At 34.7% G+C, this 144,179-nt stretch overlaps 5 protein-coding genes, 4 long non-coding RNA genes and 1 other non-coding gene across 43 annotated transcripts; 5 read left to right on the top strand and 5 right to left on the bottom strand.

Annotated features, from left to right (window-relative positions):
• The first annotated feature begins 38,242 nt into the window (after positions 1-38,242).
• On the top strand, positions 38,243-43,778 carry LOC110007250 (uncharacterized). The gene is made up of 3 exons (XR_002280924.2): positions 38,243-38,273; positions 38,620-38,738; positions 40,952-43,778. It is a non-coding gene; the product is annotated as an uncharacterized LOC110007250 (long non-coding RNA).
• A 1,569-nt stretch (positions 43,779-45,347) lies between these two features.
• On the bottom strand, positions 45,348-46,844 carry LOC148780226 (uncharacterized). Its single transcript, XR_016042102.1, has 2 exons — positions 46,785-46,844; positions 45,348-45,580 (listed from the first exon to the last, which is right to left on the bottom strand). It is a non-coding gene; the product is annotated as an uncharacterized LOC148780226 (long non-coding RNA).
• A 1,381-nt stretch (positions 46,845-48,225) lies between these two features.
• LOC18434008 (Ypt/Rab-GAP domain of gyp1p superfamily protein) lies at positions 48,226-65,163 on the bottom strand. 6 transcript variants are annotated; one of them, XM_088848869.1, is made up of 9 exons: positions 65,040-65,163; positions 63,974-64,271; positions 61,244-61,447; positions 55,070-55,240; positions 54,843-54,959; positions 53,862-54,059; positions 50,603-50,662; positions 50,389-50,487; positions 48,226-48,522 (listed from the first exon to the last, which is right to left on the bottom strand). In XM_088848869.1, exons 3-9 carry the CDS (start codon positions 61,406-61,408, stop codon positions 48,406-48,408), a joined length of 927 nt encoding a protein of 308 aa, XP_088704995.1. In that variant the 5' UTR covers positions 61,409-61,447; positions 63,974-64,271; positions 65,040-65,163; the 3' UTR covers positions 48,226-48,405. The 6 variants fall into 6 exon arrangements, with proteins under 6 accessions (XP_088704995.1, XP_020522727.1, XP_088704996.1 ...); XM_020667068.2 differs by having other exon boundaries at positions 61,244-61,439; XM_088848870.1 differs by having other exon boundaries at positions 63,974-64,253.
• Positions 65,164-66,527: 1,364 nt separating this feature from the next.
• Positions 66,528-75,525, top strand: LOC18434009 (putative inactive ATP-dependent zinc metalloprotease FTSHI 3, chloroplastic). Its single transcript, XM_006844085.4, has 4 exons — positions 66,528-67,955; positions 70,788-71,111; positions 71,320-71,620; positions 75,099-75,525. The coding sequence occupies exons 1-4, from the start codon at positions 66,855-66,857 to the stop codon at positions 75,299-75,301; spliced, it is 1,929 nt and encodes a 642-aa protein (XP_006844148.1). The 5' UTR covers positions 66,528-66,854; the 3' UTR covers positions 75,302-75,525.
• A 10,608-nt stretch (positions 75,526-86,133) lies between these two features.
• On the top strand, positions 86,134-94,937 carry LOC18434010 (ruBisCO large subunit-binding protein subunit beta, chloroplastic). 15 transcript variants are annotated; one of them, XM_088848867.1, is made up of 14 exons: positions 86,136-86,436; positions 86,792-86,917; positions 87,695-87,832; positions 87,980-88,075; positions 89,730-89,972; positions 90,392-90,695; positions 90,882-91,051; positions 91,589-91,666; positions 92,104-92,175; positions 92,286-92,390; positions 92,775-92,867; positions 93,044-93,136; positions 93,632-93,749; positions 94,582-94,937. In XM_088848867.1, the coding sequence occupies exons 7-14, from the start codon at positions 90,902-90,904 to the stop codon at positions 94,686-94,688; spliced, it is 816 nt and encodes a 271-aa protein (XP_088704993.1). In that variant the 5' UTR covers positions 86,136-86,436; positions 86,792-86,917; positions 87,695-87,832; positions 87,980-88,075; positions 89,730-89,972; positions 90,392-90,695; positions 90,882-90,901; the 3' UTR covers positions 94,689-94,937. The 15 variants fall into 13 exon arrangements, 10 of the variants coding, with proteins under 10 accessions (XP_011623265.2, XP_020522801.1, XP_088704993.1 ...); XR_016042099.1 differs by having other exon boundaries at positions 91,568-91,666; XM_011624963.3 differs by having other exon boundaries at positions 86,134-86,436; positions 90,392-90,626.
• Positions 94,938-100,786: 5,849 nt separating this feature from the next.
• On the bottom strand, positions 100,787-100,886 carry LOC148780225 (U6 spliceosomal RNA). The gene has a single exon (XR_016043477.1). It is a non-coding gene; the product is annotated as a U6 spliceosomal RNA (small nuclear RNA).
• A 2,169-nt stretch (positions 100,887-103,055) lies between these two features.
• On the top strand, positions 103,056-110,575 carry LOC105420620 (uncharacterized). Of its 2 annotated transcripts, none has more exons than XR_016042094.1 (3): positions 103,056-103,303; positions 109,208-109,338; positions 110,145-110,575. It is a non-coding gene; the product is annotated as an uncharacterized LOC105420620 (long non-coding RNA). The 2 variants fall into 2 exon arrangements; XR_966664.3 differs by having other exon boundaries at positions 109,145-109,338.
• A 165-nt stretch (positions 110,576-110,740) lies between these two features.
• LOC18434012 (serine protease SPPA, chloroplastic) lies at positions 110,741-124,372 on the bottom strand. Of its 6 annotated transcripts, none has more exons than XR_016042092.1 (13): positions 123,924-124,372; positions 119,386-119,569; positions 118,927-119,064; positions 117,943-118,113; positions 117,751-117,854; positions 116,949-117,016; positions 116,175-116,341; positions 115,707-115,776; positions 114,908-115,062; positions 113,377-113,479; positions 112,109-112,301; positions 111,860-112,003; positions 110,741-111,153 (listed from the first exon to the last, which is right to left on the bottom strand). XR_016042092.1 is itself a non-coding variant. In XM_006844087.4 (13 exons), exons 1-13 carry the CDS (start codon positions 124,320-124,322, stop codon positions 110,923-110,925), a joined length of 2,022 nt encoding a protein of 673 aa, XP_006844150.1. In that variant the 5' UTR covers positions 124,323-124,372; the 3' UTR covers positions 110,741-110,922. The 6 variants fall into 6 exon arrangements, 4 of the variants coding, with proteins under 4 accessions (XP_006844150.1, XP_088704987.1, XP_020522673.2 ...); XR_016042093.1 differs by having other exon boundaries at positions 117,783-117,854; XM_006844087.4 differs by having other exon boundaries at positions 112,214-112,301.
• A 3,271-nt stretch (positions 124,373-127,643) lies between these two features.
• On the top strand, positions 127,644-128,902 carry LOC148780224 (uncharacterized). Its single transcript, XR_016042091.1, has 2 exons — positions 127,644-127,729; positions 128,536-128,902. It is a non-coding gene; the product is annotated as an uncharacterized LOC148780224 (long non-coding RNA).
• A 522-nt stretch (positions 128,903-129,424) lies between these two features.
• Positions 129,425-140,261, bottom strand: LOC18434013 (serine protease SPPA, chloroplastic). 9 transcript variants are annotated; one of them, XR_016042087.1, is made up of 13 exons: positions 139,635-140,261; positions 138,280-138,463; positions 137,735-137,872; positions 136,650-136,820; positions 136,457-136,560; positions 135,719-135,786; positions 134,961-135,127; positions 134,529-134,598; positions 133,528-133,682; positions 132,023-132,125; positions 130,770-130,961; positions 130,530-130,673; positions 129,425-129,875 (listed from the first exon to the last, which is right to left on the bottom strand). XR_016042087.1 is itself a non-coding variant. In XM_088848860.1 (13 exons), exons 4-13 carry the CDS (start codon positions 136,732-136,734, stop codon positions 129,648-129,650), a joined length of 1,212 nt encoding a protein of 403 aa, XP_088704986.1. In that variant the 5' UTR covers positions 136,735-136,848; positions 137,735-137,872; positions 138,280-138,463; positions 139,635-140,261; the 3' UTR covers positions 129,425-129,647. The 9 variants fall into 9 exon arrangements, 5 of the variants coding, with proteins under 5 accessions (XP_088704986.1, XP_006844151.3, XP_088704984.1 ...); XM_088848860.1 differs by having other exon boundaries at positions 130,874-130,961; positions 136,650-136,848; XM_006844088.4 differs by having other exon boundaries at positions 130,874-130,961.
• Between the last annotated feature and the right edge of the window lie 3,918 nt (positions 140,262-144,179).

Raw genomic sequence — 144,179 nt, 5'->3', positions numbered from 1 at the left:
TGTTTGACAGTTTATATGCTCTATACACTTATGAATGTAGACTATATTTTATTGGGATTGCTATTTGAATAAAGGTGATATGTTTTTTTAGAGAGAATTAGATAATGATACTATTAGAGGGGATTGTATACCATGAGACCATTTACTTTTGATACAAAGAAGTCACAATCACTTATAAAATTCTGATGTGAAATCTAATAGCTTGGGTGTCTCACGAAGTTCGAAAAAATTTCATTTGAAGTTTGAGCTTGGTCAATAGAATAAATGCAGCCATCCAATTTCACATCCAAGGGTCAATATTAATTGTGACTACCTTGTACCAATGGTAAATTATCTCATTGTATATTTTTCTTTATAAGAGTAGAACTATTCAAAAGTATTAAAAAATGCATGACTCGGCCCCCTTAGGTATAAATTTTTTCGTATACAAATACTATACTAGTATGTAATTTATAGTGCATAATTATACAAAACCATCATTGTTGTATATAACAGTCTTAATAGTGCTATTGCAAATCAAGAGTCAAATGCACACAAATTGTTTGGGAAGTTTATATGCCCTATACACTTACAAATTTAAACTATATATCGCTATTTAAACAGGGGTGCAGTTGGCATACAAATGCATCCGTAGCTGTAGAGGTAAGGTGCGCCTTCAAATTTTATCATGGTATATAATTTTGATATAAAATGTTTTTAGGATTGTCTCGATATCTATTTTTATATCTAATTATAAAATTTTAAATTTAAAAAATGGTTAAAATCAAGTAGATTGATAAACATATAAAAATCTTGAAAATGGACCGTGTAGATAATATGTTGTAAAATGCACTATTTTTGAGACTTAAAATAGTTTCATTTTTCATGGTCATACATCGTCGAAATGATCAATCAAAGGGTTTTTTCAACATTAAAACTACTTTTTTCGATGGATTTTTGAGGTGCATCGGTAGCTGTACATTGTAAGTTTGCAACCTTATATAAACTTTTTCCTTTAAACAAAGATGACATGTTTCATTAGAGAGAACTAGATGATGACACTGTTAAAGTGGAACTATTCAAAAGTACTAAAAAAAAAATGTAGGATTCAGTTCCTTTAGGTATCAATTTTTTTCATATACAAATACTATACTAGTATTTAATTTATAGTGCATAATTATACAAAACTATCATTGTTGTATATAACAGTTTTGATAGTTATTTACTAATTATAGGACTCCCCTATTCCGTATCAAAATCCATCCTTATGCATACAAAGTCATCACCCTTTTTTTACACAAAGTCATCATCCTTCTGTATCAAATGTCTTTCTTTAAGATGCACATCAAAAAATGGTGCCCCCACAAAAAGGCAAAATGGATGGTGGGAAAAAAATAAAAACACTATTTTTATTTTTCAGAAAAGGGAAATTCTAGTTGCATGATAATCTTCATAGTTGAGATTCGAATCCTAAAATTATACAAAAGTACATCTTTAAGATGTATTTCAATGGGAGGCACATATAAATAGATGAGTCAGCTGACTCACCGAATACTTTTTCTAATTATATTATTATATAACTCATAGCAAACTGTTGCCATTATAATTAAACTTTATAATTGCAATTCACTTAGTCACATTTTTCTTTATTGTAATATTATAATATTCTTTTAATATTGATGTTATGTGATTATAATAGTCTACAGCTTTTACAATAATAATGTTATTGTATAATTGTTATTGTACAATTATAATATTCATATTTAATATTTATTATTATTATTATTTATGTCTATTATTAATTAATGACATCCTTTTATTAATTACATTGTAAAAAAAATAAGAAATGATCCTATAGGACCCTCCCCCACCCATGTGTGTAGGACTCCAAAGGACACCATTAAATTTGACATAGATTTATAGAAAAGTCAAGTCCCACATCCATGCAATAACTTTTTTAGAGATCTGCGCCAACTTTAATGGTGATCCTTTGAGGTCCTAGACATAAATGGTAGAGGGTCATATAGGATCATTACTCTTGTAAAATATAAAATACAATATGTCATTATAGTAATGATTAACAATAAAAGTTTTAGTTAGGTCTTCCATATTTAATTCAAGGTACAAGAGAAACTCATCTTGTTTTCTTAAAATCGCGGATCTCTTTCGCATGTGCATGCCTCTTTTTCTCTCTCCCCTATCACATTTAAAAATAAATACATACCTTTGACATACAAATCTACTCATTGGTTCTCTCAAGTCGAACAAAGATTTCTATACACATGTTTTTCTATGCTTCCCTTATAACACAAAATGTGTATACTTCCCTTTATCCGACCGTCCATTTTGAATGGAGGACTAAGATGGTCTAAATTACAATGTCACGTCTATACACTATTTTATTTTTAATATTTTTCTATGAAATGTTTTGACACCCAATTTTGGGCATCCAATCCTTTATTAAACTCACATATGTAAAAAATATAAAAATTTATTCCCAATAAAATAATATAACCAAAATACCCCTGAAAGTTTTAAGGGGTATTGTGGTCACTATATTTTATCAAAAAATTATTTTTAATATTTTTGTAGGTGAGACCCAATGAGAAGATGGTATGTACTAAATTTTATATTCATACAATTTGTATAAAAAATAAAAAATAAAATACCCTAAAACGTCGGATCTAAGATCAAACGATGAGTGGATCACTTGAACAAAATTCAATGGTTGAATGGTAGGAAAAGCATAGATCTTCTATGTTATAGGGAAAGTACATAAACATTTCCCTTTTCTAACGTAATTAGTAAACAAATTTCTCTTATCTCGTTCTCTAAAATGTCTAATATCTCCTTTGTAAAATTTATTATTCCCTCTTAATCAATTGTTATAATAAATATATTATATATTGTATTCATAGTTGTTATGATAATGGTAATAATAGTTGTTATGATAATGGTAATAAATGAATTATAAAATAATAAAATCTATTTTTAATTATAAAAAAATTAATTAGAATAATTTATTATTATTAGAATGTTACCTTAATTATCTTAAGTCTAAGTAGTATTTCTATAATCATAAAAGTCTTTAATAAATATAAAAAATAGATATTAGTAAGAATAATTTATTTTTATTAGAATGTTATAATTATATCTCATAATACAAATCTTTAATTGTAGTTAAAAAATTATATTTTCATCTTTATTCTTTAAATTATAATATCTTTTTTCAATTTTATTCTAAAAACGTAAAATTATTTATTATGAAGGCCATCTATAAAGGTGGACCCATCCAATTCCCTCTATAATTGAAAATGTCTTTTTGAGAACTTTATTTTACGATTTAAATTTTGTTTTAATGATTAATGTTTAATACACATGCAACCCACGTGCAAATCACTAGTTATAATAATTTGAAACAATATCTATTTTTTTAGTGATAATATTAAAACAATATTTTATTTATTTTTATCTCAGATTCCAAAATAGGGCTTATTAGGAACTTTCTTAGATTCGACCAGGTTGTATGTTTTATCTTATGTGCGGATAGTGTTGTGTTTAGTCATCATTCCACCCATTTTAGTGTAAAAATAGGATAATTTTAGGGGTAGCAATGAACCCGGGACCCGACATGTATTCAGGTATGGGTCCAAAAATTGAATCCGGCGGGTTAGGTCTGAATCCAAATCTTGGACCCAAGTACTATTTTGGTCCAGACCCCACATTATATTTTTCAGGTCTCAATTTTATAAAATATATTTAAATATATATTTAAAGATGTACATATTTTGATTTTGGGTTGGGTCCAATCAAGTAGAGTCGTGTTTGGATCCAGGTCCCACATTATATTTTTGGATCCAGCTCCCAGTCTGTTGACTTCCAGTCCAATCGGGTCGTTGTTTGGGTCCAACATTTGTCACCCCTAGATTTGAGTGTCGCTTTTAGAAGGTAGACAACCAATCGTGCAGAAATAACACATTGTCGAGAAAGGAGCTGGGGTTGTAGTGGTAGCAATCCCACACCATAACGATCATGTTGTGGTTTTTATTTTCACTAACACCACCCCACTAACACATTAAAAAAATAACTAATAAACTATTTGAAAAAAGAAAAAGTTTATATAGAGCAGAGGTTCCAAACAATCAAACTAAAACCAACCTCAAAAATTTCATTAGAAGAGGTTGTTTTGATGTCCAAATATCCTCAAATTGATCACGATATTAAGATGCATGCGCATGAGAAAAAATAGATTTCAATATTTGCAAATAATGCATCAGGCACCATCAAGTTTCAAGATTATCAAGTTTTCATAGATCTACTCACTCTACACTATTTTTTAAGCTTTAAATTTTAGAAATAAAGACAAAATTATATTTTAAAACTATCACAAAAATTTTCAACATTAAATTTCCAACATTAAAATCATATTTCTCGATACTATTTGAAGATGCATTTACTCTTATCGTTTAGAGCCTTGGCTCTATACGAACCAAACCCTTTGAAAAACTGGAAGGGGGCGGGCCTGTCTTCCTCCAACTAAATTACCCAAAATAAAAAAAAAAAAAAAAAAGAAAGAAAAAAGAAAAAAAGAAAGAAAAAGAAAACAGTGTACACATGCTGACTAAATTAGTAGATGCATTAGGCATGCATGCATGTGCATAAATACATGCCTGCGCACAAAGCCATAGGACATGGTAACAGCGGAGCAATCCATTAAATGGCTGCATACGGCGATGTCAACGAGGAACGGCGATAATTGATTCCATTCAATTGCATTTAAACACATTTCCCATCTCTCTATGCCCTTCCTCTCTCTCTCTCTCTCTCTCTCTCTCTCTAATTCCGAACTCTCTTTGCCATTTATCTCTCTCACTCTATGATATTTTAGTCTCTCCCTCTCTATCTTGTAGGAGGTTGGGATGCGGATACACGTGACCTGTAAGGGGCTGGCCCAGCCCTAGCCCGGGCTTGATCCAACAAGGTTGGTGTTGGCCTGGTTTGGTTCGGACCTAACAAAGAGGTCCCTATTAGGGTTGAGTTGAACTAGATAAAATAAAAAAATCATCATCATCAAACTTTTTTCGCAACAGACAAAAATAAAATAAAATAAAAACATGGGTGGAACCGGGCCAGCTCTGTCGCTTGGCCTGGCAATGGCCCTCAACCATGTTTTTTAGCCTAGGCCATAGTTTTTTTAGGGCCGGGTCCACCAGGCTGCGCTGGGCCAGCCCCTTGCCACCCCTACAATATTGGATTCCTGATTTGTTCATTAATAACTTATTTAATAGAATACAATTTGGTACAAGTCGGTGGCTATGAACCCAAGTGCACACGCCCCCTCCATCTCCCTTGCCTTCTCTATTTCATTCACTTTCTATTTTTCTTTAGGTTTACAGCAGTCTCTCTCTCTCCCCCTAGAATCTATACATTGCAAGCTCTCTCTCTCTAAGCAAACTCTCTCTCTCCCCTCCCTATTTACTGCAAGTCTCTCTCTCTCTCTCTCTCTCTCTCTCTCTCTCAACTGTGTGTAAACACATTGAACATGGCCAAATTCATTCTCATCTTCTTCGTCGCCCTTATTTTACTCAGGACCTATGCAATAAGACCAGAACCCCGCTACTTGCTCTCTCTTCCTCCCAATTCTTTTGAAAGCTTGTCTCCTGTAAGTTGGGTTTAAGCATATGCCTATGCTTTTCATTGGATTTTCCTTATAAAAATATCAGTATTAACTTGATCCAAGTTTTTCTTCTTTCCTTTAGTCGTATGTAATTGTGTTGTTTTAGTGTTTTTAATGAATTCTATGGCTTTTTTTCACAGATGGAGTTAGTAGATTGCAAGGGTGTAGAGAGAGAAGAGGAGTGCCTGATGAAGAGGATGTTGGTTGATCACACTGACTATATCTATACTCAAAAAGATAATGACCCATGACTCTCTCTCTCTCTCTCTTCTCTTCTCTTGAGAATACTCAATCATGTTGTTTTTGCCCTTGATAAATTCAAGTTTTGATAATGGTGGCCACACCCATATGTACAAGAGTACAGTAATCCATTAATTTTCTCTCTCTTCCATCTGTATTCTAAATAATGTGAGAATACCAGGTCTTATGTCCTTCAAATTTAACCAAAAGATTGTAAATGTAATAGTGCATGTATTTTTGAGTTCAGGGTTTCTTACTTAAAATGGGTGAGGCTATCTTTTTATATTTCATTCAGGGATAAGATTTCCCTTAACTGCAATATGGTTTGTTTCTTAGTGTCCATTAGGTTAGCATATGATTTTATCAATTCATGGTGTTACCTATATTAACCTCACCACATACGTGGGGACAAAGTTATTAGTAAGTGTCATTCAATCTCAAATAACGGACACAAGACACGACACTCGACACTTGTCATTCTTTATGTTGGAATTCCTATGAGGGAGAGAGAGAGCTCACGGAGGATGTATGAAGTAGTTGATGAATGCCAGTTGGTCAAACTTCATGGCATGGAGAGAGGGAGCCCATATATCCTGCATACTTGGTACTTGGTAGAGAAGAGAGAGAGAGAGGGCTGGCAACGGCCTGGCCTAGGGCTTAGGACCTAGTCCCTATAGGGCGGATCCCTGCCCGGCCTGAGCTAAAGAGGCTCTGGCCTAGGCCCAGGCCCTATCAAGGTAGGGGTGGCAACATTTCGGGTTGGATCGGGTTTGGATCCGGTTGGACCTGAATTCACCAGACCTGGACCCAAAAATATATTGTGGGATTTAGACCCGGACTTGGATCCGACCCAAAAATTTAAGAGTGTGGTTTGTATAGAGCCGAGGCTCTAAACAATCAAATTAGAGCCCACCTTCAAATGGTATGGAGAAATGTGGTTTCAATATTGGAAATTTTTGTGATAGCCTTAAAATATATTTTAATATTTAATTATAAAATTTAAAGCTTCAAAAATGGTGTAGATTGAGAAGATTTATCAAAACTTGAAAATCTTTAAAATTGACGGTAAAAAACTGCGTTACAAGATCCACTATTTTCAAAACTTGAAATCCACTATTTTCAAAACTTGAAATCCATTTTTTCTTCTCATCTCCCAGCGTCTTTATGTCGAGATGATCACTTTGAGGATATTTGAGCATCAAAACAACATCTTTTAGTGAATTTTTTGAGGTGGGATCTAATTGAATTGTTTAAAGCATCGATTCTATATAAACTTTTTCTAAAATTAAAATATCTATGTATTTAATTATATTTAAATATATTCATATATTGAGACCCAAAAAATATTCCCAGACCCGCACCTGAATAGTGTACAGGTCCAAAATTTGGACCATACCCAACCTGTCGGATCCAATTTTTAAAGAAAAAAAAGATAGGCTAGGCCCAATAGGGCCAGCCATGGGCCATGGCTATGCCCAACCCTCAAGCTGTGGTTGCCAACCTTAGCCCAAGCCCTATTTTTTTAGTGCGGAGCAGACCGGGTTGGGCCGGGCCAACTGGTCCATTGCCACCCCTAAAGTAAGAGTCCATAGAGGCTGTAATTTAGTTGATGAATGCTACTTGGTCAAACTTCTGAATAAAAAAATTGAGAGACCACATTGGCAGCATATAAGAAGAGAGAGATGATATGAATACATAAGTTGATGAATGGCATTTGGTCAAAGTAGTTCATGGCATGGTCTTCTAGGGTTTCACACCAGCCCGACGCACGTCCCAAACCGGAACACAGTCAGAGTCTCACTCACACGCTTCACAAGAATTTGATTGGATTTTCCATCCTTGCGGATCTCTATGGAGCACGCACCAATAACATGAAAATTTTATGCCCTGATCGGGTAAAATTACCGAATTAATTCTTTAGTGCATGAGTTCCATAATTTTACTATCATATTTTTTTTTTATTACCAATTTTGCAATTTTATTTTTTAAAATTTTGGCATCTATGAGATAGTCCCATGTCTAAAATATCGAACTACTCCATTTGTAAGGCCATCCGATAACTGTGATGTCGGATATTGGACTGCTTGTATTTTTGGCCCATCCTTCTTTATAGGACACAACGAACATTGGATTGCTATTTTTTATAGTTCTTTTATATTTTAGCAGTCCGAGCTTTTGAATATGGGACCGCAATACGTAAGAAAAAAAAAGTACTTCAAAAGCAGCCCAATATTCAAAAGTTCGAGCAACTAAAAATATAAAAAAAAGTATGAAAAAGGGCAATCCGATGTTTTTAATATGGGATTGGCCCATAAACAACGTGAGGCCGGTTCAATATTGCAGGGCCATCCTATACATGAAGCAGTTTTATATATTGAACATCGAATAACCCCACAAATACCAACAAAATAAAAAAATAAAAAAAATCAGTTTGATGTTTGAAAGCCACAAATACCAACAAAATAAAAAAATAAAAAAAATCAGTTTGATGTTTGAAACATTCAACCAAGAGCAAAAGTGAAAAAATAAAACTCAAAAGTGGAAGTAGTACCTGGCAATAAAACTACCATGCTTATTGATCAAAGGATAAATTCAACAATTCTACCCAGTCCATGTGTAAAAGCCCCGGACATATTTTTAACTACTTGAATATTGTGATAGATGTCATACCCTTAGTTCCAACCTAAACCATCAGACTACGTGTTTACAGGGCTCAATAAGTTTTAGGGGTCATTTGGTAGTGTTTGCAGGGCTCCTAAGTTTTAGAGGTCATTTGGTACGCATGAAAGTTTGACAGGAAAATATCTCAATACAGAGTATAGGCGCATGCAAATAATTTACAGTAAAAAAAATTACTCAAGCATGCTTTTTCAATGTTTGGTAAACACAGTTGGAAACATGCAGAGAGAGAGCACAACAAACTTGAAATTTTGAGATAGTTTCTTTCTCTAGAAATTTTAAAATAGTTTATCTATATAAAATTTAAAATTCTTGAACATGAGATAAAGGAGATGGATGGACCTACTAAATGACTATGACTGTACAATCGAATACCATCCAGGTAAGACTAATATAGTAGCCGACGCCTTAAGCAGGAAAACCTTGGTCTCCATGGCACAATTGATGGTGCGAGAAATGAAGTTGTTGGAGGATGTAATGGGATGCCACTCATCGCAACCTCTCGGTGAAGGGAGAGAAGTACTGTCATGTCTAAGGGTGGAGCCCCCAACACTTCGAACGAGTCCGAGCGGCTTAGAAAGAATATCCCCACCTGATCAAAATCTTGAAAGAACAAAAAGAAAAGAGGATTTTTCTTTAGGCTGTGATGGACTGTTAAGGTTTAAGAGCCGAGTTTATGTTCCCAATGATGAAAGTGTAAAAAGGGTCATTATGAAGGAAGCACACCACTCTCGTTACACGATACATCCTGGGGGTACGAAGATGTACCAGGATTTGAAAAGCACATTTTGGTGGAACAACATGAAGCTAGACGTGGTGCAATATGTGGCTAAATGTCTAACGTGCCAACAAGTAAAGGTTGAACATTAGAAACCTGCTGGATTATTACAACCCCTGCCCATTCTAGAGTGGAAATGGGAACGCATCGCAATGGATTTTGTCTTTGGGTTACCAAGATCTAGTGCAGGGCATGATAATAGCTGGGTCGTGGTGGACCGATTGACTAAAGCTGCTCACTTCTTATCGGTTCGCAAGACCTATACATTGGACAAGTTGACCCAGTTATACATCAGAGAAATTGTGAGACTGCATGGGGTTCCTATCAGCATTGTATCAGACAGAGACCCCAAGTTCACTTCTAGGTTTTGGGCAAGTTTACAATCAGCCCTGGGGACCGAGCTTACTTTTAGCACCGCCTTTCACCCCCAAACAGACAGGCAGTCAAAAAGGACCATCCAAACTTTGGAAGACATATTGAGAGCATGTGTAACTGATTTTAGAGGAAGCTAGGAAGACCATCTACCCCTAGCAGAGTTTGCTTACAATAATAGCTTTCAAGGCAGTATCCAGATGGCACCTTACGAGGCCTTGTATGGGAGGAACTGCAGATCGCCCATCTACTGGGAAGAAGTGCAGATCGCCCATCTGCTAGGAAGAAGTAGGCGAAGGGAATTATTAACACCTGAAATAGTTTAGCTAACCTCTAAAATGATCTCCTTAATCAGAGAACAGCTCAAGGCAGCCAAAGTCGGTAAAAGAGTTACACCGATAATCACAAGAGAGACCTCAAGTTTGAGGTAGGAGACTGGGTCTTCTTGAAGGTATCGCCAACCAAGGGCGTTACGAGATTTGGTACGAAAGGGAAATTAAGCCCACGATTCATTGGGTCTTTTGAGATTCTGAAAAAGGATTGGGGGTGTGGCATACCGACTTGCCCTGCTACCTGATTTGGCCAACCTCCATAATGTCTTCCATGTATCCCTGCTAAAGAAATATCAACCTGACCCGTCCCATGTTTTGGAGTACGAACCAATCCCACTCAGGGAAGACCTAACCTATGTTGAACGACCGATCGGGATATTGGACCAAGAGTGCAAGTATTACGCAATAAGGAAATTCCTCTAGTCCGAGTACAATGACAATATCACCAAAAGGAAGAATCAACATGGGAATGGGATAATGAAATTAGGGAGAAATACCCCCACCTCCTTGATCAATGATTTTGGGGACAAAATCCTTTTTAAGAGGGGGATGATGTAAGGACCGCAATTCGATTGCACCAGAACACTTGCGGCAGCAGAGAGAGAAAGAGAGAGAGAGAGAGAAGGGAGTCGAGAAAGACAGAAGCGCACGACTGGAGTTAAGGGCAAAGGTTAGCGCCGTCTGTACGTTTGGACCTAGTGCTATCCATGTGGCATGGAAGCTATCACCAAGCGTAAGAGTGAAGAATGGTAACGCCGCGTGCGAGCGAGGGGTATCGGCGCGAGCGTGAGAGGATTATTGCCTCACGTGAAAGGCGTAAGAAGCATCGCCGCACATAAAGGAGATTAACGCCGCGCGTGAAACATGGTATCATCGACTGGAGCATCGTCGCGAGCTTATCGCCGCCTGGATTAAGGACACGACAGAGAGGAGAGGGAGAGAGGCAGGCTATCACCGTGTGGAAGGCGGAAGGCTACATTTGCGTGGAAGGCAGAGTATCACCACAAGAAGACGAGGCTATTGCCGTGCGGGTTAAGTGTTGAACAATAGCAGACAGGGTCAGCGCCATTCCGCTCTTGTCAGAAACGCGTCGCACAGTTGATGCCCACTGCAGTTTTCTTCCCCATCTACCTCGACGTCAACCACAGTGAGCTTCACCAACTCCCACCAACCCTCACCTACCCCCGCGTCTTTAAATAGCGCCCTCTACCCATCGTCGTGCGCGTGCCTGCACCATAGCCGTGGGAGTGCTATCGTCGTGAGGAGGCCTCTGGGACGAAGGGGATTGCGTGAAGCTACCGTGGGGAGCACCAAGGGCGGCGGGCGAAATGCGTGCTGTGAGCCAATAAGTGGGTTTAGAGCTGTGTTCTTCAGCTTAATTGGAAATTAATAGAACATTGTCAATGGGAAGAGTGAATTGGGGAATGAACGAAATAGGGTAAAATAAATGGTTGAGAATGAATTGAAGTTTTTAAAGAAATCATAGGGCCTTTTTTTTGCCACACTCGCAAGCTTATCCAATGAGATTTAAGTTGATTCATAAGTAAGTAACATGGCGATGATACATAGAATTTCTAACAAAAGTTAAGGCTGTTGCTCGATGCTTTTTACTAGCCAAACGATGCCCACTTGGTCCTAAATTAATTTCAACGAAAGACGTACAGTTCTAGTTAAAGTTTGCGTCTTGCACCATGTTATAATATCATGAAAATCAAGAGATATGCTTATGCGAGATATGTCACTGCCACAGTTGCTGTAAAGCAATTGTGAACCTGTTTGGGCTGCATTTTCGACCAGGTGAATGACGCCTAAATGCCCCAAATCTGCCACCGATGTAAAGTTTTGTGAATGAACGTAAAGTTGCATGTTTTGAGATTCTCAAAATTCCCTATAAATGTTGAGTTATGTTTGAAAATGCATAGACACGTCATTACTCATTACTAGTACTCATTTGGGGCCGCACCATGATCTTGTGAATAAAGTTTGATTTTCTCAATAAGTGAAGCATCTAACTTTCTTGCTTAGTTACTAAGATGTATTGATCAAGTAATGAGTGTGAATGCCACATGATAATTGCCATATATATGCCATGGGAATAAGGGATTGATGACACTTAACAAAGTGTTAGGTGAAGAGTCAACGACGCAATATTGATAAAACTGATTCATGATGAAAGCTCCTTGATAATTGTCAAAATGCCATTGATAATGCCCTTGTATGAATGTGATGCTATGAATCACAAACTAAATGCCCCGTGATGATTGCCATATTGTTATGATACTACTATGATGAGAATGTTATGTATATGCCATGAGGCAAATAAATTGGCTGGTATAAATGGGATGAAATGAGGCCTTAATGATGACCACTACGCATTGGGACCCAAGCCCATTGGTAGTAGGTATTGTATTGTTTTATTGGAATTGTATTGTTTTATTGTTGAAAATACTAACCACTACGCATTAGGACCAAAGCCCATTGGTAGTGTATATTGTGTTATTATACTGATGATAATGCTGACCACTATGCATTGGGACTTGAGCCCTTTGACAGTGGATACTGGGCTTAATGATGAGAACACTGGCCGCTACGTGGTGGGACCCGAGCCTATCGGTAGTGGAGACAGGTTCACCGAGATAGTGATGTCGGTATATTCCCTAGCCTGTACAATGACAATAACAGGTTAGGGGAGAAAAGAGGGTCGCTCCCTATGATTCATAATATGAGATATGAGATCTAATTTAATGCCTTGCAAGGTGACGACCTGTCGAACCCCCAATGCGCACTAGGGACCGTGTGCGTAAGTTGAGGGTATTACGAAGCGGATTGCCCCGCTTGTCATCATCCTCTCTCCTGTGGGATGGTAGAAGCCCTAAGCAATGTGATTGACTTAGCTTGATGGATATGACTTCTACTAGTAGGAGTAGGTGAATAAGGGAGTGAGTATATGATGTGTATATTGGAATTATGATTTCTCCTGTATTGCATACCTGGTGTTGCTTATGTTTGATGCACTTTTATATTAGATGTCTTGTTATAACAGCTGCATTGATTTGATAACCAATATGCTCGACTACTGCGCTATTATAAATGATGATTAATGGCACTATTCCTTGCACCTGAGTATGTTTTATAGCCATGCATAACACTAAATCTGCTTACTGAGCTTCAAAGCTCATTCCACTACATTTTTCTCCCTGTAGATTGAAAGCAACATGTAACAAGTCGGAGGTGTGGGCCGCAGCTTAGGACTGAAGCGACTACTTTTTGAAGAAGCTTGAGAATCTTGTATGTTTTGGGCCCTCAGCCCTGCTTAGATTGTTTTTAGAAATTTTGTAATTATGGGCTTTGGAGCCTTGAACTTGATTGTATCACCTTTTGAACTATAATATAATGTAATATCTTTCTCAGAAATGGGCTTGTTAAGTTTTACTTCATAGCAGTGTTCATTTTCTTGGTTTGTTGATTACCATATAAAGGCGTTAAATTTACCCCCACCTGGGTGATAAACGCGACATTGGGATCATGAACCCACGCCCGATCGCCTTCTGTTGTGAAGGTTAGGTAGACGGGAGCGAGGTCGTGACATTTTCCCTAGGGGGTATTTGCATAGAAAGTTTGTTTTGGGGAAAAAAGTGAGAGAACAAGTTAGGTTGGGGGTAAATTGCATAGAAAGTGTGGTATTGGGTTTTTTTTAAAAATTTTTTTCCTATATTTTAATCAAAAATTACAACGAACACTTGACTCTTATTTTATATATGATATATTTTACCCAAAAATTACAACGATCACTCCACCCTTATATTATTGTTATGGTTATATTTTACTAAAAATTTATAATGAGCATCCACTGGCGTTTTTTTTAGAATAGATTTTCATACTAAAATTCTAATTTTGTTGAAATATTGCTCAAAATTATAGATAAAAAAAAAAATTCAAACTTTTTTAATTTTTAAGTATTATGTAACTATCTAAATTAAAAGTCTTAGATTTGGCTACTTTTAAATTGAGAATATGATATATTTTTTATATATATATATAAATTATCAAATATTATTAAACCACTCAAATTTAAAATATTATAATATTGACTAATATTTTAAAAAGTAAAAAATATTTAAAAGCAATATACATGTTTAGTCTCTTCCAATGTCCTAACATTAATCACCAAACTTTGTTCGCTAAATAAACCTATATCCAAGTTTTAGTTTTTGAAGTATTTTTAGCATCACAAATTAGGTGGAAGTTACATAGAAATGCTTGAAAGGCTAATAGAAAAAATAAAAAAGGGAAAAAAAAACTTATCGTAATAAAAGTTTGTTACTCCAAAGCATGTCATATTAAAAGCATGTGATTTCAAATTAAGAATCATTTTTTAGGAAATAGAATTTTGATTTCTTATATGTTTTGAGAATTTTTTTGGTTATTTCTTTATATGTTTAATGTTTCTACAAAACACTTGTAGAGCACGTTCATTTCGCTAGTATATGCATATACAGAAAAAACTAACAATAGCTTGACATTTATAATGAATAGTAATATAGGTGGAATGAGAGCGGTCAGATCTTCATCATGTGGTTCAAAATGCATATCAGTAAATGAATTTTAATATTTTTTTTAGAAATCAGATCATAATGAAATTTTAGACGTGTTTATTAAAAAATAGGACGTACAATTTATATATATATATATATATATATATATATATATATATATATATATATATATATATATATATATATATATATATATATATATATATATATATATATATATATATATATATATATAATATTTTCCAAATTATAAAATGATTGAAATACCCCTAAAAATGACAGACTTTGGTGATTTTAAATTATTGAAAATAATTTTTTTATATTTTTATATGGTTTGAAATAGTGTTACATATATACACCCAAAATTTTATCTGAACTAGATTTATAAAAAAAAAACAAAACAACTAAAATCCATATGGTGATATACATTCTGAACCACTCGATGAAGATATGCAGCTAGGATTCCACCTATATTACTATTCGTTATAGCTGCTCAGCTATCGTAAAGTTTACTCTTGTCATATATATAATATATTATTTATATACCATCTATGATGATAGTATGCAAAATATTATATAGTATTAATATACCTAATATTTTCTAATTTTACATGCTCAATCTAAAAGACTGATATATTAGGTAAGTAAATAATATTGAATATTTAAACATATATTTAGGATTTTAGACATCTTGTAAGACAAATATAATTATATTTTAAAAATTTGTATTGGCTAACTAAAAAATATATGTTTAAAGTTAAAATTTTAACTTGATATATTAAACACTATATTTGATGATGATGATGATTAAACCTTGACATCTCATAATGGTAGATCATGATTTCTTCTAGCCAACCCCAAATAGTTGCGAAAAGCCTCTAAAGAAGATGATGATGATCTAACTAAATATAAATATTTTTTGTTTACTAATTTATATGTTTAAACTTCAATATATATCTATTAAATTATGTAGCTAAGTTTAAATAATCTAATGCATGCATAAAATTAAAGCCTAGGCTCTAAACAATCAAATTGGAGCCTACCTTCAAATAGTATCGAGAAATGTGGTTTCGATACTAGAAATCTTTGTGGTAGCCTTAAAATATATTTTTATTTTTATTTATAAAGTGAAAAGCTTCAAAAATAGTGTTAATAGGCATCTATGAACATTGACGGTCCAAAAGTGCATTACAAAATACACTATGTTCAAAACTTGAAATCTATTTTTTTCTCATATCCTTGCATCTTGATGTCGAGATGATCAATAGTGAAAATTTTGAGATATGCTCTAATTTGATTATTTAAAGCCTCAGCTCTATATAAACTTTTCCATGCATAAAATCTCTAGTTTTAAATAATCTAGCAATGGCACGTGCACTGCACGTGATTCAGAAAGCGAAAAATGGCGTATGCTATGTCTGAACTGTAAAGCTTGAACAATAAGCACTTCTCCACCGTGCATTTGTTTGCATTTGTCTCTCTAATTTACCTTAGCCTTTCACCACCAATAATCTCTTCCTCCATTAGGGTTGGGTACCACCAATAATGCCTTTTGTTGTTTAACTAATTCTCATATCCATTCAAGAATAAATGTGTTTGAAAAATTTGTAAAGGATGTTAAATTAATTCAACTGGTAGATTTAATAATAAAAGTGCAAAATATAACCATGAAACAATTAAACTTTTATAAGCCTAAGTTCAAAGCAACCACCTTTCCCTAGAGTGGCTAAACTAATTTAGAATTGTTAAACCTCTATTGTATACAAATAAGATACTCATTGTGTTGGATAATTTTTCTCAAACTCATACATCATGAAATATTTTGCCACATATGCATGGAATTAAGACCTCAATATTTTCCGCAATGGCTCTCAATTTTGCCTAAATAAAAGTATGTGATGATTTATATATAATAATAATAATAATAGTAATAACAATAATTTACATGGTATTAGCAAAATGTTTAACGCAGGGCATTAGTAAAGTTTTGAGTACACACAGAGAGAGGTTTTATTTTGGTTGGGGGAGAGGGGGCGAGAGAGGAGGCTATTAATGAGTCCAAGTACATTTATATTAAATAAAGAAAAGACTTGGCTTTATTTGTCTTGAGAGGTATGGATGTTGTTCTTCTGTAAAAATAGTAATGAAAATGATGTCAATAAATAATGTAAATCGCATATATAATAGTACGTGAAAAGTATCAGAATTTAACATCATGATAGGATGATTTATTTCAATGTGACCCATTGCTCTAACCTTATGTTCTTGTATTTTATGGAGTGATGCTTTCAATTGGTTATTTGAACCATATACTAAGTCCAGGGAGTACAGGTTTTCTAAATTTCTATCACTAAAACAAAAATTAATGTATAGTCTTTCTACTATCTCTTGATCATTGAAGAAACGGTTGGCTTCTCTCTTTTGTTCCTTAGGCAACGTGGGTCTTCCTCTCTCTTGCTAGCAACTTTTCATTTTCCTCACAGTAAAGAAATATGAGCGCAGGTCTTCTCTTGCTAGCAACTTTTCATTTTCCTCACAGTAAAGAAATATGAGCGCAGAGCCATCGAGAGAATTCTGAAAGTTCTCTTAATACTACCTTATAATTTACTGACGGAAAACGTTTATATAAGGATACTACCTTATAATGTAGAACTATGGATGCCCTCAAAAATCCATCAGAAAAGGTAGTTTTAATGTTGAAAAACTCTTTGATTGATCATCTCAATGTCGAGATCTGACTATGAAAAATAAAAAGATTTTAAGTCTTAAAAATAGTGCATTTTACAACATATTATCTACACCATCCATTTTCAAGATTTTCATATGTTTATAGATCTACTTGATTTTAATCATTTTTTAAATTTAAAATTTTATAATTAGATATAAAAATAGATTTTGAGATAATCCTAAGAACCTTTTACATCAAAATTATGTACCATGATAAAATTTGAAGGTGCACCTTACCTCCACACCTACGGATGCATCTATATTCAAACTGCACCCTTTACTGAAACACAATACACTTTAGAAAAAAACTCTAGAAATCACGAAATCCCCACAGGTTTAAGCCAAAAATGAAGAAAATATAAGAATTACATAACCTGCATTTTCCAGCTCAAAAAAAATCCCAAAAAACAAATGCTGAATTTACAGAGCCATGAAGGGAGTTCCAAAAATTTTACAGATTGAGATTCAAAGAAATATGAGCGCAGAGCTATGAAGAGATTTCCAAAAATTTTACAAAGTGACATTCAAAGAAATATGAGTGCAGAGCTATGGAGAGTATTCCAAAAATTTCCTCACTAAAAAAAATAAACTCTTGAAGAATTGATTGTTCTTTGTCAAGGGCCTTTGTTCTCTGGGTCTCCTCACGTCTCTATACTATTGACTCTTGTATTCTCTCTCCAATGGCAAAATTAATTGGCTCTTGTATTCTCTCTCCAATGGCAAAATTAATGTTTGGGCTCCCTACTATCTCTCTTGTTCATTGAAAAAACGGTTGACGTTGGCTTCTCTCTTATTCCTTATGAGAATGTTGGTCTTCCTCTTCATTGCTAGCAACTCTTCGTTTTCCTCACAATAAAATCTATCTTCTGCTCTCTCTTGCAACACTTAGTTTTTTTCACAAGCCCCCTCTATCACCCGTATTTTGCCCATCTTCTTCTCCCTTGCAATATTTCCTTTACATGCAATATTTTGACACCAAACATCTTATGCATTTAGTGAGTGCAATGTGATTGCCAAACTAAGTGGCGTTTTATATAGAGAAGATGATCTAAAATATAATTTTTTTGCATATGTTAGATTATCTGAAAAACTTGACTTAAAATTAGATTATATGCTGGAAATCAAATGCTATAAACTGATTAGGAGCGGTGATTTGGTTCAAGTGAAAGGTTCTAGAAGGATAAGAGGAAGGTTCCAAAGGATATGGATGGAAGTGAGAAAAAATATCATCACTTATGGTTTGACTGAGTGTATGGCCCTTGATAAAGCAGATTGATAAAACAAGATTTTTGCAGCTGAACCAAGCAATTAGTGTTAATCCCAATAAAAAATTAATAAATAAATAAATAAAATTGATAAACAACTTACTTGGTCCTATCCTTAAATCACACAAGGGACTTAAGGTTCTATACCAAAAATTATATAGACCAAGCCATCCAGTGACAGGCTACCTTGAGAGTCCTCTTTGGTGAATCTCATTCACCCCTTTTCCATCCTTCTCTATGCTATTCTCTTGAGGGGTTAACCTCTTTTTATAGTGAATTATTTGGTTTGTAACTCTCACATGCATGGTCTATTGGAGTTGAGATCCAAGTATAACTTTTGCCTTAATTCCCTTAAGTGCTGCTAATTAGGATTAACAAGTTGTCACCAAACTGTTAATCTTATATAATGAGCTAAACTTGTTATTAGTCCACTAATAATTCACATAATACGATGTCATTCAAGCATTCCTACAATTTGATAAAAGATATTTAAAAATTAAATAATATTGTACATCTATAATGTAGAAAAAACAATTCTTGCAAGAAATCCAAACACACCACTATGTTTTGCCTCCAGTGCAATATACTATAAAAACTCCAAAATAGATCCTAGTATATGGCATTGCCTTATGTCAACCACATGGGAATTCACATAAATTATACAATATGGCTTTAGTACTATTATTGAAAATTAAATTCTTGGGAGAAAAGTGCTGCAAAGGCTACATTTACAACATCTCCCACTTGGCCTGAAGGCTCTTTAACATCTTGTACATGACATTGCCTTATGCTTTCCACACGTATTTTCCATATAACCTGCCTGAAGATCCTTTGATATCGTGTACATGGTATTGCCTCATGCTTTCCACATGGGATTTCCATATACCTACCAATATGGTTTTATGCACTATTATTGAATTTCTACTTGGACTTATCTCAATCTCATAGCTACTAGATGTTTCTCGAATGTGTCCCAACTCCAAGCCTTAGTCAATGGATCAACAGTCATCTCATTTAAAGGTATATAAGCAACTGTTATATCTCTATAGCAACTATTATATCTCCATATTCCACTACATCTCGAATATGGTGGTACCTCTTGTGAATGTGCTTTGATTTAGAGTTTATTTTTTAATATTTGATAACGGCAATGGCTGCTTAATTATCACATAATATATTTATGGACTCATTCCTAATGCATTCCAACTTTAAATCCATGAGGAAATTCCTCAACAACCTCTTGTGATCCTAAACTGCAAGCCACATACTCTACTTCCATTCTTGCTTTACACAATCTGGTGTTTTACTGCACCATGATACAACTCCTCCATCAAGTGTGAAAATCAAATCCGAAGTGGATTTACTATCATCATAATTACCACTCCAATCTGCATCAGATGAACCTTGAGGCATAAGGGAATAACCTTGATAATGCAACTTGTATTTCTTTGTTCATTGGGCTTATACCTGCTGACAAGTCCAACTGCAAAACATAGATCTGGCCTAATACAAGACACAACATAATTAATGCATCAAATTGATTGAGCATATAAAATATTTCTCATATCATCATTATCATTAATAAGACATAAGTCAATAGACAATTGAACTGCTTTATCAATAGGGGTGGTTACCGGCTTGCATAAATCCATTTTAAAAATTTTAAGAACAAATTCTAAATAATGCTCTTGGGATAAGTTGAGCATTCCATTTGATCTATCTCTTGTAATTTCAATTCTTAAATATATGATGTGACCCTATATCTATCATTTCAAAGTTATATTTCAACTATGATTTTGTATCATTAATCATATCCATATCATATCCAGCAATCAAAATATTATCCACATATAAAGATAATATCACTATCTTACGCCCTCTAATCTTTATATAAATGCAATGATTACTTTCATTAGAAACAAAACCAAGTTTTATAATAGCATCATAAAAATGTAAATACCATTGTCTAGAAGATTATTTCAATCCATATAGGGACTTGATTAATTTGCACACTTTATTTTGCACACTTTCTTTAATCCATACAGGGACTTGATTAATTTGCACACTTTCTTTAATCCATATAGGGACTTGATTAAAATGCACACTTTCTTTAATAATATATCAATCAGGCTGTGAAATGTATATCTCTTCGTTTAAAATTTCATTGACAGACGCTGTTTTAACATCTATTTGAAATAATTCTAAATTAAGATTAGCCACAATATATATCAAAATTCTAACAAAATGAAATCTTACTAGAAGAGAAAAAGTATCAACAAAATCTATACCTTCCTTTTGGTTATACATTTTAGCAACAAGTAGTACTTTATATTTATTTATACTACCATTAACCTTGAGTTTTTAGTTATAGAATTCATTTCTTCATCTATGGCATTAGTCCAAAAATCTGATTCATCAGAATTATATAGCTTTTTATAATTGGAAGGTTCACGAGTATCTTGACAAGCAAAGTTATAGTATTGGCCTAAAGTGTCGATGCAAATAAAACTTTGATGTGGTTCTAAATGATATGATTTTTTTCTAATATTGGAACTTCTCCTAGGTTCACTGTCATCTACAATAGTATGTTCAACTGTATCACTCCTACTATCCATTTTCTAGTCAACGTTTTTTACATTAGGTTCATAATTTTCTATGCTTTCATTTACTCTTTTGTTTTTATATAATCCATGTATATCCATAAGAAAAGGTTTGCTTATTTTCATATGTTCTTCTAAGAAATGTACATCTCTAGATTCAACCAAAGATTTAGTCTCATGGTCATAAAACTTATAACAATTAGAGGTGTCAGAGTACCCTATGAATGAGCATTTTCTATTTTTAGCATGCAACTTAGATCTTTCTTGGCATGGAATAAGTACATAAGCATCACAACCCCAAATTTTTAAATGATCCAATTGACGTTCACGTCGAGTCTATAACTTAAAAGGCATTTTCACTATAGATTTTGAGGGAACTCAGTTTAAAATATACATGGCAGTATGCTATGCTTCACCTCAAAATATTGAGGATAAGTTAACATGGCTCATCATTGATCACATCATTTTTATAAAAGTTCGGTTACGCCTTTCAGCAACACCGTTTTGTTGGGGTCTGTGGAGCATGGTCTTATGGTATATTATCTCATTTCTTTTACAAAAAATATCAAACAAATTAGAAGAATATTCCCCCTTGGTCCATTCTAATGATTTTAATGCTTTTATCAGTTGGTTTTCAACTGCTAATTAAAATTCTTTGAACATTTCAAGTGCATCAGATTTTTTATGAATGAAATAATGTGTTTTTATATTAAGTGGTCTACAAATATCAAACTGAATAATAGACAATAATTCATAAGATCTACTTGCTTTACCAAAGGGTTTTTTACTCATTTTACCAAATAAACATGGTTCACATTTTTTAAAATTTAAATTTGTCATTTGAGGAATTAAGTCATCATTAACAAGTTTAGAAATTCTATTTCTACTAATATGACCCAAGCGTATATGCCACAGAAAAAAAGTTCCATCATCACATACTTTCAAGTAAAGATAAAATTTCATTTATTTTATCAGATACATATTCCCTCAAGCTTTCCCCCATATAATAACTTTCCTATTAATCCCAATTAAAATTTTCCCGTTCTTGAAAAGAACTTCATATCCCTTGGCATCAAGCCTCCTGATCGAAAGCATGTTACAACGCATGGATGGAGCATAAAGAGTATAAAAAAGGAGCAAGAAATTCCCATTTGGGATTGCTAATTTATAAATGTCAATACCCAATACATCAGACTTAGAATCATTATCCATAGAGATGACATATTCATAGCTTTAAGCTCCTTATGTTTTACAAAGCCCTCTCGAGATCTGGATATGTGCTTAGTGGCACTAGAGTCCACCCACTAATCATCAATAGGCACATTAGCTATTATGCAATAAACCACTAAACATAAGTAGTTACAACCTTGGTTGGGTGTTTTGGGTGCCCCTTTGTTTGAGCATTGGGATTTGAAGTGTCACACCTTCCCACAAACGAAACATGTCCCCTTGGGTCTATTGTGTATAGGTTTCTGATTTTTAATTTCAAAATTGTCTTTTAATATTGTTCCAAAGTTGATAAGGTTTTCTTTTGTTAGAGGATTCTCCATTTTGAAGGTTTTGAGTTTGGACAATGTGAAGTGCATCAGCCCTCCTTGAAAATCTACGATCCCCTTCAAATTTCAATTCAATAAGAATATTTTGAAGCGTAAGATTCTTGCGGTTTAAAGATAAGTAACCACAACAGATAAGATCCTTGCGGTTTAAAGATAAAGTAGTCACAACAGATTCCCAAGAACTAAGCAAACTATTTATTATAGTAAAAACTTGTTGTTGATTATTCAAAGCATAAGCCTCACTAATAAGTTGTCTGCCCAATAAAATCATTTTTCTAATATGTTCAACTATAGAGTCATTTTCCTTCATCTTAAAAGAATAGTACTCTTGAGTCAATACTCTTAAATTACTCATTGAAGGCACCCCAAATTGTATCTCCAATTCATCATAAATATCTTTCGCGTTTTTAAATTTATCAAAAAAAGCTCAATAATAATTCATCATCCATGTTTCTCAAAATTATGTTCATACACTTCTTATTTTCTTTTCCAATTAGCGTAAACTGATTTTTCTGTACTATTGCTAACATCAATGGGGCTCAGTAGGTACTTTAGTTGAAATTATATGATCTAAAATTTCATGCTCTAAGATCAAAGCCAATCTTCTTTTTCACGTATTATAATTTTTGCCCATACAGTATTTCTATCTTCAATTCTAGCTTTTGATTCATGAATAATAATAATAATAATAATAAATGCATACCAAGTAAAATAAATTTGGTTTCTAGTTACGATCTCATCAAGCGATAGTCTGGACTATCAAGAAAATCTCTCAAGAAAATTTGCAACATCCGGTTATATGAAGCCTCAATGTGGATAAGCCTAATCGACAATTCGTCCACCCCTCTTAGCAGATGAATTCCTTATTGCAAGCAACAACAGTATCAAAGTTTCTAGAGAAAAAAAATTCTCTCTCTAGATTTGAGAAAAATAGAGAAGAATAATAACAAAAAAATGGATGATCCCATATTAATCAAACAACAGTAAATAAAACAAAATTAGGATATACGAGAACAACAAAGGAGAATAATGTGCACTATCTCAGAAAGGGGGAAATTTTCATAGTTACAATAGGGTTTACAAGCTCTATTTATAGCACTTCACAGCAATCAAAATAAGAAGGGGACAGAAACACATACCTGTTACAAAACCTTTACAATGTGATAATCCAGGAAGTAATTTTCGCAAAGAGGCAGCCATATTCGTTGAGGAAAAAAAAAAGAAAATGGCGAGAGATAGCCAGTTTATTGTAGAGGAAAAAAAATAGAATGAAACAAAAAAAAATCTTACCATTGGATATGAATGCCAAATGCAAAATTTTGGCCTTATTCCATAAGGGTTATTGGAAAATAAAGAAATAAATAAGGCACCCTATTTTTCAGTTTCTTCTCTATCCTCATCCAAAACCCTTGTAAGGAGTAAAATTTAGAAAGATAATGAACCTTTCCTCCATCGAAATAGCTAGAGCAAAAAATGGGAGAAAATGACGCCCATCTTTTGGCTCAATGTAGTTACTGCGAGAGAGAGAAATATTCATCTGTCTAAAAAATTCGTTGAAGATAAAACATAGCATGAAATTAAAAAATAAAATTACCTCCTTCACTCCTCTTCCTTTTTCACATATCCCAATTTATTGTTCAATTATTCATATTTTTCAAAGAGCAATTCTGTCCTTATAAAATAATGATTTTCTTTCAAACTATACCCAAAATCTCCACCATAACAAAAGGGGAAGGCCTCCTACCCCCTTTCCTCTCTATGTATAGTTTCTCTCTTTAAAATTTTAATAGTACTTTCTCTGTCTAAAATTGAAGATTTGAGATCATTTCTCTCTTTGTATTGAGTATAGAAGAAACTATCCAGAGAGAGGAAGATCATTTCTCTAATGAGGAAAATCAAAATAAATCCTAATCTCCAAGGAGGAAAATCATCAATCAGATTTCATAGGCAGGTTGAAGAAGTTCCTGTTCATGAGCAAAGAGAAAACTTTCATTACAAATAATAGAAGGTATGACGTGGTATTTGGGTTTACCCAAGGATTATTTGACGATTTTAGAGATTAATTTTGTTGCTCTTTCGCTCTCTCCAATATGGAAGATGGAAAACAATGTCTGAGCTTTAATTGTGAAGCATTTGAGGCACCCATATTTTTATTTAGCAAAAATATATGAGAGAATGTGGGCCTATTGCTTTCTCTTTCTACACCTTGAAAGGGTTTTGATTAAAGTGAAAAATCAAAGCTTGGGTTGAAGAATTGTAGAAACTTCCCCATGTATCTCCATATGAAGACTCCTTCGATTTGAATCCAAACATTGATATTTCATAGAAGAGAATTGTTGGGATTTTGTATGAATTGCTAGTCCTTTTTATGGAAAATTTAAGAGAGAAAGAAATTGTTGTCTAGGGAAGCAGGTTGTTTGATTGTGAGATATGGCCTTTTTTATTATTCTTATAGTTAGAAGCCCAAGCTCTCTCTCCATGTTGCCATGAAATTTACAGGCAAGAGGGAGAGGAGAAAGGGAGAGATAGAGGGTTTTCTCCATGTTTAAGCCATGGGAAAAAGGTCCATCTTTCTTGGTCTTCTTCCTCCTCCTAGAGTTTCACAGACTCTTCCCATAGCATCCTCATCTTCCCCATCCTCCTCATTTTTCAACGTCTGGCTTCTTCCATTGGGTTGCTCTACCTTGTTCCCGTAATGAGACTGCTTTGGTTCAATGTTCAAAAAAATAGAAAAAAAAACCAGGGGAAGAGAGAGAGAGAGCACAATGAGTGGGATAGAGGGAAAAAAAAGAGTTAAATAGTATCCAGAGGGTAGGACTAACGTGGGAGAGTACGAAGAGAGAGAGAGAGTATTTGTAGGTGACGTTAAAACCTACATCGAGATATGGAGTAGAATATAACGATGGTACGATGGGGTCTCATGGTTGTATGTGACAGGGTCCTACAAGATCATTACTCTTTTTAAAAAATTTAAAGTATTTTCTCTAAAATTTGACATAGTTCTCTCTCTAAAAATTTCATGTATTTTATCTCTCTAAAAAGTTATGGTATTTTCTCTCTCTAAAATTTGATATAGTTTCTTTTTAAAATTTTAAAATATTTTTTGTCTCTAGAACTTAAAATTTGAGATAGTTTCTCTTTCTAAATTTCTTGAGATAGTTTGAGATCTCTAAAAAAAGTTTCAAGTATTTTCTCTCTCTAAAACTTGATATAGTTTCTATCTCTAAAATTTTAATATGTTTTCTCTCTTTAGAATTTAAATTTTGATATTAGTTTCTCTCTCTAAAATTTTGAGATATTTCTCTCTCCAAAAAATTTTAGGTACTTTTTCTCTCTAAAATTAGATATAATTTTTATTTCCAAAATTTTAATATACTTTCTCTCTCTAAAACTTAAGATTTGAGATAGTTTCTCTCTCTAAAAAAATTAAGATACTTTCTACCTCTAAAAATTTTCAGTACTTTTTCTTAAAATTTGACATAGTTTCTCTATCTAAAAATTTAAGATGCTCTCTCTCTCTAAAACTTTAAACTTAGATAGTTTCTCTTTTTCTAAAAATTCTGAGACAATTTATCTCTCTAAAAGATTTTAAGTAGATTCGTTCCTTAAAATTTGATAGAGTTCTTCTATTTAAATTTTTAATATATTTTCTCTCTCTAAAATTTAAAATTTGAGATGGTTTTTCTCTAAAAATTTTGAGATAATTTCTCTTTAAAAAATTTGAAGTACTTTCACTCTCTAAAATTTTCATACCTACCAAATGTACCCCAAGTTTCAGGTCAAGGGGCGGATGAGTGTAATCCACGAGTTTTGGAAATTCAAAAAAACATATTTTAGTGTGGAAATGAAAGGAACACACTACAAAACGTCTATAGGTGAATTTTTACAGTATTTCACCTACGGCTTTATCACCGTTCAAAGTTGATTACACGTTCACATATGTATGATAGTGTTTGAATTTTAATAATTTTTTTTACAAATCATAATTATCTAAAATTTTGTAAGTAAGTGTGCCTTAGTGAGATGCATATGAATAAAATATAAAACAAATAATTTGAATGATAAAAATTATGCAAAATACCCTTATAAAGTTTCTGGGGTAATTTTATCATTTTATTTTATGACTATTATTTTTTCAATATTTTATTTTGGTGCGATTTGGTCATATGCATACGAGTCCCAAATTTTAGATAAATTTGATTAGTATAATAATTATAAAAATTCAAATACTACAGGATAACATTGACCTTGTGATGAACTTTGGACGGTGATGAGGTGTAGGTGAAGTACTATAGAACTTTACCTATAGGTTTTTTGTAGATGCTTCCGAAAAGAAATTATAGAAAAGTTAGGTGATTTTTCAAGATTTAATTTTCATGAAATTTTAATATACTTGCCATTAAGCAGTTCGTATAGAGCCGACGCTCTAAACAATCAAAGTAGAACGCACCTTCAAAGAATGTCGAGAAATGCGATTTCAATACTGGAAATCTTTGTGATAGCCTTAAAATATATTTTCATCTTTAATTATAAAATTTAAAGCTTCAAAAATATTGTAGATTGAGCATATCTATGAAAACTTGAAAATATTAAAAATTGACGGTCCAAAAATGTGTTACAAGTATTTTATATCTAATTATAGAAATTTAAATTTCAAAAATAGTTAAAATCAAGTAGATCTATAAACATATGAAAATCTTGAAAATGAACGGTGCAGATAATATGTTGTAAAATGCACTATTTCTGAAACTTAAAATCTTTTTATTTTTCATGGTCATACATCTCAATTTCAAGATGATCAATCAAAGGTTTTTAACATTAAAACTATGTTTTCCGATGGATTTTCGAAGTGCATCCGTCGTTCTACATATAAGGCTGCAACCTCATATAAACTTTTTCCAAACTTGAAATCCACCTTTTTCAATGTCCATACATCTTGATGTCGAGTTGATCAACTTGAGGATATTTGAGCATCAAAACAACCTCTTCTAGTGAAAATTTTGAGGTGGGCTTTAATTTGATTGTTTAAAGCCTCGACTCTATAAAAACTTTTTTTCTTTTAGTAATATCCAATATATTAAAATCCGCTATCCCAAAATCCATGTACCCAAACAGGTCTTAAATGGATTTAGAGGATTCCCCAATATATTTGAATATGTGCAAATGATCTTGGGAAAATTTCTAAAACCCCCCCAAGATGAATTTTTTGCCCACTTTACACCCCACCCAACTTTTCCTAGCAACTCCCCCCAAAAACTGTTGTTTTCTAGCTAATACCCCTTTACACAAAAAGTTCACTTATTTTGGACCAAACTACCCTTCCCTCACATAACAAATTATTTTCGTTAGAGAGGGCGGTCTGACCATTTTTTTTCGCTGGAATGGGCGGTCCGGCGTTTCATGGTGGCGGTCCAGCATTTCATGGTGGCGGTCCGGCGATTATTTTTTTGTTGGAATGGGCGGTCCGGCATTTGGAAGTCACGGTCGGGCATTTTGAAGTTACGGTCCGTATTTTGAAGGGGCAATCCGGCATTTTGATATGGCAGTTCGAAATTTTGTAGGGGCAGTCCAATGTTTTGAAGTGCGCCAGACTGAGCAGTACGACATTGTACAAATGCGGTCCGGCGTTTCCTTTATTCGGATCTAAAAATGATTTGTCATGTGAAGGGAGGGTATTTTCGTTAGAAAAGATGTAACTTTTTGAGTTCGAGGTATTAGTTATAAAAGATGGTTTTGAGAAAAATAAGGTGGGGGTAGAGTGTCTAAAAAGTATATTTTTGAGCGTTTTTAGCAATTTTCCCAGTGATCTTTGCTGTCGTGGGAATCCCCTGTCTATTCGCTCTCTCCATGATAAACACAAACCGGGAATATTGCTAGGACAAGGACTTTTCGGCATGTAAACTTTTGAGCCTAGCAATTAATCTTAAAATAAATAAATAAATAAATTTCAATTGTATTCTATTAGTAAAATTTGTCAAAATATTAATAAAGGATTGCCCAATTTTGGGAAATTATAAAATATCCCTGTTGCTTCAAAACTAAAAAAAACCTAATGTTTTCGAAAACCTCATTCATACCAAATTTTTTTACTGTTCATATTTTTTTTGCATAAAATAGGAAGGTCATTACGGGGTCAAATAGGTCCATAATACTCATAAATCCACTTGTTAAATGTGCATTATCTTGAAGTTTTGAACTCATGGGAGCCATCTTGGTTCTACTAGAACTGTGATGCCTTTTAACTCATAGGAACCATCACGGTTCTAAGAGAGAATCATGATAGTCTTCTCACTTATTGGAACAATAAGAGTCTTAATAGAGCTATGATGGCCCTTTGATGAAGCTTTAAACCACATAGAAAACCATTATTGATATCAAACTATTAACTGTAATACTATTTATTTTTGCATCTACCCTCTAAAACAAAAAAGCTAACAATTTTTTAGGGAAATTATCACAAATATACCTTAATTTCATTTATTTTAAAAAAAACCTTTAACTTTCATAAACCTCGCCCACATCCTTTTTCTTCAATTTTGGCATTTTGTGATCAAAATAACATTCACGCTAATCGAATTATCGTCAAGCACAATTATGATACTTAAAGTATCATAAAAACTAAAATGTTATACGGCATTTAAGTACTGTAAAAACTAACTCATGTTATACAGCATTTTAAGTACCATAAAAATTAACTGATATAATACGATATTTTAAGTAACGTAAAAACTAACCCAGGTTATATGGCACTTGAAATGCTGTAAACCAGTTTCTACTGTTTATATTTATCTCTTTCATCTGTTTATATTTCTTTTTCATCTCTCATTTCTTTTTATTATGTTTATCTCTTTTTTCTCTCTCTATTTCTTTTTAATATGTATCTCTGCTTTTTCTCTCTAATTCTTTTTTATCTTTTCTTTCTCTCTTTAAATCTCTTTCTCTCTCCAAGGATATTTGTATAACAACCTGTGTACCTTACCATCCCTTATAAAAACTCCTTTCAACCCCATCCCCTATGAAAATTAGACGAAGTCAAATTTGTATCTTGTTGGAATCGTGTTTGTTGGGTTGATGAAAAAAGTAGAACGAGAAAGAGAGTTAGTGAGCGAAAAGATTTAGACGAAGAAATAAGAAATAAAAAAAAAAATTAGAGAGAGAAATAAAATATAAATATTAAAAAGAAGTAGAGAGAGAAAAAATAGATAAATATGAATAGGAGAAAAGAGTTTACGGCATTTTGAGTACTATATAACATGAGTTAGTTTTAACGGTACTTACAATGCCATATAATATGGGTTAGTTTTTATGGTACTTAAAATGCCGTATAACATGGGTTAGTTTTTACAGTACTTAAAATGCCGTATAACATGGGTTAGTTTGTATGATACTTAAAATGTCGTACAACATGGATTAAGTTTTACGATACTTAATATGTGGTATAGCATGGGTTAGTTTTAATTGTCATAAAAATGCTGTATAACATGGGTTAGTGTTTACGATCCTAAAACTGTCGTATAACATGGGTTAATTCTTACTATAATTAAAGTACCTTTCACGGTAATATGACTACTGTGAAGGTTATTTTGATAAAAAAAACACTGAAAATTGAAGGAAAAAAATGTGTGAGAGAGGTTTATGAAAGTTGAGGGTTTTTTACTAAATAGACAAAAATTAATGTATATTTGTGATTATTTATTTATTTTATATTATCAAACTACCCTTATTTTAACCCACGTGTCCCACTTTCTCTTTCTAAGACGGTATTAGAACAACTTAAATAAAGAACTTGGCATGGTACAAAATGTGCCGTAATAGCACAATTTCAATATAAGCCGATCCGATGCATTTTGTGTCGGACCGACAGATTTGAATATGAAAAGTCAATCCCCCACATTTTATATCAGATAGGAACAAGTTGGTCCCTACATTTTTGTGTCGAACCAAAGCATGTTGGATATCGCGTTTTGAAAACATAAGTCAAAATGGGTTGGGGGTATGTGGTCTAAAATTATTATTTTTTTACTTGGGGAGATGAGGGAAATAAATAAACAATATTAAGGTTAATAATGTGACATTCGAAGTTTTAGGGGAGGAGCCGGAGGTCATAAATAGGCGGTACCTATACTTTTTTTTAAAATCTAAATAAAAAAATGAGAAATTTTCTTATAGAATGCTAGTTTTTTGTATTATTTCATGGTATACCCTCTTTCCGTTTTTTTTTTAAGTGGCACAAAAAAACCCTTAAAGATTTCACCATGCCCCATCATTTTTTATCTCCCTCTTTTATTGATTTTGATCATAAAACTTGGTCTAAATAAATCTTTTTATACCATTTCACCCAAAAACTTTTTTAATGGGTTGAAAGGGAAAAAGAAGGTTAAATTTTTTTTTAGTATGAAATGATATAAAGATTTATTGAGATTAATTTTTATGGTCAAAATCAATAGAAGATGAAAAAAAGAGATAAGGGGTGCGGTGATCGTTAGGGATTTCTTTATACCATTTGAAAAAAAAACAGGGAAAGGGTTTACCATAAAATAAAAAGAAGAATTAAGGTTTTATACAAAACTTTTCCGAAATAAATTTATTCTAAATATCTCTTTGGACCAGGGGGAACAAGTGATCATCATCATCCATTATTTTATTAAACGGCGGAAAACACTTGTAAGTTGTAACCATTGGGTTTCCTAGTCATATGGATCATATTATTTTCCTTGTAACCATGGGGTTTCCTAGTCATATGGATCATAGCATTTTCCTCGACATTTCCAGCTTCATGCCTGGCGTTTTAATCTTAGGAGCAGGCATCTGTAATGGCTCTGATTTCATTTCTGCCCCTTTTCTGAACGGGCAGCACGAGTTGTTTATAATCCACCATGGTAACTTAGGCTTTAAACCCTTTCTTCGTTAGGTGTTTATTTTCGAACAATCTCTTGCTTCCCCATTTTGATTTTCCAGTAATTTCTTCTTATTTTTGTTGTTAATTGACTTATTTATTGGTTTCTGATTCTGATTTTGTTATAAATCTAGTAAGAAATGATGCAGAAGGATCTAATGAAGTTTGGGGTTCATTTGAGTTTTTTATGCCTTGGAAGGAATTTGACAATTTTTTTTTGCAGCTGAAATCAAAATTGGATTTTTTTTTTGAAGCTAAATGTGATGTGATATAGTGTTTTTCCACCTTAGATTAAAACACGTTTTTTTTTCCCCCTTCTTTTTATTCACGGAAATGGTGTCTGGTTTTACAGAATGATCGGAATGCATTTGGTTTTTGCAGATCCGTTTTATATTGCTTCAGAACAGGCAAGGGAAGACGCGTCTTGCAAAATACTATGTTCCGCTTGAGGAGCCTGAGAAGCACAAAGTTGAATACGAGGTATAAATTCCAATATTTTCCTTTCTTTTCTTCTATGAATTTTCTTTAGATTTCAGGACCTTTTAAATCTCATTCACTTGAGTTTCTGCAGGTTCACCGATTGGTCGTAAATAGGGACCCGAAATTCACAAATTTTGTTGAGGTCAGTAGCTCTTTGAGTTTTTACCCCCATTTTTCTTATTTGTGAATGGAAATTAATCATGTGTTTCATGCATTTGCCTTGTTGTTTTCTACCTTTGTTGAATTATTTATCTTATTATTGGATTTCTACAGTTTTTGGGATTCTACGACAATTTTCTTGTATATGGTTATGTTACTTTTGTTTAAGAAACTTAGGCAATTAGGGGAAGTTATGCCCGATGGAGTTAGATCACAAGTTCACTTTCCTAGATAAATTAGCTAATTTGGAAGGAATGGTATTAGTTATGACTCAATTGTAATAGAAATAGACAGAGAAAGCTAAGAGGTCTAAGCTCATTAGCTATTTTTAGAGACTTTATGGAGTCTAGAGCTTATGGTTTCCCTATTAGTTAGATCAATTTCCTTTATGGGTTGAGGCAAAAAAGATCTTATTGAGAATAAAATTTGAAAACTTTGAATAAGAACCATTAGCTGATGGGGTCTCTCTTAGCAAACCTGTCCTTCAAGAATTGATTATACTTGACATAGACTAGGTCATTGAGCCTCTTTGATTCAAGCCTGTTCATTTTTTTTTGTATGAATCTAACAAAATCAAATGAAGCTAATTAAAATTTATGGTTCATGTATTATTAATACAATTATACAAATTACCCTTACGACCTCCCTTTCAAAAGTACTCCAATTGCGCTCACAACCGGATGAGGAAGTGGTTAGGTTTAAGATCCGAATGGCCAACTTTTGTAAATTTAGAGAACTACACCCATGTTGGCTCTACCAATTGGCAGCAAAGATATAGAATAAAATCATAAATAAATAATAGAATTATAAAAATGAATACTTGAACTTGATGAACTTAAGAATGTTATTACTACGTGGATTAATTTTGGTCTTTTGTCTCATTGCCATTGGACTCCCAAAAGACTTTAATGAGCAATGGTAATTTATCAGCTCATCAGCGCATATAATATCCTGGATGTTAGGATCAGGGACTAGCACATCTATACATTTATTAAATCCAGTCATAATTGTGTGTATATCCTTGTCAACATAAAAAAAGTTGGGTTCAAATAATAACTAGCTGCATGCAATGGCCGATGTAGTTTCCTATCCCACTTCTCATCAATAATCTCCCAAACAGGCTTGTAGCAGTTCTCATCATCATCAAAAGTTTGGGCTATCTCTCTTTTGCATTTCTCCATAACCTCATATATATGGCCTATAGAAGGCTTGTCACTATCAACCATACGAAGGACTTTGACAAGAGAAAAAATACTTTAAGAGCGCCCTCACACCTCGCCAAAAAGCCTTAGAAAGGATAATGTCTCTCACTTTCTTCCCAGCCTGATCCTAGGACCACTTGCATGCTCTCCAGTCATTCGAGGTAAACATCTGCCTTAATTGCACTTTCCTCGAATGTATGCTATCTAGGCATAAGTGCTAGGTGGCAAATCTCGTGACCCCAGGCCTCACAATCTCTTTATTCTTTGTAAATCCATGCATCATGCTGAGGGTGAGATGGTGATCATAAATGAAATTTGTAACTGACTTTGCCTACTTCACTGCATCTGATATCTCAGTTAAACCGTCATGAGCCTCAAGCATGAGGTCTATACAATGTGCTGCACATAGTGTCCAAAAGATTTTAGGATAAGCTATGCGCAACAAATTAGCTGCAGCAACATTAGGAGCAGCATTGTTTGTGACAACTTGTACAACAAATTACCTTCTCTATAACTTGGAATATGTAATGGGCATCGTGGATATAATCAGAGGCATCAATAGACCTCAAAAAAAGTCCCCAAAGGATAATTCTCAAGCAAATTCATATGACTTCTGCTTTTCCTATCACTCCAAGCATCAGTCATAATAGAACATATTGAGCCCATGCATCCTTCTTAACTTCTACAGCTACCTTCGTGACACTCACCGTCTTTTTCAAAAGAGGCTCTGAAAGCTCATATGGGGTTGGGGGTTTCATCGCATATCCAAATTGGCCAATTGCCTCTAGCGCGGCATAGAAGCTGCTTAAGCGAGCGGTATTGAAAGGAATGCTCGCCTCATAAAACCATGTAGCAAGATAATAAGCAGCTCTATCTTTCACTTCCTTCTTTATTCTATTTTCAATGGTGGTTTGCTTCTTTGTTTTCTCTCCTACAACCTCAGGGTCAAGGTGAGGCAAAAAACTATCCATAGGGTCTCTAACCCGAAGCTTCCTACTCTCAGAACCAGAAGCAATTACAACTCCCTTTTCCTTTCCCCTAATAATGGATTGTTCTACTTCTACCACTTGATATCTCTCCCCAATCCCATCCCCCTCACTATAGTCATCATCATAATTGACCCAAACCCTAGACTAATTTCTGCTATGGAGGCAAATCTCTCATCTGTTTTAATTTTTACCATATTAAAAAAATTGGTTATTTCCTTTTTAACAGCATCAGGAGTTTTTTTACAAGGGGCAATATCCCCCTTGATATCGGCAAGATGTTTCTTGAACCGGTTTATGCCCCCATTTGTATCCTTCTTACAAAAATTGCATAAGATGCAATTTTTTATCATTAGGATCTAGGTTGTAGCTATATTTCCTATCGGGATCACCACTTCTATTAAATCCCGAAGAAGACATCTCAAATAATGCAATTTATATAAGCAAAAAAAAAAGATCACTTACTTTGCGTTTGATTGCTCAATCACCAAACTTCCACCTTAAAGATGCTTCTAAATACCCAAAATCTTCTAAAACACCCCCTAATAGATTTATAAAACATAAAAAATCAAATCTAATATCAATGTGTTATGTTTTGATCAATTTCTCATAACTTTGAGAAACCCTTCGATCTTAAAGAAATCACTAAAAAACTAGTTTTTTTGGAGGCTTTCTCTCTCTAAAATGGGTTTTTTTAGATTTCAAATGAACTTAAAACCCCCATTTTTGGCCCTTTAATATAAAAAAAATGGACAAAAATGCCCCCACAGAAAGCTATTTCTGCCTCTGGGCGGGGTGCTATGCCCAGGTCTATGCGTCGGGCGGCCGCCTAGGCAATTTTTTGGGTGCCAAGGCGGGCACCCAGGAACCTCCACTTTTTTAGGGCGCCTAGGCTTAGGCGATGCTCCCAGACCTTAGATCCACCTAGGTGGCCGCCTAGGCATTGGGCGGTCCGCTTTTTGAATCACTGATTGTACCCTATTGAGTCTACTCTAGTCTATGAGACATGGGTCATGGTTGAGTTTCAATTTCTTCTATTTATTTTTGAAATCACTTGACGGAGTTCCATGAACCTTTGAAATGCATGTCTATACAAATTAGATATAGAAAAGCTATTTCCACACGGTCTACAACAAAAGTACTTTTTGGGTGACTAACTAATAGAAAGTTAGGAAGTGGTATTTTTATTCTTTTACCTTACAAGCAACAAGATCGTTTTGATGTAACCCTTTTTGAGTCAGGCTTGGGATCCTCGCAAGTTTATTCAAGTTCATATAAAACATTGTCTGCAAGTTTATTCAAGTTATTGAAATTTATCCTTGTTTTTAGCGGAAACATTTTCGCTTCCCTTAATTAGTCAAATTTGGTCATGCGACGCTATGCTACTAACATGCCCAAAGAGTTGGTTTACTATTCACTTTTAGGGTGTCTTCCAATGACAAGGGAGGGTGATGTGAAATTTTTGTTTGACCATCTCTATGACACCTACACCTTTGTCACTAGACTAGACCTTCCAACTCAATTAGGTCTGCAAGTATAGTTCACCTTTGTAAGGTGTAGCTTGTGTTCTTCAGTGGGCTGTTCAATTAAAATTCCACCAATGAGTGAATGTTTTCAGAGAAAGATGCTGAAACAGCCTTTAACAGGTTTTTTTGCGTCATATTTTTACAATATTGAAAATAGGAAGCTCAACTGTTATTTATTTAGATATTCATAGTTTCTTCTATTTTCTCTATGCCACACTGCAAGAGAAACTACATCTTTAAAGTTTAGCTGCTGAATGAGGCAGTGCAAGAAGCCAAGAAGGAGCAAGCAATACTTTGTAATCCTATACAATTCTTGACCAAATAATAAGAAACTATAAATTTCACATCCAAATGTACAATATCTTTAAAGTTGAACTACCAAATTGCCAAGCACATATTATACTGTGAAGTGCAATCTACTGCATGTAAACTAATGATAACAACTCATCTAAAGTGCAATCTACTGAATTCCATGTCAAATATAGGCTTTCAATGCCTTGAAACTGAATCTGAAGACGATAGAGCAATATACGAAGCCATAATGAAGAACAAGACAACCAACCAAAGTTACAAAGATTCTTCAAAAAATAAAGGTTTATAGAAGCATTAGGCAGCATGACTGGCCTTCTACCTCTGTTCTCATGCGCTAAAAATCTCAGGTACAAATCTTCCCATGTGAGCTTCTGACCTTTGCCAGCTGAATTATGTTTTATATGCGATAATGAACCCCAACACCTCAATGAGAAAGAAATTTCCAAGGAACACCAAGTATCCATGAAAGTTTTAGATTATTAGGGGCCGTTTGGATCCATGGAAAAAGATTGTCTGGAAAAATCCCTTTGAAATATATTTTATGTGGAAAAGTACTAATAAAATATATTTCTGCTGTTTGGATGGTACATGGATGCATAACTTTTCTATGGATTCTTTTTAAGAGAAAAAACATGAGATACTTTTTTAGGACTTTGGCTCAATGAAAATCAAATTGATTTTGGGCATCCTTATGTCATGTGGTCACTAAAGTGGGGAAATGGGACTAAATATGCCCCTCCCAACCCACAGCCCTTATCGCTTCGTTCTCCCGTTTCCTATTAAACGGGAAGGCCTCAACACATGGAGAGAAGAAAAGGGTTGGGGGAGAGAGGGTGAGAGAGGTCTTTGGAAGCATCTTGACTCGTCTCAAAGAAAAGTTTAGTTTGGACATGTAGAGAGGTATCACAATTGAAGATGATAGAGATGGAGGCTGAATAAATTCCATTTTGAGAGAGGTTTTAGGTGTCTGCTTGGATTTTAAAAGTGATCCTGTAGGTCCTTGTCATTGTTTTTGGTTGCAAACTATGAAATTGGTGATAAGTTCTGCAGTTCAATAATTTTAGGGTCGGATGGCAATCTTTTAGCATTTTTTAGGTTTGTAGTTGTTTTTTTCAGAAATTTGTCGAAAGTATTTTTGGTTTCCCTCAAGTTGCAAAGGTTTAATGGCATTCTTTTGCTTTGGGAATGATCAAAGATCGGGTGGCAGTTTGGTGAGATTATCAATCTTTCTGACAAGTTTGGTGGTGGTTTTACTGAATTTAGGCTTTGTTAAGGTGGTGTTGCCCAAGTTGCTCATGGTTGATGGAATTTTCTTCAATGTGAATGATTAGAGGCAGAGTAAAGGTTTTGTGATGTGAAAGATAGTAATGCCTTTTTTGAGAAGAAAATTTTGGATGTGGTTTAGTTTGAAAGATAGTATTGGTTTTTTTGAAAAGAAAATTTCGGATGTGGTTTAGTTAGACAACATGCTTCTGAAAATGGTGACCATTTTGAATATCTTGTCTCGATGACACATCGAGACATTTTTAGTTGCAGTGATATTCCTCTCTATTGATTACAAGTAGAGGATGAATTCATGTACTCAAAAGTGAAAGTTGTGCATGTTGTCTTTCCATCGTAAGCTATCTATTATTTTCATTCTTTTTTTCCTTTCTCCGAATAAAAAGTTGTTTCTTTTTTTTTGGATATTTTAGCAAGGGAAATCATGCTATACCTTTCTCTCTAAGGCCCCATCCACTTTCTCTCTAGTATAGAATCACTAAGGATGCCATATAAGTAATGCGTTTTTTTTTCTTTTGTTTTTTTAAATAATAACTTTTACATAGGCCATGTTTTTGTTATTGTATTTACATGTTTTTATTTACCCATGTGTTTCAACAGTTTGCAAGAATACAAGACCACAACTAACTTGGACGATCCTCTTCCAGGCTTTTCTTTGCGCGCTTTTTGGGTTCGTCCGATTCATTTTTGCATTACCATATAGTATAGCTTTTCTTTTCATATATAATAAAATTAAAGTTCTTATGCTAAGGGATATATCGAAAGTGACTAGTACTCGAAGTGCATGTTATAGGTCAAGGGTTGGAAACATTACCTTTGAAGTTCGTCTAAGCACTTTGACTAAGCATCTCACCTAGCCTTTACCTTCTTTCAATATTAGATTAATAATAAGTACATAGTTAGTGTATGAATTCCTTTATATGGATATGCAATTGTTATTAAATAGTTAAAGTAATAAATATATTGAAACTTAAACATGTATTCTAATGCATGACTGTAACATGTATGCATTTCAGGGAAGCTATTTTCCAAAATTTGCACATTGCTGGGTTGAAGCTTACCACTGCCACTTTCGATTGTGTGGTGACTAATCTACTACTTGCTTTGACATTTATATTGGGCTTATTAGTCTACGGTAATATCATCTCTCTGTTGTCGATGTCCATAAAAATATTTTGGGATTTGAGTCTTGCCTTTTTCTATATTTTTCTTTTGGGAAAATTACATACATATCCGTTATAGTTTTCGTTATTACGCCTCTATCGAATAACTTCCGTTATTACCACCGTGTCCGTTTTTTCATGTCGAAACGGATTTTTTTTAGAAAAGATAATTTTACCCTTTTTCGGTTGTTGAACAACCGAATTCGAAGTATTATCGGTTCAACAATCGAAAACGGGGCATATTTTGGTTTTTGAATAACCGAAAATTTAAAATTTTTGGTTCTACATGAATCGAAATCTTTTTTCTCTTGCGGGTGTGCGTATCCTCTCTCTACCTCTCTCTCTACATTACATGGGTAAAAATGTTTTTTTTTTTTTGACTCTCTCTCCCCTTCACCCAGCGTTCTTTTTTTTTTGGGCAAGTTCATAATCCCTGAGATTTCTCCTAAATTTAGGGGCTCAAACTAGATGTACTCCCTGATTTTATTGGATAATCATGACTTCAAAGAGGTAGAGAGAGAATATGCCATAAGATTTCTCCTAATCTTCTAATCTCATAATCCCTAAGTTTTCTCCTAAATTTAGGGGCTCAAACTAGTTGTTCCCCTTTGATTTTATCAGATAACTATGACTTCAGAGCGGTAGAGAAAATACGCCACAAGAGAGAGAAAACATTTTTCGGTTCTTGAAGAACCGAAATTTTAAAATTTTCGGTTCCTCAAGAAATTGGTGTATTTTCGGTTGTTGAACAGCCGAAAATACTTTGAATTTGATTGTTCAACAATCGAAAAAGGGTAAAGTCATCTTTTTTTTAAATTTCCATTTTGACATGAAAAGAATGGACACGGTGGTGATAACCTAAACTATTCGGTAGAGCCGTAATAATAGAAACTATAACGGATATGTATATAATTTTCCCTTTTCTTTTTATAGTTCTGCCAAGATTTGAACTTGGGACATAACATTGCATATGTCGCAACTTCATTGACAAAAGTTATGTTTGCAAAATTGTAGTTACTTCTACCATATTCTAGTGAAAGGTATAGGTTATAGAAAGCATGAAAAGTAATTAAAGTTTTGGGCACTTGGGCTGAAGAAAGAACAACACTAATGTTTTGTCTTTAAGGTGGGAAAACCTTATATTACAATTTATCTTTTCCTTAGTGTATTTGTTTTGTGTTGATTTAGGGGCAAATGTTTATTTAACTTTGCTTCAAAACCGGCCCCCTTCTAACATTCCACCTAAAAGATGAATTTAGGATCTGACTCAAGATATATTTCTGTTTTAGTTCCATGATTTTGCAACTCAAAATTTGAAAGACCTAGGACGAATTAAAATGAGAATGAAAGTTTATAGTAGGTTTTAAGATTGGTAATCTAATTTTCATTTTCCATTTCAAATTTATGATCGTGGTGGTCAAGATAAGTGTTTCATAGCTTATCTCGGCCAAGGTACTCGGTCTTTGGCCAAGGCAAGTCGGAGTCAGCCGAATTATGTGTACCACTTTTACAATGTACACAGATCAAAAAAGAAAGAAGTGAAAAATTATAAAAATTTATAAAAAACTAGGAAAAGCATTTAGAGTTAATAGAAATCATTAGAAGGCTTTAGAGGATGAAAAAAATATAAAGTCTAGGCTATAGAAAACTTTGATTTGTGTCTTGAATATTTCAAAAAATTAAAGAAAAAGGAGAAATTATGAAAGATCCCAAATCATCCTAAAATCTATTGGAATCATCAAAAAAATCATTTCTAAGCACTATATTGGTTATTTTTATATTTTTTTTCACTTGTACCTAATTTTTAAGGGGCCTTTTGTGGTGGGCTTATTGGAATTTAAGACCTCGCCCCGCCATTAGGGCGAGGTTTTGTTACTCAAGTGGACCCAACGGGGTCATGAAACGCTAGTCAAGATTACAGTTATTTGAAATTTTAGTCTTAAAAATGATTTTTAAGATAGTTTTCAAAACTGTATTTGAAATGGTGCATCATTTGAGACTTTAGTCTTAAAAATGATTTGAAATGACTTTCAGAATCGTGCATCAGCTCACACACTAGAATCCGGTCGTTTTAAACTTTCATGAATAATACCTAGTCGCCTAACACTTTGAATGCTATAGAATGAAAACAACCAATTCAGTTTGCTTTGTTTATTTTTTATAATATTTTTTATTTTATTTTTAGGCTTGAGAAACTTCCACATGATCAGCATTGGCTAGCCAAAATGGTGGGCAGAATTGGTAAGTTGGAGTATGATACAGTGAGTTCGAGTGGACACATCCATTCTTGCGTTATGAAGAATTGGTAAGTCGAAGTATGATACAGGTAGAAAGTGTGAGTTTGAGTGTACACATGTTATCCCTTTTAAAAGGGAGCCGCCAACACCCTCATACTGTCACTCATGTACACATTTAATCCCTTTTACAAGGGAGAGGCCAACACCCTCATACTCTCACTCAGGCCAGCATTAATATAATTATGGGTGGCTGAAGGTTTTATTGAAAAAAGAGCATTAATATAGTTATGGGTGGCTGAACGGTTTATTGAAATGAGATAATAGAAGATGTGGCAGAGAACTACCTTGAAGAATTGGTAAGTCGAAGTATGACACAGGTAGAAAGTGTGAGTTCAAGTGGACACATCCATTCTTGTGTTATGAAGAATTGGTAAGTCGGAGTATGATACAGGTAGAAAGTGTGAGTTCGAGTGGACACATCCATTCTTGTGTTATGAAGAATTGGTAAGTCGGAGTATGATACAGGTAGAAAGTGTGAGTTCGAGTGGACACATTCGATCTCGTGTTATGAAGATTTGGTAAGTCGGAGTATGATACAGGTAGAAAGTGTGCGTTTGAGTCGACACATCCATTCCCTTGTTATCCCTTTTATAAGGGAGTGACCAACACCCTCATACTTTCACTCATGCAGCTAACTTATACAGTATGTTCGACCCTGAAGATTACGAGATCAGAGGAATGACATTAATACAATTATGGGTGGCTGAAGGGTTTATTGAAAAGAGAGAATAGAAGATGTGGCAGAGAACGACCTTGAAAAATTGGTAGAAAGGGTTTATTGAAAAATTGGTAGAAAGGGTTTAATACAAGTATGGGTGGCTGAAGGGTTTATTGAAAAGAGAGAATAGAAGATGTGGCAGAGGACGACCTTGAAAAATTGGTAGAAAGGGTTTATTGAAAAATCGGTAGAAAGGGTTTATTGAAAAATCGGTAGAAAGGGTTTATTGAAAAATCGGTAGAAAGGGTTTATTGAAAAATTGGTAGAAAGGGTTTATTGAAAAATTGGTAGAAAGGGTTTATTGAAAAATTGGTCGAAAGGGTTTATTGAAAAATTGGTAGAAAGGGTTTATTGAAAAGAGAGAATAGAAGATGTGGCAGAGGACGACCTTGAAAAATTGGTAGAAAGGGTTTATTGAAAAGAGAGAATAGAAGATGTGGCGGAAGGGTTTATTGAAAAGAGAGGATGGAAGATGTGGCAGAGGACGACCTTGAAAAATAGGTAGAAAGTGTGAGTTTGAGTGGACATGTCCGTTCATGTGTTATGCATGATCTATTGCATGACATGTGCTTAAGAAAAGCCAGGGAGCAGAACTTCGTGGGGGTAGTTGCATGTAAGGATAACATGCCCTCTCAAAGGTCTCAACCTCTATCCTTCTTTCAAGGTATCGATGACCATGTTTCATCCCATAAATCTCCTTCCAAAATTTGTTCATTCCTTTTTTTGTCACGACATTCAAGATCCCTATCCAGTTCCAAACGCTGTTTATACAATGCTAAGTTAGTTCGTGTATTGTTACTTGAGAATATTACACTTGAATACTCACTAAATGAATTGGGAAGTTTAGCTCTTCTGAGTTGTTTGAGTTTTCAAGGTAGCGTTATTTGTGGAGAGATTCCAAAGTCCATACGAGATCTTCCACACTTGGAGGTGCTTGATTTGAGAGTGGAAAGTTTTCATTACCGTAGGACTTGGAAATTCTTAAATTCAAGTCGGAGCCTGGAGTTGCCAAGTTTGAGACACTTTTATGTGTATGGCAATGTTATACGTGTGCAACGAATGCTTTTAAAGGCAGGGAGTTCGAGATTCGTCCAGACATTATGGAGTGTAATGGCTGGGTTCATCTGAGAGGTGCTGTGCAATTTCACGTAACTCAGGATACTACATATTATTAATACGGAGGTAAAAGACATTAGAGCGATCTACAAGTCTGTTGCCCTGCTAAAATGCTTGCGTTCTGCATTTCTACATGCAAAGGATGATTCCTTCGAAACATTGCAGTTTCAAGCCCACCAATGCCTTTTGAGAAATTGGAATTATGGGGAAGGTTAGGAAAGCTACCAAGCTGGTCTGGGAGCCTTACAAGCCTTAACCAAGTTGGTTTTATGGCAAAGTAAATTGAATGAGGAGGGTTTCTTGAAGTTCCAAGATTTGCGGCAGCAGCTAAAAGAACTATATTTACTTGGCAATGCAATGCGTACGTGGGGAAGGAGATGCATTGCCTTGCTGGAGGCTCTCCTTGACTCCAACACTTGGAACTTTCATTTTTAGGAGAGTTAGAGTGGGAGAGATTGGTGGAAGGATCCATGCCATGCCTTCAATCTCTGGAGATCACGGTTTGTTGCAAATTGAGGGTGCTTCCAGAAGGGTTAGAGCACGCTTCTACCCTCAAAACGAGTGTATTGTTCTCAGTTTTGTAAAGAATTTAGTGGGAGTGTTAGTTAGATCATGCCCCAAATCTTTGGCTCAAAACCATAAGAGATAATAGTCGTCAAGAATGGAATGGAAACGTGCAGTGCAGCCCTTTTGATTCGCAATTTCTTCAAATGCTGCCTGCATAGTATTCTATGCGAGTAAGTGTGGTGTTAGGTTTTGTATTGCAATTTGGCATGATAACAAAGTTGAATGCGTCATGCCTTCAATAATTTAATTTAGGGTTATAGATGCATTTTTAGATAGTGCACCAAAGGAAAATAATAAAAAATATTTTAGACAAATGAGTGAGTTGGCCCCTCAATTGTTTCAGGGGGCTTTTGGTCAGCTTTTTCTATTCGAAATATTTTGTATACTCTTATTTGTTGCGCCCTTAAAAAATGGTTAAAGTTTGTATAAGGTGCCAACCGTATACCGTACCATACAAGTTAGGCGCACCGCTAAAGTTTTCCGGAAGATGTAGTTCGCTAGTGCCGAAAAACTTATGGTCGCTTGAAAATCCATGTTTACCCTATTTACGAAATTTGAAACTCCAGAAAATATGACGCTTGAAAATCTTGAAAATAGTTAAATCACTTGTTAGAAAAATTACCTTTTGAACATGAAGTTGTTGAACATGAAATTCTACTTTATTTTTATTTTTTAATACCGAACATCTGGATGTCAAGGTGATTAATAAGATAGTTTTCCAATCTCGGCACTCCTTTCTATTGGATTTTTGAGGTGCACATTGCTTTTTATACTATAGTATAAGGTTGCAATATTATGTAAACTTTTTTCTTTGAGACATACATCTATACCCCAACTTTTAATTACGGGTGCAGTTGGCATACGAGTGCATTTGTAGCTGTAGGGGTAAGGTGCACCTTCAACTTTTATCATGAATTGTTTTTAGGATTATCTCAAAATCTATTTTTATATTAATTATAAAATTTTAAATTTTAAATATGATTAAAATCAAGTAGATCTAAACATATGAAAATCTTGAGAATGGACGGTGTAGATAATATGTTGTAAAATGCACTTTTTATTTTTCATGGTCATACATCTCGACATCAAAGGGTTTTTCAACATTAAAACTACTTTTTTCGATGGATTTTTAAGGGACATTTGTAGTTCTACATTATAAGGTTGCATCCTTATATAAAATTTTTCTTTTAATAAATTAGTTTTAATGACAAATAAAATAGAAAATAAATTTTTGCCATTGGATGATGCTGGGTATAATCTGAACAACTGAAGGGTGGTTGGGCACTCTTCAAGCGTCCAGGTAATGTGGATGTTGTACCAATAATTTTGCCATGTGCTCTCTTTCCATCTGTAGTTCTACATTATTAATGTTGTAATACATTACTAGCATAATACATTATCTGAAGTTTTACATTATTAATGTTGTAATACATTACTAGCGTAATATATTATCTGAAAATATTACGTGGAATATTGAATTTCTGTTTACAAGGAAAATTAAGGGAGGTCTTATTTTGAAGAGAGAGTAGCCAAGCATGTAAATCACAATTAGGCGAGCATTATGGAAATAGAAGAAATTGGAATCCAAGTTATATGAAGTTATATGAAGTTGAGAGAGAGAGAGAGAGAGAGAGGGAGAGAGAGAAAATAGACCATGTAAATCACAATTAGGCGAGCATTATGGAAATAGAAGAAATTCGAATTCAAGTTATATGAGGTTGAGAGAGAGAGAGAGAGAGAGAGAGAATAGAGCAGGTATGCAAATCGAAATTGGGCATGAAAAAAAAAAAGTTCAAATCCGAGTGATGTGATATGAAGTTAAAGAGAAAGAAGGGTAGAGAAAGAAAGGGAGAGTGAAGCAGAATAGACATTACAAACAGAGAGAGGGGCAATTCACATCATAACCAAATTACTATGAGAGAGCGGCGCAATTCACATCATAACCAAATTATAGTAAAAGAGATCAAACAAAGAAAAACTTAGAGAGAGAGAGAGAAGAGATGAAACCTAGCAGCTAATTGTTTTGTTGGGTCCAACCCACGCATTTCCATAAGGGATGAGACGAAGGTCAATACGGCCATTAGAGAACATCTTGACCAAATAATTAACAAAGAACCTGGAGCAGTAAGGGCAAAGGGTCTCATATTACAGATTCAGAGAAACTTTTTCAGCACCCCCACCCACGGAAGAATTTAGGGCTAAAAGCAAATACCAAAACCACTAGCAAAAAGAGGAATTTGGTGACTGCCATGAAAGAAGACAGAGCAGCTCCGAGCAAGTGATTTAACCGTAGTTTTTGATAGAGGGAAGGGGATTTTCGGAGCAAGTGATTTAACCTTAGTTTTTGAGAGAGGGAAGGGAAGCCCCTGCCCTTCCATTTTTAGAGTGAATGCGGCCACTTTTGCAGGCTTTGTGAAAGTGAGGACTGGAGTTTGGGAGTTTAGAGAGAGAAAGTAGCAGTGAAGTTTAGTAAGAGTGGATGTGCGTAAGAGAGAGGAAGAATGGCGGGGCAAGAGAGTTTTCGTGGGGAGAACGGTTGGCAAGAGACCCGTGTTATTATCCGTTAAACGAGTGATGAAATCCGTTTTATTTGGACAATGGCGGGGCAAGAGCCCGTTTTTATTTGTTAAACAAGTAATAGATTTTATAGTCATCCGTAATAGATTTCAAATATTTTGGGAAAATTTAAATTTCGAATATTTTAGAAAAATATTGTGTAATTTATTTTTATTTTTTTAATATTAAAAGTGTACTCATGTCTAATAGATTTCACATATTTTAGAAAAATTTTGTGCAATTTATTTCTATTTTCTTACAGTTAGAAGTGTACTCATAGTAAATCTCTTATATAAATCTCATATTTTCTTGCTGTTTCGTGCAATAGATTTTCAGGTACCCAAACGGCCCCTCAGATCTTAATGTTGGTGAACTCAAATCGGTCGAAATGTTTTGTAAAAGAAATAAAAATAAATAAATAGCTAAATATATATATATCCAAGTGTGGGTTGTTCAGGTTTCTAATATTGGACCATAGTACAAATGGGTCAGTGTGATGTTGGAAAAATAAACAAATTATTAAAACAAAGGCAAAAGAATCATTGTCTCCAAGAGTAAGGAAATGAACCATACTGAATAAAAACGAACAATTAATGGTGAATATGGTCTCCAAGAATAAGGAAAAGAATCCTACTGAATAAGATTTAATGAACGAAAGGAAGATAAATATGGTCTCCAAGAATAAAGAAAAGAAGTCTACTAAATAAATAAAAAGAAGAATTCATAACGAAAGGAAGATGAATAGGGATTCAAGAAACGCATACCTAATGTGCACAAGTTCGCTGAAATCTGGAAAAAGCGGAGCTCTCAATAAGAATTTAGACGAATATAGCTCTATAGAAGCGTACATTTATAGGGAAATGATTATATAGAGCCTAGGTTCTAAACAATCAAATTAGAGCCTACCTCAAAACTTTAACCGGAAGAAGTTGTTTTGATGGTCAAATATCCTCAAATTGATCATCTCGACATCAAGATTCATGGACAAGAGAAAAAAATGGATTTCAATTTTTAGAAATAGCACATCTTGTTGTGCATTTTTGGACTGTCAATTTTTAAGTTATTCAAGTTTTCATAGATCTGTTCGATCTACACTGTTTTGAAGCTTAAAATTTTATAATTAAAGATGAAACCATATTTTAAGGCTAATCAAAGATTTCCAATATTAAAACTACATTTCTCGCCAGTATTTGAAAGTAGGATCTAATTTAATTGTTTAGAACCCTGGCTCTGTACAAACCACATCCTTAAAAGAAATCAACAAACATCTCCAAACCGCCTTACTCCAACATGTAAAAATACAAAAAACATTTAAATCCTACAAATAGCTAATCTTGTCGTACGAAAAACATTCAAATCCTAAAAAATAGAAATAGCTAATCTTGTCACACTTTCACGATTTTCAAGTGTCTATAGATTTGCTCAAATTGCACCAGTTTTTTAACTTTCAATTTCATAGTTAGGAGTAAAAACAGATTTTCAAGTCATTGTAAAGATTTCTCATACATCAACTACATCCTCAAACACAAGCGTGTCCTACTTGAATTGTTTCAGCGTAATGCGTCATGGGAACCATACCTAACTTTAAAAAAGACCATGACATAATGGACAGTGGCTTGCCAAGGTTTTAATGTAGTTTCCCTAACTAATACTACTCGGTAAGAACGCATATAATAGGACTCGGGTTAAAGTAAAGAAATAAGGACTTCGCTATTTGATTTGCCATAAATTTGGCTAATTCTCACTTCACAATAAAAAATTTCCCATTAACGTAAAAAATAGTTACAGTTCAAAATCAAGACCTTAAACCTGAGTGAAATTGTAGCATCCCTTGAAATTTAACAGCATTGTAGCATCACTATGATAACAGCATTTTCCATATGATATGAGCGAGCAACTGAGAAGCTTCTACATCAACCCAACAGACAACAGACAACAAAACACGAATACAAAACATGAATGTCTAATGCAAATATGAAATTTTAGAAACTAAAGTTGTAAAAAAGTATTCAATGATGATTGGTCTTCTAAGTACAGAACTCCCATTTCATTCTGCTGTGTCATAATATGTCATGGCACCTGTTCTTGATATGGTTTCAAACAAATGGGCTACATTTACCTTCTAAGTAAGCTCTCTCTCTCTCTCTCCCGATCCAAATTGTAAACTCCATTCTCCCAAGAAGATCCATCCATCACTGGAAATGATTATCAAAGGAAAGGCAACTTATTAACAACGAATAAAAGAATCACATACAGTTTCCACTCCAATGTTTGTATGTGCGATTAATTTATGTTTCTTCCATTCTTTTCTTTTTACAATTTTTAATTCTTTTGCTGGAATAACAAGCAGATATCTTTCATGCAACATGATCAAGGCCTGCTTGATCACTTTCTCGACTGCTTGGTGACCTCAACTTGCTCGTTCCTTGACTCTGTTGGTTGCGATAATTCCCCATTTCGTTTGCCATATTCAATTGTAAGCACCTCCAAGCGCTTTGATACCTGTAAACCACAAGTACATAAAAGATACCAAATTACAATTGTGATGTTAAAATGTGTCCACATTGATAATCATTCTGATCCAGTATGATATGGTTATGCATAAGGCAGACAAATATGAATTCATTTTCAAATTTTGTTTCTTTACTTTAAGCTGGTTAGCAGCCAAAAATATATAAAGCTACAAAGCTACATACAGGAATTGAATGTTTGACTAAGGCACAGCAAGTCACAAGCCGTATGCTCCAAGAAACGCACCAGAAAAACAAGAAATGTGATAACGTGGATGCGTACACACACAACCCCTAAAAACGTCATTAGATAAACGATCCACCAGGAGAACTTGATAAATGAAGGGAACATCTGGAACCATTTATAACCTAGAAAACTTTATACCATTCCAAAGTATGAAGTTGAGTCAAGTGAAATATCTTCAACCCTTAATGCACATTCACACACAATACATGCAAAATGCATTATTTAGTGCAAATGTCCAATTGAGTTATGCATTATCTTAACATGGAGGAAATGTAATCAGCTTCATCATGGAAAAAAAAATGTCTTTTTTCCCCCGCTAAGTTTATACCTATCAGCTAAAAATATGTAAAAAGAGGACATAACCATTTTGATTTGTTTTTATTTTATTTTTGGATAAATGGACTAGATTAGAACTCCAATCCATTACAAGTATCTGAAACATCTCTACAAGGAAACATCTCTGCAACCCATTGTCTAACATGTATATGGGTGCGTGCCTACAGAAACATGCAAAGTGGTTATGACATTCTACTACCCAGCCCATGCATTATACAAAAATATAATTGAGAAAACAATTTAGAAAACATGGAAAAAAAAGAAAATGAGGTTCATCTAACTATAAAGCAAAAAGCAATACAAAGAGTAATAAAAGAAAATATCCTAACAAGCACTACAATGAAAATTTACAGGCCATATATCACATGTATTCCATGCACTTCAAATACACCACTAGAAAAAGAAATAAAAAAAGTCAAAAAATGAATAGTTAGATTTTACAAATGACAATACAAAATAATGGTGAGGGAATCTTTCCATATCTTACAAGATGCATGTACAAAGCAGACGGAAATATCCAAAAATGCTTAAACATAACTAAAGGCAATACTCGATATGATCAATATTTCAAAGAGACAAATAGGAAGTAAAGAATTCAGTATGGCCCTTAAAAGATTTGAGAGAAAAATACACGTGTCAACTTTACAGCACGTTTTAAATGCCCTACAATGTGGGAGCCAAAATGAAAGCAGTAAAATTTCCAAAAATTACAGGACAAATTTTGCACGAAAATGATAAATGGCATTACAAGGAAAAGGGAGTTTTATCGTACACAATATACAGTTATTAAAATTCCTTTACTGCAAATGATTTTATTTCTTACATTCGAGTTAAAGATGAGGATATTGGTTAAGTGCAATATTTTGACACAGTTAATTCACTCAAAATTGTCTATCTCAAAACACAAGTAAGAAACTTACTGATAAAAATACCCACAGCAAATGATGGAAACAGTATCAAACCTATTTTTTTTCTTAGTAAACAAAATGAGATTGGAGAGAGTCCAACAAAAGAAAATATTAATAACTTTGCAGCTTTCTGAACAGAGTTTGTTGATAGTCAAAGACAACTCAAGAAATTTTTTTTTCTTTTATTTTGTTGGAAAAAGTATTCAAAGAAAGCTTTCTCAAATCATCGAGTTTGTCATGATAATTTATTGGCGCTAGCAGTACCCCTCTTGCCAATCTTGCAACAGAAATTGAGCTTTCACTAAACTATAACTACAAGAAGAATAAAAATCAACGCATAAGTGAATCAAAAGGGAAAAGGCAAAACCTTGATAGAGTAGGCCAATGGCAGTAGGACATCTGGATTTAATGCATCTTGAGGGAAGTAACGCAAAGCATTTATAAGTTTTTCAAAAGGTAACTTGACCTGATGACCAGAAGAAGAATCAGTTAAATAACGTTTTTGATCGGTGATTAACTTAAATCTATTATTTCTCAGTTCAAGATTAAGTAGAAATGGCTGCTAAGCAGTAAGAACTCACCAATTCATTCTCGCAGTATCTCAACAAAGCTAGTCCTACTTTGAAAACAATTTTAACACCCTGCAGAAGACATAACATGTTCAGCATAAGCTGTAACAAAGAGAAATCTATGCATGAAGTAAACATATTAAATGGAACTTAAGGCCTTTTTCCATTTTTAAGTGCAACCAATACACTTTGGTTTAGAGGCATTATTCACAGATGACAGCAATTCAGTGACCAAGTTAGGAAACAGGAAGTCAAAATCATTTAATAGGATGTGTTGCAACAGGACGAGATTCCTCGGTGGCAATGATCTTGCAATATGAGCTTGAGACTAGGCAATCAAAATACCAAAATTTCCAAAAGATTGGCAGGTGATAGAGGAGAAGAAATTCAATTTGTAAGATCTCGGGTGGACTAGAGTAGAGAAGAGCCATCAAGATTAAACATGTGTGCATGGGCAAGGGCAAAGCCGAGTAAGGTGAGCATCAGAGGTGACAAGTAGTTTTTGCTTAGTAAATGATTGTTCCTATATTGGATACTTGAGCTAGATTGCCCTATTCACCAAGATCTCTCTTGAGGATAAAGACATAATTGATGAGGTAGTTACAGTCAAGAGTGATATGCAAACTTTCTAGAGACAGGATAATTTTGGTCCACACTAAGGAATGGCGATCCCCGTTGGAATCTCGCATAGGTGATCTGGAGCCCAAGCACCGCATGTTTCCCCCATCAAGGGAGCTCAATCCCTGCTTTATAAGGATCTTGATCCCTGATTAGAAGGGATCTTGATTGCTTTGGAAGGGCGTGACCCCACTGAAGATGTGGCGCAACCATGATTTAGACTGATTTTGTGCTATTCTTTACGCTTTTTGACAATTTTCTACCTAATAACCATCCGATCTTTGTTTTTGGTTTCCATGGTCGTGGTTTGCATAAGTAGTTGAAAATTCGCAAACCATCTAGGAATCGCCAGAATTGGCTAGGACCTAGGAGGCTCCCCATCCCAAATGGTCCCGAAGAGGGGAATTGCCAGGGTTGTCTAGAACTAGGCATTTGTCACTATAGTGAATCACCTATCTCGTGCAATTCAATGTAGGGACTTGGGTGATTCCTAAGTTATGCTCTTGTCATGGCCCTTCAATTTTATATTTCTTAGTTGTCTATGAGATTTTAGGCTATAAAGTTCTCATTGTACATGTCTGTAGATAATTTCTCAATCTTTTGAATCACTTTTAAAAATTACATATATAGACATATATATCATCATCACCATTTGAGCCTTATCCCAACCATTTGGGGTCAGCTATATCACTCTTTTTCCCCCATTTCACTTTATCTAGGGCTATACTTTATCTAGGGCTATAGCCTCAATCAGTCCATAAGCCATCATATCCATTCTCACTACTTTCATCCATATCTTTTTTAGCCTTCCTCTTGCCCTTTTAAAGCCTTCCACTTGAACCAAATCTCCCCCCCTAATCAGTATTGTTCTGGATGGACGCTACCAATGGCCAAACCACGTAAGTCTATTTTCCCTCATCTTATCGCCTATTAAAGCCACTTCTAAGTTCTCTTGGAAGTATTCATTCCAAATTTTATTTCTTGTCTTGCCACTCATCCATCTCAACATCTTCATCTCAACTAAACTCATTTTATGAACATGTTGTTTCTTGAGATACCAACATTCCATCCTTAAAGCATGGCTGGTCTTACAACCATGCTATAAAATATCTCCTTTAGATTTATTGGTATGCAATGATCGCATAAAATTCTAGTTGCACATCTCCACTTCGCCCGCCCAGCTCTAATTCTATGTGCGACATCTTCCTCAATTTTTTGATTATCTTGGATTATCGACCAAAGATATCGAAAATAATCTCCTTTAGGTTGGCCATCAATCTTAAATACTTCCTCGTTTCTACTTCTATTATTACTAAATTTGCATTTTATATATTTTGTCTTAGACTGGCTAATTTTAAAACCTTTGGACTCAAGAAAATCTCTCCAAAATTCTAACTTTGCTTTGATGCCACCTCTAGTCTCATCATTCAAAACAATGTCATCAACGAACAACATACACCACAATATCTCATCTTGTAGAAGCCTAGTTTGCTCATCCAAAACCAAAACAAAGATGACCCCTGATTGTATGCCTATTGTCATTGAAAACCACTTGTCTCTCCATTAATAGCCCTGACACTAATTAGCACTCCCTCATACATGTCTCTCACCACGTCACTATATCCTCTAAAGACTCATTTCTTTTCCAACACTTACCAAATTAGCTCTCTAGGTATCCTATTGTATGCTATCCGAATCAAAAAGACCATGTAGAGGTCTCTTCCTTCTCCCAAACTTCTCAATCAGTTGTCTAACTAGGAAAATAGCCTCAATTCTTGACCTCCCTAGCATAACGCCGAACTGATTTTTGCAAACACTCATTTAATATCTAGTCGGTACTAATTCACTCTCCCCCACAGCCTCATAGTGTGGCTCATAATTTTGAAAGTGATCAGCGTCAGAGCCCGTATCTCTTTGTTTAGTGAAACTACAATACATATGTATAATAACTTTGACCACAGAAATATTGTGAGTAATATCACTCAATTATTTTATTCCATGAGCCGCATAGCATGTAGGAATTTCGAAACCTAGGTGTAAGTGTCCCAGATTGCATCTCAACCACTTACATAATGATCTCAACCACTTACATAATGAGCCAGGTCATTTTCTAAAGGGGCATGAAATAGACAAGTCTCTAAGTACTAAAGCTGAGGCACACATACACAAGCATCCTTATGAGCACTTTATTTTTCACGCTCAAAACAATAAAAACCAGATACGAGCCACTGCACACCTCAATATCTGTAAACTCTCATATTCTATGTCATAAAAAGAAGGCTTTCTTCCCAGCTTTGTGTGAATGGTTTTTAATCCAGATCGATGACATCATTTCAACTCACCTGAAATCAACCTCATGCAAACAACTAAAGGAACCAGAGCACGCCAATGCAGAACAAGTTTTAGATGATATTTATTCTGAAGTATACATAATTAGAAACAGGTATGCCCAACAGTGATCCCGGACTTCCACCAAAAAGATGAAAGAGAGAGGTGTAGAACCTAGGGGCAAGCAAGAAAGATTCATGCGATAAAATAGAAATCCCACAAATAAAAATTCTGAAGCATAGTGAACTCCAGCAGGGTACTCAGGTGTGCCACAAACCAAACACAAATTGTCATTTAAGAATAAGATGGACGCAAGATCACTGACCTCAAAAAGGAAAACATCCCATATTCGAAGAGCCAAAGGGAAAGGGAATGAATATGTGAATACAGTTATAAACCACTGGCTTGCATACATGCTTGGGTTGATCATTTCTTGCATAAAATGTTGTCCCAGTTTTGGCAATTGCTCCTTCACCAATTGCTCAAACTGAGAAAGGTATTGCTGTACAAGTGGCAAACCCACCTGCTCCATAAAGCACAAGGTAGAAAAGAATAAATGGATGAGCAACAGTTGCTTGGAGTCATCCACATCAGAATAGTGATGATAAGTCAAAAGCAAACTTCAGATACGTAATTTATAAACCATCAATAATCCTAAGTGACAATGTTTAACAAGAGAGCCAATCGGTCCAACAACATATTCAACCAGAGTGTTTAGTTTTGTATTTGAATCAATTTAATGTTATTTTGATTTCGACAACATGGGCCGAATTCTATGTTGAGTTCAGTAATGTAAAGCCATCCTTCTCACTAAATTATTTCACAAGGTGCAATCTATAGAACATCCTCTTAGTCTAAGAATAATTCTATTAAGGTTTATTGTGGAATGAAGAAACTCAGGGAAGTAAATCCGTAATGAAATAAATAGGACTCCACTATGGTAGCAGGTTCAAAGAAGTCCTTTGAAGGTGTTGTAAACAGAGCCTGTATATAGGACATAAACATCTACATTTAAAAGACCAATCCTCATAATGCCTAGTAGCACGTCAAATCGGAGACAAGGTACACAATGCCTATATCAATTTTGTGCCCATATGCATCACTAGGATCTTAAAATCTTCCCCTTGTTTTCCCTTTTCTTTTTTGGTTTATTTAATTTAATATAGGATCTCAATATTGGCATCAGATTAACAAGCACAGCGAGAAATTATAGAAGAAACAGCAATGAACTTGGCAGGAGAGGAAATAACAAAAACACAAACTCTTCAAAGGAATGTCTAGTGGCATGTAAGCAGAAGACCATTACCAAGTATAAACCCTCCATTGGCGCATGAACTGCTCCTTTCAGCAAAGCAACCAACAGCCAAAAAGCATCTTCTTCACTCATATAAAGAAGTAATAAACCTGCCAAAAACCCCATTCCCTACATATGCAAAATTATTTGATGGATGAAGATTTCACTAGACACTCATGATGTTACTAGAACAAAAAACACAACGATGAGTTTTTATGTGAAGTACACTGCATTCATACCTGGACGTACCCAACATTTCTATCATACACGGAGTATGCTTTCAATACATTGTACAGGGATCTTTGACCTGGCCCATGTCTTTGCTGAAAGAAAACGTGCGATGGGAAGGTGCGGGATATATCTCGTATTATATCAAGCTCTGATGCTGATGTTTCATAGATGACCAGTTGCTGGATGAAAGAAAAAGAAAATGTTCAGAAACCAAGAATCTGAAGCAGCCTGAAAGACAGAAATGATCAAGACTTAGCAAAAATGAAAAGAAAAGTGCACACTATGATATTGACTTCAGATCCCATCTCACCCAACAACAAAGGAATATTGAATGATATAAAATAAGAATCTCATAAAATATAGATACACTATCACCAACTGAAAGGTTTCCCATATCCATTTCAAGATGGCAGGCACAGTTTCTTCGCAAGAATAACTAATGGAAATTTATTAGAATTTCTAGCACATTTGCCAGAGGGGAGTTTCCGACAGCATTCACTCCCCACCGTTTCACCATCAATAGAATCTAGACAGTGGGCATCGCGTTACAGTGCTTAAAGTTCTTTCTTTTCTTTTCTTTTTTTCTTTCCCACTACCCCCTGGCCCCCTCCCTTATGAATCGGACTGAGCTCAAATTTTGGGCATCTATACTTCCCACTTAGACACACCTGCATAAAATATAAAAATAAAATATTTCTAAAAATAAAATAACTACATTACCCCTGAAGTATGCATGGTATTTTGATTATGTCTTTTGTTAGAAATAATGTTCTAATATTTTTTACAAGTGCACCCAAATGTGAAGTATATGCGCACGAAATTTTAATCCAATAAGTTTGAAAGAAAAAAAGAACATAAAGTTAAAATAAACATACATGCTCTCAACCATCCAATCTAGATTGGATGGTGAAGAAGCCGAGAGCAAATGCTGTAGACAAAAGCTCTGGGTAATTTAATGAAATTAGCCTGCAAAAACCATGTTCGCAGCACTTATTTGACCATAGTTTTTCAACATGCACTCTGTTCACTGTGATGAACAATGTTAGAAAAAATGAAATTTGAAAACGCACCATAAATTTATTTATTTTTAACCCAATGAACATAGACTGTTAGTTTCATGGGATGATTGGATCTAGGCCTTTGAGGAATTTTTTTCATCCCAACTTTTCTAGATGCCACATAAACATTAGATTGAAAATTCGAAAAAAAAAATAAAAAAAATTTGATTTTGAATTCTTAACGGCCTAGATCTCAATTTTCCCTAAGGGGCAGTCTAGATTCATTGCTAGAGAGTGTGATTTTGACATTTTCTAGTTGCAAATCCAATTTTTTTTTTTTTTTGACATTGATTATTCGGATGATGAAAGTGCGAGTGCAAAATTTGGGATCATACAAATGCCATGAACACGGTTTTTTAAAAGAGCGAGGCTTCTTTATACTACAATATAACAGCGACATGAAATGACTCCCTTATATGTACACACACACATATTGGTGGTTGAAACTCGGCTCGGGCCATGTACTAGCCCTGGCCCAAACAGAGTTACTAGGGTGAGTCTAAGTGGACTTACCCAAGTAGTGTGCAGCTCCAGAAAAGGAAAAGTATAAATAAATAAATAAAACTTAAAAATTAAAAATAGGAAGACAGTATTTTGGCCACCTGCCCAAGAGAGAGAGGGCTTTGGGTATGTGGCCAAAGGGAGAGATCTTTAGCCATCATCTCTCTCACGCACGAATATCTCTCCCTCTCTCTCTCACGCATCTCTCTCACAAACACAAGCATCTCTCTCTCTCTCTCTCTCTCTTCCCATTAAGAAGGGACCAATCTAACTTTGCAGAGATCCATAGCGTTTCAAAACCCAATCTAAATTACCATCTAATCTCCAAAACCCATTTCTCGGTTTCCTTCTTTTCCTCTATTGTCTCAATTTGGGAAAAATCCTTCTCCGCTTTATTTGTTTCTCACTTTTTTTGCACCATGGACTGGTCATACAGCGACACAGCTCAATCCTTGAGAAAACCATTGACTGTTGAGACCTTTCTTGACCTTTTGATATGCTCTGTCCTCATTTGAATGATAGTGATAGAAACAACGGGTAGATCTCCACCCCATTTTAGAGAGAGAGAGAGAGAGAGAGAGAGAGAGAGGTGACTTGCGGGGCTATATACCCCTTTTAGACAGATGAAAAAGGGAAGATTTTTGCCCCCTTCTAGAGAGAGAGTGTACCTAGCTGCACATCAATGACAGAGCATGTACCTGACTGCTCATCCAAGACAGAGAGTAAGAGATGAAACGGGCACAATGCCCCCCATTTCAGAGAGAGACAGAGATGAAATAAGGGGCAGTGCCTCTGTGTGTCTACATATATTGTATATATATAGACACAAACACACTCTTGGAGCTAATTTCTACAGCATTAACTCGTGGAGCGAAAACTCCTAAGAGAACCTATGTGGGATAATTTGTTTCACCCTAAATTTTGTAGATGACCCATATTCATCATAATGAACTCATAAAAAACATCAAAAAAAATTTTTCCAAGAAATTGCATATTTAGGAGAGAGGAAAATGTAGTGATCATAGGCCGCCCATATCAGGAAAGAAAAGAAAAGAAAATAGAGCTACCATGAGTTCTTAGGGGGATTTGTCCAACCCCAAATTTTGTAGATATGCACTTGATCGACAATACTAAAGGCTTAGATCTAAGATGGACAGCCAGCAATGCATACACTAAATTTTCCGGCAATACATACACTAAACTTGCTTTTCCCTGAAGAATGTTTCCAATTTTTTTAGATTGTTCATTGTGTTTAATTAAGAGAATGCATTTGCAAAACTTGTTGTCAAATAAATCCCCATAGGTGTTTACGGGTTATGTCCCATGAGCTAATTTTATAGAAATTAGACAGGGGTGCACGCAAGTCCTGTCTCTCTTTCTCTCTCCCTCCCTCTCTTAGTAAAGAAAAACTGAAAATAATTAAAAATGTATAAGATCCTAACATGGAAGAATTTCCATGGTTCAAAATTTCCATAAATTCATTTAAGTACCAAACAGCCAAAAACTGCATTAAAGTGTCAATTCATCATATCAAAATAAAGAAAACTGAAACTGCAAAAAATACAAAATATGGAACAATTTCCATAGCATTTTCCAAAGTTCTATTGAAATATTAAAGAACTAAAATTAAATTAGAAAAATAAATGAAAACAAAAGATAGAGAAAACAAAAAATGATATAAAAAAAAGTACCACATCCATTAACTAGGTAAATACCGGATTGTCTACAAAGAGACCATTTATCTTTTGTATAAGGAAGTCACAATCATTCCCACTCATTAGATGTCAAATTGGATGGCTTGGGGTAAGTCACAAAGCCCGAGAACTTTTTTTTTTTTAACTTTTTGTCTATTCAGTGACACTCTTACAACCACCAATTTTTTAATTTTAGGGTAGAGACAAGAATGATTGTGACCTCCATGTACAAAAGATAAATGACCTCTTTGTAGACAATCCCATGCCTAAAACATCAAAGCCAAAAACCTTTTTCCAGGTGAATAAGTCAAAACCTCATTATATTAAATGGAAGAAACATTGTTGCAAAGATATAAAAAAAATAGTACTAATAATATTACTATAATAGTGATATGCATAGGGGAGTGATTTCATGCCACCATGTCATTGTAATATAATGAAACCACACTTCTAAAAAGGCGTGTTTGTGGCATTTGCATGAACCCAAATTTTGAACACCCTCTCTTCATCCCAATAATCAATTCCTCAAAAAATAAGATAGAGCCAAAATGAATACTCCTTCAATAATGAATCTAGACCATCCAGTTGGTAAATTTCAAGATGTACGTATTCACAAATTCAACATCAAATTTTTCTATTTTAACATTCTCAATCTAATGATAATAAAGCTATCTAAAAAATTTGAAAGGAAAAAAAAATCCTTCTAAAGCTTAGATATAAGTAGCTCACAAAAAATGGACTGCCTCTATTAACTATGCTAAAAAAATCTAGGGTGTGTTCTCAAATTTTGCTTTCTTGTGATTGTTCATTATAATGAAAAGAGTGTATATTTAAAAACTAAGATCAAACAAATGGTTCTAACATGTTTTTTAAGGATTGTTTCATTATATTGCTACAGATCTGTTTGTGTGTGTGTGTGTGTGTGTATATGGAATGCAAGTTTAGTAATAATGGGGTAGAAATGATGAATTAGTTAAGATTGATGGCCAAGAAGCATCTAAAAGATATTATTTTTGATATCTTAAGCCCATAATTGATCAGAATGGAGAGATTGAGGAAAATGCCGCACATAGAATTATATCTAGGTAGATGAAGTGGAGATGTGCTTCTGGAGTCTTATGTGATTATCGCATATGAATGAAACTGAAGGGGAATTTCTATTAGGATGATCGTGTGATCAGTCATGCTTTATAGGACGAAATATTGGGCAGCCAAGAAATAACATATTCATAGAATGAGTGTAGCTGAGATGCGAATGTTGAGATGGATGAGTGACAAGACAAGAAAGGATAAAATTTGGCATGAATACATCCAAGGGACCTTAGAAGTGGCTCCAATAGGCGATAAGATGAGGGAAAGTAGACTTAAGTGGTTTGACCATGTGTAGTGTTGACCGAGAACAACACCAGTTAGGAAGAGCGATTTAATTGGAATGGAAGGCTATAGAAGGGCAAGGAGAAATGCTACAAGGCCAAGGATGGAAATAGTGAGAAGAGATATGGTAACTTATGGTCCCCTCGATAAAGCAAAATAGCATAACATGATTCGTATAGTTAACCCCAAATAGTTGGGATAGAATGGTGGAACATGATTCGTGTAGCTAATCAAAATTAGATGGGATAAGGTTCGGATGATATATATATATATATATATGTATCTGTGTGTGTGTGCGCGCACGCGCGTGCAAAACCCCTAAAAACTGAAATTCTTTTCCAACTTTCCCAAAATCTAAAATAAAGAAACCAAACAATAAATCAAAGAAACAATAAATATGGCAAAAGGAGTGGCTAAAGTCGCCACGGAAAGCTGTCAAAATATAGCCCCAAACAAGGGTTTTGTGTGTGTGTGTGCGTATAGATGTGTGTCTATATACACACACACACACACAGAGATTGCCAAACTTGCTCCCCCCTCTCTCTAAAAGCCAACATTTCAAACCCGAAAACCAACTCAAATTTTACTAGTTGCCAAAATGTCCCTATGATTATTCAAAAAGACAAAGAAAACCACTCCAAAATAGCTTAAAATGGTGAAAAATACAAAAGGGCATTTCTGAAAAAAGCATAAAAGTGCAGAAGAATGAGAGAGAGAGAGAGGGGGGGAACAAAAATCACCAAAGTTGCTCCCCCTCTTTCCCTCTAAAAGCCAACATTTCAAACCCCAAAACCCACTCAAATGTTACGAGTTGCCGAAATGCCCCTATTAATACTGGCAAAGATGAAGAAGACCACTCCAAAATAACTTTAAAAAATGGAAAAAAAAAAGAAGAGCATTTCTGGAAATAGTATTTAAGTGCAGGACAGGCCGGTTCATTCTAGACCATTGAATTGGCCATTCTAGGCAGCGAACCCGAAATACTCCAGACAATTCAGTCTAGACCCATTGAACCGACCAATCTAGGGATAGAACTGGATATTCCCTAATATAATGCCAGTTCCATAGACCCTACAGGTTCGGGACCGCCGGTCCGACAACTTACAATTTATCGGTCAGACCAGCCAGACCAACCAGTATAGTTCAGTCTTTATCACCGTGTGTAAAACACAAAAGAACGAGATACCTCATTGTTCCCATTCATCATTATCACCAACATTTTTCTTGAGGACTGTGATCACATATACTTTTGTGAATAAGTCCAACTATCTCAACAAGCAGCTTCTTATGTAAAGGTCACTAAAAACACGTTCACTCAAGGCTTATAAAAAATTAATTGACCCAAGTAAAGTAACCATGATAGTATCAGCATATTTTATAAATCCATGACCATTTTGTGTGCCCAATCAGGATGGTTCGACTGTCATATCAACAATAATAATCTAATATTACTTTTCAAGAAATAATCACAAAACAAAAGATGTATGCAGCCCCAGATTCAATATGCTACTAACCAAAAGGCACTAAGGAACAAGCCAAAAAGAAAAGAAGATACCTCGTAAACACCAGCGTTCATTAGTAAAAGATCCCGACTTCCAGATATCAATTGCCACACAAGACCTCTTAAGCAATCAGGGATTCCCTTTCTTATACGCCTCTTGACTACAAGAGGTTTCCTTCTGACATAGTGTTTCCAATCACTTCCACCAATCCCAATCATTTTCCTCCATTTCCGCGCCCTCCTTTCCTCCCTGAGAAACTAATTACATAGACATTAAGCATTTCCTCATGGTATTAATAAAACAAAAAATCAACCAGCAAATCATAAATACAACAGAGAAACTGTCAAAGAGAGTAACAAAACTATAGTGAAATTTGTGAAGCAAAAGTGGGTTATATGTGGGCACGTTTAGATGTGTTCAGGGATGCACCTATTACAGTGACTCATCCTCATAAAATCCATCTCGGAGATGGATTTGGGATCTAAAATTTGACCAGTCCAACATCTCGACCACCACAATCGCGAATCTAAGAAACAGGATCTATGCCAGAAATGGATTTACAGTGGTTTGGAATGTGTTTTAAGTACTATATCCCTAACCAGAGTGGATGCACGAGTTGGCCAACTGCCAAATACTTTTTCATTCTCTATTTAACTAAAGGTGTGAATCAAATCCCACTTAATTTCGTACTTGGTTCAGAAAATACCATTAATATTAAACAAATGAAGAAATGATAGCTGTACATGGAATTACACAGAATAATACTGAATCCCCAGTTGCTGTTGAGTTAATATTGCCTAAAGAAAATAACCCTGCCGTTTGTATAGTGATACTGAATATATGATCATTCACGACGAAGATGCCAGAGACCAGCTTGAGTGACTTTAGCAACTTTTCCATGTGTTTCAATTGACTTCAAGATTGCATGACATATGAAAATAAAGTCAAAGAACATGGAGCACTAATAGATCACTCTCTACCTAACAAGAGAGTCTTTGTATGATTTTTTAAATAAGTTGGTATGTCTTAATAATTTCCTGCATAGAAGTTACTCCAAAAAGTCCACCAAGTGGTTTTGGCATGTAAGATCCTTGAGCCACAAATAACAGTTAAAACAAAATGGTTTACATGAGAGAGACATGAGGACACAAGGTGCACATCATTCAAATGAATACATAGCATTATCCAACCTTAACCATTCAAAGCATGTTCATTCACATAGTAGATTTTCAGAAGAAAACCCAGACAAGTGACCATCACATTTTTGGATGGAATTTAGGTCATCAATATTGCTCATAGTGAAGAGCACAAAATAGAAAGCCATCCATTCATAATTTGATTGCAGGAAATTAGGAAACAAACAAATGGCCCAGGGTACAATGATTAATATGCAAAACTGATTAAATCTAACAAGAAACCATGGAATTAATAAGTTATCTATGTAGTAGGCCTTCTTAGAGAGATCTGACTACTTTTTATTTATCAGAACTACCTTCTTGGATTCTCTGTCACCAATATACAATAACGGACGATCTGTGTCTTAGTGTCCCTAACCTTGCCATTGCCGACAGCATATTCACAATATTGAGCTCATATCTCTCTCTTCTCTGACCCGGCCAGACATTCGTGGGGGTTTCACTCTCTCTTCTCTCCTCTCTCTTTGGTTATATATTTCACACCTGTCTTTTCTTGAGGATTGTGAAGAAACTGTTGCAGAAATACACACCTTACTGTAATTCCTGTAAATGTTGAGATGGCAGTGGGTTTCTGTCTAATGTTAATTTATGCTTTTGGATGGTATTCTCTCTCTCTCTCTCTCTCTCTCTCTCTCTCTCTCTCTCTCTCTATCTGTTCCAGGAGGGTGTTGCGGGCACCAGAAGCTGTCAAAGGTGGTGACATCAAAAGATTCGGGTGGTGAGTGGGTTTCCATTATAGCATCATTCTAACCCTTATACCTCATCCCTCCAGCAACTGTAATTAAGAGATTTTGCGTTTGAGATGGCTTTTTGAGTTTTGAAAACTCTTTTTGAATGTAATGCTTGGTTGCCTTATTTTGCTCAGCCTACATGGATATTGAGCTCTACATATCAAATCCCAGCTTGCAGATTAGCAACCAATAAACAAAAAGAAATTATATTTTCCATTAAAAAAAAAAAAAAACTTGTTGTATAACCTACCAATAAAAAATTCTCAAAAAGAAAAAAACATCGTATCACCTCATGGCAATCTATGTATCACAATACAGTAACCTATCATCCGCCGTAGTGAGCACCAAAAATTGTAGAGCCACAGATACAAGCATTACATCACAGCTTTCCCTTTTCTTTTAATTAACATGCAAACACATCCACTATGTCTTGTGTGATGATTAATAACACAAATTGCTACCATTATCCATCACAGGGGTATCAATATAACCATCTACTTGACACATCTAGTCATCCCAAGAGCATTATAGGATGTATATGTTGTTATTCAGGGTTGTAGTTGGAATGATTCTCATTCCAGCAAACAACTAGATCTTGTGTGATCATGCCCAAGGTGTAACTTATGATGAGGATGGGAGTAATAACAGAAAAGAAAAGAGAAAAAAAATTAAAATGATTATTACGACTTCATTATGCATGACTGCAACTATCTTTACATTAGACTAAGCACACGATATACCACCCGATGGCAACACGCAAAAAATTTTACACATGACCATGCTATAACAGTAGACAAGAATCAGCAAAAAGTGCTATGAAACAAGACAAAAGACAGAAAATCATATTAATCCGTACCTCTCCTTGTCAATCAAGGGCTTACTCTTGGTTAACCCTTCTGAAGAGTTGTTCTGGTCCTGCTTCACAAACCCAAACCTGTCCACTGGCCGAGGAGAGGGAATTGGTCCCGGTTCAAAATCATCGACACCTGTTCTTTTCCTATCCATTTCATAAACAGGTATCATGGTCCTGGTTCCAAATTATTGCCACCCATTTTTTCGTCTCCAATTCATGGACAGGTATCATCACCTCTTGCATTCTTTAGGAAGTAATAAGATGGGATCCTCTTCAGCCATAGCTACCTCAATGCCAATCTCTAGTCAGTGATCACATAAGAGAAGGTAGCATAAAAACATCAATTAAGATTTGAAAACCATTGAGAGTTAGTACTCTGTAATTTTAAAATAAACCCCAATGGTAAACAATCTTTCTATGGAACAAACAACTAAGCGTTTAATGTAGAAAAACAAAACAAAGGAAATAAATTTTACATCAGAAACAATTCATATGGTGGCAAGGAATAAGTTTCAGAGGTTCACATAACACCTAAAATTCCCAAATTCCCAAATTCAAGTCCTGATTCCAAAAAAAAATTTCTTGAAAATCTATATGATCACGCACCAAATTACTTCCTGAAAATCTATATGATCACGCACCAAATTACTTCCTGAAAATCTATATGATCACGCACCAAATTACTTCCTGAAAATATATATGATCACGCATCTAAAGTGAGTGCCAAAATATGGCCTACCGATATGACTCATGTATGTCAAAATTTTCACCAAAGGAACATCTCTAGACATGAAAAATCAGAGAAAATAAGTCCACATGATAGTGCTTCATGAACAGAACATTCAATCATGATAGAACTTATCAAGCAAGTAGCCATTACATTCCATTTTTATGTTTTCATCACAATTAACAATAGATAATAACTCAAAACTGTGAGTATTCTGAATATGGTTCTTTTGGACAATCAAAATTCTTACCAACCAACAGAGCAAAAAGCGTATGAAATGCCAAATAAACATGGATTCAGAAAATGCAAAAGAAACAAATGACAAGAAAATAAAAGAAAAACCCGAATTCGCGTCGCTCCAGGACCATCAAGAAGAAAAATTTAGAGAGAGAGAGAGAGAGAGAGTCAAAAGGGAACAATGGAGTGACAAGCAAACCTGACTAATGTTAATTGAAAAGAATGACAAGAAATCAACTCCAGACAAAGATGAAGCGAGCGATAACATAGAGAGAGAGAGAGAGAGAGAGGAAAGAGAGGCTCACGCCAATGGCCCTGCTTAAAAACTAATTGACGGGGAAGCCCCCGATGAATGGAGGATGCCATTTACATGATTTTATTCATCAAAAGATTTTATGTTCTTGGAGTATATTTGTTTCATTTACTCCCTCGTCTAGATTTTAGATCTTAAATTCTTGGAATTTAATTTTTTCAACCCAAAGGCTAATCCAAAAAAGTATAGTAAATCACACTCTTTATGTGTTCGAAAAAAATAATGTCTCAATCTTAAATATGAACCGTCTTGATTTTCAAAGGTGAGATCTAAGTATTAGAAAAACTTAACTTAAAATTTTATTTTAAAAACAATTATTTAATAATTATTTGTTGGTTTCCAAAATTTTATATTCAAAAAATTTTCAAAGCAGGCTTCCTGCCAAGGGAATAAGTATAAATTATATGCTCATGTGGCAACATAGCATACATGCTCATAATCCCATGAAATAGAGTGTTCGGATGCTGGAAAATCCTCTGATTTGATCATCTCAACCTTAAGATGTATGAATATGTAAAAATTAACAAATAAAATCAAGTCTTAAAATAATACATATTATAATAAATTATCTAGACGGTCTGTTTTAAGATTTTCAAGTATTTATAGATCTAGCCAATTTATTAAATTTTAAATTTTATAATTAAATAACAAAAATAGATTTTCAAGCCATCATAATATTTTCGACACAATAACTACTTCTCTAGACAAAATTTTATAGGTGTGTCTTACTTCTACATAAAAAATATAACATCTTATACAAACCTCACCCTTTTATTTCATGATTGTGTGGTACTTTAAGCAATCAAAGTAAGCCGTACCTCCAAATAGTGTAGAAAGATGTTATTTTAGTGTTCGAAATCTTTGTGATGTCTTGAAAATATATTTTTATATTTAATTATGAATTTTAAGGCTTCAAAAATAGTATAGGTTAAACAAATGTATGAACACTTAAAAAACTTGAAAAAAAATGACCCAATGCTTACAAGACTCCCTATTTTAAGGTATTGAAATATTTTTTTCCTTACATCCATATATCTTGAGGTCAAAATGATCAATTAGAGGTTTTTCAGTTTGAAAAGAACTATTTCTAATGAGTTTTGAAAGTGTGCCTTATTTATATAGTATATAGTTGACACCTTGTATAAATTTTTTCTTTTATAAAGATTTACATACAGTTATTTTGACACGTTATGTAATTATGGCGAATACGAACCCCAAAATTGGCTATTCCGGAGGATTGGGAATGTTATGGTTGGTGTTTGAAACGCACTGTAAACGATGAACATGCATGTCCATGTAACACGATGCTCCAAGGCTGATTACTACAACTTGAGTAAGGACTAGTTAGTCATTAAAGAAAAATACAAGGACTCGAATTATCATTTTATTTAAACAAAACTGCCTGAAACTCTAGATAAGCTGAGGCGTCTCTTGATATCCTGGGGAATCTCCTCTCTCCTCTGAAACTGCTAAAATTTCACTGACAATATAGGAAAAATTAGGAGTTACTGTGTCTAAAACCCTAAACCTTTTTTCTCATCTTCTTCATTTCTATATTACTTGATTCTGGTGCATCAATGAGGAATTAGTCCTTAGTTTTATTGTTCATGGCTGCTCTTCGTGTATCATTGAGCTCTGGTATCGAGCTTCTCCATATTTGTAGCTGCACCAGTAAGCTTATTCCAGGGCCCAATAAAGATTTCCATGGAATCTCTTTGAGCTTCAGAGGAAAACCTAGGGTTCAGTTAGGAAGGCTTCGAACGCCGGCACCTTCTGTAACTCCTTCTTTGCTCACAAGTGGTAATGATTCAATGAATTTTGTGCATTTGATGAATTCATACGAATCTCTCTCTGGGAAGAAAACCCAATTCAGGATTTGGGCACATGGTGAGTCTAACGAGAGAATGAGCGGTGGTTTGAAAAAGCGTTTCTTGCTTGGTTTGAAAAAGCGTTTCTCGCTTCGGTTGAGGCCTCGCTTGCGATTGTTATCGGCTAAGCTGAAGAGAGAATTCTCCATGGAGAGACTAGAAGAAATGTTGGTACTGTTGCGCAGGAATTCAAAGAGAGTTACTCTCTCCACTTTAATGGCATTAGTGTTGGGTTTGTGTTATGGGTTTCTCAAGCTAACAGCAATGCCTCAACCTAAAACAGTGCCATATTCAAATTTGATCACAAACCTTCAATCAGGCTGTGTTTCCAAGGTTCTTTTCGAAGAGGGTTCCCGTCGGATATATTTCAATATAAACACTGATTCTCATATTGATTCCAAGTCATTTGATGATGTTTCATCAATATCGGAGAGTAAAAAAGTGGGTTTTCATGAATCAGAAGCTGCTTCATCTGAGAAAGCTGCTTCATTTGAGAACAATAGTAAGAAATTTGGGTTTGGTGAGAAAGGCAAAGCTCGGGGGCAAACAGAGTGGCAGTACCTGACCAGAAAAATCGACCATGATGAGAATTTTCTACTTGGTTTGATGAGAGAGACAGGAACTATGTATAGCTCAGCTCCCCAGTCAGTTCTCATGTCTATGAGGAGTGTGTTGATCACTATTTTATCTCTTTGGATTCCATTGACTCCTTTGATGTGGCTGCTCTATCGGCAACTATCTACTGCTAATAGTCCAGCAAAGAGGCGTCGAACCACCAGTAAAACTGTGAGTTTTGATGACGTGGAGGGGGTTGATGCCGCAAAATCAGAGCTCATGGAGGTGAGTTCATTCTTTGTTAGAATTGCTTCAAATTCTACAAGTGCAGATAGTAATATTGTCTATGGTAGAGGAGAAGGTATTCTATTAATTTGTTCATGAATCACTTATGACCAATAGGAATATATCAGAAATTTTTCTATGCCACACAAATATGTACAGTAATTTTTCTTCTTTGATTGCACATGTATACTGGTTTTGATACATAGTTTTTCCAAAATGATAGATAGTAGATAATGTCATGTAAATTGTAGTGGAGAGAAAACAGTTAATAAGGGATTATATCAACTTCGTATTTTGGAGATGTTTGTTTGTACATGGTGGATATAATAGTTTCCAACTAAATGTCACTCTTTTTTTTGTTTTGTTTTTTGTGTTTTGGGTAATTCAGTGGGGAAGACAAGCCCCTACCTTTTTTTTCAAGTAGATTGGGAGTTAGCTTTTTAAAGGTATTAGTGGGGTGGTGTTAATGGTGGGAATGAAAGCCACAATGTGGGTGCTACCACCACGACCCCAGCCCCTTTCCCCAAAAAAATGGTAAGTCAGTGGGGTTTTGGTCCCCTACCCTTTGGTGAGAATGGAGTCAGAGACCTTACCGTGGGGCTCGGCAATACTACCGCCAAGGCCCCAGGTCATTCTCCCAACTAAATATCATTCTTGTTAGCATAACTACAGATTCTAGGACTCTTGTGTCTCTAAACAAAATAAGGGCCTTTCGGAATGCATTAAGGGTAAAAATTTATTTTCTTTTCCCTTGGCTATTACTAAACAACGACAATTTGGTGGTGTTTCTACAAGAGTGGGGTTCCAAAAGTGATGGACCCGCACAATCCATTTGTGGTCCATCCAAACTGGCCATAAAGGGACACTTAAATTTTTTTTAATTTAAGAACCTGAAATTGATGTTGGAAGAGATATCAGTCAAAGAAGAAAAAAAACAAGGAAAAGAATCTGAAGACCTGATAAACCCAGTAGCTCACCATGTATAGCATGTCTCGAGAGGTATCCATTGCAATTGTTGGAATGAGTTCAAGGGATGCAAAAAAATCTTCGAAAGAAGTTATAATAGTATGTATGGTTGCACTTTTGAAGCTTCACAACATTGCTTTTCAAAGATCAGAGCAGGGGATGTCCATGTGAAATATGTGATGGCTCTGAAATCAACATGTCTGTGGACATATAACGCCACAGGGAACAAAAACAGCACGCAATGATGAAATTGTGGAGATGATGAATTCTTATTTGTATAAGGATATCTAAATTTCTCCTGGGGGATTGACCACACCATTGCTTTGAATGGCTTATTGAGTATAAGTGCAAGGGAACCTTACCATGCAGAAAAAGAAGATGAACCTATGTCAGCTGATTTTGAGAAAGAAATAAAAAGCATAAAATGGAAAATAGAAAGTTGATACATATCTTTGTCACTCTCTTTATGTGTGCCTCTTTGAAGGGTGCCAATATTCTTGTTAGTCCTTATGTGTACCTCTTTGAAGTGTGCCAAATTTGACAAAACCGAGCACATCTGTTAACTTTGAACTTTTCTGGGTGCACCTGTTGTTTACTTTTATTTGCCAAATCATCCATAGCTGTTTTTGTTTCGAGTAAATTGAGAGAATGAGGAGAGTCTATGGTGCAAATTGGATGTTTGGCTATAAAAGAAAAATCAAAAAGAAAGAATGATGGTAAATGGAGAAAGCTTCAGATATTCTTCATCATTTTATTAATGTAGAGCGTCTCACGAGGATCTATCTCTAAATTCACTAATACTATCGATTATGGTAACAACACAAATAGCTGCATCTGATCAAAATATGCATGGAACTTTCTCTCTGAAAGCTATAGGGCTTGGAGTTGGGAAAATACAATTGGTGTTCCTGATTCTATCTTACACTCTGTCTTGACTTGATTGTTGGAATCTCAGTAATTTACTCGTTTCGGTCTTAGGAAGTATATGGTATTGATGTGATAAATTATGTTGATCCTTCCTTGACGCCCTCAGTCATGTCTATGATAACTGCATTGACAATCAGAGAACTGAAAGGCTTTCAAGAAGAAGATAAAAAATGGGAACAACGATCTTCAAAGACTCCCTTCAGTTTGCTGAGTACCATTATCGATATGAAGGTAGCAGAGACATCCTCGCATTCGACTCCTGCATACAAGCCAAACCCGTCCTAATTATAATCTGGCCCAAAATCCCTGACCTCATACTTGTACGCTGTCTCCAAGTTGACCTTAAGAGTGATACCTCCTAATATGAAAAGGTCACTGATACAAAACATTTTCTTAATCTAGAAATTGTGTAATCTCATTAAAGCATCTTGTATATGAAAAAAAAAGATGCTTTGCATTGTTCAAAAACGGATCCCGAAAATTATGTCAAGATCTCTCGTTATTTGAGGGGCAATGGTTATACAAAGTGGAATAAGATTGAGCTCCTATGAATTTCTGGTGGTTAAATTTGGCAAAAATACATCTACAAAGAAAAGGAAGATCTCTGGCTAGACTCATCCACCGGGGCTGTCCCAGGCACAGAGGACCATAATTTTACCTTATGGCTTTCATGCCAATAACAGAACTACATCAGTTTGGGATATAACATATTTCATTATGCCTTCACTAGGAATATAAAGTAGACATTGACTATCTGTCATGTCCTGTTGGCAAAAGAAATGCATAAGCCCAATACAAAAGCAGTCCTATTGCACTTTCAACAAGTGGAATCTATGTTATACCTTTTTTTTTCCCTACTATTTATATATAATTTTTGTTTGTTTGCATCAGTTTTTGTACGTCTTGTGTAATGATGCATGTTTTGATTGTTTCTAACAGATAGTATCATGCTTACAAGGATCAATTAATTACAACAAACTCGGGGCAAAGTTGCCAAGAGGTGTGCTTTTGGTGGGGCCTCCAGGAACAGGGAAAACATTACTAGCACGTGCAGTGGCTGGAGAAGCAGGAGTGCCCTTTTTCTCTGTCTCTGCTAGTGAATTTGTGGAGTTGTTTGTTGGAAGAGGTGCAGCTCGAATCAGAGACCTCTTCAATGTAGCAAGGAAATGTTCACCATCAATCATTTTTATTGATGAGCTTGATGCAGTTGGGGGAAAACGAGGAAGAAGTTTCAATGATGAACGGGACCAAACACTAAATCAGGTATCCACTTATTTACAAAGAGGAAGAAGATAAAACAACAAGAATCCAGGAACCCACTTACTGAATTAAGAAAAAATGACATGAAGCTAAGCAACCACTTGTCAGGAAGAGACAATAAGAACAAACTATAATGGACCTAATCTAATCCTAATACCTGGGTGGTTGTTTTGTATTGAATTTGACCAAGCACTGCTAATTGCTCTTGCAGTTATTGACAGAAATGGATGGGTTTGAGTCAGATATGAAGGTGGTTGTTATTGCTGCAACCAATAGACCAGAAGCATTGGATCCAGCTCTCTGCAGGCCTGGCCGGTTTTCTAGAAAGGTATTGGTCAGGGAACCAGATGAAAGTGGAAGGAGAAAGATCTTGGCTGTTCATTTACGAGGAGTTCCGTTGGAGGAGGATCCAAATGTGATCTGTAATCTAGTTGCCTCTCTCACCCATGGTTTTGTCGGAGCTGATCTTGCAAACATAGTTAATGAGGCTGCCTTGCTTGCTGCTCGGAGAGGTAACAAAGACTGTCTATTGTGTCTAATCTTGCTTTAGCATTTCGAGGGAGATCTAGCTAAATATGGCATTTTCTTTTCTTATAAAAATGTTCATGGGTTTGATGGCATTTGTTGTGGTATGGATAAGAGCACCCTAATTTGTAGGTATAGAAATCAAAAGGTGCAGTCTTATAGTCCAATGCATCAGGTGGTGAGGCATAGGCCTCAATCCTGAGGTGCACCAATCAGGCAATGATACACTATTTGTGAGAGTGAACCTACTCATAAATTTAGGATTGGATCCCAAAGGATCTTATATGACAACTTCTGTCTTGATTTTGATGATTCATTTATATCCAAATCTTTGAACCATCCTGTGAATGAAAACCCAAAAAAAAAAAAAAAAAACCATTGCTCAGGACACTAGAACATACCTACACTTAGAAAGATTTCACTGAATGTACACAAATGATGTTAGATTTATACTAATTCTTTAGTTGTGTTTTTCACAAAAGGGAATTACCAATTAAAAAAAAAAACAAAAAAGGCCTCCAACACAAACACACACACCATATTTAAGGGGGCAAATGGCCCCCTTGACCATGGCTTGCCGATAGTCCTTAGGCACTCACTCATAATTTTATGGATCTTGGTCCATAGTCACTAGATATGTGATAGATGATTTTTATTTTGATAATTGATATATGATTAGATGAATTATCAGCTATAAAATGACTATAGTGACTCATGATATTATAATAGTGTGTGAATGCATGTAATATAAATGTTGATTATATGCCTTATATAGATAGGCAATGATACACCATTTGTTAGAGTGAACCTACTCATAAATTTAGGATTGGGTCCCAAAGAATCTTATATGACTACTTCTGTCTTGATTTTGATGATTCATGTATATCCAAATCTTTGAACCATCCTGAGAATGAAAACCAAAAAAAAACAATGTTCAGGACACTCGGAGCATACCTACACTTAGAAAGATTTCACTGACTGTACACAAATGATGTTAGATTTATACTAATCCTTTAGTTGTGTTTTTCACAAAAGGGAAAATGACCAATTAAAAAAAAAAAGGCCTCCAACACACAAACACACACACCATACTTAAGGGGGCAAATGGCCTCCTTGATCATGGCTTGCCGATGGTCCTTAGGCACTCTCTCATAATTTTATGGATCTTGGTCCATAGTCACTAGATATGTGATAGATGATTTTTATTTTGATAATTAATATATGATTAGATGAACTATCAGCTGTGAAGATGACTATAGTGACTCATGATATTATAATAGTGTGTGAATGCATGTAATATAAATGTTGTTTATATGCCTTATATAGATAGGAGGTCAGAGATAGATCTTAATGTTTGATGAACACCATCGAAAGACTATGGTGATTTGTGGATAATTCAGTACCCTTTCTTGTCATGGTGCTACTTTTAATATAGGACTCTTGCTATGTAATATTTGTTGTGCATGTGTATATAATAGTAAGAAGAATTGAATCGTTTGTTTTTCATTTTTTAAAAATTTGAATATATATATATATATATATATATATATATATAGGAAAATATCTCCATACCCCCCATTTTTAAGTTTTATATCTCAATAGACCCAATGTTTCAAAACATATCTTGGGTCATAAAAATTCTAAGTTTTATATCTTTTAACCCCCTAAGCTAATTTTATCCCCTTTAAACCTATTTTTTTGTCCCAAACAAATATAAGAAAGACATCCTTTCTAAACACCACCCTTTCTCTCTCTTCACGTGATTTTCTTGTAAATCTCTCTCTTTACCTATTTTTCCACTCTCTCCCCTGTGTCTCTCACTCTCTCTCTCCCTCGTTAGAGAGATAAATAGGGTGAATGTTAGCGAGTGAGAGAAATTTGGGTGGAATATATCACGTAAAGAGAGGAAGGGTTTAGAATGAGCATGTCTTTTTTATATTTGTTAGGGTTAAAAAAATAGTTAAAAGTGGGTAAAGTTAGTCAGAGGGTTAGGAGATATATTTTGAATCTTTGGGTCTATTGATATATGAAAACCAAAAATAGGGGGTACGAGGATATTTCCCCTATATATATATATATTATTTGCTTTTCCATATATGGAGCATACTAAAGTGCATATTTAGAACGTTATCATGTTCTTAATCTTTTGCATATATTATTTGCTTTTCCATGTATGGAACATACTAAATTGCATGTCTAGAACCTTATCGTGTTTTTAAATTTTTGCATTAGGTCATTTTTTTTTAAAAAAAAAAAAAAATATATATATATATATATATATATATATTTCTTTTTTTTTTTTGGTTTTTTGTTTTTGGATTCAAACATGATTACAACCCCAATGGCTCACTGTTAGGGCTTTATCTGGACCAGATCACTTCTATGCTTTGCTTTGCTTTTACCATCCACGCTCCTTTACTTTTTGAAGTGTCTAAACATTGTTAACATAAATGTATGCATCGTGAAATTATCATTTATTTGTTCTAAATAGCTTATGAATAATGTTTGTAAATAGTTAAGAGATTGTTATTAAAGAACTTTGTCATTTTTCCCCTAAAACATGGGTTACAGGCTAGCCAGACTGTGGTTTTGGTTTTCCCATACAAAATTTCTATTGAAATAGCACAAGGTTTGATGCGAATTGCAATTCCCATAATATATCAAAAAAGATAAAGCTGGGGACTTTTATACCCGTCATTTGTGGTGAAGAACGATATCATGATAAGGAGTGCCCTCTGGATGACTGCATTATTTTTTCAAGCAAACAGCATAGCATTCCTGTCATCCTTCGTTTTCAATGCTTTACCAACTCAAAAGTGAGAAATTTTTCTCTGCATGTGTGCACATGATAACATACAAGTTCTTTTTTCTTCTTTTGTTGAGCAAACAACCCAGCATTCCTATCCTGCTTACTGAACGAGTTTTAGATGTATGTATGTGCACATGCTAATGTACCATTTCTTGGTAGAAAGAAAAGAGAATTGTAATTTAAAAGTTATTTATTGTGCAACTTACACAATCAACCAATAATTTATCTCTGCTTTTCCAGATTATGAATTTCGTCATTGAGGCATTATTCTATAAAAAAGAATGACATACAAAAACCTAAGTGACTTCTGCACTAGACCTCACATTTGATACTTGTCAACAAAATCTGATTCTGGCTGGGATTTTATGTGAGAATGCTCTTTTGTTGCCCCAAAACAGTAAAACACACCCCTCTGGGGCATTTTTACCAAATCTCTCTCTCTCTCTCTCTCTCTCTCTCTCTCTCTCACGTGGTGCTCCCCCCCCTCCTCCTCTTTCTTCTCTCCCTCTCCCTGTCCCTCTATCTATCTATCTGTTTAACTCCAGTAGCAATGCTTTCATTAGACCAATTATGAATTATTTGATGTTTCATACTAGTTATTTAGATTCTTACGTTATGTGCATGATACTCCTTTTTATGTCTTGAGCTTTTATCAGGTGGTGAATTGGTGACCAGAGAAGATATAATGGAGGCAGTAGAAAGAGCAAAGTTTGGCATTAGTGACCGGCCAACAAATGAAAACTCAATAACCAAAGAGCTTGGAAAGTTGTTTCCATGGATGCCCTCTCTTGTTGGAAGGACTAATGTTACAAGAGATGATGGATGGCAGCAACCTCCAGGCTACCAAACTCTAAGCTAATCCTTGACAAGGTACGAGTGCTTATGTATTTCCTACACTCTTACTACTAAAAGTGGGTGTCCAGTCTGCCCAGTAAAATAGATGGAAAATTAAAAGGAATGTTCTTTGAGACTCTTTTTCAAATGAAAGATAAAGAGTCTCCATGTCCCTCATTTTCAGTTTTGTTGTGTATTAATGGATATTCTCCTCTTTCTCAAGCATTTAATAGAATTTCTTTTTTTGAATCTGAGTTTGTGATACTAATGTCTCTCTCCCCTTATGAGATTGAAACAAGTTACCTGAATCAATCCCATTTGCTTGGATTTACATAAATGAGCACAAGTAACGGGAAATGTATTGTATTATGGTCCAATGCTTTCTCTCTCTTTCTATATATATATATATATATATATATATATATATATTATATTATCATTCGAATCTTATCCCAACTATTTGGAGTTTGCTATATGAATCTTGTGTTCTGCCATTCTCTGCTCTATCAATGATCATATCTTAAATAAGGCTATATATCATAATATCTTTTATCACTACTTCTACCTTTGTCCTTTGGGGCCTTCTTTTTGCCTTTTAGAGCTTTCTATTTAAACCAAACCACACATTCTAACCAGTGTTGTATTAGGTCTACATTGCACATGGCTAGCCAACTCAAGTTTACGTTTCCTCATCTTATCACTTATTAAAGCCACACCAAATTTCCTTGGATGTATTCATTTGGGATTTTATCCCTTCTTGTCTTGTCACTCATCCATCTCAACATTTTCATCTCACCTACACTCATCTTATGAATATATTGTTTCTTGACCGCCCAACATTGTCCTATAAAACATTGTTGGTCTGACAACTGTCCTACACAAACACACATACATTCATACATATATGCATGTATTTATGCGTATGTGTCTTCTGGACGGCAAATGGTAATAATGAGGCATCATTCTCATGGAGAGAGGTCAATGGCGCACTTGAGCGGACAAGGATCTCATTACCTCCATTCTTTTTGGTTCAAGAGTGGAACTCATACGTACCAAATTAATTCTAGGGTTCATCCATCTTGTCATAAATTTGCTTCTAATAAATGCAATGCCGGAATCCAAGTTTTCAATGTTGGTAAATATCTAAGATTGAACGTGCATGCTATCTTTTACCATAAAATGTACGACAGAGGTGGGAAACTTGATATATCATGGGCGGTCTAGGTCATTGGATCCTTACCTGGTCCGGACCATTACATCATTGGACCCAGACCGGACCTTTAGAAAAAGGAATTTTTTATTTATTTATAAATATCATATAATATTCAGAAATATTGCGTATATATTACATATAAATATCATGTCTGGTTAGGTTGGATCGGTCTTGACTTCAACCCTTGTAAGAGAGGTTTGAACTTATTGGCATCTAGGATACCTGGACATGAAACTTTTTTTTTTTTTTTTCTCTTCTATGGTGGTTGGTCCTTGTGACATTTTTTTTTTTTCTTCGATGGTGGTTGATCCTTGCGACTGGCATATAAAAGGGGATTTAGGAAACACCCTTTGTTTGTGGGGTTATTTGGTGTATGCAATGGAACTTCAAACATATCTGAAACAAAACAATGGAGTCTTTAATTTGTATGTGATTAGAGCGATTTGCTTGTCTAGTGGAAGGAGGGAGAGAGAGAGAGGGTAGGCTCTCTTGCTCTTATGTTTGTAGCTTTTTTTTTGAGCTCCAAACTTTTGACTGATCGCTTATTTTCTCCTCTTTTTTTTATGAGAAATTTTATGAACTATTTTTTTTTTTTTGGTAATTCAGTGGGGAAGACAGGCTCCTACTCGTTTTTTCAAATAGTTTAAAAATTATTTTTTTTATAAAGTGTTAATGGGGTAGTATCGGTGAAAATGAAAATCACAACGTAGTGATTAGGGTGTGGGCTTCTACCACTAAAAACTTTCAATGGAGGGAAGACAACGCTATCACGGAAACCTAAGCACCACTAGTGTATTGAATTACATGCAATTATATATTTAAAATGGAAGAAGAAATCTAATTTTTTTTTTGGCAGAGATAGCCAGAGAGAAGAGAAATGCAAGGCGGAGGGGATAGGCATTGGTGCATATTTTTTGCTAGCACTTGTCATGATATATGGACAACTAGAAGTCTTTTGAAATGGGAAATAGCGAAAACTAATGGAACACTTGCTAACCTTAAAGCAACAAAACAAAAATCAACATATTGATCTGATATGACTCTGAGAACAACAACCAGACATCCTAATGAGCCCTAATCACATTGAATGAGAGCTCACTCAACTCAGAGGAAAGAGAGTTGGCCTTAGAGGAATCATATCCAATACAGATCCATGGAGCTCAGTGTCCCATATCAATTCTCATTTCTCACTGCTCCTCATATCATATGACAGTATAATGCAACCAGATTGAGAGATTAACGGACAATTCGAATGCATAAACACGGGATCATAGAGAAAAAAAGGGGATGTAGTAGACATACAAACATGGACGCTTTCAGGTGGAAAGCCATCTAGAGAACTTAGTTCAATCAGTTTCTCCCACTTCTCCTCCTGATTCAAAACCTTTATTCGAATCTCACATATTTTCTTCCCTGTAAATTTTACTTAATCATCAATGTTATACTTCTTAAAACCCTGAACAAAGTAGACCTGCTCATCCCATTCCATTAAAAGTAGTAACAAAAGTAAGAAAATATGGATACCTAGTAATTAAAAGACAAAATTTAAGTCATGCCATGAAACGGTATGAAAATCCCAATAAAAGAAAAGAAGCCAAAATGTCCCCCCAATATTGATAACAATATAAAAGAAGTAATTTTTATAATTTAAAAATCCTTAATAAAATGGGTTAATGAGCCATTAAGGGAATTAAAAAAGCTAAAATTCAGAATTTAAAATAGAAAATGTTTTGAAATTTATTTTCTGTTTTAAATTATAATTAAGATAGTTTTGAAAATATTTGAAAAGGAAAAATTTGCTACAATTTTTTAAAAATATAAATATTTTATTTATTGAAATTGGATAAGGCCAATCCCAAAAAAGAAAAAGAAAATCAGCAACATACTCTAAAATAATTTTGAACCATAAAATTCTACTATTAAAATTATGAACTTTAGGAAAAAAAAAGGGATACATTTAAACGTTCCAACTAATATTATAAACGTTTTGAGGGAAAAAGAAAGAAAGAAACATAGGTAGTTGCCTATTTATTTTTGGTCAAGGCATCGTAATCTCTCAACAGTAATGAACAATTATTTGATTATTTTTTAGAGAGAAATAATTTCATAAATTAAAACTGAAAATTTTATAAAAGGGATTTTCTATTCTAAAATTTTTGTAAGGTTCCATAAATATATTAAAACAATAATCGTAAAAATATATATAGGAAAAAAAAATAAAAAAGAAAAGAAACGAAAGTGTCCCCAACAAAATATACAATTTTGATAATAATATAAGATAATAAATAGTAAGTTAATTATATACATAAAAATACAAAAAATTCAGCATAATTTCTAAGCTCATATCTAGAAAAAATTTTTGCTTTCTAAGCATGTCTCTTACACAGGAGAAAACCCAACAAAACAAAAAACCAAAAAGCACAAATTATTTCCTTACAATGTAAAATTATTGATGATATTGTGAAATAGTAGTAGTTTTTTTTATGATATTGTGAAATTGTATATAGCAGTAATTGATGACAAAAAAATATTTCGAAATTATATGTATAAAAATTTCATCATAAATTTGAATCCCAATTAAAAACGAATATAAAAAAAAAATCTAGAAAAATTAGTTAAAAAAAATATGGCACATGTTATTTAAATATTGCCTATGGAGAAAATTTCACACCAAATTTGTGAAAAGAGACACATGATGAGAAGAGAGAAAAAAATGGTGGAGTTAAAGAGGACGGGGTGATAAATGAAAGAGAGATCATGTAGGCAGGAAGAGAGTCAAAATAGACCATGATCAAAATGTAGAAAATAGGGGAGAGAGATGTGCCTAGATTATCTCCAGAAGGAAGAGATATATGAGAAGAGACAAGAAGAGAGAAAATGGGAAGAATATGGAAGAGATTTATAGGACGAGAAGATAATGGTAAGATTTATATGACGCGTAGTCGACTTTAATTAATTGGAAAAAAGTTATGATGATGATGAGATATATGAGACAAGATTAGATGAGAAAGATAATAGGGAGAATAGAGATAAAGATAAAAATAAATAAGAGGATAATAAGAGAGATTTAGTAGAAAGAGATAAATGAGATTAGAGGAGAAGATTTATAACAGAGATTTAGTAGAGAGAGAGAAAGATAAGTAGGAAGATAATGAAAGAGATTTAGTGGAGCGAGATTCATGAGATTAGAGGAGAGAGATAGAGGCAAATTTGGAGAGCGATTTAGGAGAGAGATAAATACGAAAGGATTTGGAGTCCTGGTTCAAATTGGACCACGGCAAAATTTAAAACATAAAAATTTACATCTCATAAAATACGGTCACCCTAAAGACAGGAAATATATGAAAAAAAAAAAGATATAGATCATGAATGCAGTATTTGATCCCCATAAAATGGGAAACTTCCTGTATCAAAGGAAACTTGTCCCTCAAGTATTTAACATTCTATTTTTTAGATAAGTTCACGTATTTAACCTTCATAATGTTAGAATTTCAAATATTGAAGAGAAACTCTCTATCGTAATAACGAATATACAAGACTCGTATAAATATATGGTTAATAATATTTTCAATTAATAACAGTTCTGGATGGATACTAACATTATTATAATTACTAATTATATATATATATATATATATATATATATATATATATATATATTTACATCAATACTAACACAAGATATTCATACCTACAGTGATATGAAGTAGTAATGATGTATATCAATACTAACACGAAATATCCATACACAAACACATACCATATAAATCACCTGCTAAGAAGAAAACCCAATTCGGGATTCCCAATTTAGGAGCAAACCCAAATTGAGGATTTGGGCACAGGCTGATTTGGTGAGATAAAGAGCGGTAATGGAGAGAAAAAGAGTTGCTCTCTTCGCTTTTATGGCGTTAGTGTTGAGTTCATGCTGTGTGTTTCTCACACTAACAGCAATGCATCAACCTGAACCAGAGCCATTTTCATCTTTCATTGCAAACCTTCAATCAGATTGTGTTTCTAGTATTAGTCTAGAAGAGGATCCCAGGCATATAATATCCAAGATAACATTCTATATAAAGACTGATTCTCAATGTTATTACAAGTTATTTCATGGCGTTTCATCGATGTCGGGGAGTGAATTCAATACAAAAACCGATTCTCAATGTGATTCCAAGTCATTTGACAGCGTTTCATCGATATCAGTGTGTGAAAAAGCTTGTTTTCATGGGCCAGAAGCTGATTCAGTTGAGAAATATCGACTTGGGCGGATGAGAGAGAAAGAAAAGATGTATGATTCAGCTCGGTCGCTTCTCGAGACTGTGATTGTTATTTCACTTCTTGTGGGTCTAATTGCTCGTTCTAAGGCAAAAAGAAGACATTTAAGTGGGATTTAAAGAGAGAAAAATAAGGTACAATGAAAAGAAAAGTAGTAAGTGGAAGTGAGAGAGAGAACTTATTTTTTTCTAAGTTTGTTTTATTTACGGGAAGAAGTCCTCATTCAATTTGAATAAAGAATTTGCTTACGGTGGAAAGACCTTTTTGAGGGTATACTCCTCACTTAGAAGGGAAGGTATATTCTCTTATTTTTTATTTTTATTTATATTTTAATTATTTCTTACCGCGTCAGTTTGTATCTAAGATTCGTCAATCACAATGCCGTTTCATTATAGATAAAGACCGGACTTGCCCAAATCCGTCCTGACAAGCCCAGCCCGGCCCGGCCCTACCTTCATGCTGTGGTTGCCTGGCCTTAAAATCCGTCCTGGCAAGCCCAGCCCGGCACGACCCGGCCCTACCCTCAGGCCATGGTTGTCTGGCCTTACAATCAACCCGGTTGTTGGCTCTGGCCCGGCCTTGCATGTCGTCCCACTAATCTCGGCTAATCAACTTCACTAGGTACCTGTTTGTGTATGCAAATTTCCATTTAGCCTACACGTAAAAAGTATTTTTATCTTATTGCCCTTTCTCTGACCCGCCTTAACATTGTTGTTAATTGCTACCCATATGCATATTTTGTAACCTATGTCATCTGATCAAAGCCTTCGAAACTTTCATGACTTTCTCCCTTTTCTTCTTATTTCTCAAATCCCATAACCTACCATTCTATTCTATTCTATTCTATTCTATTCTATGAGCTTACATGCTCGTTTGCATAAGTTTTATCTGTTGGACTCCTGTTGGTGTTGAAATACTTCCCCATTCTTCTCTCTCCAAAAGATCCCGCCCTCCCACAGGAATAGTATTGGCCCTGGCCCCTCCTTCCTACCTTAGGGTATAGTTGCCCTGCCCTTGGCTACCCTTAATTCTTTAGAGCCCTAACCATTTGGCCCATTGCCATCCCTAGTCTGAGGGTCAAAATCATGGCCATTGCTACCTTAGGGCATAGTTGCCTGGCCCTTGGCTACGTGGCTCATGCCCTAATTCTTTAAGGCCAGGTCGACCAGCTCATGCCCTAATTTTTTAAGCAGGCCAGATTGACCGGGCCCGAGCTCGGCCACCTTGCCCATTGCCATCCCTAATATGAAGGACAAAATCATGGTCTTTTTTCTATGAGATAAATTTATATAGAGCTGAGGCTCTAAACAATCAAATTGGAGCCTATCTCCACCTTGCCCATTGCCAACCCTAATCTGAGGGTCAAAATCATGGTCTTTTTTCTATGGGATAAATTTATATAGAGCTAAGGCTCTAAACAATCAAATTTGAGCCTATCTCAAAAATTTCACTACAAAGGGTTGTTTTGATGCCTCGATATCTTCAAATTGATCATCTCCACAATATGCATGGACATGAGAAAAAAATGGATTGCAAGTTTTCACAAGTTTGCATGGACATGAGGAAAAAATGGATCACAAGTTTTGAAAATAGTGTATTTTGAAAATAGTGTATTTGAAAATAGTGTATTTTGAAAAAAATGGATCACAAGTTTTGAAAATAATGTATTTTGTAACGCGTTGACCGTCAACTTGAAACCGTTAACTTTCAAGATTTTCAAGTTTTCATAGATATGTCGATCTACACTAATTTTGAAGCTTTAAACTTTATAAATAAATGTAAAAATATATTTTAAGCCTATCACAAATATTTCCAATGTTGCAACCATATTTCTCGATACTATTTGAAAGTAGGCTCTAATTTGATTATTTAGAGCCTGGACTCTAGACAAACCACACCCTTTTTCTATTTGACTTCCCAAAATAAATGCTGGCCTCAAGATGGGATACCAACGAACAAACCAGTTTTTGTATTGATGTGGCACTCATAATATATATAACAAGTTTTTTTCTTCATGTTCTTTAATAACAAGTTTTTTTTTTCATTTTCTTTAAAAAAAATAAAGCGATGTGTCACTCATAATATATATAACTAGTTTTTTTCTTCATTTTCTTTTTTAAAAAAAGGATCCTAAGGATTGGAGGTAGGTTGCAAACAAAAACCATCTAAGTTGCTTGTAGTGGGGGTGTGGGGTGAGGGTGCGATGTTGATTCGCGAGGTTGCAAACAAAAACAACCTAAGGGGGTGAGGATGGGAGTGGGATGATGGATCGACACATGCTCTAAATTTCCTAGATATAGAGAGATTTCTTTACAAATTTTTAAATATTTTTAAATTAAAAAATATTATTGAACATTAAACAAACTAATATAAACTCACAAAATACGATATATAATGGGCACATGAATTTTTTTTTAAAAAAATTATTTATTCATTAAATTTTATTTAATTAATAAATATTTGTGTAAGAAGGTGAAAAACTTAAACTTTTCTTTAACCCGTCCCAAATCCGATGGGATCTATTCAATGTAGACTTTTACCAAAAGTTTCTATGATAATTTAATTAATAAATACTCTTAATACCATAAAAGACAATAAATGTTATGATGGCATGTCGGGATAACCAATAACAATATAAAGGAGCTGATTTTTTATTGATAAAAATAGATTTTATTTAAAATTTTGTTCCTTACATCATCCAAAAGCTAAGTTCAGAGATCTCCATAAGTCTCAACAAAATATCCTTTGAACATTTGACAAATAAGAAGCTCATCCAAAAGCTAAGTTCAGAGATCTCCATAAGTCTCACCAAAATATCCTTTGAACATTTGACAAATAAGAAGCTAACGGCGAGGAATCCACCTCTATACCTTCGAGGAAGGTGAGAAAGAAAGCATTAAAGAAAAGGAGATATATGAATGTTTTTTACTCCATGATTTACGCAAGGATTAATAATAGAATTTGGATCATGCAACAAATGAGGGAACCTTGCTCTCAATTAACAGAGAGAGTCACAAATATCTCTATGGTCAACTCCTTCTACTAACTCCTATTTATAATCGAAAACTTGGATTCTCATAAACCCCAAATTCTTACAAATAAAATGCATCATTGTATAACAATTAGAAAAGTATTTAAAGAGACTACTTACTTTTAGCACAAGGAGGTCACAATCACTCTTGCACAAGGAAGTCACAATCACTCTTGTTTTTTAGATTTTAAATCGCGTGACTCTGAGCATGTCATTGATTAGATTCAAAGTTCAAAAAAATATTTTTAAAATTTCGTAACGCACCCCAAGTCATTCAATTTGATGTCTAATAGGTGAGAGTAATCGTGACCTTCTTGTAAGAAAGATAAATGGTCTCATAATATACAATTATATAACAATTTTACCCCTACAATTCTATAACAATTTTATCCCTAAAAGAAGAGTCCTAAAAATTTTATACTCGAATCTCAGCCATTTAGAGGCATTTTGTTTTTAGTCTAATTCAGCAGTAATAAACCTATGATAATTTTGACGCGCTTTGCAATGCCTCCTAGTATATGACCCCTGCCCTTTGCAGTTTGGAACCCAGTTATTGAGAGGTTTCAGTAGGAACTCGACTCTTGTAAATCTGGATATCTCTCATTGGGGTAGGATCATGCTCATTAAAGCAACTCTTTCAAACCTTTTTAGTGTATTATACCCTTTTCAAAGCTCCAAACCTAGTCATGAATAGGATAGAGTTGAGGATGAAAAGATTTCTTTAGAGTGGTTCGGGTGAGGCTAGGAAGCATCACTTGGTCAATCGGGGTTCAGTTTTCCAAGGTCTTGGGATTAAAAAATTAATACCGATGATTGAAGATTTGTTGCGGAATGAGCTCCATGGTAAGTGGTTACGGTGACAGAACACCAACCGCAAATGAAACTCAAAACGTTATGTTGTAGCACCGACTATCTTGACGATCTATGCCTTGAGCCCACTCCTCCCACATAAGTTGGTCAACTTTGAAAACTGCCACTTTGGAGAAGACACTAACCGGTGCCAAAGGATTCAAATGCTGGGGATGGTCAGAGGATAGATTCAAGGTCAATAGAGAGCGTGCTGTATGATCCAAATTTGCATTTTAAATCACATTTTTGAATTACTGTCAAAAGACTCAAAATTTATTCAAATCATACTTTGATTCAAAATTAATTAAAATTTTGTTAAAGAATGCAAGTTTTGAAAAGAGAGAAAGTTATTTAAATACACTTATGAGATTGACTATTTAATATTTTACCCTTATGTTTTGAATTAATACTGAAATACCATCAACTATTTAACATTTTAACCATATATTTTTACTAAATTTCAAAATACACATGATTTTTACTTAGAATAGTAGAAAAAGTTCAAAATGTTCACAATTGAAATGTGATGTGTATTTTAATAAATCTTCCTTAAAAAAAATCATCAATGTTTTCTTCAAGATTTTGAATGCATTTGGAAGACTAAAAAAAATTTTATAAAATTTTAAAAGGTAATTTATCAAATTACGTATGAGAGACCAACAATTTTGAATGCATTTGGAAGACTAAAAAAAAATTTATAAAATTTTAAAAGGTAATTTATCAAATTACGTATGAGAGACCAACAACTTAAAGTTTTATCCATGTGTTTTGAATTTGTTTCAAAATACATAACAAAATACATATGATCATGAGTTGGAATAGTTCCAAATGTGTAAGATACTAAATAATAACAAAATACATATGATCATGAATTGGAATAGTTCCAAATGTGTAAGATACTAAATAATGCACCTCTCATTAGTATTTTGATAAATTTTAAAATTTTAAATAGTTTTTTACCATTTTTTGAATCTTTTTAGAATACTAATTTAACAATTGTGATTATTCAAATTTTCATTTTCACAAATCTTTTCATCAACTCAACCCGAACTGAGCACAGCAACTCGACAATAAGCAACTCAACCCGAAGCGAGCACATAAACTCGACAAGCAGCAAGGCGAGTCAGGAATACGCAAGCTGACTCCCACCGCCAGGTGGCTTCCACGAATTCTTAGTTTATAATTAAAGAAATAAAAAAATAAAATAATAATAATTGGTAAAAAAATAAAAATAGCCATAGTCTCAATACTCCGTAGTCCATACTGAACGGGAAACGGCAAGTCCACTATCATCCACATGAGCGGAGGAAAAGCCCATCTCAAATTCCATAGTCCCGAAAAAGAAAACTATATCGTAAACCAAAGGACTATAAAGTGCATGTACTCATGAGTGTCATCACCGTTTAATGAATTAGTGGACTTAGAGAGGGAGAGAGAGAGGGCCCACCAGAAGATTACCTGGTAAAAGTCCCCCTCGTTCTCGTCTCCCAAAGTGAGAGAGAAGAGAGAGAGAGATATTTTTTTAGTTAAATTTCTTATCCAAACACAAGTCCTTGGTTTCATTTTTATGGGCATTCTGGCCACCTCCTCTCTCTCTCTCTAAAACAGTTTTGATCCTGTAACCATGGCGTCTTCTCCAATAACTCCAGTGTCTGCAATTTATTGCGCTCGATATTCGAATTCCACCCATTCCAATAAAACATGGCTTCTTTGCATGCAGAGATACCCGACAATAACTGCTATGTCCAAAGAAATTTACTTCAACCATGACGGTTCAGCCACTAAGAAACTCCAGGTCTCTCTCTCTAAGAAATTTAGTTCACATACTCTTCTCTCTTATCACACAGCCATTTCATACTCTCTCTCTCTCTCTCTCTCTCTCTCTCACACACACAACTTTAGATGACTGCCATTTCATTTTCTCTCTCTCTCTCTCTGTTTCACACACAAATTTCTCTCTCTCTGTTTCACACACAAACAGAGACTACAGTCCACTTAGTGCTCACATAATCTCTTAAGCAAATACAAGAGTTGATGAAATAGTCTTCTCTCTCTGTTTCTGGTGAATCCTGTAGTAGGTTGGATATATAAGGATAGCTGAGAAAGAAAATGGAATGAAATGAAACAAAAGGAAAGTGCTTTTGTTGTAGGCTGGTGTGGACATGCTAGCTAACCTAGTTGGAGTCACATTGGGACCAAAAGGAAGGAATGTGGTGTTAGAGAACAAGTATGGTCCCCCAAAGATTGTCAATGATGGAGTTGCTATTTGCAAGGAGGTGAGGAGCATTCCTCTTGACATTTGTTATTTCTTTGGGCTTAATTATTCGTAATTTTTCTATACAATTCAGTGGGTTTTTGTTTGATTTTCTTAAAATTAAGCGTATTTGAGGTTGGTGAGATTTGAATTTATCTCAATGTGGAGCTTTCTATGAGATATTCTAACATTTAGCGTTTTCTAAGCATTGTGAGGTTAATTTTTTAAGTTTGAGGGATTTGGTTTGTCTTAGAAGTAGCAAATATATTGTGGGTTATCTGAAATTTATCGTTCTTAATCCCAATGAAATTAAATTTACTGTAGAATGATATTTATGAAATGGGTTTTTTTGGAACTTTGGCATTTCCTTCTCTTGAATACTTCAATTTTGATCATGAAGTGTCAGGTCTATTGTGGGGTTTTTTTCAGCAATTCCTGAGGTTTATTGTGGGGTTAATTTTTTAGGTTTGAACTACTTGGTTTGTCTTAGAAGTAGCGAACATATTGTGGGTTAATTAAAGTTAGCTTTTCTTGAGCCTGATAAGAATAATGTTAACGATAGAATGAGATATCTGAAGAGGTATTCCTGAGTTCGAAGAGTTCAAATTTGATTATGAAATGGGACATTTACTCTGTGATTTTTTCCATCAATTTGTGACATTTGGGACATTTTATTCTTGCTTTACCTGAAATTTTGGATGTTTGGTTTGAATTTTAGCATAAGCTAAGTTTCTATAAGGTTGGTTTTTGCTTTGAAGTAGAAGTTTTGATGTGGATTCTCTTTCTTGGGTTTGTGAAGATTGAGTTGGAAGACACCTTGGAGAACATTGGTGTAAAGCTAGTAAGACAAGCTGCTGCAAAGACCAATGATCTTGCTGGAGATGGCACTACAACCTCCATTATTCTTGCACAAGGACTAATTGCTGAAGGCTTGAAGGTACTCTGGGTTCCATGCTTATGTTCGGGCTTCACAATCTTAAAATATTTGTCTTCGTCAATTATTTTATAAAGAATTCAATTCCTTCTTGTTTGTTATGAACATTCATGGGCAATTATAACTGTTATTGTGTAATTATTTTGCAAGGTTATTGCTGCTGGTGCGAATCCTGTTCAGATTAGTAGAGGAATAGAGAAAACTACCAAGGCCCTGGTTTCCATGCTCAAATTGATGTCTAAAGAGGTAAGATGTCTTTTCTCTACAGCTTTAATAGGATTTCTTTGAGCGTAGATGCAACATACTACAGCAGCATTTTTACTTCTTATATTTCCCTCAATGATCAATATCTGATCCATGTGGAACAAAACTATTATGCTTGAGGATCCATTGGTAACTATGTCAGGAACGTGAATCTCTAACTTGTGGTGAACTCAAATTAATGGCTGGAAAGTATACTTGGCAACTAATTTCTAAAAGTACGGGATTTTTATTTTCCATTCACCCCACATGATTACCTTCTCCAGGTTTAAAGTGAAAAGAGTGGGCAAAAGTTTGTGAAGTCATCTGCAGAACATGAATGATCACTGAAATTATACTCTCTTTTTTTAGACTTGAAAGTATACTTTATTTTGGAAGTTTTAGGATAGAATATTATTAATTGAAATGGTGGAATGGCAGAACGAGATTCATGTGGTCAGCCCCAAATAGTTGGGATAAGGCTCAGATGATGGTGATATTATAGATCGAAAAAAGAGTTAACTACAACAGAAATGTTGGAAAAGCTAGAATGCAGGACATCTTCACACCCAGTTGAGTATATAACTCAAATATCAAGGAAGTGGCAGCTCTTCAAGTTTGAAATAGCCCTCATATACATCTACTGCAGAATGAAATAGCTCTTACAGCTGAGTACTCTTTAAACAAACTCAGATATCCTAGTTTTTTTCTCCCTATGTTTGTGTATCCCACCTTTACTGCAGTGATCTAAAACTTAGACCCAGGTTGGGACTCACAGGCCTTTGAGCCCTAGTCAGCTGTCCAACTCGGCCTAGTCTCTGTTAAAAAAAACACATTAGGTCCAGGGCCCAGTCAGACTCCAGTGGGTCTCAGGTATTTTTAACCTGACCTGGCACTCTGCCAGATCTGGGTGACTCAGGCAAATCCGAGCCCAAATCACCAAGATTTCAGACAGTGCTTTACCATGAAAGGGAAAAAAGAGAAAAAGGCTTGATGCTCTCAACTGTGCCTCATGTCCAAATGGTCTAGCCGAAACTTAGAACCAATGGAGGACTCCTATAGAATAACTTATCCAATTGAGACCCCAATCTTCAAGAATAATCCCAACCTGCTCTCCTCTTGATTTATCCTATCAGGACTCCTCTTGACTTGAATACAGTTAGACCTCAACTAGTCCCAGCCATGTCCCTTCCAGATTAACTTAAAATCATACCTATACAATTTGTTAAAATTGTCAATGCATAGGATGTGTTGTTCATGTCATGATGAGAAAGTTAACACATGGGATATGGACCAGGCTCATCGACAATAGCCTCGTAGTTGTAATTTTATGCATACATACAGGCTTGTTGACAATAGCCCATATGTTTTTCCTTCTGGGCTTTCTGATATGTTGTAAAGTTCACACTCTCAGGGTGTTTCATTTGTATTCTCTTAAACTCAATACAAGTCAACTTTCTCAAAAAAAAAAGAAAAAGAATTACCGCATGGGATATTATGTTTAGAAGGTGGCAAATGTTTTGATTGACTGTGTAGCCAATTAAGAATCAATATCTTATTTTTTAATTTTTTTATTTGGATATTTCAGATTTTCTTTATTCTTTCTGTAGTCATTGCCTTCATAACTGGCATGTCTCTTGATGAGTCCCCATCCTTGCAGGTTGAGGATCACGAACTTGAGGATGTTGCCTCAGTGAGTGCGGGAAATGACTATGAAATTGGATCACTGATAGCTGATTCCATAAGAAAAGTAGGAAGAATGGGTATGGTAAAAATCGAGAAAGGGAAAAGCACTGTTAACAGCCTGCATGTTGTTGAGGGAATGCATTTTGATCGCGGTTATTTGTCACCTTATTTTGTCACAGATCGTGAAAAGATGTCAGTAGAGTATGAGAATTGCAAGGTAGATCCCAGAACAGTTGGCATCCAAAATTCGGAAAGAAAACCAATAACTCATGTATTTTCTATCGGGAGGTATACAATAAGCTAATGGACTAAGGGAAAATCATAGTCAATCTGGGTTATCACCATCCATTGAAATGATGGCTGGTGAGTGCAAGAGAGTGCGATGCCCACTAGAAAACACATTACTCCAATAGTGGGTCCTACTGGCTATTATCACCACCCATTATCTCAGTGGATGGTGATGACGCAATGACTATGGATTTGCCTTGATCCGTTGGATTGTGCAGTAATTTTCCCTTTTATTCCTTCCTTTTTATTTAGTTTTATATGTGATTCTATCTAGTCGATCATTTGAGGGAAGAATCACCCTACTTGTGTACTTCTGTGACAGTGAACGGATATCCATTTTCACTGCAGTTGCTTTTGGTTGACAAAAAAATTGCCAAGCCAAAGGAGATGTTTAATCTTTTGGAAGCTGCAATAAGGGAGAAGTATCCAATTTTGATAATTGCAGAAGACATTGAGCAGGAAGCTTTGGCTCCTGTAATTAGGAACAAACTCAGGGGTTCATTGAAGGCAGCTGCCATCAAAGCTCCTGCATTTGGGGAACGGAAGAGCCATTGCTTAGATGACATTGCTATCCTGACTGGAGGTAGTGGAGCCATTATCAAGATTTATGCCATGGATTTTGGCGAAGTAGGAACCATTTGATATATTGCAAGTAAATCCTTTTCTTTTAACTGATAAAAATTATCATTCATATTTTCCTTGATATTATACAAAATTTAAACAAAACCAAAGATAATTCTTACCCTATGAGCATTTTTGTAAAAGCTTCTTGTTCATGACCAAAGTATAGATAATTGTGGTCATTATGTTTGATTAGCCTATAAATGTTTATGTTCAGGTACTGTAATCAGAGATGACATGGGTCTCAGCCTTGGAAAAGCCAAGAAGGAAGTATTAGGATCTGCCACAAAGGTGGTTATAACTAAAGATTCTACATTGATAATTACTGATGGAACCACTAAAGAAGCTGTAAACACGAGGGTTTCTCAGCTTAAAATCTTAATGGAGGTGCTTGCACTGCCTTTGTTGATGATATCCTTTAGCGTATTTTTCATTTTTGCACTGCATATCTAACTGTTCTATATTAGAAATTCATCCAAGCTCTTAATTCCTGCACAATAAAGGGTCATATAGATTATGTAAAGAAAATTTTCAAAATCTAGTGGGAGTGTTTTTGTTGTCTATGCATATGTTTATCTATTCCAAAAAGTTGATCCTTATCTATTGGGACTTCCTGTATATAGATGATGATTTTTATTTCTCAATGTGGCAACATATATTTGAGGGATCTTACATACTATCAGAAATAACCTGAGAAACCCAGAAATTGAGTTTTGAAAAGCATGAGGTGTAGAAACTACAGATTTTTGAAATCTCTTGTATTCTTGAAATCTAGTAATGCCTGATCTGTCCCATACGCCTTGACCTTCTTGTAATGTTAGCCGAAGTTGAGAACTAAAACATCAACATTACATATATGCTGAAAATGAGTTTATCTGATCTTTTGCTTGGGAGTCTTAACAGATTTTTCGGGCGCTTTTTCAGAATTCTGAAGAAAAATTCGACAAGAAAATTCTGAATGAGAGAATTGCCAGGTTATCTGGTGCAGTTGCTATTGTCCAGGTATCTTACATCCCATTGGACTTACTGCATGTTCTTGTCATTGGCCATTTTACCTCTGCACCCTCCCTACCTGTAAACAAAAGTAATCTTATGCTTTAATCCAGTGGGAAAACATCATTTGCAATCGTCTCCCATCCAATGAAATGATGGACAGTGGCTTGTAGAGAGAATGGGGCTAATCTGATGAGGAAGTCACCCCATTGGTTGGTCCAAAATTTTCTTTTTCTGTTTTATTGGTGGGTCCCACTCTTTCCATCAATCAATCACTCCAATAGATAATGATGACTCCAAATACTATGGTTTTCCTTTGTCCACGGGATCATAACACTCTTTGCTGAAAAAGGGAAGAAAAAGAAAAAGTATAAAGCTGTCCTCAAGAAGTGAAAGAATCAGGAAAGTTTGCTTAATCCTGCGAATTATGTCTAACCTGATTGCAGGTCGGAGCTCAGACAGAAGTAGAACTCAAGGAGAAAACACTGAGAGTAGAAGATTCCTTGAATTCCACTAGGGTACCTACTACTCTTCCTTGATATTTTGGTGTTAAGATTGGTATTGATATATTAGAAATTTTCTAAACCAGTGTACTGAAATTGATTCTATGGAATTATTTGCTCAACAGGCAGCTATTGAAGAAGGCATAGTGGTTGGTGGTGGCTGTACCATGTTGAGACTATCTTTGAAGGTGGATACCATCAAGAAATCTTTAGAAAATGAAGAGCAAAAGGTACTTTTCTTTTATGATATTTGTTTTGCTTCAACTAACGCCTATTATTCCTTTACTAATTCTGTGTTTTCTTTTTTAATTTCTTCATAGGTTTGTTTCTTTTTTTTATTCCAATGTTCAAGGAAACTTTGATGGTTTTTTAACTCATGAAACAAAATATTGAATCTGAAAATTGTTGCAGTGATATATACAACAAAATACTAGAGACTTTTAAAAGTGAAAGGATCCTTTCATTTGTAGTCACTCACCCAAAGAGTTAAACAGTGTGTGATATTGTGTTACGGAACACCATAATTCAACAATCTAATTAAGATGGGTTTTCCATTTACAGTTTTTATAATACAGAAAAAATCTTAATCCCATTTCATTCGTTGTATTCTACAGGTGGGTGCCGATATATTCAGAAAGGCTTTAGTCTATCCTATGAAACGGATTGCAGAAAATGCAGGCATCAATGGGAATGTTGTTGTAGAGAAGGTCTGTATAATGTGCTCTGTTTCTTTATATGGAAGGGAAAATTTTCAATATCTCTATTATGACATTAGTGAATATTCTTTATTCAGCAAAGAAGATGATGAAATTAGGAAATATTCTGTTTCTTGCTTGAGTTTGGATAGAATGCCATATCAAAAGTTGGAGTTTTTGTTAAATAGGTTATGTTGACAGAGGATGTTAGATATGGATATAATGCTTCTAAAGGCATTTATGAAGATTTGATGGCTGCTGGAATCATTGATCCATCAAAGGTAATGACGTGCATTTTATAATTATCCAATTAGAAGACATATTTCTTTTTCTTTATGTTTTCATTTGTGAAACTGCCAGATATAAAGGTTTCAAATTAATCTTATCTGTTATCTTTACTTAGGTCACATCTATCAAGTTTTCATATTGTCTGTCATAATGCACCTTCCAATATTTACGTGCTTTTGTTGTTTTTCCTCATTTTTTCCCCATGGATTCAACTCCCAGATCTTTCTCTATGTAAATAAAGTATTTCTTTCCCTATTGGCGGTTATGTTATGGATTTCTGGCTTTTATTTTCTAGACAGCACATGCTTATGCACACTTTTATATGTGCTTATATATTAGTGCGTGCAGAAAAAGCATAAAAGCTGTTATAAATGCATTCTAGTTGGGGACTAATTGATGCATGGAAATGGCACAAGACTATGATAGCTGAATACTCGGCATCAATTGTTCACGCATTCTTACTGAAATTTGGTTTCCATTTAAGTCAGGTGGTAAGGTGTTGTTTGGAGCATGCTGCTTCTGTTGCAAAGACCTTTCTTATGTCTGACGTGGTTGTTTCTGAAATAAAAGAGCCAGAGGCTGTTAGAATGCCATTGCAAAGTCCAGGTGCTCTCTCTCTCTCTCTCTCTCTCTCTCTCTTGTGGGCTTTTTGTCTGGATCTATATGTGCATGCAGAGCATATACAATTCTCTCTCCCTCTCTCTCTCTCTCTCTCTCTCTTGTGGGCTTTTTGTCTGGATCTATATGTGCATGCAGAACATATACAAGTAATTCATGAGAAACGTGAATCCTGTATATTTCCTTTTGGGTAATTCAGTGGGAAGACAGGTCCTACCCTTTTTTTCAATTAGATTAGGAGTTAGCATTTTGAAGGTATAAGTAGGGTGATGTTAGTGGTGGGAATGGAAACCACAATGTGGTGACTAAGGTGTGGGGTGCTACCACCACGACTGTATATTTGGTGATAGTAACAGTCACATTTTTATGTACTATAAATATCACAATACATTAACAACCAAAAATTAGTAAATAAATGAATATCACAGTATAAATGGACATTTGGTGTTACGTTTCCTGTTGAAGTATTTTTGTGCACATAATTTAATGTGCTTGTACAATCTCTTACCCAAAAGTGAAAAAAATGAAGCATACATGAATTTCTACATCTTGTTAAGAAATCGCCAGATCCTGTAAATTGTCAGGATCAATAGTGGACATAAAAATTGTAAATTGCTTCATATCTGATCTCTATGTATCTTGTTAAAATAACATTCTGTGAATTTGCCCTTAACATTTTACAAGATTGACATGATGGTATTGATTATTTTTGTTTGCTCCTTTCTTATTGAATGGTTAAGATGTACTGATCTTGAAATTGTTGAACTTGATCAATGTTTCCATCACAAGCTCTTTTAATGTTTATCCGTTTATGCTCCAGGCATGGGACTCCGTCCTAGGAGAAGCAGTCTGATTAATTCTGCGAAAGCACTAGCTGGATCGACAGTTCTCTCATCACCTGTACCTCACCTTCCAAAACAATCATAGAAGAATCAAGAATAGAAGGACACTAGAACTGAATAACGATTCTAAGGTTGGTACCCAATGAGAATAACCAACGGCTCTCTCTTCTGTAATGTCCCATTTTTCTCTATCTTGTAAAGCCTGAGATGAAATTTGAGAAAGGAAAGGCTGATGAGTATTAAATTGTTCAGGGCAATGTATTCCTCCAAGCAAATTTCCATAAATTTGTAATCCTGAATGTGATATATATAAGAAAAAAGTGTTTAAACGAAATCTCTCTCTCATATGTTGAAATAACATCTGATATCAATACGGTTATAATCACAGTGAGGTGAAACTAAAATAAGAGTGATATTTTTATCGTTGAAAAACAGTGAAATAATAAGGTGTAGTTAAAGTGACTGGACAAATAAAAGAAGAGGAAAATGATATATTTATTGGAAGAAAAACAAAAAGTGAAATATAAGTTAGATTAAAGTTGGAAATGAAAGAAAAGAAAATGAGATATTTATTTCGGCGTGCGTATTTTCCAAAATAACATTTCCGATATCATTTATATGGGGTCACCATGGTTATAACCGGAGCAAGGAGGAAATAAGATAAGAAATTTATATGCGGTCACCATGGTTATAATCAGAGCAAGGAGGAAATAAGAGGAAATTTTTTTTTAGTGCGAAAAGGTCAGAAAATTTTTTAAGGTGTAAATAAGAGAAGATGGTGAAAATTTTTTTTTTTTTTTTTTTGAAAAATTGTAAATAAGTGAAGATGGTAAAAAAAATTTAAAAGACAATCTTTTTTACGAAAAGGTGTAAATAAGAGAAGATGGTGAAAAAAATTAATTTTTTTTATGAAAAATGTAAATAAGAGAAGATGGTGAATATGCGGTCATCATGGTTATTCCACGTATCAAGGAGGAAATATAAGAGGGGTAAATAAGAGAAGATGGTGAAAAAAATTAAACTTTTTTTTATGAAAAAGTGTAAATAAGAGAAGATGGTGAAAAAATTTAAAATTTTTTTTATGAAAAAGTGTAAATAAGAGAAGATGGTGAAAAAAATTAAATTTTTTTTTGAAAAAGTGTAAATAAGAGAAGATGGAGCATGGAGCAAAATGTAGGAGGTGTAGTTTGTAAATAAGAGAAGATGGTGAAAAGAAAAAAATTGTTGAGTAAATAAGAGAGGATGGTGAAAATAAAAAAATTGTTGAGTAAATAAGAGAGGATGGTAAAGAGTGTTGAGTAAATAAGAGCGGATGGTGAAAAGAAAAAAATTGTTGAGTAATTAGAGACGATGGTGAAAAAAAAAAATTTGTTAGAGTAAATAAGAGAGGATGGGTAAAGAGTGTTGGTAAAAAATAATAATTAAAAGAGTAATCCACGTATCAAAGCCAAGTTTCGATCTTGGGACCTGTGGGTTATGGGCCCACCACGCTTCCGCTGCGCCACTTTGATAACTGATGGTAAATATAAAAAACTGAATTTTCTTATCCTTTTGCCCGACATGTATGTTACTCTTCAATAATGGCCATATATTTAGTATCCCGTTCCCTTAAGATTTTAAGAGGACCCGAACTCCCTTTTTAACTTTCTAAAAGCTGCCATAATCGTCGATTTTTTTTATGGATAAATTGATCATTTTTTTCATTAAAGCAAGCAAATTGATTTTAATTTTCTCATTTATTCCAATTAAAAAAGTAGATTCTTCCATGATAATTCCATGTTCAAGCAAATTCATTTCAATTTTGTTATTTATTCCAATTAAAAAAAGTAGATTCTTCCATGATAATTCCATGTTCCTGGCTTCCTGTTAATTTTGATGTTGCGGCCACAACAAAAAAAACTCTTATTTCTTGGAAATCACATTTTCGGAGATTCAGCCTTTTGTACCATAACCCAAAAACTTGTGGTTAACAAATTACCGCCCAAAAAAAGAGAAACCACCATGTGGCAACAAGTGTGAAATCAATGAACCCTGTATTTATTTTTGGACTTCGATATTAATTTTTCCAAAAATATTGTTATTTTCAAGCACGAAATATTGGTATTTTTGAGTTAGGAATATTAAGTTTTTTTTGTAAGATATTTCTAAATAATAATATCTCGCTTTAAATAGCTTTTGAGGCGTGAGTATTTTTGAAAACCAATATCTCATTTAATAAATGAGATATTACAAGTGCATTATTACAAATACTAATTCCTTGCAAATTAGTAGTTTTCAAATTATTTTGTTGGACGCTAGGGGTGAAATTCAAACTCAAACATCCAAAATTTTGTGACTTCTCATGCTTTGGGCATTTAAGACAGGTTAATCCCGAAATTGTGCATCTCTTGTGGTTCAATAATTTTTTAATTGAAAAATAATAAAGATAAAAAAATTTAATCAGTGTTTAAAAATTTGCCCGATTTCCTATCTTGCATTTACTGCATGGATGTGGCATAGCTGTCTTATTTTAGGGCTGTAGATTTATGAGCTATATTTTTTTTCTTATTATTAATGAAAATTGGGTAAGGGCTTTCTCCCCCGCTGATTTACCCAAGAAAAAGTTTAAACTCAAACGAGTTGTTCCGGTTTGGCAGGTTATCGAGCCTCAACAGAGCATGTATATGTAATAGGTGTGGTTTACATAAGGGTGCAACCTTAAACAATCCAATTAAAGCGTACTTCTAAATTTTATTATAAATATAAATATAATATACAAATTTGTTAGGATAACTTGAGAATCATTTTTTATCTCTAATTATAAAATTTTAAACTCTAAAAATAGTTCAAATAAAGTATATCTATAAATACATGAAAATCTTGAAAGTGGACGGTCCAAATAATGTGTTGCAATGTACATTATTTCGGAGACTTGAAATCTTTTTTTCTTTTCATACTTATACATCTCGACTTCAAGATGATCAATTAAAGGGTTTTTCAACATCCAGCAACTTTTTATGATGTATTTTGAGGTGCACCTTTAATTCTATATTTTAAGGTTGCAACCTTATATAAACTTTTTCTTTTTAGGAATTACATATGGAAAAAGTTTATATAGAGCCGAGGCTCTAAACAATCAAATAACAGCCCACCTCAAAAATTTCACTAGAAGATATTGTTTTGATGCTCAAATATCCTTAAATTGATCATCTTGAGAAAAAAAACAGATTTCAAATTTGGAAATATTGCATCTTGCAATGTATTTTTGGACCGTCAATTTTTAATATTTTCGAGTTTTCATAGATCTACTCGATAAAGCTTTAAATTTTATAATTAAAGATGAAAATATATTTTAAGGCTATTACAAAGACTTCCAATATTGAAACCACATTTCTTGACACCGCTTTACTTTGATTGTTTAGAGCCTCGGCTCTATACAAATTGTACCCCTCTATATTTGATCAATCTAGTAGATGCATAAGAGCTTATAGAATACTATTGCCTTATCTCTACATTTGATCAATCTAGTAGATGCATAAGAGCTCATAAAATAAATAAATTCCACAGGTTTGAGAGATCAAAAACATTGGCCAAGTTTTCCCTATTTTCCAAAATTTGTAATTTCTTCATTGTTAATAGTCGATCTTCAAGGAAATTTGAGCACTAATTCCTATTTTTGTGTTCTAGATCCAACCATAGGCTTGATTTTCACAAGAAAACTCAAAAAGAATTAGGATATGAGGTATTTGGAATTAGGATTTATTATCCATGCAAAATTTTCAAGAACTAGGATCTCCTAGATCCAAGCTTAAAACACAAAACTGGTTTTGGGGTTGTGATTGGGGTTGCCTGCAGAACCTTTGATGAGGATTGGAGGTATAGATTCACATAAAGATTGAGGGATTGGCCTCAAAATTATGAGTAAAATTAACTCCTTAAACTTTATTGCATATATTTGTTTTTACTAGATCCATTATAATTGATTTATATTTTATAGTTAATTTTGCATGTACTTTTTATTTTTTTACAAGTTTTATATTTCTTTTCATAGTTTTTGGTTTCCAAATTGTTTATCAAGCCAATAACATTGAACTTTTCATATTTCGTGTTTTATTTACTGATTCTGAAATTTTGTATGACTATGTTCGACTTTTATTATTTTTCTATTTTTAAGGATTTTTTTTGGCATTTTTCTGTTTTTTTAGCTTTCTCAAGGCTTTTGGGGTTCAGGCTAGACTTGGGCTAGTCAATCAGACTCACCCGAGTCAGGCTCAAAAATAGCCTAGGTACCTTGCCCGTGTCGTGTTTTAAGACATTGATTTCCACTGCAAATTGGTTCAAGCGAAAGAGTTATAGTGCTCACAGAAAACAGAAAAAAATTACAAGGAACTCATAGTGTCCACTTTTCAAGCAAGAAGTTCAACCAAAAATAAAATAAAATAAATGTTCCCAGTTTGCATTAATTGCTACATAACATGCTCATAAGTCATGCAGTGCACCAAAGATGGGGGAGAGTCTCAGCTCCTTTAATCAGAAGGAGAGAATGGCAATCACCAAAGTATAAGAGAGTAAGCTTTGCTTTCTCTCGTGTTCATCAGATTTGTAATCATGTGGCCTTACATCACTCTAGGATCACTGGATTTGGCTTAGTTTATTAGATTCCATGTATCATAAGGAAATGACCCAAGGAGTCTGGTTCACTGGCCTTTAGATTGGCATGGTTATGGTGTTGGACTTCAAAGTTTGGCTTATATTTAACACCAAATTCATTAGCCTATTGGATTTTCAAAAGTACATTCAAACCTAAGCCAAAAGACTGGTCACTTTGAAATTTAAACCATAGCATAAGGCTTCTTGCTTCACTACTATTTGTTAAAATGAGATACATTAATCAATTTCATTCAGTTTTGTAGTTCATCACAAGAGCCCATGATATATCAAGGTTTCTGTATGAATATGTCTAAGATGATTTCCCTGACATATGTGTCGTATTGCGTTGTACTAATTGCATACTAGACTTAGGAATCGGGCTTGGTCTTGAGTGATTAGCAGCTTAGCAGCTCAAGTGTAGGTGTAGGAGCGCTACATCTCAAGTTCAATTCCTACTGCTGAACTACCCAGAAAAAAATTGCATACTTAACTTCATGTAGGACCATCTATATTGGCATTTCTATTGCCTCTCATTCCAAGAGAGGGCAATTCTTTCAAACCCTATTTATATTGCACTTGACAAGCATTGCAACTTTGCTGTCATGAAGGTATTTGGTCAGCATGCTTATTACTAGTGGCAATTGGTCTGTCTTCACCACTCAACTATCCAAATAAAAAAAATAGTAAGGATGTTGTTTCTATAAGGCCCGGACCTTATAAGAACAAAATAAAGCCTCACGTCAAAATTTTGTCTAGAAAACACTCTGACCATAGGAAAATCTTTATAATGGCTCTAAAAACTATGTCCACCACCAATTATGAAATTTGTACTTCAAATAAAGGTACAAATCTTGAAGATCTTTGAACACTGAAAAATTTACCGTCCAGATAATGTGTTACCATATACATTGTTTTTAGAGTTTGAAATCCTAATATTTCTCACAATCATAATGGTAAAGGTTGGGATGAGCGATTTGAAAATTTTCTACCACTAGTTTGTAATGATGGGCGTTTTCTAGGTAAGTTACGATGCCTTCTCCATATTGTTGACATTCGTTAGTTACTTTCGACGATTGAGATCGAAATTGCTCCATTGGAATAGGTTCACGGGGGCTTTAATTATTTTTTATTATTATCATTCTCCGGATAGCCAGTTATCCAACAGTCACAGTCCTTGGCTGTCTCAAACAGAATCTGGTTTTAAAACACTAGAGGTAACTATAAGAAAAGCTATTTAGAAAGGGGTGAGGTTTGCACAAGGTTGCAACTTTAAACAATCAAATTAAAGACGATCCTTCAAACGTTGTTATAAGATGTAATTTTGGCATTGAAAATTTTTAGGATGGATCAAAAATCTATTTTCATCTCTAATTATAAATTTTAGAACTCCAAAAATAGTTTAAGTCAAACTCATCGATAGCACATGAAAATCTTAAAAATGGATGGTCAAGATGATGTGTTGCAACATGTACTATTTTTGGGAATTGAATTCTTTTTTTATCATATCCATACATCTCAATATCAAATGGTCAATTAAATGATTTTCCAATATCCAAACAATTTTTTATTTTATTTTATGTGCGTCATCTTTGAACAAATGCCATGCTAATTTTCTCTATATCACTCCAATTTTATCGAATATCTGTGAAGAGCCTTTTCCAGTAGAGTTTTAGAGTACACCATAATTCTACAATTTAAGGTCAAACCTGCTATAAACTTTTTCCTTTAAAAAGAGACAATTTTAAACAAGTGTGAAGATTCCATACTCTTGTAAAACTTTTCTGTTCATTTACACCATCAGCCAAAACTCAACTACAGATTACTTTGAGAACCTAAGATCTTGGACATGCCAACTTCTTAAACCAATCCAACTTCACAGAAGCTAACACCCTACGTACCCAAAAAACAAGGACCATCCAAGAGGGACAGATAAAAGCCCAAACAAATACATTTAAAATCACACTATTAAACTTAATATTGTTTGTTTTTGCATTCACCCTCAAGCAAAAAAGATACTGTTTCTGAACCAAAATATTCTCACTTTAAACCGTGTTTCACACTTTCTCCCTCTAAGCTAGTATGTCACAAAATTTGCACATTAGAAGCCAGGCCCAGCACATTTTGTGTTGGACCGACAAAATTTCAATATAAGTTGGTTTGACACATTTTATCATGAAACCACATAATTTGAATAATAAAAGCAGATGCGACACATTTTTTGTCCGACCAACACTTTTTGGCAACAGTGGGTCAAGCACAACCTAGTCCAACACATTTTTGCTCTGCGCACATGTTAAGACGTCACATTTTGGAAACATATGGTAAAATGAAGAGTATTTTGGTCCAAAAAAATTAATTTTTTTACTTGTGGATGTAAGTATATAAAAAAATAGTATTAAAGTTAATAGCAGTGTTCGTAAAATCGAACCGGGACGGTTAACCGTACATGGGTCTGGAAGTGATTTAACCGGCCGATTCAACCGCTCTAACCGGACAAGTCCTGAGTGGTCAAAAAAGTGTTAAAAAACTACAAAGAAAATTTACTAAAATATGAAAAACATATAAAGAATGATTAAAACAAAACACATTCAAATGAAGTTGAAAATTAATGAAAAAACTAGATTTTAACCCATTTTATATTTTTCAATGGCTATTTTTAAATTTTTCTAAAAAATATTGGGGGGTGCATATGTCCAATTGCTCATTGTATTTCTACCTAGAAAGTACGAATTACTAACAGTATTTCTTTAACATAATTACAAATTAGCCCAAATTTTAGCAGAGGTCCCTTTTTTACAGTTTTTTATTTCATTTTTTTTCTCTAGCCCAATGTTACGAACATCCAATCCTATTTTTCAAGTTTTTTTGTATTTGTGGAGACAGTCCAATTCTTCAAATATTAAACCGATCATTATTTGGGTGGTCCAATATTGAAAACATTAGCAGCCTCGTATAAGTATTTTTTTATCGAGCATAAAAATATATTTAAAGTTAAAAAGAAAAAAATATATCAAAAGGATGTGGTTTATATAAGGTTGAAATCTTATTTGTAGAAAGTTTCATTTTACTTAGATATTATAAATTTGACAAAGCTTTAAGACACTACTAGTACATGACATGTCTTTCAAAATAATGCCCAATCTACACGATCCAAATAAAATAGGTAGTGTAGGTTATTGCAACTTTATTTCTCTGAATAAAGTTGCAATCTTATGTAAACTCTTGTCTTCTCAAAATCCCCGAACTATGTAACAATTGGGATTGTATACAATGATACATTTATCTTTATTATAAAAAGGTCAGAATTGTTCCTACCATATAATTAGATGATTTGGGATAGTCATGAAGTCAAATTTCTTTTTTTTTTTTAATTTTGAGTCTTTTCAATGTTACAATCACCCGATTTAAATCTAAAAAACACAACCATATGATTTGAAACCTAAAGAAGATAACCACCTAATTTGAAATATAAGAAACGATAGTGGTTGTGTCCGTTGCTTTACATATATATTTATCTATTTCTGCTAACTCCAAACATGGGTCCACATGGACAAAGTTTTACGGATTACTGGTTTGGTGCCCATTGGAAAATGGCACATGGACTCCTTTGTGCCTTTGTGCCTCCAAGTGTTGGTTTTTGTGCCAATTTTTAGCCCCTCTGTTTACATTTTTGGTTTTTTTTTTTTTTTTTTTGAAAGTTACATTTTTGGTTTTTTATCTTTCTTTTTTTTTGTTGCCTTTCAGGTCAATGAATCCCATGGATTTTTGTTCCCTTTCAGATCAATAAATCCCATGCCTTCCATGCATTTCGGTCATTAAGATCCCTGTTCACATGAATTGCTGAAGAAAACACTGATATTCATCCACATGAATTGCCTTTTAGAATTTATTATTATTATTTTTTGGTTGTTGGGGTGGTAGAAAATGTTGGTCTTTTCAGCCTTACAGTTCATGGCTGATTTAGTGGTCGCAGGCATGTCTTTGTTTTTGGGTTTGTGGGTTTTTGGATTTGTTGCTTGCATTCTCTGCTCAGCTGCTTTCTTGCAAAGTGCCAGGGATGTCTCTTAAAAGGTAACTCTCTCTTATATTCTTCATTTTTTTTTTCTTTATTTTGCAGTGCTTTTCTTCTCTTGTTCTTGATTTAAAGGAGTGTGTTGTTTGGTTTTCGATTTTTTTGTTGTAATCCTTTCATATATGGCCGGTTTAAATAATGGGTTCATGGCGAAAACCTATTTCAGGCCAATGAAATGCATGTTTCATTTTTTATTGGCTTTATTTTGTCTGGAATAATAATCTCTTTTGTTGTGATACTTATATTTCAGGGCAATGAAATGCATGTTTCATTTTTTATTGCCTTTATTTGTCTGGAATAATAATCCCTTGTGTTGTGATACTTATATTGTTCACAGCAATGATAAGGTCTTAATTTAAAGCTAAATATGGGTAAATTAGATTAAATACGTTTAGTTATTGTTGTAGTCAATTTTTTACATGGAAAAATTACTTGTGAATCCATGAAAATGAAATATGTATCTTCCTTTAGTCACCATGCCATTTAGGATTATGCATATGGGCTCCATTTAGGATTGTGCATATGGGCTTATCTCTGTATAAGTGCCTGAGTTCTCCGCTAAGGTGCAAATTTTTAATTCATGGATGAAGAATTTGGAAGTTGATATGTCGTCTTTTGCAGATGAGGATATTATCTGCAGTAACTTGGACTATAAAACTAGAGCATAGTACTGAAGAGATGTGGAAATTGTTCATCTCTTGAACAACTGCATTGGTATAACTTGTGATTTGGGTTGTGGAAGTCATTGGGGTTAGCTGTTAATGGTCTATTTGTTTTGCGTTAACTTTGACAGTCTCTGAAGGTCGACATTTCTATCGATGTTTTACTACATCATATAAATATTGATAGGCTTCCGAGGTTTTTCTTCATGTTCCCTTTATCTCCACATGTTATGAACCATCGACGTCTAAGCATTCACTTTGCTAGGATTTTAACTGCAGTGATGTGATGTGTTACTTGGTTATGGTGTTGAAGCTGTGTTATACATTGCAATTTCAAAATCAAACTCAGAAATAACTGTAATTTCATATGTTGATCATCTTCTTCTCTAGAAGTGATGGTTGGAAAACAATTTGCTTTTTAGATGAATATGATTAGAGCAACAGAGGAGAGGTCAAATTTTTTTTTTGGATGTGTCACTTAACACAAACAAATCAAAATTCGCTCCTGTGCTATTCAGTTTGGTTCCAAGCCTAGGGATATGCTTTTCCTATTAGTATTAGTTTGGAAATTAATTAAATTAGATTTTTAATGACGTCAGGTGCAAATTAAGGTTGTTTTCAATAGTTCTTGCATGTCACTGTTCATGCTAGACATTGTACTGAGCCAGTTGATATCTGATATTCTAGTCATGATTTATTATTATTTTTCTTTTTCTTGTGCTGTAAGTTTGTATGTTGTTTTCTGTTTGTGCAAATGGAAATTTTGTATTGTTCTTTCTTTCTTTCTTTTTTAACTCTAAAATTTTGTGATAGACATTCAGGTACCTAGAAATGTACATAGAGGGCAGAATGAAACATGCATTGTGATTTCTTTTGTAGAGTATCTTGATGAATCATTAGCACCCATTGGCGCTAAAGGCTTTTCAGGTTGCTCTAGGTTGCCGATCAATATTTAATCACTGCAATGGTATTTGTTGATTATTTATAGAATATAGTTGTATCAATCATGGTCATCATCGTCATCCACAACCATTCAAGGCAGTTCAGGCCATTCGAGGCAGTTCGGTAAGGACTATTTGGTTCATGGTGGTGAAATCTTCCTTCTAATTCCTTGGCCTCATTAGAGTTCATGCTTCACCCATGTGGTCCCTGGAACACTATGTCAGGAGATCACTATTGTAATATATCCTTACCCCTAACAATCAAAAGATGATGATGATAACAATGACAACGATGATGATGATAACATTCTCTTCATGAGAATGGAGAGATTAAAGGAGATGCCCCGCATAGAATTAGAACTGCGTGGACAAAGTGGAAATGTGCTTCTAGAGTCATATTTGATCATCTCACACCAATGAAACTGAAGACAAAGTTCTATAAGATGGTTATAAGACCAACCATGCTTTATGGGATGGAATATTGGGTGATCAAGTAAAAACATATATACATAATGAGCATAGTTGAGATGAGGATAATGATATGGATGAGTGGCAGGACAAGAAAGGATAGAATTCTGAATGAATACATTCGAGATAATTTAGGGTTAGCTACAATATACGATAAGACGAGGGAAGTAGACTTAGGTAGTTTAGCCCTGTGCTACGTTGACCTAGAAGAGCACAGTTTAGGAGGGACAATTTGGTGAAAGACTCTAAAAGGGCAAGGGTAAAGCCCAAAAGGACATGAATAGAAGTAGTGGGAAGAGATATGGTGACTTATGCTCAGACTGAGGGTATGGCCCTTGACATAGCAAAATTGTGGAACGTGATTCGTATAACTGACTCCAAATAGTTGGGATAAGGGTTAGCTCCAATATGTGATAAGATGAGGGAAGTAGACTTAGGTAGTCTGGCCATTGGCTACGTTGACCTAGAATAGCACAGTTAGGAGGGACTATTTGGTGAAAGACTCTAAAAGGGCAAGGGTAAGGCCCAAAAGGACATGAATGGAAGTAGTGAGAAGAGATATGGTGACTTATGCTCTGACTGAGGGGGTGGCCCTTGATATAGCAAAATTGCAGAACATGACTCGTATAACTGACTCCAAATAGTTGGGATAAGGCTCGGATGGTGATAATGTGATGATGATGATGAGTATGATGATGATGATGATGATATCCTCTAAATTATTAGTATTCATCCTCTAATCGATAGATTCAAGTGAGCATAAGATTGTTCTTTGTTGAACCATAGGCATGCTGGTCTGATTAAGCATGTCCACTAGATGTTCTTTGCAAAAATATGTTTACATATGGGTAAACAGGGAGCACGAACCAATAACCTTTTCATTGAATCAAGAGTCGTATAACTAAGGTGCTTGAATGGTTGAACCCAAAAAAAAAAACTAGTCAGTTTGATAGAAATGCTCCATACATATGGTCCAAGACGATACATACCCCAAAAATAATGGAACAATAATATTAGGCAAGCTTAATCACTTAATGTACTATCTTTAAGACAGTGATTTCCCCCATTGAAAGAATTTTGCAGGTGGTCACAGGACATACCATCCCCAGATGGAATGCACGTCTCTGTAGTTTGACTAAGTCTCCACTCTTTGACAAACCCTTGAATATGAACAATCTTTATGGCCTATTCAGACCAAATACCAAAATCAGATATACTTGTAGAACTACGAACAAAGGGGTTTAGTTGAAAAGGAATCCCAAAAGACGGACAATTGTTGAGAGAGTTATGAGACATAGAAGTTGGTAGTTTGAACACAATGTTCCAGAATTCAGACTTAGAATGTTTTCTCCAAGTGTTGTTGTTGATTTTTTTTTTTTTGGGGGGGGGGGGGGTTGTGGAAAAGAGAGAGGTAGTTAAAAACAATAACTACCTCTTTCTCGCTGTAAGGTAATTATTCTCGACATAAAGAAGTTACGGAGTTTATGTTTCTAAATGACACATCCTATCATCAAGCAACAACAACCACAATTTGACTTTTCAATCCTTAGTACAAAAACAACCAAAAAAATACAAAATGACTATATATACATCCAAATAAAGGGCAAACTCACATTCTAAAAAATGTTGAAAATGCTACAAAGGCAATAAGTGCATTCCATAGTTGTATTAATCTTGAACCTATGGTTAGATAACATGTATAAATTTAAGTACCCAATGATTAAATGGATTACACCTTGATTATAGTTGTTCTTAACAAAATTGCATTCCTAAGATTGATATACGTGACCATTTCATTAATTGAGATGTTAGGTTGATCCTTTAATGAATCCATAATTTGTTGAGGGTGAAGCAGATTCGTTTGTGAGTGTGAAAGTTAGGTCCCACTTTCTATGTGTTGCCTTGTAAGAGATTTTGAATAGTTTAATAAATGTGATACATGAATTTATTATGTCTTATTTAATTTAATATCATCGAGTAATTTAATAAATACATGTTATCTAACCACAAGTGAAATTATTGATTATTGCCCACATTGTTTTAGTGCATTCAATGTTTTCTGAGAATGTGAGGTTGCCCTTTATTTGGAATTATATGATTGGTGGAATGTTCTTTTATTTTGTTCTGTACCAAGGGTTGAGAAGTCAAATTGTAGTTGGTAATTATTGGTGATAGATTGTGCTTTTTTAGACATGTAACTTCCATAGCTTCTTTATGTAGAGAATTAACTACCTTAAGAGAGAAAAAGAGGTAGTTATTGTTTTTAAAAACGTTTTTTTAAGGGGACATATGTGAGAAACTCCACTTTCCAATGTTTAAGATTGGTTACTTATAATGTAGGTGATCTTGAGGTACTAATTAGAATAATTTGCTCTCTCTCTCTCTCTCTCTCTCTCTTCTAACACTTAGAAATATATTCTTAAGTCTAAATTCAAATATTGTCTTCAAACTACCAACTTGTGTCTCATTACTCTCTCAATGATTGTTTGTTTTTTGTGAGTCCTTTGTAGTAAATTCCTCGTTTATGGTTCTACAAGTATATTGGATTTTGACATTTTGTCATCAGCTTTTGGTGGATAATAAAAATTATCATTACCAAAGGCCTATCTAAGGATGCAGACTTAGTCAAACACTTATTAATATATTCTAAGTCTAAATTCTGCAATATATTATAAGTCTAAATTCTGCAATATTGTCTTCAAACTACCAACTTGCGTCTCATTACTCTCTCAATGATTGTTTTTTTTTTTGTGAGTCCTTTGTAGTAAATTCCTCATTTATGGTTCTACAAGTATATTGGATTTTGACATTTTGTCATCATCTTTTAGTGGATAATAAAAATTATCATTTTCAAAGGCCTATCTAAGGATGCAGACTTAGTCAAACTAGAGAGAAGGGCATTGTGTCATTGGGATGGCATTTCCAATTACTGCAGTATCTTGAGTGATACACCTTGCCGAATACGATTCTTCCGTGATTTTAGTGTCTACTGTATCCTTCAATTTAGTCTATTCTCTTATAACAACTTTTAAATCACTGCCTTAAGGGACAGTATCCTAAGTGACATGCCTTGTCAAATTTGGTGCTTCTGTTATTTTGTTGTTTGTATTGTATCCTTCACCTTAGCCTTTTCTTCTATAACAATTTTGTAACTGTATTTTCTTCATCCAAATGGCAACTTGATGGCTTTGACAGTGTCGCATTTAATAGGTGGCAATTGCAAGCCTTGTTCCATCTTACAATCGAAAAGGTGTCAGATGTGTTGACTACCCTATATCCACAAGAACCTTCTACAGAGAAGAATGTTGAATGATGATTTGTAGATGATTGATTCAGAACACTTTTTAAGTAACGTGAGGTGCTCAGACCATTTAGAGAACTTGATTGGATCTGCTAGACTTCCCTTTGCATATGTTGACTTGGTGACTAAACTGGGCTTGAAGCACATTCTGAAAATCTTAAATGTGACGTTACATTGGAACAACATTTCACTTTCTTTTATCTTAATAGAAGTATGAATATTAAGTTTGTTCCATTCATTTTACCTATGTGAATTCTATACAGTGACATTGAACATAAAGTCCTTTAAATCATGGTTTTGTGTACTTTAAAGTACATTGGAAGGTATTGTGGATAGTAAAAGCTGATTTTGTAAGCTCGTGGATTATTGAAGTAGAAAGACCGATAATGTTATAATCCATGACTGTTAATCATTCTATTAATTCTACATTCATTACATCCCCAATCACTTTTATTGCATGAATCTTAGAGGCATGGATGAGTTCCTCAATTTCACTCTAGCAAGCTCACTGTTCGTGCTTCCGGTGGCTAGACTCTTAACCTGTCAACAGCCACATTTGATACTTAAAGACTGACAGCTCATCATCAGAATGTCTCCTCTTTCCTGTCGGTGCTCCCTGTGACCAGCCTCTGAACCTGTCACGGCCATGCTTGAAATTATAGGTTAGTGGTTAATCATCTCTCTCTCTCTCTCTCTCTCTCTCTCTCTCTCTCTCCAGGTGTTAATTTTTTTTTTTCTTTTAAAATATCAGCTGTCAAACAATTTATGTTATTTAATAATTCAAATGAAGCATTATGATTTCTACGTATTTCATTAGATGTTATATAGTTCACTATATGCTTTTGCATGTTTTGGTATTGGATGCCTCAAAATGGGCTAAAGAATTTCAATTTTTTTGCTTTTATGTTTACTTGTGATTCTGATTTCCATGATGTATGCAATAATCACTGATTAACTAATGCAACTTCCACTTATTATAACTGTGACCCTGGTTTCTGTTGCCTCCCCTAGTCATTCTCATCCTCATCCCATTCCTCACAAAATTTGTTTGAAGACGCAATTCAACCCCTGCAATTATCAATCAATTTCCATTCTTAATCAAAGATTACTTTCTCAAAAAAAAAAAGAAAATCAAAGATGTAGTTATGCACCTTATTTTTTGAATGAATTATGGGCCAAAACAAATATGACCTCCTTGTTTTTCAGAGTGAGTCAGCTGTTGACGTCAATATGCTTTCTTGCATTATGCATTGTCTTGAACCAACTTGGTGTTTGTTCAAACTTCCTCCTCTCTTCATGGATGACTTTCCTTTATTTTTGGCATTCTTCGAGTTTTGGATGCGGTATTATAATGTTCATGCGGCCATACAAATTTGGAACGATTTTGTTCCCAGTTGAGTTGTGGTCAATACCGTACTTCACTCAAGAAAATGGGACTTTTTACACTGATTCATGTATGGTTTGACAGGTAGAACCGAAGCAGCTTGTACAGACCATTGAGGTCCATTTTCTACCACAATCGGTCATTTTTCTACCACCCGTAAATCAAGAGTGGTATTGTTCGGAGGTTGCTTAAAATGGTGAGACAAGAGGCACAGAATTAAGCCTGCATCTTCAAAAAAGCTGGAGTAGAATAGCAAGAATGGTTGACACTGTTATGTGGCTCTGCAAGGAATGAAGAACTCTAAATTTCATTCATAATTTTGAGAGAAACTAATCCTTCTTTTTATTTTTAGATTCATAATTTTGTTGGGGGCAAGGAATGAAGAACTATGGATTTCATTCATAATTTTGACAGAGAAACTGATCCTTCTTTTTATTTTTAAATTCATAATTTTGTTGAGATTCTGTTTTCTACTTATTTTTACTTAATAAGAATCTCTCTCCCATTATATATCATTTCATGGAGTGCTCTGAATCAAGTGGAAATGCTCTAGTACATGGTATCAACATCTTTTCTCTAATTATAGAGAGCAATATTTAGAACTTCCAGGCCCAATTTCGGGCACACCAATAGCAGACATGGGGTGTGTGTGTGAGAGAGGGGGATTAAAAGGCCATAAATGACAAACTTTGTAAATTTCATACACAATTGCTGTATTTTATATACACGGGTTATCATGGCAACTATTAATAACACAAAAACTTGATCGTATACAATTGATGATCAAGTATCGCATGCAAGGCCTCACAAAATCCCAATTACAATCAAATCACCATTTTGCGAGGATCAAAAGAAACCCGGATCAGAAAGAGCTCAAATAATCTTTAAGCAAGGCTAAAATGGAATCCTCAAAAGGAGAGCACTCAATCCCCTCAAGAATGATGCCATCCATTCGGGCTTTAATGCCTTCGAAAGATGAAAATTCATGCCATATGTCTCTCATTGCTCCATCCAACCCTAGAAGAGAAGAACCTAGTCCCCCCACGACCTCCGCAAAAGAAGGTTGGTTCTTTGTTACCTCAACTAATGTGACCTGGCGCAGACGAGTAAGAATCATAATCCAAATGTCAGTCAGCCCTAGACGTGAAAATGAAATAACCATAATCCAAATGTCAGCCTAGACGTGAAAACGAAATAGATCAACATATTGAATTACAAAGGAAAAATGCCCGGAACATCCCAAACATGCCGAGATGAAGCAATACAAGTAACCACATACCCATATAAATTCAGCAAAACATCGCATATTTTCATATGTGATCATTTCTTTGTTATTTTATTTTTGTTATTTTATTTTCTAATAGTTTGATCACCTTTATTATTATCCTTGAGAGTAATATAAGAGGCACATCCATCATTCAATATTGATATTTGAAAGGTAAAATGTCATATACAGAGCTTGCATATGGTTAATGGTACATAGCCAGGGTATGAACCATCTGTTTCTCATGGATGGACAGTGGAGACTAATCGTAGTTCGCTACGTTAAAAAATCACCATCCGTTGTTGAGAATCTGCTGTTGACAACAGGTGATGGACATCCCACTAATGGACCATATACCATACACAGGGAGCGTGTACCCTACATAAAAGGTGGTGGCATGACAAGCGAGTACATGAAAGGGTGACAGTAATTTATCCATTTTTTATATCATAACAGTTAGAAAAGTTTTAGCATATTATATTGGTCTTGCACAGCAAGACCAGAGACTGTTAGAGATTTGACGAGAAACTCTAACCTTGCTATCTTGTGGTATGTTGGCCTTCTGTTTTGCAATGGCAACTGCTCGGGATAGACCTCCAATTGCATCCACCAACCCCCGAGAGGCAGCATCCTTGCCTGTCCACACCCTGCCTTGTGCTACCGCTTCCATCTGATCCACCTAAAAGAACAGAAGATTTGCCTTGTTGTATAAATGATATAGAGAAACCAATATTTTTCTCTTCTTGTTGTACTTGTTACATTTTCATTTTATAAAATTAGTTACCTCGAAGAACAGGTCGATACATGGTGGTAATCTTCAAAAGAACATAAAAGGTGAACAGTGTAAGCAAATACTGTAATCCGAATTCTAAATGGTTATGAGCATTACAGTCATTGATCTTGAGAAAGCTGCTTTGTCTCTAAATTGCTTGTACGCATTCCGTGCAAGCTTGGCAAACAGTTCTTCCTCATCTGGCCTGTAATTTCACAACAAAAACCAAATATCAATCACCAGTACCATATCTCTGGGAAGTTATATTAATCCAATGGACTACGGAGAACAGTGGCTCATTAGTTCATCAGTATGCATTAGGTAGTAATAGATGGTGATTAAGATTGGGATCCACCAGAACAAGTCCTCAAGGTGGGTTGCCATCTCTCTTCAAGACCATCCATCATTTCGATTGACAGCAGTGACCCAATAGACCATGCCTTTCCCATGGTCCATAGGCGCCTTGATACTGTAAATTTTTCTTGCCCTGTAAATTCCTGAATACCTATAGTGGAACTTCAATAAGGAGATTCGATAAGGAAAGAATTTGGCGCATCACCAGATATTTAGGGAAATTAATTTGCTTCTGGGAATTGATCAAAATGGTCAATCGTAAGAATGAAAACCCATTTTGAGTAATTACATGAATCATAATGTTTCGAATTTTTAATAAAAATTAATTGAAGTCATTATGTTGATGGATCATCAGCAGATGTGTCAAATGATAAACAAAAGAGTTTCTCTTGTCACAAAAGAGAAACATTAATTCTTAGTGAGATTTGAGAACTCCAAGGTCACCTATTGTTCTAGCTGAATATTTCTCGGTTCAATTTTGTCAGTTTTCCAGCAAATTGTAGAATTTTATTCTTGGATTAATCGTCTCTATTTTCAATACCCTCATCATTTTCTACTTGGTACTTTCTTCATTCTTTATATTTAGGTAGGTCGCTTGGGATTTGAACCATGGACATTGTGCCCTGGCACCTTATGGTCCTAACCACCAAGCCAATACACCAAATCCAAATCTTTCGACATTAGATTATTTGTATAAAATCAAACAAATTTTTAACTAGCTTTATGAAGAGTTTGAAACTTGGATGCTAACCTTCACAAATGTGCTTATAATAAAAATTTCATGCTTATTGTTTGATGAGTGCTTGATTCCCTCAAAATGGAAATGTGCAATGCAACACGATGAAATAATTCCCCAAATCTCCAAGGACTGGAATAAAAAGTTGCATCTTTCTGACCAATTCAACAATCAAAATGAGTCATCTCACCTGAATGGCCGCTGTTCATCATCAAGCTCGGCATATTTGCCTCTTGAAATTGTCTCCTTGTTGAAACCAATCCTTTCATACAAATTCTTTAAGCTGAACTTTCCTGTTTATTCAAAGTTCACACACAATTAAAAAACATTTTTTTTGTAATTATAATTCTTTACGGAGATTTTTCTCTCCCTGAAATTAGATACTTTCTTTCCACAGATTCGCTGATCTTCACATTTCTGATTCCATTACAAATTTAACATCACTTGGCCACCAAAAAAAAATGAGGGCTTGAGATTTTACATAATCTTGGTTTTCTGTTAGATTTTCAATATGACGATGTTCATGCATCATATCCTAACATTAAAAAAAGTGGGTTTATGATGAACTATACCAGACATGTCCCTCCTAAGATTATTGCAGTTAGGGAAGATTTAATTCTATCACTGATTACAGGATGATAGAAAGACTAATAACAAGCTGAATAACTGATCGTGGCAAAAAGAGGTCTACACCTCCAATGGACATGCAGCTTCCAATGGACATGCAGCTTTCGTTTCCCTTCATGCATCATAACATGACAAACCTTCCCTGTCAATAAAAGACAAAATACAATCTCGAATATTTGAAGTTTACGTATAAGGTATAATTGTGCTGTATGCAGATAGGGTCAATTATATGAGTTTTAACAACATTCAGCTTAAGGCATTTCCCCACACCCTTGATATTAGAATGGAAATATTCAAGGCCCACGTGCAGGAACCTCATACATAGGTAGTGGTCCAACTCCAAAATCTTACACTCCTCCAATGTTTCTTAAGGGAAATCCCTAATGAAAAACATTTTTACAATGAGCACTCTATTAACGCACCAAGGAGCCATATTTGTCAGAAGTCATCATTGTACAAGTGATACACCCATTATAATTTTGGTAATTAATAAGTTGTTAATTATAAGGGCATGATTGAAGTCATGGAGTTAGTGAGTACATCAACAGTCTGATTTACCACATGCATTATGAAATCAGAAATTCTTCGGCACACGCACAGGAATTGTAAAGGCAACATGTAAGAGTAGTAGACTAAAGATTCTGGATGAGCAATGAAATAGGTAATTAGAAATTAGATGACAGATTTCTTAAACTGAAATAAAGAAACTTCTCTTATGAGAACTTTCTAAACAATCCCAGGGTACTTTTGGGTTTGGGTTTTCCATTAATCATACTTTTAGGGGTAGCTTTGTTAGAGGACAGTCCTAATTTACATGTGCATGCAATCAAAATTCTAAATCTTTTGCATGTGGTTTGATAGGGATAGGTATGTTCACAATTAAAGCAATCTAAACTAGCATGGTTTCACAATCTGTAATTTAATCATCAAAGTGATACCCAGAAAAGGAAAAAAAACAAAGACCTCATTTTTTAATGGCACTGCGACCCAATCATTTCAGTAAGACAATAGGCTCATTGGTAAAACTCCAATTATTTAGCCGTTGACTCTAGAAAGCTAGTGAATTTCTTAACTACAAGTAATACTAATCTTGCCTGTAACAACTCCGATTGAACCCGTCAATGTAAGACTTTCTGCAACTATCACTCCTGCTGCCATTGCCATGTAATAACCTCCACTGGCAGCTACATCAGCCATGGAAGCAATCACAGGTTTAGATTCAGCCAGAAGCCTGATCTCCCTCCACATTCTGCAACAAATGATTAAGAGTAACCAAAATAGTTCAAGGATGCTGAAGCTTCAGGAGGATTTGAAGTCAAAGACAGTGTGATATTCTTTTATTATTTTTTTCTCTTTCAAAGTAGTTATCATCATTGACCCAAACCTGGTAAATTCTTCAAACACAAATGATGACACACACAGCATGCTAGATTTGATCCAGAAATTACAACTCAGTAACAGGACTCCATGTTATCATGAAGGATCACAACCTGGTTCTTTCAGTTACATCAATAGAGCAGCTAAGAAGGCTGCAGCACAGGCAAAACTGGGTTTCTCACTTTCTTATTCACCGCTCTTCTCAGAGGCTTCATTATTGCATACTTATGGTATCAAAAGAACAAGTGATTCTATTTGAAAGCAAATGATGAAATGCCAGTAATGGAAATTCCTTGTACGCCACACTTAAAATAAATCTACTACTCACAAGTGAAGATACATTCCAGTAATAATGCAATATTTTACTGCAACAATCTTGAAAACTTTTCCATGGGTCTCAAACATTTATCTTAAAAGTTGTCTAATGTACCACATGCCGTCTAAATCAATACAAACAAAAAAAGTAAATGATTTCACCTGTTAAAGAACAAAACCACAACTAAAATTGATACTTACAAATCTGAAGCAAGAGCATCACCTCCTGGGCTGTCAATTCTTAAGATCACAGCCTTATATTTCTTTGACTCTGAAAAAGGAAAGCAGAGAAGTGCTCATATGATGGATAATTTAATGTACAACCAACCAATATTCATAATAATACCAAACCAGGAAATTATGACACGTAACAAAATTCAGTCATGCTAAAGATAATCAATCTTAGATATAAATAAATTGCCAGATTTAGTAATGGAGGGAGATAAGAGAGGACCCAATTTCAACCTTAAATATACATATATTGCCAGTAGTGGAGGGAGAGAAGAGAGGACCCACTCTGTATTGCTTTCGTGGTCCCACTACTTGCATCTGTGCAGTTTTTAATTAGACGGACAGATGCTCTCTCACCTCCACAGGTGAGCCACAATTCACCTAATTACTGCTTCAATAAAATTATCTCAATGCAATTTAAATAGCATAATTATATACCTCGTAAATTACGGATCTTCTCAATGAACTGCTCACCAATGACACCGCTCCCAGGAAGACTGAATCGGCCACGAATACGGCTAATGCTTCCAGAAGCTCTTATTATAGCAATTTGGTCTTTTCCCCCTGTCAATCCTAGGGTCCATTTTCTGACTCTCGAGTATTTCCTGCATGAAATATGAGCACGACTCATAAATTTGTTCTAGTAAACAATCAGGGTTGCAGATTCACAGCGATTTTTCTTAAGATGCCAGGAAAGCATACGGTAACCACCATCCACAAAAAAAAACCTGATGAGTATTTTGATGAATGGAAGCAGCATTGATGAATTCAAAAGTCCCAACTCCCAAGACTCAATTAATAATGAATTGTAAACTAGAATGTACCAGCAAGCTACAATGAATGACAAACGGAGAAGCATAGAAAAAAAAAAAAACAAAATGACAAGTAGGGAAGGGTTAGTAGTTAGTAGCAAAAGCTTTGGAAAGGTTACAAAGATGAAGGAAATCTTTCCTTTTTGAGAATAGGCAACCTCCATTAATCTTATCAAAGAGTTTAGATAACAGATTATTGTGTGATTAGTGTATTAATGTCCTATTCAGGAATAAAGAGTGCGAAGTTTGTCTTGCTAATATAAAAGGAAACTAGAACATTACGAGGATTACAACATTGCAGACATTTTTCTATCTTCGTGTAATCCAAGGGTAAAAGGACATGGCATGAAAATTATATGCATATCAACAAGTTTTCTCTAATCTTTAAAAGGATAATTACCTGTAATCAACTGTGAGAAGATTTTTCTCTTTATTTTGGCCCAATCTCTCTTTTAGCTTTGAAACCACCTACAATGTTATCATCATAAGTGAGAGCAGGAGATCCAGAAAAGAATAAGTAGAGCAACATAAACAAGTTACAACCAGAGAGAGATAAGGGAGGCTGAGGGCGGAAAGGAAGGGAACTGACGGCATAGGCAAGGAAATCATTTCATAAGGTTTTCTCATTTAATAATTAACCAATTCAATTCATAAATTCGACCATCATACATAAGCTATGCTTGGAACCATTTAATGTTTGTTTTCCAGCAGTAGACAACTAATAACCATATATTGGAATCACAGAATCATCCAAGTAATAATTGCAAGCATCTAGATTTAAGAAAATTAGATAGTGGTAAGCCTAATATTCTATACTATTAGATATTATTCATATTTCCTTTCCTCTTTAAGAAAATTAACTACTAGTCCAGAGCCTGGATGTAATTTTTCTATAAACAATGAACTGATACAAAAGAACATTAGCTACTAGTCCACTACCATGACAGTTCGCATTGTTCATATCTAACTTTTTAGCAAGGTTTATATGTTCTCAGAATGGAGGAGAGAGTTATTTTATCATTAGATCTCGTACCGGAGAGAATGGCAGTGAAAAAAAAAAGAAGTCACTTTTTAACTCTTCCTTGGCATGTAGTAGGCTGTCCGAAAGGACACCCTTAAAGAAACAAATTAAAAATGTTACTGTGATACTTTAAGAAAAATAATTGATTCATGGATAGCATATTTAAAGACAATTTTTTAACCTCATCATCATAACTGATGTTTGTAATCCAACCTTCATCCTTCAGCCTTTCTACCCGATAAATTCCTTCATCGAGCAGTTTTGCGATGTCCTCATGCTTCTTACCTAGAGATATTGATGCTCTAAGCAAAAATTCTAAGTTTGCATAATTGAAAATAATACAAAGAGTTATTCCCACAATCCAATACTGCACCTTGGGTAGATGAAATTGTGTCTAACCAGTTTCCATAAATGTTATCAAGTAATGCAGTGAGCATTTCACAGTTTTCTTTTGACATGCTCTTGCGTGTGAGTTGATCACCGGCACTTTTATATTTTCCAATACGTTGTATTTGTGGCTCAATTCCCACTTTCTCAAGGACTCCTGCACGGATCAGTTGTCACTGAGTTATCTATTATACATAGAACAAGCATCATCAATAGCTGAATTGAGCTTCAAATCCAGTACTTTAAAGAGCAAGTCATAAACAATTGAAAAGATGCATTATGAGAAGTGTAAAGTAGTACAATATTAAACCTATAGATACAGTTTATGCCTCCAGGTAACCAAGTTCTCAATTTTATTTCCTAAGCAGCAATAAATACTCAAATAGGATTTTAATATAAGCCTAAACCAGGGGCTCTGTTTGCCTATTGGATACAACTAATGCTATTAGAAAAAAATACTAAAGATGGTTGGCTAGTATCAGCCCCTTAACTGTTATAAAGGAAAATGTCAACCACCCTAAAAAAAATAAAAATGTCCTCCAACTCATAATTCATCATTTGATACCAAGACAAAAAATTATATCGCTATTGGGTTTGTAATCATATGCATTATCCGATCGCCACTTATAACACTCCATTGAAACATGATTAATTCCTGAATGCTAAAAAATATAGCGACAAATAAATATCTATAAAATCAAGAAATCACTGATCTCTTCAATCAGGTCCTGTGCAAATTCTAGTTACCATGGCAGGTTTAGTCTTTAGATTACCAATGCATGAAAGGGAACTTATCTGTTCATTCCTGGTATTACCTGCTTCTTCATTTAGCAGAATTATCGAATATACATTACAAAAGAAAAATTAAATCCCTCTTAGTGTGTCAATATACATGCGTGTTTATTTTATAATTCGGTTACAAATTTGCCAAGTTTTGAACATAATTACATGCTCAAAGCAAATAACTTACCACCAAGAAATGCTGCCTGAACCTGCAAACCATATAAACCTATATAAGCACTCGGAGGAATATAAAGTTCCCCACATGCACAAGCAAGGTAATACTCCTTCTCTCTACAAATAGGGACATATCCGATGATAAATTTTCCTGAAACAACACAATAGAAAATGTGTTTACAAAATTTCCCAAACGTGGTACAACACAATAAAACCTTCAATTTAGATATTGTTTACAAGTAAATCCCAACGGAAAGCATAGAATCCCAAACATAAGCAATAGATAGATAATTCCACACCAAAAGAATCGTTAACAAATATCTCAAGACCCAGAACAAGAAGTACAATCAAGAAATGAAAGCCCATATATAAAAAAGAATGAAGGGGGAAGGGAAGGGAGAGAGAACTCAATTAAATAATTCTTGCAAAAAAGATTTGAAATATGCAAAAGATACTTGAATAACCAAAGTACCTGATTTCTTAAAATTGACAATATGTCTTCGAATTTCTTCAACTTTCCCCCATCCACAATTGAGGGGCTCAATTTGAAGATATATACCAGCAATACGAGGATCATAAGCTGCTTTTATAAAATTTTCACATATTTGAGGGAGAGATAACTTGGAAGAGAAGCTTCCTTGCAACTGATCAAAGATCTAAATACATAAAAGCCAAAATTAGGCTAATGCGGCTAATTCATAAATTTAAAGCAATAAATAATGATACAAAACAGATGAGAAGCCCAAGAAACATTTAAAAAATCCCGACTCAGGCAATATATTCATATGGCCTTTAATACCAGGATTCATATGTCTGACCCTAATTAATTGATGATGACAATGAATGTTGTTTTAAAATTTACACAATTCCAACCATGTCCTTTTCAGCCTACTCCTTACCCCTTCTGAGCCTTTCACTTGAGCCAACTCGCACCTCCTAACAGGTGTTGTAATGGGGTCTGCGCTGTACATGGCCAGTCCACTTAAATCTACTTTCTCTTATCTTATTGCCTATTGGAGCTACACCTAAGTTCTCTCGAATGTATTCATTTCAAATTCTATCCCTTCTTGTCGTGCCACTCATCTATCTCAACATCATCATCTCAACTACACTCATCCTATGGGTATGTTGTTTCTGGACCGCCCAACATTCTGCCCTATAAAGCAAAGCTGATCTCACAGCTATCTTATTAAAACTTCTCCTCCAGCTTCATTGGTATGTGGAGATCACATAAAACTCCATTGGCACATTACCACTTTACCAACCCAGCACTAATTCTATGTGTGACATCTTCCTCAATCCCTCCATTTTTCTTAAATCATCAACTAAGATATCGAAAGTATGCTCTTTTAATACTTCCTCGTCTCTACTCTTATTATCACTGAACTTGTATTCCATATACTATGTTTTAGTCAGCTAATTTTAAAACCTTTAAATTCTAGAGCATTCCTCCAAAGTTCTAACTTTGTGTTAACACCGCTTCAGGTCTCATCAATCAAAACTGTCTTCCGCGGACAACATTCACTACGATATCTCATCTTGTAGGTGCCTAGTTAAATCGTCCACAACTAAGATAAAGAGGTATGAGCTCAACGCTAATCCCTGATGTAGTCCTATAGTTACTAAAAACTCACTTGTCTCTCCACTAGTTGTTCACAAAGTACTTAGCACTCCCTCGTATATATCTACCAACTCGACAAAGTATCTGGAGACTCTTTTCTTTTCCAACATTAAATCTGTTAGTACTCTAACATAAGCTTTCTCTATATTAATAAAGACCATGTGAAGGTCTTTTCCCGTCACCCTGAACTTCTCAATCAGTTGTCTAAGTAGGAAAAGGGCACAGTTAATTTGAAATGCTAATTCCAAAATCATAAAGAAAAAGCAATGTCCACACCAGTTTTAGAACTAAGCTAGAGAGTATTGAGGAAGAATGTAACCAAGTATCGGGATCCCCACCAGGATCATCTATGTAGCGAGAAAATAAATAGCTGAATACAAACCATAATATGAGCATGATACATACAATATAAAAAACACATATAACAAAAGAATGCAAGATATACGTGGTTTACTCCAAAAGGTTACATCTACAGGCATGGCAACCTAAATCCACTATACCGATGCGAGTAAGATCACAGATTTTGGGACACAAAATTACCTCTTTAACCCTCAACAAGAGCACAGATTTTGGACGCAAAGTTACCTCTTTAACCCTCAACAAAACAAGTCAAGCAACCCTTATCTCCCATTTCCATTCCACAGCTAAATTAATGTCAATGTCCAAGAAGAGAACCTTGAAAGCAATAGAGGGTCATCACTAAAAGAGATACCACCCAAACTCTCCATGGAATTGCTTCTTAGCAAGAATCAGCTTGTCACTCTAAAGGAGCCATCATCTTAATATTTCCCTCTCTAGAAAGCTCACTTCACTCAATGTGAAGGTCTTGCCTCTCTATGCAACAGACCCATGCCTCACTCCCAAGAAGAAGCCACATTTCCTCTATCATGCCACCAAATGCGGCACACATTCTTTTCCTCGCATTCCTTATATAATATATTTGTAGCCAAATAACATTCTTTTCCTCGAATTTCTTATATAATATAATTGTAGCGAATAAGAAAGTTCAATGGATTTCCTAGGAAACTTATCAAATATCAATATCAATCCTATACAATAAAGAATTTCCTTATGGCTGTGAATTTAGGATATCATCACTTCAACATTCTAGTCAACCTCAAATAGTTGGAAAAAGGCTCAGATGTTGATGATCATATCAGCAATTTAAACTCCTCCATATTTCTCTGTCTAAATTTTAATAATCTCTACTGAGAGACACCAAACCCCGTTTCCCAAATTGAAACTTTTCCAAATGTTACTTCTTCATCCAAATGTTCCTTAAGAAAAAAGTCAAAATCATCTCTTACAGTTCAAGGACCAAAGTTCCTCTCTATGAATGGTGGGTTTTAAATAATTGAAAAACTTTAAAATACAATTAAGTGATATTCAAAACAGCCGAAATTTGGTAAAATGAAACAGATGAATTCGTCGAGTATTTGTCATAAAACACTTTCTTATGCTCTGCTGTTAGCATTCTTAAGGCGTTCACTTAAAACTAGACTTACACTCCAAATTGTAGCTTGCAAATATCACACAAATTAAATTATTCTTTAGTAATAGGGAAAGCTTTATATGCGACTCCACCCACATATAAAGCATATTTGACCTCTGATCTCAGCTGTCAAATCTAAGTACATGGCTGGGGTGGCTTGAGTCATAATGTCGTCTTAAGCGTCAAAATTTGATCCGACACCATAGAGTGTTTTATTTTTAATTTTTATTATATAAATCATTTTGCAACAAAATTTTGGGCACGCATATATCTGACAGATGTGCACAAATATTTCCTATAATGAAAATTTACCAAAATACCCCTAAAACTTTTGGGGGCATTTTGATCATTTAATTTTATAAACAAATTTGGCTTTTGCTAGATGCCCCTCATTAAAAAGATGGGACACCCCAAATTTCACTCCAAATATTTTGTAAAAAAATATAAAAAAATACAATAATTTAACGTGATATTGTCACGAGCCATCCTAACTATCCACACAGATCGAATAGCTAAGAAGTGGGATCACATATAATTTATAGAGGGTGGGATCACATAGAGATCTTTTCCACTAATTTTACAAAGATTGTCTACAAAAATACCATTTACCTTTGTACAAAGAGATCATAATAATTCTTGTCTCTTGGATTTCAAAATGGGTGGTTGTAAGAGTGTTTGAGAAGACACAAAGTTGCCAAAAAAAAAAAAAAAAAATCTCGGGCTCACCCAAGCCATCTAATTTGAGTGTTGTACAAAAAGGTAAAAAGTCTCTTTGTAAACAATCTCAATTTTATGCATAAAATTTGTATAAATACATATATATATATAAAGCACAACTTTAGAGACCAAAAGATTCCTTTCTTCATTGTGGTAGAGCATCATCCCTAGAGCTCAAAAGGGGAAAAAAAAAAAGAAAAAGAATGATATATTCCTTTCTTGAAATCCAAGGAAGAGAACCAAAACACAGCAGTTTGAAAAAGAATAGAAATAATAATTTCCAAAATGACCAGAATGCCCCAGCACATTTCTGTAATGTACAAGGCACCCATTTGAGATCTATCTTAAAGTGAACAAAGAAAACACCCGCCAACAACATCGGAGGGCTTTATATGTGACTCCACCTGGTTCATCCATCACATTTGACTTGATGGTTGAGATCATCAGATTTGATGGCTAAGATGGCTTGAGTTACAAGCTAACACTTAATCATCAAATGTTGATCAGACAGTTCTTTAAATTTTGTTTTTATTCTACAAATAATTTTAAACCAAAATTTGAGGCATGCATGGATAACAAGGGAACACGTGATAAAAAAAAATTAAAAAAAATCCAATGATGAAAATTTACCTAGATACCCCTAAAAATTATAAAGGCATTTTGGTCATTTATTTTTACCTACAATATTTTCTTTGCATGCTTGCCCTAATTGTCCGATGGGACGTCCAAAATTTCATAAAAAAATCGTTTGATAGAAAAAAAATAAAAATAAAACAGTGTTTGACATGACATTGTGGTATAAACGATAGGCTAATAAGTGGAGTGCATATAACTTATATGTTGTTGGGTGACCTAAAAACATTTCCCACCATGTAAAGAGAAATAAACAAAACCGGCGACTGTTTTGAAACTCGAGGCAATTCTTCACTAGGTTAGGGGTAAAACAGTAATTCGGACTAGGAATGTTTCGGATATCTCCAGTGAAGTTAGCTACGAAATTTCAGTTTCGTGACCGGAAATCGACATGCTCAACCCAATCGTCCATCACGTATGTTCACGGAAAATTTTCACAAAATTTCGGCCAAAAAACTGAAATTTCCGCACTCATGCCCCCAGATATTTTTCAGGGCGATTGAACACCACAAACTTTCGTCAAAATTCGGCAAGACCGGAACCATACCGGGCCACGAATCTTCATGTGCAAGACGCTGCCCTTTTTCACCCTTTCCCATGGCCAAGCGATCAGCATTCTAAGCTTAACCGTGAAGCTTTTCCAGCCGTCGAACTTCTCAAACTCGAACTCACCCGTTGGATAATCGTCCCCTTTAACGCTTCCATTTCCATCTGAAGGTGAAACCCGAGATTCATCAGAAGAGACCTCTTCCTTCTCGTCAACAGAAGCCCTAGTCGATAGCATCCTCCGAAACGAGGGTCTAATTACGAAAGCAAGAGCTCCTTGCTTGAAATTCCAGGTCATTTTGAGTAGGCATGGAGGTCTTCGGCCATGGTGGATGGCTGTGGATTGAGTGGATGAAATTAGGGTTTGGAATTGATAGGGCGAGCGCCTGGAGCGTAGCATTTCTTGTGTTTCAGAGGTTACAGAGAGATATGAGGGAAAATGACAGAATAGAGATACAAGCAATAGTAAGTTTAAACTTTAAAGTGAGAGAAAGAGAGAGAGAAAGAGTAACAAAGACGAGAGAGAGAGAGGGGTTTGGGTTGCTCCACGCCATTCATTTTTTGGATCACATGGCAATAACACGTGGATGCCACACCGATGGTCTAGGAATTCACACGCGAGCGACCGCCCGTTTGGCCGGAATCTAGGATTTTTTATCCCGGAGCCACTCTGAAAGTTTATTTGTTTCGTTGGATTTTGGGAAACTCCGGCGGGAGTATATGTGTTACTCTCACACTTTCGGGTCCATTCTCACCCCTATCTTTAAGAAGAAGAAAAAAGATAGGGTTTCAACTTTATTAAATGGGTACGGTTTGCATAAGGTTGTAACCTTAAACAATTCAATTAAGACGTTCCTCTAAATTTTATCATAAATGTAATTTTGATTTCAATAATTTTTCGGATGATTTGAGAATCTATTTTTACCTCTAATTATAAAATTTTAAATTTTATAAATTGTTAAAATCAAGAAGATCTATAAACATATGAAAATCTTAAAAATAGACTGTCCAAATAATATGTTATAAAATACATTATTCACGGACTCAAAATGTTTTTTTCTTTTCATATTCATACATATCGATGTCAAGATGATCAATTAGAGGGTTTTCCAACATCCAAACAACCTCTTATTATGGATTTTTGAGGTGCATCTTTAATTCTATATTTTAAGGTTGCAACCTTATATAAAAAAATTTCTTATTAAAATAAGTAAAGTAAAAAATTATTAAAAATTATAATTCTAGTATTGAAAAACCTTCAAATCGATCATCTCAAGCTTGACCATTATGATTGTAAAAAAAAATTAGGATTTCAAGCTCTAAAAATAATATATATTATAACGAATTATGTAGACCATCCATTTTGCCCTAAAATTAAGTATTAATGGATCGACAAGTTATGTACCATTTTTTGCGCTTCATATTTCATAATTGGTATTGAAAATTGATTTTAGAGCACTAAAATGCTTTCCAAACGAGGATCCGAGTTTGTTTTCATAATGCCCTAAGCCTTGTAGAAACCGTATTCTTTATAAAAGATTTCTTAATTTCACCCTCGGTACACTTAAAAATAATAATGTCTCGCAACTAAATAGATATCATCTAATTTTTAGAGGGTGGGATCTAAGTGTTAAAAAACTCAAATTGCTTTTTAGAATAATAAGCTAGGGATTCTCAAGGGTTCCCAAAATTTCAAACTGAAAAATTACTCCCAAGGATGTCTTTTCACCAACGGAGTGGATGTACACCATGTTCCCTCGTGAGCATAGTATACCCACTCTTTAAGATTTATTTGTTTGATTAGATTTGAGAAACTCTAAAGCCAAAAGATTTTATACTCTCGCCGGAGTATATCGTCCATTTGTCCCTTGGGCAAAACCCAATACTGGCGCAATTTTAGGAACCCTAATTTTATGGAGGTAGCCTCTTCAACCCATAGACTAATTTTCATATAATAATAATAATAACAATAACAATAACAACAACTTGAACTCTTAATTAATTAGAAAAAGATAATGTCTCAAGATTGAACAAAGACAGTCTAATTTTTTAATGGCAAGATCTAAGTGTCAAAAACTCAAAATTCAAATTTCCTTTAACCTGTCCCAAGCTTGGGTAAAGGAGGTGGGTTAGGGGCCGTTTGGATACTTGGAAATATATTGTCGGTGAAATATATTATGGGCGTAATACATTTCTACGTAATATGTTATCTGCAAATGGATTGTCACCATTTGGGTAGTATTTAGATGCAACCTAGAAATATATTATCAGTAAAATATATTATGGGCATAATACAATACCACGTAATATGTTACCTGCAAATAGATTATAGTATTTAGATGCAACTTGGGAAACACATTGTTATTGTTTGGCTATGTCCGTAAGAAATATGAGAAATGCATTACCATCTGAATATGCAAAATATGGCTATGTTTGACTAACATGATTAGACTTTGGTTTGAACATGATAAGTCATTAGAATAATATGATTGGAATAACATGATTTTATTGTGATAAGCCTTATTTTTATTTATTTTTTATAGAAGTTTTTCAAATGTTTCTTTATATATAATTTCAAATAAGCAATAAATTTATGATACCAAAATCAAAATCTTGGTACAAGTTAAAAAATGAGAAGAATTTTATTTAGTAAACTAGAAGGTTTCGTAATTACACTATAAAATTTTGAAGTATCGGAAGAGGCTAAAGAGGGATCTTATTCAATTGAACTTTTACTCTGATGATATGTTGTGTGAAATTTTTTATTATGATTGTGTTATGCAATTTCTCTTCTATTACCAATTATTATTTTTATTATTTTTGTTTTTATAAATGTTAGTGTGAAATTTTTTATTATGATTGTGGTGTGTAATTTTTCATCTATTACCAATTATTATTTTTATTATTTTTGTTTTTATACAAGAACTACTAGCGGGATATAACCCAAATTGGGGATAGAGAGATGTAGAAATTTTTTTATTATGATTGCAATAGAAAATTGTTCCTCATCAAGAGGAAACAACCCAATTGGAGATAGACGGATTTAGAAATTTTTTATTGTGATTACAGTAGAAAATTGTCCTCGTATACCTGTTCAAATCAATTTAGATTCCCCTTTTCATATCTCTGACTTTGACTTGATACCTACCTTAATAATTATACAATATAGCGTACACTTAGAGACGAAAATGTTTTTTTAAGCGGGCATAAGGTATAGAACGGCACGCTAAAAGATTTCCAAAAGTTAACCGTCAACCTCATAATAGATTTTTCACCCCTCACCGCGCGTTATGGATTTTGTGATTTTTGGAGAAATCTCGAGTAATCTCTGTGTTTCCATTTTCTTACTATTAAAGCGTATCCGTGTAAATGTCATATTTCCTTATAATCTATAGTAATGTATTAGATTTTCACTTACCCAAATGGCCCCTAAAACTTTGTCACATCTCATCATCAAAACCTGAACATATGTTGAGAAGAATGGAGGAATAGGATTCATATAGCTGACCTCGAATAATTAGGATAAAGTTTGGATCACGATAAATATTTTTTTGAGAATGTGAATTTGTCCTTTTTTTGGATTATATAGTTAGTAGTGTTTTATTTACTATGTATTGCACCCATGGTTGAAAAGTCAAATTATAGTTGGCTATTATTGGTGATAGGATGTGCTTTAGGCATAGATCTTCCACAACTTTTTTTCAGGGAATAACTATCTTATAGAGAACGTGATTGAAACCGCTGAACTTCCTTTGTGTACATTGACTCAGTGACTAAACTGGCTTGAAGCACATTCTTAAAATCTCTGTAAGTATTATGATTTCTACATATTTCATTAGATGTTACATAGTTTGTTATATGCATATGCCTGATTTGGTGTTGGATGCCTCCACATGGACTAAAGAATTTCACAAATTTTGCTAATATGTCTTTTTTATTCCTTTTTTTCATATGAAATTTTTCTGATATGTTTACTTGCGATTCTGATTTCAACGACAAAATGCACTCAATAACAAGTGATTAACAAATGTAATTGCCACTTATTATAATTGCATCTTATTTTTCCAATTAACTATAGGCCAAAAAAATATGAAGTTCGTTGCTGATTAAACCATTTTTGTTTCTTGGGATGGTAAGTCAGCTGTTGATGTTGATAACTCTCTTGCATTACACATGGTCTTGAACCTACTTGGTGTTTGTTCACACTTCTTTCTCATTTTATGGCTGACTTTCTTTTGTTATTGTTGTTCCTTGAGTTTTGAATATAGTATTAATGTTTTGTAGCTATACAAAATTGGAATGATTTTGTTCCCAGTTGAACTGTGGTCATAACTGCACTTCTCACTGTAGAAAATGGTAAAGACTTTTAGAGAAAGAAAGGAACTTTTAGAAAAGATAATTGTGCCCAGACTAATTTGTAGTAGTTATTTTCAATGTATATATAATGGTGATACAATGTAATACACATTTTTCTATTTTGTTAGAGCAATATACACTTTCATATCTTGTTTCATTCTCCTCACAAAAGGAAAGAGCAATACACTTTCCTATCTTGTTTGAATTTTGTTTCTATTAAATGAGATTTTTAACATTGATTTGTGTGTGGTCAATAGGTAATGGAAGCAGCGAGAATTGCTTTTCTAAAGCAGCATGTACATTGTGCTCCATTTTCTACCATGAACGGTCTTTTTTCTACCGGTGATAAACTAAATGGTATCGTTCGGAGGTTGTGTATGGTGAGACAAGACAGGCACAAAATTAAGCCTGCATCTTCAAAAGCTGGAGTAGAATGCTGCATCTTCAAATGGAGAACTGTAAAAGTGGTTAACTTGTAATTGGCTGGCAAGAAATTACGGACTCTGGGTTTTATTCCCAAATATAAGTTGGCCTATGTTATATTCATGTCTGAATTATTTAATGTTTATACCCACATATTAAATTTTAACCAAGAAATTACGGACTCTGGGTTTTATTCCCAAATATAAGTTGGCCTTTGTTATATTCATGTCTGAATTATTTAATGTCTATACCCACATATTAAATTTTAACCAATTTGCTGTTTTTGTGCTCTAATGCATCAGTTTTAGATGCTTTGGAGAAGAACCCAAAGCTAGCAAATCTATTGTTGTTTGAGAATAACAATGCATTGGAAACTGATTGTTTTTTTTAGATTCATAATTTTGTGGGGGTTTTGGTGTATACTTTTTTTTACGTAATAAAATGCTTGCTGTCTCTTTCTCTCTCAAAATAAGATCATTTCTTAGAGAACTTCACATCAAGTATATGGTATCAACATCTTTTCTCTAATTATAAACAGCAATATTTGGAGCTTTTCACCCAATTTCGCTCACAATAATAGCAGTAATAGCAGACTTGGGGTGCGTGAGTGTACTTGTGATTGTGCGCTCGTGTGTGTGTATGAGAGAGAGAGAGATCGTGTTTATGTGAGTGTGAGTGTGTGTGTGTGAGAGAGAGAGCTATCTCAAATCCAGGAGCATGAAGTGCATTAACTGTTTGCTTTCTGGCGAGGCACTTAAAAGGCCATAAGTTACAGACTTTGCAAATTGCATGCACAATGACCGTATCTATATACATGGTGCATCATGGCAACTACTATAACACAAAATTGATCGTATAATTATCAAATATTGCATCAGAGAATTCACCAAATCCCAAGTAAAATCAAATCACCATTTTGTGAGGATCAACAAAAAGGAAACCCTGATCAAAAAGAGCTCAGGTAATCTTTAATCAATGATAAAATGGAATCCTCTAAAGGAGAGGACTCAATCCCTTCAAGAATAATGCCATCCATTCGGGCTTGAACTCCTTCGGAAGATGAGAGCTCATGCCATAGGTCCTTCATTGATCCATCCAGCCCTAGAAAAGAAGCAAATATTCCACCAACAACCTCTGCGAAAGGTCGGCTTTTTGTTACCTCAACCAATGTGACCTGAGTCCAAATGAGACAAGTAAGAAACACAATCCAAATGTCAGCTCGGATGTTGAAATGAAATGGATCAACAGATTGAATTACAAAAGCAAAAATGCTTGAAACATCCCAAACATGGCAAGAGAAAGTAATATAAGTGACCAAATGCCCAAATAAATTCACCAAAACGTCACATATTTTCATGTGTGACCATTTCTTTGTTATTTTATTTTCTAGTAGTTTGATCGCCTTTATTATTATTATCATCAAGAGTAAAATAAAAGGCACATCCACCACACAATATTGATATTCTAAAGGTTACATGTACTATACAGAGTTTGTACATGGTACATAGACAGGGCATGTACCATTGATTTCTCATGGATGGACGGTGGAGACTAGTTGCAGTTCCCTATGACCAAAGATTACCATCCATTGTTGAGAATCTGCTGTTGACAACAGATGATGGATGGACACCCTAGCCATGTATCATACACCATACACAAGGAATATGTACTCTGGAGAAAACAGGGTAGTACGAAAAGAGAGTGCATGAAGGCTGAGAGTGATTTTGTCCATTTTTTATATCATAGCACTTTGAAAAATTTAAGCATATTATTTTGGTCTTTCACAACAACACCGGACTCTGCTAGTGATTTGAAGAGAAACACCAACCTTTCTATCTTCTGGTATGTTGGCCTTCTGTTTTGCAATGGCAACTGCTCGGGATAGACCTCCAATTGCATCCACCAAACCCCGAGAAGCAGCATCCTTGCCTGTCCACACCCTGCCTTGTGCTACCGCTTCCATCTGATCCACCTAAAAGATCAGAAGATTTGCCTTCTGTAAATATGATATAGAGAAACCAATATTTTTGCCTTTTTGTTAACATTTTCATTTTATAAAATTAGTTACCTAGAAGAACGAGTTGATACATGGTGATAATCTTCAAAAGAGCATAAAAGGTGAAAAGTACAAGCAAACACTATAATCCCAAGTCTAAATGGTTATGAGCATACAGTCATTGATCTTGACAAAGCTGCTTTGTCTAGGAATTGCTTATATATCTTCTGTGCAAGCTTGGCAAACAGTTCTTCCTCATCTGGCCTGTAATTTCAAAAAAAAACAAAAAAAAAAGAGACCAAAAATCTATCATCAGTCCCATGTGTCTGGGAAAGTATACCAATCCAATGGACTATGGAGAACAGTGGTCCATCAGTATGCATTCAGTTGTAATAGATGGTGATGAAGAGTGGAAGCAACCAGAACAAGGTCTCGATGGTGGATTGCCATCTCTCTTCATCACCATCCATCATTTCAGTTGACAGCAGTGACCCAATAGACCATGTTTCTCCCATAGTCAATTTGCATTTTGTTTTTTCTTTATAATTCAGCCCTGTAAATTCAAATGCCTATTGTGGATTTCAATCTGAAGATTTGATAAGGAAAGGATTTGGCATATCATTATATATTTAGGAAATGGAATATTTTTCTAGGAATTGATCAAAATGGTCAATTGTGAGAATGAAAATCCATTTTATGTAACTACATGAATCAGAATGTTTTAAATTTTTAATTAAAATAATTAATGGAATTCATTATGATGATGGATCATCCCCAGATGTGACAAATATTAACAAAAGAACTTTCTCTTATCGCAAAAAGAGAAACACTACTTCCAGGTGAGATTGAGAACTTCAGGATCACCTCTTGTTTTAGCTGAATATTTCTGGGTTCAATTTTGTCAGTTTTCCACTAAATTATGGAAACTTCATCCTTGGATTAATCTTCTCTATTGTCGATACCCTCATCATTTTCTACTTGTAACTTCGTCATTTTTATATTTGCATAGGTTGGTTGGGATTTGAACCACATACATTGTGCCATGGCTCCCTATGGTCCTAACCACCAAGCCAATAAACCAAATTCAATGCTTCCGACATTAGATTAATTGTAAAACTCTGTGAAGAGTTTGGAACTCAGACGCTCTGACCTCTGCAAATGTGCTTATAATAAGAATTTCATGCTGGTTGTTCAACGGGTGGTTGATTCCCTCAAAATGGAAATGTGCAATGCAACGAGATAAAATAATTCACTAAATCTCTAAGGACTCGAATCACGAGTTGCATCTTTCTGACCAACTCAATGATCAAAATGAGTCATCTCACCTAAATGGTCGCTGATCATCATCAAGCTCGGCATATTTGCCTCTTGATATTGTCTCCTTGTTGAAACCAATCCTTTCATACAAATTCTTTAAGCTGAATTTTCCTGTTTATTCAAAGTTCACACACAATAAAAAACAGTTTAATGTAACTATAATTCTTCATGAAGATTTTTCTATTTGTCTTTATCGGAGATACATTCTTTCCACAGATCGACTAATATCCACATTTCTGATTCCATGAAAGATTTAACATCACTTAGACAAAAAAACAAAACAAAAGAAAATGACAGGCTTGAGATTCTATATAATCTTGGTTTTCTGTTAAATTTTCAATATGACAATATTCATGCATCATAAATTCACTACTCGTAAAATTTTAAAACATGGGTTTATGAACTATGCTAGAGACCTTAGATGTCCCTCATAAGATTCTTGCAGTTGGGAAAGATTTAATTCTAACACTAACTATAGGATGATAAAAAGATTCACAACAAGCTGAATGACCAATCATGGCAAAACGAGGTCTATACCTTCAATGGACATGTAGCTTTCATTTCCCTTCATGAATAATAACATGGCATGGACTTTCATTTATCAATAAAAGACAAACTACAATCTCGAATATTTGAAGTGCACATATAAGGTATAATTGTGCTGTACGCAGATAGGGTGAATTAGAAACCTTTTTATAATATTCAGACTAAGGCATTTACCCACTCTTTACATGATATTAGAATGGAAATATTCGAGGCCCAATTGCAGGAACCTCATACTTAGGTAGTAGTCCAACTCCAAAATCTTACACTCCTTGGTGTTTCTAAGGCAATCCCCAATGACAAACTTTCTTACTTTGAGCACTCATTAACACTCCCACTAAGGACCCTTATTTGTCATAGGTCATGTGATACCACTCAATTTTGATAAAGTTGCCAATTATACGGGTGTGATTGAAGTCATGGCATTAACTGGGTATATCAACAGTCCGATTTCCCACATGCATTACGAAATCACTAACTCTTAGGCATGCACAAAAGGAATTTTACAAGGTAACGTGTAAGAGTAATAAAGATTCTGGATGAGAAAGGAAATAGGTAATCAGAAATAGGACAACAGATATCTAAAATTGACATAAATAAACTTTTCTAAGGTGAACTTTCTAAACAATCCCAGGGAATTTTTTGGGTTTTCTATTAACCATACCTTTTGAGGTAGTTTTGTTATAGGACAGTCCTAATTTTTTACATGTGCATGTAATCAAAATTCTAAATCTTTTGCATGTGGTTTGAACTGGAATGGTATTAAAGCAATCTAAACTAGCATGGTTGCCGAATACTGTTATGTAATCAACAAAGTGAAACCCAGAAAAGGTAGAAAGGTACCTCATTTTCGAATTGCAGTGTGACCTAATCATTTCAGTAAGAAAACTAGCTCATCCCGACTATTTAATCATTGACAACTAGAAAGTTACTGCATGTTTCTTAACTGTCAGTAAGTTACTAATCTTGCCTGTAGCAACTCCGATTGAACCTGTCAACGTAAGACTTTCTGCAACTATCACTCCTGCTGCCATGGCCATGTAATAACCTCCACTGGCAGCTACATCAGCCATGGAAGCAATCACAGGTTTAGATTCAGCTAGAAGCCTGATCTCCCTCCACATTCTGCAATAAATCAAGGACAGCGAGAACTTTTTATTATTTCTTTCACTTTCGACCTAGATCTCATCATTGACCAAAACATGGTAAATCTTCAAACGCAAATGACGATACACATGGCATCCCAGATTTGATCCTGAAATTACAAGAAGTCACCCAGTAACAGGTTCTCATGCTTTCACGAAGAATCATGACCAAATGTAGCGGAAAGTGGGTCCTTTCAGTTACATCCATGGAGCAGCAAAGAACGCTGCATCACAGGCAAAATGGGGTTTCCCACTTTGTTATTCACTGTTCTTCTCAGAGAGTGGAAGTAATGTGAAGGCTTCATTGTCACATACTTTTGGTATTGAAAACAACAAATGATTCTATATGAAAGCAAAAGATGAAATATAAGTAATGGGTATTCCATGTACACCACACTTAAAATAGATATATTGCTCACAACAGAAGACACATGCCAGTTATAATGTGGATTTCAATCCAACAATCTTAAAAGTAGGACTAAGACTAATATTTGTCGGGCTATTGTCCCCTTGTTTCCTAGAATAAATGGAGTAGACATCGATCTCTCAGATCAATACCCTTGTTTGCATGAAGGACTCCCCTGAAAAAACATTGGCGTGCATGTAAACGAGGTGCTCTACCTAACTGAGCTATAGCCCTACCCTTGTCATATATATCTTACCATATGGATCCTTTTTTGTCAAGATGAATATTCCATGATTCAGACATGATAGCTCTGCTAAAAAAGTATTTTGAAGTCCTCTGATGTACCATTGCCATCTAAATTCATGCAAAAAAAAGGTTCACCCTATCAAGAACAAACCCACAATTAAAATTGATACTTACAAATCTGAAGCAAGAGCATCACCTCCTGGGCTGTCAATTCTTAAGATCACAGCCTTATATTTCTTTGACTCTGAAAAAGGAAAGCAAAGAAGTGCTCATATGAAGAATAGTTTAATGTAGAACCTGCCAATATTCATAATATCTAGATGGTAACAATTAATGCCAAATCTGGAAATTATGACGGGTTACAAAATTCAGTAGTTCTAAAGAGAAATCAACCTTAACAATAAATAAATTGCCATATTTGGTAATGGAGGGAGAGAAGACGGGACCCACTCTGTATTGCTTTGGCTGGTCCCATTCCATGCACCCATGAGGTTTTTAATTGGATGGTCCAAAGGTCTCTCACCTCCACCCAGGTGAGCCCCAACTCACCTATTTACTGCTTCAATAAAAGTATCTTAATGCAATTTAAATAGCAGAATTACATACCTCGTAAATTACGGATCTTCTCAATGAACTGTTCACCAATGATACCTCTCTCAGGAACACTGAAGCGGCCACGAATACGGCTAATGCCTCCAGAAGCTCTTATTATAGCAATTTGGTCAGTTCCCCCTGTCAATCCTAGGGTCCATTTACTGACTCTCGAGTATTTCCTGCAAGAAATATGACCAAGGCTCATAAATATGTTCTAGTAAACAATGAGGGTTGCAGATACATGACGATTTTTCATAAGATGCCAGAAAAGCATACAGAAACCACTGTCCAAAAAAAAGAAACCTGATTAGCATTTGATGAAATGGAAGCAGCATTGATGGATTCAAAGGTCCCAACACTCAATTACTATTATTTGTAAACTAGAATGTACCAGCAAGTTACAATGAATGACGAATGGAAAAGTGTAGCAAAAAAAATGGAGGTGGGGAAGGGTTAGTAGCTAGTATTCAAATCCTTTGCAATGGTCACAAAGACGAAGGAAATCTTCCCTTTTTGAGAAAAGGCAACCTACATTAAGTTTATCAAAGAGTTTGGATCAGGGATTGTCGTGTGATTAGTGTATTCTTTTCCTATTCAGGAATGAAGAGTGAGAAGTTTGTCTTGCTAATATAAAAGCACACAAGAACATTACGAGGATTACAACATTGCAGACAATTTTCTTTCTTCATGTAATCCAAGGATAAAAGGACATGGCATAAAAATTCTATGCATATCAACAAGTTTTCTCTAACCTCTAAAAGGACAAGTACCTGTAATCAACTGTGAGAAGATTTTTCTCTTTACTTGGCCCCAATCTCTTTTTTAGCATTGAAACCACCTACAATAGCATCATCATAAGTGAGGGCAGAATATCCAGAAAAGAATAACTAATACAACATAAACAAGTTAAAACCGGTAAGGTGGGGATGAGATTGGAAAGGAAGGGAACTGAAAGCATAGGCGAGGAAACCATGTCACAATGTTTTCTCTGGTTAGAACTGTTTAATGTTTGTTTTTCAGTAGTAGACAACTTATCACCATATATTGGAATAAAAAATCATCCAAGTAATAATTGAAACAAGCCTGCATCTAGATTTAAGAACATCAGATAATGGTAGGCTAATTTTCCACAATACTAGATATTATTGATATTTCCTGTCCTCCTAAGAACATTAGCTACTATTCTAGAGCTCAAACTTCAGGATGTTATTTTTCTATGAACAATGAACTGATACAATTTTAAAGAATGAAGGACACCCAACATGGATCACACTAGCATGCAAGAGTTTGCATTGTTTCATATCTGACTTTCTAGTAAGGTTTATATGTTCTCAGAACAAAGGAGACAGTAATTTTATCATTAGATCCTTGAAAACTTCCTTGATGGACATCTATCCTACACAATTCAAGGAAGAAAGGATACCCTTAAAGAAACAAATATAAATGTTGGTGATACTCTAAAAACAAGAATTGCTTCATGGATACCATAGTAACGACAATTTTCGAACCTCGTCATCATAACTGATGTTTGTGATCCAACCTTCATCCCTCAGGCTTTCCACCTGATAAATTCCTTCATTGAGCAGTTTCTCGATGTCCTCCCGCTTCTTACCTAGGGATATGGATGTTCTAAGCAAAGAAGTCTAATTTGGCATAATTGAAAATTATACAAAGAGATATTTCCACGACCTAATACTGCACCTTGAGTAGATGAAATTGTGTCTAACCAGTTTCCATAAATGTTGTCAAGTAATGCAGTGAGCATCTCACAGATTTCTTTTGACATGCTCTTGCTTGAGAGTTGATCACCGGCACTTTTATATTTTCCGATACGTTGTATTTGTGGCTCAATTCCCACTTTCTCAAAGACTCCTGCATGGTTCAGTTGTCACTGAGTTGCCTATTATACATAGAAGAAGCATCTTTAACAGCTGATTTGAAACCCAATCCAGTACTTTAAAAGAGCAAGTCACGCATGTTGAAAATATGCATTATGAAAGTGTAATGTAATATAATAGTAAATCTATAGATATACTTTATTTTATTTTTTTTAGGTGAATAACCTATTAAATACATTGTATGCCCGCAGGGTAAGGAAGTTTTCAATTTTACTTGCTAAGCAACAATAAATATTCAAAGATGGTTTTAACGCATGCCTAAGCCAGGAGCTCTGTTGCCTATTGTATAGAACTAATGCTATTAGAGAAAAAGGCTAAAGATGGTTGGCCAATTGATCAGCCCATGAACCATTATAAAGGATAATGTTAACCACCCTAAAAGGATAAAATTGTCCTGCAACTCATAACATTTATCATTTGATGCCAAGAAGAAAAATTGCATAGCAATCATGTTATAAATGGAAGTATTCTTTCTCATTTCCTTGACATATATAATTCTAGGCACTCGGTTTTTAATCGCATATATTATCCCATCACGACTTATAACACTTTATTTGAATATGATTCATTCCTAAATCCCGAAGAATATAAAAACAAATAAATATGGATAAATCCAACAATCCTTACATATCTTCTATCAAGTCGTGTGCATATTCTAGTTACCACGACAGTTTTAGTCTTTAAGATTACCAATAATATGAGAGGCAACTTATCTGTTCATTCCTGGTATTACCTGCTTCTTCATTTAGCAGAATGATCTAATACACATTACAAAAGAAAAAACAAATCCCTCTTACTGTCACAATATACTCACATGTTTATTTTATAATTTGGTTACAAATTTGCCAAGTTTTGGACATGATTATATGCTCAAAGAAAATAACTTACCACCAAGAAATGACGCTTGAACCTTCAAACCTAATAAACCTATATAAGCCCCTGGAGGCATATAAAGTTCCCCACATGCACAAGCAAGGTAATACTCCTTCTCTCTACATAGAGGGACATAACCGATGATAAATTTTCCTGAACCAACACAATAGAAAACGTATTTACAAAATTTCCCAGGAGATATAATGTAAGAAAACCTTCAATTTAAAAATTGTTTACAACTAACCAATGTATCATGCATGGAACTATGGAAACCAAAGAACAAACCCCAAAGACCAATCTATTTCTCAACAGAATATAGAGAATCCTACACAAAAGCAGTGGATAGAATTATCTATACCAAAAGAACCGCTAACAAATATCACAAGATCCAGAGCAGGAAATCCAATCTAGAAACGGGAGCTCATATGAAACAAACAACTCAAGCAAAGCATTCCTTTTTTTGCCCCTTTTTTTTTACTTGAGGAAGTTAACTTCTCAAGCAAAGCATTCTCGCAAGAACATTTTAAAACATGCAAAAGATACTTGAATAACCAAACTACCTGATTTTTTAAAATCGACAATATGTCTTCGAATTTCTTCAACTTTCCCCCATCCACAATTAAGGGGCTCAATTTGAAGATATATACCAGCGATACGAGGATCATAAGCTGCCTTTATAAAATTTTCACATATTTGAGGGAGAGATAACTTGGAAGAGAAACGTCCTTGTAGCTGATCAAAGATCTAAATAAATAAAAGCCAAAATTAGGCTAGTGAAGTTAATGCATACAGTTCCAAAAAATAAGCTAATGCATAAATCAAAAGCAACAAATAACGATATACAACAGATGAGAAGCCCAATAAAACTAGAGTTACACTCCAAAATGTAGCCTACAAATATCATACGAGTTAAATTATCCTTTAGTAATGCCGTTTGTATAAAGCCGAGGCTCTAAACCATCAAAGTAAAGAGCACCTTCAAATAATGTTGAGAAATATAATTTCAATGGTAGAAATCTTTATGATAGTCTTGAAATATATTTTCATTTCTAATTATAAAATTTAAAGCTTAAAAAATAGGGTAGATCGAGCATATAAATGAAAACTTAAAAACTTTAAAAGTTGACTGTCCAAAACTACACTACAAGATGCACTATTTCCAAAATTTAAAATCTACTTTTTTTTTATGTACATGCATCTTGAGTGAAGCATATGAGGTGCGCTTTAATTTGATTGATTAGAGCCTTACACTTATATAAACTTTTTTCATAAATAAGTACAAGTAAAATTTGCATAAATACTTATAGAAGCCACAATTGTAGAGACCAAAATATTCCTTTTTTCATTTTGGGAAGCCATCACCCCTGGAGCTTAAAAGAAAATTAAAAAAAAAAACCAAACCATAAAGAGGACTAATATATTCCTTTCTTGATGTCCAAGAGAGAGACGACCAGTCTTCGAGTAAAAACGACGGAAAACAATAATTTATGAAATGACCAGAATAACCCAACACAATTATGAAATGTACAAGACACCCCATTTGAGATTTATCCTAAAGTGAACAGAGAAAACACCCCACAACATCCAAAAGGAGATAAAAAAAAAAAAATGCAACTGGTTTGAAACTCAGGCAATTCTTCTCCATGTTAAGGGTAATATAGTAATTCGGATTAAGAATATTTCGGACATGTCCAGTAATCTTTGGGACGAAATTTCCGTTTCGTGTTCGTCACCCAAAATCGACATTCCCAACCCAGTGGCTTGTCCATCATCTATGTTCACAGGAAATTTTGGCCAAAAAAAACTGAAATTCCTGCACTCACGGGTGCCAAATATTTTCGGCAAACTTTGGCCTATTGAACACCGCAAAATTTAGCGAAATTCCGGCAAGACAAGTAAAATTTCGGTATCATACCTGGCCACGAATCTTCATGTGCAAGACGCTGCCCTTCTTCACCCTTTCCCATGGCCAAGCGATCAGCATCCTAAGCTTAACCGCGAACCTTTTCCAGCCGTCGAACTTCTCAAACTCGAACTCACCCGTTGGATAATCGTACCCTTTAACGCTTCCATTTCCATCTGAAAGTGAAACCCTAGATTCATCAGAAGAGACCTCTTGTTTGTCCCCGACAGAAGCCCTTGTCGATAGCAACCTCTGAAAAGAAGGTCTACTTATTAAAGCAAGAGCTCCTTGCTTTAAGTTCCAGGCCATTTTGAGTAGGCACGGAGGTCTTGGGCCATGGTCGATGGCTGTGGATTGAAGGGATCGAATTCGGGTTTGGAATTGATAGGGCGCGCGCCGCATTTTTCGGAAGTTACAGAGAGAAAGAAGAGGGGAAATGAAAGAATGGAGTTCAGGACAGAGATATGAGCAATGGTAAGATTAAAGTGAGAGAGGAGATAGAGAGTTGGAAGAAGGATTTTTAGAGAGAGAACAGGAAGAAGGAGAGGGAAGAAGATTTAGAGCGAGAGAGTCGGAGACAGAGAGGGAAGAAGACTTTTTAGAGAGAGAAAGAGAGCGGGACATAGCGCGCGTGTCACTGCAGGGGTGGAGAGAGAGAGAGAGTGAGTAATACTAAAAAAATTCTACAGAGAGAGATGGGCCCTCGGATTGGCGGGATGACTTTTCCACGTCATTAAATTTTTTTGATTTCAAGGTAATAATACGTGGATGCCACGTGGATCAGTCTAGGAGTCCACGCCCATTGGATTGGACCCATTTGGTCGGAATCTAGGATTTAGATCCCGGGACCTCTTTGAGATTTTATTTGTTTCGTTAGATTTTATGATAGTATATGGGGTCGCAACGGGTCGCGTCGGGTCCGGTTGGACTCAGAAGTATATCCGGATCTAGACTTGAATTGTGTTGGGGTCTAAAATTTGGACCCATGCAAGTCCTTGTCAACCTATCGAGTCTCAAATCTGGCCGGATCCCTTGCCACCCCTTATGAGTTTTTTTTTTTGTTCTTTGTTTTATTACCCTCATTTATTCTATGACTATAAGCTTATTTTGTTGCTAATAATGTTGTAAATGTTGCTAATATTGTGATAATATGAACACCTAGCACGTGTCTAAAGATACATTATTGCCGTCGTATATTCAGGTATAGGTGGGTTCAGCTCGACCCGGACCCTAATAATATTCGGGTCCAAAATTTGGATTCCTACCCGAACCCAAAGTCTGGTCTTCCGTCGGATCCCAAGTCTGGTCGGGGCCATTGCCACCCCCAGTTACTCTCTCACTTTCTCAAATAGAATCTCATATAGGATTCATTTGAGAACCCAAAATTTTGGCATGTATAAGAAAAGAAAAATGCTTTGATAGGGCTAAAGTCCTATTGAAATAAGTTAAGTCTCACTCATAGTTAGCAAATCTGAGATTAATTTTGGCATGGATAAGTAAAGAAAAATGCTTTGATAGGGCTACATTCTTATTGAAATAAGTTAAGTCTCACTCATAGTTAGCAAATCGGCTATTAATTGTCGATGTTTTGAAAAAATCGGTGTTTTTTTTAAAAAACGTTTAAGACGATATTTTTTTTAAAAGTTCATCAAAAAATTGTGCTTTTTTCATTAAAAAGTTAAAAACGCGTTTTTTTGGAGAACGAATTAAATGGGCCCAAAAAAACGTATTTTTACTTGTATTTTTTAAAAAAAATAAGAAAAAAAAAATTCCGCATGTGTAATTTCTAAAAAAAACGTATTATTTCCGTAAAAAAAAAAACCTAACAGAGAAAAGCCCTGTTCCTATATATTTTATAATCTTCATGTTCCTGAAAAAAAGTATTATTTCCATCAACAAACCTAATTTTCATGTTCTTGTAAATTTCATAATCTTCATGTTCTTGAAAACCCCCATCCCCAAAAACCCCATTTGATTTCCTCTCTGTAACAGAGAAAACCGCCATCCGCAATTTTGAGTTTTTTCCAAACTCACAAAGCAGCCCCCATCCCCAATTTTGAAGAAGCATACCCTGTTTTCAATCAAACGCAGGTCTTCCAAAAACCTTGTTGTTCTATCGAGCTTCCTTATCAGTGAAATCAAGGGAGAACAGAGTTCTATCGAGCTTCTTCTTGTTCTCAGGTCTTCCGAAACAAGCTCGCAAATGGTTTTGTGAAGCAAAATAAAAACAACTATATAAAGTATAAAGTAACCTTTATATTAACCATAGTTATAAGTGACTTAACCATAGTTAAAGCATTTAATGATAAAAAAAAAATTGTGCATTTTTTTGGGTATATTGATATTTGCTAAAGTATTTAAGTAGATTTGGGTTTTTAAAGTAGATTTTGGGTATGTTGATATTTAAGTAGATTTGATATTTGTTGATATTTAATTGTGCCTTTTTATTTTTTGGGTATAGTGATATTTAAGTAGATTTGAAATTTGTTGAAGTATTCAATGTGAAGATTTATGTGGTGTATGTTGGGTATGTTGATATTTAAATAGATTTGATATTTATAAAAAAAAATATGCTTTTTTTGGGTATGTTGATATTTAAGTAGATTTGATATTTGTTGACGTATTTAATGTGAAAATTTATATGGTGTATTTTTTTTTTCTTTTTTTTTTTTAAAGTAGTTGTGATCTTTGTTAAATTATTTAATGTAAAAATTTATATTGTATATTTTTCTTTTGGTATGAAGTAGTTGTGATCTTTGTTAACTTATCCGATTTCTGTACTCCAATTTTTTTAGCCTAGTCCGATATATTGGCAATGTCTTTACATGAAGTATGTTTGCCGATCCGTATTTTTTTATCCAATTTTTTCATCCGACTTTTTAACATAAAAACTATTTTTTCCTGATTTTAAGGTAAGCCGATTTATTGAAAATCCCCGACTTACTAACTATGGTCTCGCCACAAAAATCACCGAAAATTGTAGTTCTGGTTTTGGAAAACCTTCAAATCGACCATCTCAGCCTTGACCATTATAATTGTGGAAAAAATTAGGATTTTAAGTTTTAAAAATAATGTATATTTTATAACACATTATGTAGACCATCCATTTCACTCTAAAGTTAATTGTTATGGATTCACAAAATCTGTACCATTTTTTGGGCTTCATATTTCAAAATTGGTGTTGAAAATTGATTTTAGAGTCATCATGAAGATTTCTATGCCCCAAAGTACTTTCTAAACGAAGATTGAAGATAAGGTTTTACTTTGTTTTTATAAAGCCTAGGCCTCATAGAAACTGTATCTTTCATAAAAATATTTCCTAATTGCTTCCCTATGTTCACTTAAAAAATAATAATGTCTTAAGATTAAACAAAGACCAATTTTCAGAGGTGGGATCTGTTTGGAAACTCAAAATTTGAACCTTTTCTTTTGAGAATAATAAACTGGTGATTCTTAAGGGTTCCCAAATTTTCAGATTGAAAAAATACTTCCAAGGATGTCTTTTGATCGAAGGAGTGGATGTACACTATGTCCCTCGGGAGCATAGTATACGCCCTCTTTAAGATTTATTTGTTGGCGAAACTCTAAAAGCAAAAGATTTTATACTCTGGATGGAGTATATTGCCCATTAGTCCCTGGGAAAAAACCCAATACAGGAGCAATTTTAGGAACCCTAATTTTATGAAGGTAGCCTCTTCAACCCATAGAAACCGTGTCCAAGTCAGGTTGAAAGGACCAGCATAGATTATTTGTCCCAGTTCAAAAAGATGAAATGCCATAGGTTTCAATGCTAAGCTGCGGACTTGCATTATTTGTGGACTTGTGTTGAAATGCACAGCCACTATTATTAATGTACGAGTTCCTTGATAAGCCAAAAGATTTCCTACTACTTTGGGAGTATACTATACTTCTACTCCCTCGGGCAAAACATACATAAGGAATATCTTTTGATCTCAAATTTTGGGGATATGATCTCTAGAACCCCTTAACCAACCTCAAAGCAAAAAAAAATTAACTCCCACTCTCTATGTACCTAAAAAAAAGGACATCTCAATATTGCACCGGAATGTTCTAGATGTTTAAGAACTCAAAATAAAAAAAAAATTATTAGAAAATACTCATGTAGTTATAATTAGATAGATCCCGAAGTTTCAAACAAAAAATTTCTCCAAGTAAGTGTATTTCTCGGTAATATCTCGAGGTTGAATGGACACCATCTAATTTTTCGATGATAACATCTTTACAAAACTCAAATTTAAAATTTTTCTTTGGACAATAGACGATGCATTCTATATTTCTTGGGAGGCATAATTTACTTCTACTCCCAAGGTCATATAGCCTACTTTCAATCTAATTATCATAAACGTTTTTTAGTTCTTCGTTGTTTATTCAAATTTGCATCAAAGACTTATATTACTAATTAAATTATAAATATATTGTCATCTACGGCTCATAACCGTTCGTGGTAGAGCATTTAGATTTAAAGCAAAAGTTCATGAGTTCTGCTCCTGTTAGGGCAAGTTTTGCCTCCATAAACTAGGACACTTCGTCTCTGCT

The sequence above is a fragment of the Amborella trichopoda genome, chromosome 10 (assembly GCF_054954075.1).
Source record: "Amborella trichopoda isolate Santa Cruz 75 chromosome 10, AtrichopodaSantaCruz75HAP2 v2.0, whole genome shotgun sequence".
Classification (NCBI taxonomy): domain Eukaryota; kingdom Viridiplantae; phylum Streptophyta; class Magnoliopsida; order Amborellales; family Amborellaceae; genus Amborella; species Amborella trichopoda.
This window is presented reverse-complemented; position numbering and strand designations above follow the sequence as displayed.

What these genes read in the sequence shown, in the direction of transcription:
- LOC18434008 (XM_020667068.2), bottom strand. Translation starts at nt 64,140, where the DNA reads ATGATACCTGTTTATGAAATGGATAGGAAAAGAACAGGTGTCGATGAT. An exon ending in CCCTTGATTGACAAGGAGAG is followed by an intron (nt 61,440 to 63,973) that starts GTACGGATTAAT and finishes TTAGTTTCTCAG; the next exon opens with GGAGGAAAGGAGGGCGCGGA. An exon ending in GAAATGTTGGGTACGTCCAG is followed by an intron (nt 54,960 to 55,069) that starts GTATGAATGCAG and finishes TTGCATATGTAG; the next exon opens with GGAATGGGGTTTTTGGCAGG.
- LOC18434009 (XM_006844085.4), top strand. Translation starts at nt 66,855, where the DNA reads ATGGCTGCTCTTCGTGTATCATTGAGCTCTGGTATCGAGCTTCTCCAT. An exon ending in CAAAATCAGAGCTCATGGAG is followed by an intron (nt 67,956 to 70,787) that starts GTGAGTTCATTC and finishes TGTTTCTAACAG; the next exon opens with ATAGTATCATGCTTACAAGG. An exon ending in GGGACCAAACACTAAATCAG is followed by an intron (nt 71,112 to 71,319) that starts GTATCCACTTAT and finishes TTGCTCTTGCAG; the next exon opens with TTATTGACAGAAATGGATGG.
- LOC18434010 (XM_020667142.2), top strand. Translation starts at nt 86,266, where the DNA reads ATGGCGTCTTCTCCAATAACTCCAGTGTCTGCAATTTATTGCGCTCGA. An exon ending in CAGCCACTAAGAAACTCCAG is followed by an intron (nt 86,437 to 86,791) that starts GTCTCTCTCTCT and finishes CTTTTGTTGTAG; the next exon opens with GCTGGTGTGGACATGCTAGC. An exon ending in TAATTGCTGAAGGCTTGAAG is followed by an intron (nt 87,833 to 87,979) that starts GTACTCTGGGTT and finishes TTATTTTGCAAG; the next exon opens with GTTATTGCTGCTGGTGCGAA.
- LOC18434012 (XM_006844087.4), bottom strand. Translation starts at nt 124,322, where the DNA reads ATGCTACGCTCCAGGCGCTCGCCCTATCAATTCCAAACCCTAATTTCA. An exon ending in TGTCAATTTTAAGAAATCAG is followed by an intron (nt 119,065 to 119,385) that starts GTACTTTGGTTA and finishes GTGTTGTTTCAG; the next exon opens with GAAAATTTATCATCGGATAT. An exon ending in TCAGGCAGCATTTCTTGGTG is followed by an intron (nt 118,114 to 118,926) that starts GTAAGTTATTTG and finishes TGATCCGTGCAG; the next exon opens with GAGTCCTTGAGAAAGTGGGA.
- LOC18434013 (XM_006844088.4), bottom strand. Translation starts at nt 140,024, where the DNA reads ATGCGGCGCGCGCCCTATCAATTCCAAACCCGAATTCGATCCCTTCAA. An exon ending in ACATGAAGATTCGTGGCCAG is followed by an intron (nt 138,464 to 139,634) that starts GTATGATACCGA and finishes TTATTTATTTAG; the next exon opens with ATCTTTGATCAGCTACAAGG. An exon ending in CTTCTCACAGTTGATTACAG is followed by an intron (nt 135,128 to 135,718) that starts GTACTTGTCCTT and finishes TATTTCTTGCAG; the next exon opens with GAAATACTCGAGAGTCAGTA.